At 32.3% G+C, this 102,500-nt stretch overlaps 4 protein-coding genes and 1 long non-coding RNA gene across 5 annotated transcripts; 2 read left to right on the top strand and 3 right to left on the bottom strand.

Moving 5' to 3' along the window:
* Window positions 1-6,206: 6,206 nt before the first annotated feature.
* On the bottom strand, window positions 6,207-7,418 carry LOC140431432 (uncharacterized). Its single transcript, XM_072519360.1, has one exon. The coding sequence runs from the start codon at window positions 7,416-7,418 to the stop codon at window positions 6,207-6,209; it is 1,212 nt and encodes a 403-aa protein (XP_072375461.1).
* A 16,704-nt stretch (window positions 7,419-24,122) lies between these two features.
* On the top strand, window positions 24,123-25,029 carry LOC140431428 (uncharacterized). Its single transcript, XR_011949675.1, has 3 exons — window positions 24,123-24,296; window positions 24,352-24,523; window positions 24,640-25,029. It is a non-coding gene; the product is annotated as an uncharacterized lncRNA (long non-coding RNA).
* A 17,059-nt stretch (window positions 25,030-42,088) lies between these two features.
* LOC140431433 (DNA-binding protein Ets97D-like) lies at window positions 42,089-102,266 on the top strand (the record flags this gene model as incomplete). Its single annotated transcript, XM_072519361.1, has 7 exons — window positions 42,089-42,376; window positions 61,297-61,467; window positions 71,359-71,497; window positions 76,214-76,379; window positions 86,720-86,919; window positions 101,954-102,012; window positions 102,068-102,266. Coding segments are annotated over exons 3-7 (628 nt in total), but the record flags the coding sequence as incomplete, so codon positions are not given.
* Window positions 51,140-53,698, bottom strand: LOC140431431 (uncharacterized). Its single transcript, XM_072519358.1, has one exon. It carries the CDS (start codon window positions 53,696-53,698, stop codon window positions 51,140-51,142), a length of 2,559 nt encoding a protein of 852 aa, XP_072375459.1.
* On the bottom strand, window positions 54,554-55,765 carry LOC140431429 (uncharacterized). The gene has a single exon (XM_072519357.1). The coding sequence runs from the start codon at window positions 55,763-55,765 to the stop codon at window positions 54,554-54,556; it is 1,212 nt and encodes a 403-aa protein (XP_072375458.1).
* Window positions 102,267-102,500: the final 234 nt, after the last annotated feature.

Genomic DNA, 102,500 nt, shown 5'->3' with positions numbered 1-102,500 from the left:
TCCTTCGTTAACCTGACGACACGTCTTGTCTCTTAACATGGCCGGCCCAGCTCAATATTTTTAAATTTATTATTTGTATTATATCTGGCTAGTTATTATATAATTCTTCCAATTCCCGGTAAGTATATATACATTTAATTATTAATGTTTTGAGCAAACCAGCATCGATTTCCTTATTATATTCTGTTGTTTATCTCTTGTGTAATGTTATTGTCAGAGGTGATCGTAGTTCCCAAATATTTAAACTGGTGAACACTTTCAAAGCTTTAGTGGTCAGCTAGCACTAGTAAGGATCCTCACAGAACCAGATGGGAGTGTGCGACATGTAAGGTTGGATTGTGCCTTTCCGAAAAAAAAGAACTGTTTTTCATTGTATCATAAAAAGTAACCTACGTTTTACATTATTATTTAGTTATTATTTTAGTAACCTATCTTTCATATTATTATTATTTAGTTATCAGATTTTCTTTTATTTGAGAAAAATCTCTAGTTTCCTAATAGGCGAGCGGTTTACCCCTATAAGCAGAGCATCAACCGACTAAAATTCTTTTTGCATTGCTAATGCACCAAACCTTTTTTATTCGATTCTATATATTTTTCCAAGATGAAATGTATTTTTTTAAAATTTTTTAAATAAAGGATATTGGTCTGGATTTTATAGAATATTTAGTAAACTAATGCTTCTTTAGTTTTAACAGTCGCTTTGGTTGTAGTTTTTGAATAAAGAGATAACTTTTAGAGTTTTCCATGGATCTGTAATTTTGTGATCTCTGATCTCCGTCAGTATGTATAGAAAAGGTATATGAATCATAAGTGTTCACAAAGTCTCGACATATTTAACTAAATTGTTTCACATTTACATGAATATCTACTTTTTATTTCTCTTTAGCGTCTAAAATACTTTTAGGCGAGCGGTTTACCCCTCAAAAGACGCTTAGAAACAGAATATACCGACTAAAATTCTTTTTGCATTTCTAATGCACCAAACATTTTTTATTCGATTCTATATATTTTTCCAAGATGAAATGTATTTTTTTAAAATTTTTACAAGTGTGCCGGCAATTGTTATTAACAAATAACTTATACAAAAAAGCAATTTCACCGACTTGCTTCGGAATCAATTTTTTTAGGTGTATCTCATCAAAATAAACACTTTTTCTCTCTAGTAGTTATAAGTAGATGAGGGTAAGGATCAGGACTTTCGGTCCTGATCCTCACCCCCATCTACATATACAGGATAAGAACTTCCGGATCCTCATCCCCATCTACATATACAGGATAAGAACTTCCGGTCTTGATCCTCACCCCCATTTACATGGGGGTGAGGATTACAGGAACGATCATCGATAAAAACGGTAAGATCGGAAGTCTAAGAATCCGTTAGATAAGAGAAACCGTTAGATAAGTTGTCAGATAAGAAAAACGTTAGATAAGGAGGAAGTCCACAAATAAATCGGTAGCATAAGATTAGATAAGAAAAAATATAATATAATAAATATCCGTTGGTATGATCGGAAGTCTAAAAATAAAGAATCCGTTAGATAAGAAAAACGTTAGATAAGAAGAAAGTCAAAAAATAAATAAATCGGTAGTATAAGATAAGATATAAAAAACAGCTAATTAAGATTGGAAAACTTATCAATAACAAGAAATGATAGGTTATCTTATCACTGTAAACATTATTATAAATAAGGGAATATTACAGCAGTATTTATTTGTATTCAATACTTTCTCAAGATGAAGTGTGATCAGTGTCAACGAGATTTTGCTAACAAAAGCAATTTAGTTAGACATAAAAGAAAAAGTTGTAGAGGAGTAGAAAATACGTCCAAGAAAAGAAAAATAAATGTGCCCGTTCTAGATAATCTTGGAGATGGTGTTGAAAGACTACAACAGGCTTTCCAGTGCCGTATTGCCACGTATAGGTTTCGTGTTAAAGGAGAGTGTATAGATCCTTCCCAGTTTATGTGTGACGTAAAGCAAAAAGTAAACCGTGTGTTGAGTGATTATATTAGAAATCATCACAGCGTCAAGGTTAGTTTGGAACTCTTTGGACTTTATATTATACCTGCTAAAGAAATATCAGAAATAAAGTCATTTAATACAAAAAATAAAATAGTAACAAAGTCCTCCGATCTCCACCAAATTTACGATGATTTTCAAGACGAAATAATGACCAAAGCTTCTGAGTTTGAAGAGTCGAAATCTGGTTGGAGTCTGAAGCAAGTTATGTTTTTGAATTTATACATTAACAGGTACAGTCCTTTGACAGCGTCATCGTATATAAGATTACCTTTTCCAATTGAAAAGAAAGGAGGTACGCTGAATATACAAAATCATGATAGTGCCTGCTTCGCTTGGAGCATCAACGCGGCAATATTACCTGCAGAAGGCGACCCTACTAAACCAGAATCATATCTTCATTATAATACACTGCTTATTTTTGATGGAATTGGGTTTCCTGTCCAACTAGGAGATATACATAAATTCGAACAGTTAAACAATATATCTGTCAACGTGTTTGGGCACGAAACATACTTCAAAGATGGAAAAATGGTCACTGAAGTAGTTGGTCCATTTTACCATACAGCCAGCCGTCAAGCTACTCATGTGAATCTTCTACTAACAACAGATGATAATGGAAACAGCCACTACTGCTTAATTACAAATTTATCCAGACTTGTGCGAAGCCAGAAGACTAAACGTCAAAACCAAACTTTTATTTGTGACGGATGCCTACAATTTTTCTATACCCAGCAACATTTAACCAAACACCAAGAATTTGACTGCAACCATCTACGAACAGAGGTGCCGTGTACTGATTTAAAAATTAATAAATATGGTGAGTACAGACCTGAAAACATACTTAAATTTACTAATTTTGAACGACAACTACCGGTACCGTTTGTCATATATGCTGATTTTGAAAGTTTATTGAAACCTTTTGCTTACACTGAACCTAACAACAAAGAATCTTTTACTATAAAAACATATGAGCACGAGCCTTTTTCATTTGCTTTTTATGTAAAATGTAACTTCAGTGATACATTTTCTAAATATTATTCTTATCGGGGTCCTAATTGTGCGGAAGTTTTTACTGCCATGATTGATGGTATAGTACAAAAATTGTATCATAAGCACTTTAAACATGTTAAACCTATGAGTCCATTAACAAAAGAACAAATTAATGAATTCGATACAGCTACTTTGTGTCACATTTGCGGTAAATTGTTTGAACAGGGAGATGAAAAAGTGCGAGATCATGATCATTTAATTTCGGAAAACAATTTTCGAGGTGCCGCTCACTCGGTATGTAACTTAAATTATAAAATTCAAAATTATCTTCCTATTGTCCTGCACAATTTGTCTAATTACGATTGTCATCTGTTTATCAAAAACCTGTGTATGAACGAAGAGCGTATTGATGTAATTGCACAAAACAAAGAGAAATATATTTCATTTTCTAAATATTTATTAGTGGAAAAGTCTAATGACTCTAAAGCTCCAAATGTTTATATGAAACTGAGGTTTGTAGACTCTTTCCGCTTCTTAGCAAGTTCTCTAGATAAATTATCTGAAACATTAAAATCAGATCAGTGTAATGAAGTAAGGAAACATTTTCCTAATGAAGAAGAATTTAGATTGATTAGACAGAAAGGTGTTTTCCCCTATACATATGTAGATAGTTTTGAAAAATTGAACTAAACTTGGTTACCAAATAAGGAATGATTTTACGATAATTTAAAAGGAGAACCCGTTTCTGACGAAGACTATAAACGAGCTTCTGAAGTGTGGACAATTTTTAAATGTACTACTCTTGGTTCTTATTCTGATGTGTACTTAAAATCAGATGTTCTGTTATTGGCAGATATCTTTGAAAATTTTAGAAAAGTTTGTCTGAAACAATACAATTTGGATCCTGCGCATTACTTAACAGCGCCTTCTCTAAGTTGGGATGCTATGCTAAGATATACAAAAATAGAGCTTGAACTTTTGGTAGATATCGATATGATTCATTTTTTCAAGAAAGGGATTCGCGGCGGAGTGAGTCAATGTTCAAAAAGGAAAGTTGTTGCTAATAACTCATTTGTATCAAATTATGATCCTTTACAACCAAATGCTTATATTATGTACTTAGATGCAACCAACTTATATGGAGCTGCGATGAGTAACTATCTTCCTACAGGTGGATTCAGATGGCTAGAAAACTGTGATAATTTTGATTGTTTTGCAATAGCAGATGATTCGTTCAAAGGATATGTGTTGGAAGTCGATTTAGATTATCCAACCAACTTACATAATATTCATAACGATCTGCCGTTTTGCCCTGAACCGATAAAGACTTCAAATAATCAATACACAAAACTTGTGCCAAATCTGTACGATAAAAAAAAGTACATCATTCACTACCGTAATTTAAAGCAATGTCTTAAACACGGTTTACAATTAGTGAAAATACACAGAGTGTTCCTAATCTTCCTGGTTAAAAACTTATATTGATTTAAACACAAATCTTCGTAATTCGTCTAAAAACGAGTTTGAAAGGGATCTGTTTAAGCTTTTAGTTAACTCTATCTTCGGAAAGACTATGGAGAATGTAGATAAGAGACAAAATATACGCTTATTAAGTCATTGGGAAAACAGGAAGCAACTTAGGGGTGTAAAGTCATATATCGATAAACCCAATTTCAAAACATGTTCAATTTTTGAAGAAAATTTAGTAGCTGTTCATATGGAACGACTAAGAGTTGTATATGATAAGCCCCTTTACGTAGGCTTTTGCATACTTGATCTATCTAAAACGGTGATATATGATTTCTTTTACGATTACATCAAACCAATGTATAAAAACAATGCTACTTTATGTTATACAGACACAGACTCTCTTATATTAGAAATTAATGCAGATAATGTTTACAATGACATTAAGAACAATATATCATACTTTGATACATCCAATTATCTCACCGATAATATTCACGGTATCCCCAAAACTCCATCAGTCATCGGAAAAATGAAGGATGAATTCAAAGGTGTTCCTGTTGAAAGTTTTATTGGGACAGGCGCAAAAGCTTACTGTGTTAAGTTATCAAATTCTAACTTATTGAAAAAAGCAAAAGGTATTTCAAAAAATGTAATCAAACATCAGCTTCAATTATCAGATTATATTCAAGTTATAGAAGATAAAAAATCAATTCTTAGAAAAATGTATGTTTTCTCGTCTCACTCACACACCATATACACAGAATTAAAAAATAAAATAGCATTATCATCATCGGACGATAAAAGAGTAATTTTACCAGATAATGTTCACACCTTGGCTTTAGGTCATTTTCTCACTAGGAGAAATTTACAGGGAGATTTAGATATATTAATTGAGGAGGCTGTAGGTTTATGTGAAAATAATGTACAGTTAGAGGATTTAGATATGCTAGATGATTTATATGTTGGAAATAACCTAGATTGAAGTCTATATATGAAATAAAAAACTTTATTATATTAAATAATGTGTTTTATTATTTATTATTTTAAACATATACTTTATGAAGGTATACAAACTAAATATATTACAAAAAATTTAATCAGACATTATAAAATTCTCATACAAAAAAAATACATTTGATAAAGCGCATATACAATTGGTTTTTTCGTGGTAAAAACATGTAGATTCCATGGGTTGAAGATGGGGATACTCATCAAACTCGTACACTGGAGCATTTGAGTACTTTATGTAATTTGCTTTTTCCAAACCTTTTACGTATACCATAGCAGCATTAGTTGTTATTTTTTCTAAAATATTTGGTAGTTGGTGAATAGGTATGAAACCATTAGTCCAATTAATACAGTGATGATTATTCATCAGCCATACAGCCTGTCTATGAAAATCTGGAGGAAGCATTCTTAATGGGAATGGGGGTTTAAACACGAAATGAGTTATATGACTTCCATCATATGCTGCCAATTCTTTTATGATAAATGTGTTATTTTCCATTTTAAAACCTTGAACATCTATTACCAGCTTCATATTTTTAGGTTAGATAATTGTTGAACAACCCGTTTTTGGTTTTCGTAATACACAATATCAGCTTTTAGTTTAGCTATATTTTGAAGGTACTGCTCTAACCTCCGCAAATATTCATCCAACATTGTTAACTGACAATGTTTTAGTTGGAATCAACTATTAAATAGATCGAGGAGCATGCGCATTACAACTGCCTTACAATTTTAGTTAGAGGATTATAATTAAATTCTTTTTTATGTAAAATTAAACAATAAGCTGATACAGTATCACCAACATTTTTGCTGGTTTCAAATTCAAGTCTTAATGAAACAGAACCACTTTGAAGAATTTCTTTCTGGCGAGAACAATCAATATAAGCAATAGGAGTATTAACTTTAAATTCTTCAGGGTTAAATATAGGTTGATTAGTTTGAATATGATAGTAAGATTCTTGGAAATTTGCAAACATTTCATATAATGTAGCAAAGCGGTTGGTATCAAAATCCAAGTGTAAATCATGATATGGAAATTTTTCAGAGTTTAGGAACACACGTACATTTGTTAAATTACAATGATCAAATTTACTCATATCTTTTAATAATTTTCCTTTGCGTCCGTTTTGAAAAGCTATTGCGATATGTCGTGGACTTTCTAATTTTGTTGATGTTTTGACAGGCCATGTATGTCTTGTTGCATTGTTTAATGTAGGATATTCAATTAATTCCCAGCTTCTGAATTTAATAGGTAGATCTACATTACTACGAATTATCTTATTGAGCCGTAGTTGTTCGCTAATATTAGGTAGAATATGTGGTACATTCCAATAAAGCTTATTTAGTTGAATTTTTGGTTTTTCTGATTCATCTGTTGCGATGACTGCATCTAGATTATCTTTTTCGCGTATTAGAATTAATTCTTGCCTCATATTAACGACGACTTTACGAAAATCTTCAAATAGGCCAGACCATATTTTTAAGGGTATACATACATTAAAATTACCATGTGCATCTATAAGAAGGTTGCTATCTTTAGGAAACCATCCACTATTTTGAAGCAATTTAGATTCGTTTTCGTTATAAGATAAATAATTTTTTAATGTAGAAACTAACCCAATATTCCTCACAACGTCAATTATTACGCCATTTAACTCATATCTTAGTTCTCTAAACAAAAACGAGATACCATTATTAATTAGCTTAAATTTTGTAGGTAATCTGTTTTGATCTGTAGATATTTTTCCTTCTATGTAAATATAGCTATTACAAGGTAATGTTAGCGCATCCAAATCCTGAATAGAAATTCTTATTTCATCATTATAATTTAAATTGGCAGTAGAAAATGGCTGGTATTGTTGAAATCTATAATCTTCAATAGTTGTGTCACTAAATGGCTGACCCAAAACATTTAATATATCCATTATACTAAAACTTGAAAACCAAGAGACTTTAAAAATGCGCGATTTTCTGATGTTATCGAGTTGGAGGTTGGCTTTGTACTAATTTCTTTAGTATATATCTTATTTTTATATTGTTTATAGGGATGTTCAATGCGATAAAATTGCCATACCATTTTATTCAATTTTTCTAAGATGGAGTCTAACAGTAATTGTTTCGTTGCCAAAATTTACCAAGTTTCCAGCTTGATCGAGTATTTTCACAGTAATGTTGTTTATGGTTTTAACGCTGACGGGGTAATACAGTATTGTCAGAGGTTGTTCGACTATTTTATACCCGTTGGGAACTTGTGGAAAGAATTGGTGTATAATGTGCACAGGTTTTCCATTTAAGAATGATCCAATTGCAATGTTGCAATCGAGGCAAATTGTGTTAACTTTTAAAATGTTTACTTTGTTTATAGAAGTATGAGATATATTTGGTTCAAGTATAATTTGCGGAAACCCTAGAAGTTGCCCGATAGAATTATCAACATTAAAATTAATCCTATCCTATATTAATGATTACTTTTTCAGTTTGTGTATTTGCTGTTATATTAACAGTGGTACCAGCTGATAGCATTTCCTTCTCTATGAGTTTAATTATGTCATTTATTTCGTAAGCCCCTGTTGGAATTCTCAATGTGAATCGATCATTACTACGATGTGAATCGATCATTGCGGCAGAGAATCACGCATAAAAACACCACGAAAGTGGAGGATCTTTAATATTTTAGCATATTTTTCAAGATTTTTGTTTGTCAGTGCACGCTTAAGTAGCTTTATCGGGAGCGTTTTGAAGATTTTTTTCCCCTTTCTGGTCTTTATTCCGTATCCTTTGTACGGTCTCAAGTAAAACCCCATTCCTTTTTTCGTTGCTTCTTCCATTGCTAAGTTATGTCTTTGTTGTTCTGCTAATTCTTCACGATCAGCTTTAGCTTTATTGACTGCGCTCGCAATGGAGGCGGCACCTCCCCCGACAGCTCCTAAAGCCCCTAGTAAGGGCAATAACAAAGGTAAAAAGCCACCTTTTTTTGGTGGCTTAATAACACGCTTCTTTTTTCCCACCTTTTTTGGTTTAAGACCCATTCCAAGCTTGCGTTTACCTTTCATTGCAGTAGTTACAAACCAAGCAGCAACTTTTTCACCTAGTTTAGCGTCTTTTGCTCTAACTCGTTCCCACGCTTTATTCTCCAATAATTTGTCTGCTTCGTGTCGGTCACGTAAATCTTTATTTTGAGAATATGCAATATCGTGTTTTTTACAAGCAGCGTCTAACGAATTTATTCCTTCGTCTCCTCGCCTCAGCCTTTCTTGTAGACGCGTTCCTGGCCCGTAGAATCTATATCCTGGTATATCTGCTTCAAACGGAAGTTTGTTGATTAGACTATCGATCAAACCTTTTCCACGACGTGTTCGCACTTGCTTACACCTCACCATTCTGGTACTTATATTTCAAACACACCCTATTTATACTTTCAGTTGTTGTCAAACTTGAATACAATGAAGATCAAAGAACATAGCCTACGCCTTCCTATTACAAACCATGATATTAACTCAAGAGAAGTCATGGGGAAACATGGTCTTTTGTTTGGTGGAGATTCTAAAAGGGGTTTAATTATTGGACCAAGCGGATGTGGTAAAACTAATGCAATGTTATCACTAATAGATCATCCTAACGGGTTAAGGTTTGAAAATTTGTACATATACTCCAAGAGTTTACATCAGCCGAAATATATTTACTTACGAAATTTAATCAGTCCTTTGAAAGAAATAGGTTATGAGGAATATACGAATGCTGAAGATATTATTAGTCCGGAACATATAAAGGATAATTCAATCATAATTTTTGATAATGTAGCTTCATGTGATCAAAAAATTATTCAGCAGTATTTTTGTTTTGGTCGGCACAAATCTACAGATTGTTTTTATCTCTCACAAACTTATTCTGCAATTCCTAAACAACTTATTAGAGATAATGCGAATTTGTTGATAATATTCAAGCAAGACATGACAAACTTAAAACATATATATGACGACCATGCTAATATTGATATGTCGTTTCAAGAATTTAGAGATATGTGTTCTCAGTGTTGGAAAAATAACTTTGATTTTATGACTATTGACAAAGATTGTACATCGTCATCGGGCCGGTATCGAAAAGGGTTTGACAAGTATATAAGCTTATAAGCGCCTAACATGATCTTAGTCACCATGGATCCTCACTTGACAAAACAACTCATTAAAGGTAGACAAGCATTGAAGAAAAAATATAAAATTTTAAAACGGGGTATTACCAGTTCCCAAATACAGTTGGAAAAAAATTATGCTCATATTACTAAACCCATCAAAGAATTGGTTACCGCATTAGAAGCAAAACAACCTTCTGGTGTTAAACGAGAAATTGTTACTCTTAAATCTGAAACATTAACCTCTCGTACATCATTGACTCCTATTAAATCTGACAACATGCCTTCTTTTGTAACTGAAAACCTAAGTCCCATCAAAAGAAATCCATCGACTTTCACAAAATTAACATTTATGACACCAAATGTAATGGATAGCACCCGTATGGAACCTACTAATTTTACAACAAATGAGACAACATTTGCATCTAGGAATACGTCACCTGACAATACACTGGAAGGCGATGATGAATATATGGAAGATCAGATTTCTCAGTTTTATCAAACACTTCCTCAACATATTTTGGAAGACTACTTTGAGCACTTTACAACTCCCCTACCCAGAGAGTATATTGAGGGAATGATGCGCGATACCGATAAAAAGTTCGATCATATCCTAGGCGTTTTTCACAACCCTGATGAAGAAAAATATTATGTAGGAGATTCAGAAATCAATTTCCAAAATGCTAATTTGAGAATAAAGGGTGTGGATTACAATGGTACTGATGGACTTTATCAACTATTATTTTTAAAAAATCCGGTCAGATATACCAAGACTGATATTGCTAATTACGTTGATATAATAAAACGAACAAATGCACACCGCAGAGATAATAGAGAAAATTTGCCAGTTCGGACTTGCCAATAAGTGGACTCATATAGTTAAACCCAACTTAATTGAACGCCTACGCCCGAGAACTGGTTCGGTACCTGATTCAGTTTTAAGAAAAGTAATCACGAGAGGAATGTCTTCCAAACGAGGTGGAAATATGACTATGATGGATTATACAACAAAAGCAGTTGACTACAAATACTTCGATAATTACAATGAACTGGTTAAGAGATTAGAGTTGCTTGTGGCATCTCAACAAGCGGGTAACACAGGGAACAATAATGAAATTGTATCAATTATAGAGGAATTGAGAGAGGGTGGAATTATTGCATAAATAGAAGCTCATTTTTTATTTACCCACAGTACAAATATGCCGCTTAACAAGTTCAATCAACACTATCTTACTGTTTCTTGTAATACGGAAGAAAATGTTTCATCTCCTTTAGATATTCCATTCTACATTTGTCAGCCATCAGATTATCGTAGTGTATGTATAATCACTATTCGCGGAAAAAAAGATCTTAAAGTTAACAAAGATTTCTTTGTATTGGAACATAAAAGTGTTGGTTATACTATTCCAGTGACTGGAACAGTGAAAAACATTGTATGTTATCCAGATATGCTAAAAGTAAAATACCAGAATGCATCCAACATGATATATGAGTTGGTTGACGGCAACGGTATTACTAAAAATGATATCATTGCATTCCCTCTTGTACAATACAAAGCATCAGATGAAATTTATGTTCAATTTACAGTACATGGCCCCTTAGTAAAAAATGAATAAAATACCAATAAAATTCTGTACATATTTAACGTTTTTATTAAATTTAACATACAATTAATAATACTTATTCTTCTCATTTTTTGGTTACTGGTCCATCGCAATTACTGGTTGACTCCTTATCGGAATAATAACCAGAATCTTCATCATCGGTATCATATAGCACAGACGGAAGGTATTTTTTAAATCTTTTTAGATAGAAACCAAGATCTAATTTGTGTAACAAAGTCACAAACCCATAAAGATCAATTTGTTTTTCTAGAAATAAATCACAAAGCTCACATCCTTTTGTATATCTTTTGGACTCCTGCTTACAATATTCATCAGGAAAAAAACCTCTTCCATAAACTAGTTCGTGTTCAGTGTCCCATTGTAGTTTTCTAAATGTTTCTTGTATACTTCTTACACCAGTCTCGAGATCTGTTACCGGTAGATCTTCAGAATACATTGCCCACATTTTTTAGTACACACTAAAACTTTGACACATAGACTGTTTATTTCTTTCCATTTATAGTATTTCTCCCCACCATTTCATGAAAAATAATCTTTTATTCTATTCATTTCCTATATTTAGGACTTCCTCATTATCTACTGATTTATTTTTGGACTTCCATATTTCTTATCTGATAGATTTTCACCTTATCAACGTTTTTTCTTATCTACCGGTTTTTTCTTATCTACAGATTTATTTTTAGATTCACTCTCTTATCTAACGATATTTGTATCCAACGATATTAATCTATATTTAATTAATTAAAGCAATTGCATAAAAAAAGGTACCTTGTCTCGTTTTGGTTCATTACCAGATATGCCTTTAAACAAGTTCAATCAACATTATCTTGCAAATTGCTCTTCAGATGAGATTATTTCGTCTCCTTTACGACAATTGCAATCAGCGTTCTATATTTGTGATTCTTTTGATTACCATGTAAAGTCTCTAATTCGTATACGAGGAGAAAAAAAAGTTAGCCTTAATAAAAAATGTTATGTTCTTGATAATGGCGGAACAGCATTTAAGTGCCCTCTTAAGGCTAAAATTGAAAGTGTTGCTCATTACGCAGCCGATGGAGATGTAGAGATCAATAGTAAAACATATAAATTTCATGAATTGGCAGGTATTACCCTAGAAAAAGACGATATAATAGTATTTAAGCTGGGTAAACCGAATAGTATCTGTATTGAACTTCTGTTGCAATGTCCTTTAGTAAAAAATGTCTAAGGCTCAGGTTGTTCGAGAACTGCATGCGCCATCTAGAATTAATTTCCGACGACATGTTATAGTTAAAGGCTTACATGATCTTATACAAGCAGATCTAGCTATTATGAATTCATTCGCTAAAGAAAACAAAGTATACGGATATATATATATTTTAGTTGTTATTAATGCATTCAGTAAATATGTTTGGGCTGTACCCGTTAAAACAAAAACGGGAAAAGACGTTGCAGCTGCTATGGCGAATATATTACACCAAATGAAAGTGTCTCCGAAAAACTTACAAACAGACAATGGAACTGAGTTTTACAACAAAGATTTTAAAAAACTTATGCACAAATATAATATAAACCACTACAGTACTTTTTCTAACCTTAAAGCTAGTATTGCTGAACGAGTCATTCGAACCCTCAAGTCATTTCTTTGGAAACATTTTAGTATGCAGGGCTCATACAAATGGGTAGATGCATTACCTCAAATTGTAAAAAAATATAACAACACACACCATTCTACTACTAACGCTGTACCCAGTAAAGTAAATGAGCAAAATGCCAAACTCATATCAGCGTTCCACCACTTAAAAACTTTAGATCCGAAAAAGCCAAAATTTAAAAAAGGAGACCATGTTCGTATTAGCAAATATCGCCAAGCTTTCAAAAAAGGTTATACTCCAAATTGGAGTACTGAAATATTCAAAGTCAAGAAAGTTAAGCTAACCAATCCAACTACTTACATTTTAGAAAATGAAAATAAAGAAGAAATTCAAGGTGGCTTTTACTCTGAAGAATTACAAAGGGTGAAGTATCCTGATGTTTTCCTTGTTGAAAAAGTTCTAAGAAGACAAGGAAATCAGGTTCTGGTCAAATGGTTAGGAATGAACCAGGAATCATGGATAAATAAAAATGCTTTAATTTAAAACTGTATATATATATATTTTTTTAATAAAATACAATTTAATTATAAGTTTGTTTTATTATAAACCTTAACTCTATAATCTGTATCTAAAATAGGATTAATAACTTTAGCAGTTTCTTGAATACGGTGACGAAATCGTATCCTGTTAATCATTTCAACGTTGAATTCTCTTTCTGGCTTGTGAATTAGGTAGATTCTGTTTAAATCTTCCCTAAATGTTACCTTCTTCATTCTTGAGTAGATTGGGATACTTGTATATTAGTTCCAACGCTAAACTATAGGTAATAGGATTAACAAACTTTATAGGTTCCATAATACTAAGCGCTGCAGTAATTACATCTTCTACATTTTTAACTCCAAGTTGAATTATTTTGAAGGTACCAAAAAAATGCTGCTCCTTCAGTGATTGTAGATTATGGTTTATTATTGGAAGTAATCTCCACAGCTCTGAAATGGAATTGGCACCTAACCATACAGTAGCATGACCAGTCAATATTTTCAAGGCCTTAATGTCTTGAAACTTTTCAAAACTAATCCAGAAACTCTTGACATCTACCACATCTTGATTTTCAGCACCATGAAGAAAATTGTTAATTAAATCTTGATAAGATAAAAACTCGTTCCATTCTGTTTCACTAAATACGATATAATGTCCTTTATTATCCGAGATTTTGACACATGGATCGAAATATAACTCATTTGCTAAGCACACTGATATAAACTTTGTGTTTGAATAATTTAAAGTAAACTTTTTTTCACCTAGGTATACATTTTGCTCTACACAGGACGACATAGTGACTGTTAATGACTTGTATAGCGGCTTAGATGTTTTTTATACAGTTTTAAAGTGGTGGGGAAGTAAAATATTTATGTTTGCGATTTTCTTACTGATTTTACTTATTATTTCTGTTTATTGATAAGTTTTCCACGGTTTTTCAGATCTTAGACTTTCGCTCTTATCTCGGCTTCTTTTTTTATCTAACGGCTTTTCTTAAACTCCGCGCTTATCTAACGCAATTCCTTATCTTAGACTTCCGCCTTGTCTAACGGTTTTTCCTTATCTTAGATTTCCATTCTTATCTAACGGATTTCTATTTTTAAACCTCTTATCTAACAGACTTCCTCATTATCTAACGATTTTTTATATAACAGATCTTGTTTATCTAACGACTTTTCCATTTACCGAGATTTCTATTAATATGAGACCGACTTCTCCATCTTTCAAGACAATTGATATCTGCTTGTTATTTAAAGTGGTTAATTTCAGAAAGTTGTAACAAGTATCATGAATTCTTATCGATGTGTAACACCTGAGCTAGTGGGAGAATATCTTCTTACACCTAGTCTTCAAGAATTAGCTGCGAATTGTATATACTGGGCAGTAAGAGATACCTTAAATAATATTCCTGGTTATCATTACCAATCTCGTTTTGTGCTTCCTGAAAAAATTTCTCAATTATTAAATATCCATTGTCTGAGAGAACTTAAGAAACAGGTAGTCAAAAACGGTGGAGGTGAAATATTCATTGCCTCAGAGAACTTAATAAGCAGGTACTCAAAAGGGTGCCGGTGAAAACTAGACATTCTTTGCAATGTTTGATCCAATAAAAACAGATACCTCTGACAGCTTGAACTGTAAAGTATCTCACAATGAACTAGTTAATATATCCTTATGGAGATCTGATTTTAATAAAGTTCTTTGCTTAACACAGTATTGTTATAAAGTGTGTGAAAAAAACTTTGTGTTGTTTGCTTTTTCAGTACACTTTTAGAATCTACAATTGAAGCCTTCCATCTAATGGAACATTTCAGTGGAACAGTGTATACTTTAATTCATATCGCTTTTAATTGCAGTGTATGTCGGAAAATTTGTTTCAGTTGACTTTAGTAAGATATTGTATTATTTGTACCAATAAACATTCCTAAATAAAACTATATATATATATATATATATATATATATATATATATATATATATATATTTTGTTTGTATATTTTTAAACAATCTCAGATTATTTTTGACTGGTCTATAAGTTGGTCTATAAGCAAATATTATAGCGATTATCTGTTATCAAGGTTTAATTTCCGGATTAGAGATAACAACCTCAGTTGAAATTATACATTTGAAGTGATACGTTGTTAAAAATTTTTATTTTTCTATATAAGTTGTGTGTGAATAAAAGTTAAAAAAAGGATATTTTTTAATAAGAAGCCTCCATGTAAGGTAACATTATTGTTTTTCTTGACATATTTCGTATAAGTAAATAGTGACTTACAACAAAATGGTATATAAATCATTATTCATGGAACTATCATTCATTTTTCTCTATAGGGAGATCGACTTTTCTAATTATTGTCTTACAAGCTTTAGGTCATGTTTAAGTTAATGTCATGTGTTATATCAACGCAAATATATTAAATTCGTTGTAGATTACCCAAGTTACCTGAACATATACTCTCATTTTGTTTGTAATAAATAATATATAAAATACAATAATATACAATACATAAATACAATATACAATACATAATGTTTTTATGTCTGTTTAGTGAAATAAATAAACAAAAATAATAAAGATTTATTTATTTAATTTAAATATTACAATTATAAATATATTTTGTAATTTTATTGATTGATACAATTTTTTTATTTATAGAATCTAATGTAGTTTGAAGCTGTGTTTTCTTTTTTTCATTCTATTTATAGTTGCTAGGAGTTCTGTCTCTTTTTCTGCACATTGTTTCAGCTTCCTTTCTATACGTAGCTTTTTTTTCTGTTTCGTCATAAGAAAATTTTTGTTTACATTAATAAATTTTCCCACTATCTTCTTCATTTGACATTGTTCCTCATTTTCTAAACGAACCTCTTCATCGTAGTTAAAAGTTTCATCCATGGAGTTATCATCATGAGACACATCTTGAGCATCTTCATCAAAGACAAATTCATCATGACCAGGAAGATCGTCAATTGTTTCCTCGGCCATTGAGTTTCCTGTGATGCCTTCTGGGTTTTGATGAAACTCACCTTTAACTTCTGCTTGCAGTAGATTGCGTTCTAATTCTTCATCGCTGGAAATTTCATCTTCTTCCATAGGGTTCGCAGGGGTGGATGATCCTGGTACACCTCTTGCAAATGATCTATATCCAATTGGCTTAACTGTTGCAGGATCGTCTAGAAACACCAACGAAGTTGAACTTTGATTATCCTCGTCTTCGTTGATAGTATTGGGCAACTTTACTACATGATCAACATCGACACATTTCTTATAATAACTTAATATTTTAATACCTTTACTTCCACCCCTTTTGGGGATAACTTTGGTACTTGTAACGGTTTTCATTATGATTAACACTGACTACACTGGCTACTATGACTATAATAAGAAATATGACTTTAATAAGAAGTCAAGTAAAACTTTTGTATTTATACTTAAGGTATACCACTCAAATATATTTAATCTGTATATATTCCAGAAGTTCTCAACTTTTTTATGTAATTTTTTGTATTCAGAACAAGAGTAACTGCTTAGAATATTGCATATTGAATATTGAAAATTTTAAAGATGATTTATTTTTGTAAATGATTTCAGAAATTTGTTATAAACAGAGTTAAATAGATAATTTACATTTTTTCATAGAGCCGTTTACATTTAGTTGACTTCAACTTTTGGAAACCTCTGATTCACCTATGACTTTTTGCAGTGATTTTTTAATTATATAAGATTTGAAATCCCACGTACTTTTTCTAAAAATATATATTTGTATTACTTATCTTAAGGAAAAAAGGCATAATCTTGAGGATGTTTTCGTCTGAAAAGCTTCCGAAAAAATATGCGTTTGTAAAAGTTATCTTAAGGTGACTTTAATTATATAACATATAAAGCCTACATATTTTTTTAAAAATACATGTCTGTAGGTTGGTCTCAAGGAAAAAATGCAGATATTGTCTAGATTATTTTTAAAAAATATCAATACTGATACTGCAATCACGGTCCCTAACTTATATGTAATTTTTTTGTCGGTTTGGGATCTAATTTTAAATTTGAAGGTAAATTCAATTATTTTTAAAGTTTATCTTATTTTTTTACAAGTAAAAAGAATTTGGCTACACAACTGAGAAAACTAATTTATTTTACCTATGATACAGTACTACTCAGGCTTATAATATAAAACATTGCAAAATACACACTTTGAAGTCATGAAACAACCACATATATCACTCCATTCATGTTTAAAATAATATTTCTTGCAAGGCACAAATTCTTTTAACATTTCACGTTCTTCTGGTGAATACTTACACCACACGGCACTAGTCATATTTTTCATTAATAGAAAAATAATATTTTCTAATTTCGTATTTTGTGCTGTCGTTGAAGACATTATCCCTTCAGTGTTTTTTCTTATGATCGGAAGTTCATTTAGTACTTTTATTGGTTTGATTCGTCTTGAGTTGGTAGTTTTTCTAAATCTCTCCTTATCTAGAAAAACTACTTTCCATTTGGAGTAAGACTGCCACATTTTGTGTTATTGAAAGTATTGAAAGTTCTTATTAAATGTTCTTACCTTATCTTAAGGATCGGAACTGGAAGTCTTAATACTGTATAAGTGGGGGAGGGTGAGGATCAAGACCGGAAGTCTTAATCCTGTATATGTAGATTGGGGTGAGGATCAGGAAGTTCTTATCCTGTATATGTAGATGAGGGTGAGGATCACGACCGGAAGTCTTAATTTTGTATATGTAGATGGGGGTGAGGATCAGGAAGTTCTTATCCTGTATATGTAGATGGGGGTGAGGATCAGGACCGGAAGTCCTGATCCTTACCCTCATCTACTTATAACTACTCTCTCTTGATAATTTTTCGAAAAATGCTTCCTTTTCGAGTTATTTGCATTTTTTTGTTGAAAAAATGCCTTAATTAGTGATTTTTGGGATTTTTTTTCTAAAAAACTAGTAAATTAATTGCAATTTTACAAATAGCTTTATAATCTTTAAACCGTCGAGTACAAGTTAGAATATTTTGATAAGGATAAATGGTTTCTATCTCGCTAAAAACGTGGACCCAAATATTTCGAATATGCCTTTCGAGAGTATTCCGCTAAGCGTGTACAGCGGTTGAGGTGCTGTAGGCGCTCGAATCTTTTCAACTTTTTTAATAATGTAATATATATATATATATATATATATATATATATATATATATATATATATATATATATATATATATATATATATATATGAAAAATATCTGATAATTGATTAAATGAAATTTTAATTTTATTTAATACTACGTAGGTAAGTAAATACTAGGTTACAATTACTAAATATTTTACATTTCACTACAAATTTCTTAGATAATTCTAAATTAGCGCCAACGATATAGACTTGTTTTAACTTGTTATTGGGCGCGAATTAAGATATAATATTGCATTAAAAAAATGCATCTAATGAAAAATTACCATTGTTCTGAAGCTATTTTCTTGTGGCATTGTAAATTAATTACTATTTAAATGGAATAAGCCACAATTAAAGGTTAAAATACGTTTATTGACGTTTCAATTTCCACTTCGGAAATCGTTCTCAAAATACAAACATTAGTAAATTAAACAAATTTTGTTTTTTTTTTAAACAAAATTTGTTTAAAAAAAAAATTTGTTTAAAAATTACATTATTATAGCATTGTAAAAAAATAATTTTAATTTTTTTAGTTATAATATGTCTATATAAAAATAATTAGAAATATCTTTTTTTTTTAATAAATTGTACGTAATATTTGTATTGAATTAATTTTTTAAATTTAAACAAATATTTCTACGCGCCGCACGCCTGTATCGCTGCAACCGCTGTACACACTTAGCGGTAGACTGCTCCAAAGGCATATTCGAATATTTGTGTCCACGTTTTTAGCAAGATAGAAAAAAATTATCCTTGTCAAAATATTCTAACTTGTACTCGACGGTTTAAAGATTATAAAGCTATTTGTAGAATTGCAATTCATTTAGTAGTTTTTTAGAAAAAAAATCCCAAAAATCACTAATTAAGGCATTTTTTAAACAAAAAAATGCAAATAACTCGAAAAGGAAGCATTTTTCGAAAAATTATCAAGAGAAAAAAAGTGTTTATTTTGATGAGATACACCTAAAAAAATTGATTCCGAAGCAAGTCGGTGAAATTGCTTTTTTGTATAAGTTATTTGTTAATAACAATTGCCGGCCCACTTGTAAAAATTTTAAAAAAATACATTTCATCTTGGAAAAATATATAGAATCGAATAAAAAATGTTTGGTGCATTAGAAATGCAAAAAGAATTTTAGTCGGTATATTCTGTTTCTAAGCGTCTTTTGAGGGGTAAACCGCTCGCCTAAAAGTATTTTAGACGCTGAAGAGAAATAAAAAGTAGATATTGATGTAAATGTGAAACAATTTAGTTAAATATGTCGAGACTTTGTGAACACTTATGATTCATATACCTTTTCTATACATACTGACGGAGATCAGAGATCTCAAAATTACAGATCCATGGAAAACTCTAAAAGTTATCTCTTTATTCAAAAACTACAACCAAAGCGACTGTTAAAACTAAAGAAGCATTAGTTTACTAAATATTCTATAAAATCCAGACCAATATCCTTTATAATAGGTCAAAGGTTTTAACCGAATACATTCAATTGAAGAAAATCAAAATCATCTGACTTACAGAAACGCGTAGAGAATTTAACCTTGTAACCCATATAGCTTTAATTGACTTCAAAAAAGCTTAGAACCGAAACGATGTCTAAATCGAAATTAACTAAGTAGTAAGACAATGTTAAATCTTTAAGAGCAGCATGCCAAATTATTTGAAAAAAAAGACGTTTACGCTCGCAACTTCGCCTAACTCTTAGAGACAGGGTTAGAAACTAAGAAATAAGAAAACACGTCACAGATGTCAGACCTCATAACTTGGCTAAAGTGGAACTGGGCGGGTCATGTAGCTAAAATGAATGACAGGCAGTGGACCCAAAAAATTACAGTGTGTAAACCACGAGCAGATAGAAGAAGCAAAGGGAAACCACCTGCACGATGGACAGACTATGTCAAAATAATCGCTAGGATTTGGATGCAGGAAGCTTAAGACCGACAAAACTGAACGCAGAAGGCTGGATGATGAAGATAATATTTGCAGCTATTTCAGCACCCTCTTGCAATATTATATATATATATATACATATATATATATATATATATATATATATATATATATATATATATATATATATATATATATATTTATTGAAATGAATAGAATGTAGGAGAAAGAAAAATAGTGTTTAAAAGGTTAATTTACAAGTTATATACTAGATAATATTAGATATTAAAAGTATTTGGTTATTTTAATATGTTATATACTAGAGAATTTTATAAAAATTATTTATGTGAGGGCATTTTTAAGAAATTAGCATATAAAAAGTATTTTTTTTTTATAATTATAATGTTGTAAATATATTTAAGTGAGCCATGTGATTAGGCAACCAGATATACATACTCTCCAAGTGACATTTTAAATAATAATTAGGAATATAAAGTGGGGTTATAATAATATGTTAGTTTAAAATGTTTAATTTATATATAGTTACTGATTTAAGTGTATATTCTGATCTGAAAAGCCCAAATGTCAACAAAATTATCAATAGAAAATTAAAGAATTCTCCAGAATACAGAATTTGACCTTTGTTCACGGAAGAACTTTCTCGAATAATGGTTATGTCTGTGGATGGAACATATATTTTTCGAGAACATTCATATAGGTAGGGAATAAAAAAAATCGAACAGGATTTCTTACCAGATGGTTCTGGAAGATTGAAAAGGTATAAATACTCGGTGATTTGGATTCAAGATGGCCAGTTTTAGTATGAAAGTTAGTTAGAGTCAGTCAATCAGTAAATTCAAGATAGTCAGAAGGTCCAATTGTTCAATATAGTGAGTTAAATGAAGATTAAGAAACAGTATAAAGAAAATATTATTGAAGATTAAGAATTATGTTATGTATAAATGGTGATTGGATAATGCAAGAAGTATTAATTGAAAATTAAATTTATATAATATATTTGGTGATTGGATATTGGTATACTGAAAAGAAGAATAAATATAAATATATAATATATTTGGTGATTGAATATTGGTATATTGAAAAGAAGAATCAATATAAATGCTGTTTGCTGGTTTGCTTGGTGGTTTATAAATGCTGGTGAAGAAAAATATCTTAAATTGGTGGAAGCTGATAATTGGAAAAAGTAATTTCACAAAAACAACGATAACCGAAGCTGAGAAGAAGACATTGAGTAGTGATTATAATCTATATAGTGGAAAACAGTTCATTTAGGCATTCAGTGACAGAAAGGTACAAAATTTTGTTAATATAATTTAGTTAGTGTCATAACAATTTCAATTTTGAAGATAGTTTGTTTAAATTTTACATTGTCTATAGATTTTAATTAGTTTCATAAGAATTTCAATTTAAAGATAGTTTATTTTAAATTTACATTGGCTAGGTTAGATATATATGTGTGTTTCATAATAGATATAATAAAGATAATTTAAAAAAGTACTTACAAACTAATTCTTTGAGAACCGCGATAAAAACCCTATATATATATATATATATATATATATATATATATATATATATATATATATATATATTAGTAAAAAACACTCATTGCTCATCATTCACAAACAATACATCATAACAATATATATATAAATATATAAATATATATTATAACCTCAAATTTAGGTTTATTAAGTTTCGGTTGTCCCAGATGTAAACCGTTATAGCTCCGGTTCACTCAAGTGGAGACGGGAGTGAGTATATCTCAAATCTGGGATGTTAAAAATGTAAAATTTAATTGTCAGGCGCCAGTCAGATTTATCTGAGCCATAAAGTTTCTTTCCCTAACCTAAATCTGACAAAAGTAGAAAATAAAGAGACAACCTTAACTTACATTCGTTTATTCTTAAAAATACCACACTTGGTTTCAATATGAAAAGTAAGTGTCAAAAACCTATGTTTACACGTCGGATAAAATCAAGTTACAAATTACAACCTTAATCCCCTTTACTATTCGAAACAACTTTTGTACTATTTCCACCCCAGACTATTTAAAATTTTAAGCAATGTTATTAATTATTTAATCACATAAAAATAGTAGAAAATGAAAGTATACCTATGTATAACAATCTGCCATTTTAGCAGATGAATAAAACTTTACTTCAGGAAAATACCTCAAGTTATAGGCATTGGATCCAAGGCGAACAACAGATGGGTAAATTAAGTTACAACACTACAGCATAGCTGCTTTAAGTTTAAAAGTAGGCCCAAATATTGTACATAGGCATTTACAAAATGTTTAATCAACTTTAAAGTGAAAAATTATTACTTATTTAATAGATTTAAATGAAAATTGCACCAAGAATTTTATTAATCAATATTTCAAAGCCGTAAAAGTAAAATGTAAGTTAAAAAGTAAGTTAAATAAAACTAAAAACTTATCAAGTCTCCTCCGCTTCCTTCTACCATCCTAACACTGGATGTGTAACTCCAATGGAAAAGATACATGGAAAAGTGCTTCCATAAACTTCACCAAAGTCATTTTTGAATTAAGCAAAAACAAACTGCTACAGACTTCTACATACGAACCCAAGCTGTACAGTCTCAAATCCATACCAAACCAGGAATTGGTGGTCTGGATTGTAAAATAAAACCCCAAATACTAAAGATCCAGAAGCAGAAATCTACAGATACTGAAAACTGCCCTCAATTTGAGAGCGTTTCCAAAATTAATCGACCTTTCAATAATCTTCCAACAAGCTAATCAGCCTGCATACTTCCTCTAAAATGCTGTGACCACAGGGTTAAAACTCCCTTAACAGGTTGAAAAGCATGATACATCACAAATACCAAATTTCCATCAAAATCTTGCGAAACTCCAAAAAAACAACTATCAGAGGCTTCTTAAATAATAATAGACGAACTTCTTAATCTCCACAATCTGTGATGGTTTCAAATTACCATATATTAAATTAGAATTCGTCACTCACACCTGTTAATCATGCAGACATTTTAACGTCCAAATCAGAAGTGAGGAGTCCAAACGACAGACCCCGGAAACTGTCAAATCCTTGGGACACAATAGAACTACAAAACACATCGACCATTAAAGTGATAGCCCCGAACGGCCGGATGACGTCATAAATCAAATCACCAAATAGACTTTGAGTACAGTGTCTTTCACATGCTCTAACAATTCCTCATGCTAATCGGAGCGACAGAATTAAGTTGTCATTCGTACTCATAAAATGAATAGAGAGCAAAACATAACATCCTTGATGTCACCAACCACGGCATTAGAAACACTAGTTATGGTAGAAAAATCTCCGGATACAACTTCCCAACAATTCCAAATAGTTCTCGGAGCGACAAATCTACTTGTCTTTCGGACTCCATGAGTCACAGAATTCCCACAGATATATCACGGAACATCTACTTAACCATGAAACACGTAAGTTCCAACCTACCCCATAGTGACATCACAGAACACACCGCTCGTGAAACGACACAGCGGACGTCTCCTGAACTACAGTCTAATACCCCAATACCTGAGATATACGAAAAATCAAAACAGAAGAAAGAAGAACTGATAACCAAACATATTTTATTATTTATTATGAATGATGAAACGACTTTAATTAATTACAAAAGTGATAGAAAATAGTGTTTAATCGTAATTCTACTGATGAGAATGGGTAAACTCGACATTCTCAGTCCTGTGTAATACCTTACAAGAAAAGTTCTATTGCAAACCACCAGATGTTAACAATCAAAATAAAAGATTACTACTTAGCAAAACAAGATAAATGAATGTTAAATACATTTCTACTAAACACTCTAAACAGGTATGAATCAAACAACTACATACAATCTGTTCTAATTACTATTAATATGTTTTAGAGAATATTATCTCAAGGAATCAAACTTCCTAATAAATTATAGCATTTATCAAGCTGAAATATTTTAGAGGATTTCTCTAAGAGGTTTTATGCTTTCCATATAAACTTCCTAACAAGTTATAGTACCGGTCAGACTGAAGCGGGCTGTTTTAGGACTATCGAGAGACACACAGGTATGTACACACAATAGCCCCACGGTTACTTAAAACTAGAGTAAAAACCACATAGAGAACCCCAATTATACCCAAAATAAGAAACAAAAATAGCTAATACTAAACAACCTTTTTAGCAAAGTTTTCAACAAGTGGACGCCAAAACAACAACTTACCTAGCAACCTTTTAGTGATTTGAATGTTTTTGTCAAGATCTTATGACTTAGTGGGATACAGACAGCACTATTTATCCGGACTGATAGTGGCAGAATAATCACAAAAACTGTGGTCTGACAGTAATCTATCAACAAATTTGTCATGATGGTGAACAAAAATAGATGGCTACAGCACAGTACCCTTAACCGAATGAGGTAGCAAAGTAGACAAAACCTTTGGGCTGACAGTCCGTCTAACAACAACTTTGTCATGATGGTCGATAGAAATATAGTTACATCCAGTACCCTTAACCGAATGAGGTAGCAAAGTGGACAAAACCTTTGGGCTGACAGTTAAAGTAAAAATGAAACAAAATTCTCAGAAAGCTATTTCACTACCTATAAGGAACTATACAATATCTACACTTAGAAATTTCATATACTTTATTATGTAACAATGTTAAATAAATCACATAACAGGTGCAAATTTACTTAATATATATATCCAAATTATACTAACAATCCTAGGGTCAAAATAAATCTGTTACAATATATATATATATATATATATATATATATATATATATATATATATATTGTATATATATATATATATATATATATATATATATATATATATATATATATATATATTATTGTGATATTTAAAGTCTTGGTGCGCCAAGCAATAATTAGCTAATTAATTTTTTTGATTAATTAAAATTATTTAAATGATATGATTATGACTCTATCACAATTTTTAATTCTTTTATCTCAGGGTTAAATTCGTGCTTCAATATCTATGCTATTACATGTGAAAGGTAAGGTCCAGAGAATACCGGAATAATAAAAAACACATATGATCTAACACTATATATTGAAATAAAAATAATGAAATAATTCACACTCAAAAGTTTTCAATAAACAAATCTCATATAAGGATTCTCAAAATTTTGTTCTCCGTACGTGAACAATCAAAATTAATGGTACAAACAATATTAATTGAAAACTCAAAATCCCAAACTATTCTAACTCTCCTAATCAAAATATTTATATCCTTTCTAAATTACGTGTAAAAATTGTGTTATCAATAAAAGAAAAAAACTGCAGAAACAAAAATATCTCTCTCTGATGATGAGTGGTCCAAATCCTTGTTCCTTGTAGACTATATTATCTCCTCTCAACCGCTCCCTATGTAATCAGCAATCTTACACCGATTGTTGCAAGTATGTCGTCCTTAATGATCTCCTTCAAAAGCACAAATCATTCAAATTATGAGAGCCTTTCTCCTCTCGACAAACTGAATCTCTCGTTGGCCCGAGTGAAAAATGACTCTTGGAATATCTTCTCTTTACGATAAACTGAATCTCTCGTTGGCCTGAACAGTGACTCTTGGAATATAAGTAGAGAAATATGACTTACAATATTTTGCTGCTTCAGCTTCTGTCAGATACACTAACTCCACAAAAACTCACTAACATTCAACACTACTGCTTGCTACATTTCAGGAACCGCCAGAGAACAATCACTGTTCGTCTTACAGACTTGGAAACCAACTGATTATCCTTTCTCTCTCCTCAATCTCGCTAAACTTTTTCCTACATACTTATCCCACCTTTTTCAATCTCCGCCAATCAAAACTCGTCACAATTCCCCCATTTTTTCATTTCGATAACAAACAAATTTTTACCTATAATTATAAAATTTCCTAAAACTTATTTACAAATAATATTTTCTATAATTCTTAAAACTAACAAAAACCTCTTTCTAAAATCTCTTCTATTTGTCTCTAATCACTGCATTAATGTGGTTCAATTGTCTTTGGATTTCACTTAAAATTATGCGGGTCACTCAAGTATAACAAAGAAATAATTTATGCAAAGCTTACATTTTGTTTAGTACAGGTAATCCAAGAATTTAATAACTCTCCTTCTTTGAAATGTTTATTGGATATTATCCTACTTATCTGAATTATTTTAATGTTTTTGAACTTTAAAATATTTTTAAACAAACCAATATTTTTCTCGATTTTACATATCATAACAATATATACAGGGTGAATTCCCTTCGTATGATGACGTCATCATTGTTTTGTTTAAATGGAACCTTCATTTTTTTTTCAATTTATGGATTTCTCTTGCTGAGCTGATTTCAAAAATGTATAAAACGTTGCTTTAAATTGGTACAGGGTTACAAAAATGCAAAAATTCATTTAGTAAAAAAATTTACTATTTTTTCAAATTATAATCTAAAATACAGGTTGAACCACCTTCGTATGATGACGTCATCACCAATTTTTTTTTAATGAGACTCCAATTTTTTTTCAATTTATAGATCTCCCTTGCTGAGCTGATTCCAAAAATATATAACACGTTGCTTCAAATTGGTACAGGGTGGCAAAAATGCAAATATTCCAAGTTACCTACAAAATAATAAATTAAGGATAAACGTAATAAACAAATTAAATTAAATTACATATTGTTATAAAACTACTTTAATATTATGCAATTACTGTATTATTACATTAACATTAACAAAAATAAACAAACGAAAATTTACAGTAAATGTTCAAATTGTTTTCCATTGATCGTGACAAAAATTTCTAAACCCGTCATTACTTACATCTTTAAGATTCTGTAGCATAGCGGGTGTTATGTTCTTTATTTCTTGTCTAATTCGGTCTTGTAGTTGACGGATATTAGCAGTTCTGTTTATGTAGACTTTAGATTTTAAATAAACCTATAAAAAGAAATCTAATGGGTTCAAATCAGGTACTCTAGGAGGCCATTCCACTGATCCCCTTCTTCCTATCCTCCGCTGTGGAAAAGTTCTGTTTAAAAATTCGCGCACAGCTACTGCGAAATGTGGCGGTGCACCATCTTGTTGAAACCAGATTCTGCGGTCTAAATTAGTGGGTATTTTAATATCAGGAAAAAACATTATCAGATCAGGAATTAATGTATTTATCCTGTTAAATCTTCATCAAAAAAATATGGACCAATAACTGTATTTCTCACAATACCAGCCCATACGTTCGTTTTTTTTGTGGTTTTTGCGTATGACACTTTTGCATCCAGTGTGGATTTTCATTAGACCAATAAGGGGTGTTTTGTCGGTTAACATGAACGTTCAAATGAAACGTTACCTTTTTAAAAACATTTGATCCTGAAGACTTTTCAACACTAATATCCCTAGATAATACTGGCACTCCTCAGTGTGGATTTTCTACTGCCGCCAAAATTATGTCTTGTTGAATATTTTCATTCATTTTTGGCCTACCATGCTTTACTGCATCTCTCACATGGACCAATTCTTTGTATTTTCGATCTATTCTGCTTACCGTATATTGTGAAATAGGTTCACGATCTGGGTGCCTTTCATGAAAAAAATCAGCAAACTTTTTGTTGAGTCCGCATCTTATCGCCAATACCAATCATCATTAATATTTCAATCCTATCACTTTCGGTTAAATGCATTTTATAAAAAAAGTTGCAAATGATAAATAGCTTGAATAGTTTTCACGTAAACATACCTTCTGTAAAGCCTTAACAATACAGATTTGTACTTTAATATTTTTTGAAAGTTTTTAACGTCAAATGAAAAAAAAAATAAAAAATATTGTAAAACATTAAAAATACATTTATGGTTCAGGGGCTTGGAGTACTAATAACAGCTGCTAGAAAATATTTTTATCATTCAGGGTCTTGGATCACCAATAAAAGCTGTTAGAGACAATGTTCCCAATGGTTCCCAAACGTGGACATTTACAAAAGCAACAATGGACAAAATCATAAAAACCCAAAGAGCAATGGAAAGACAAATGTTGCACATAAGATTAATGGATAAAAAGAGAAACGAGTGGATAAGAGAGAAAACAAAAGTGAGGGATGTTAGACAAGAAGTTGCAAAATTGAAAAGGAGATTTGCAGGATATAATATAAGACAAAAAGAAGACCGATGGAACAAAATTCTTATAAGTTGGAGACCGTGGGAATATAAACGAAGCAGAGGAAGGCCCCAAATGAGATGGGCAGATGATATCAAGAAGCACGTGGGCCCTAGGTGGATGACTATAGCGACAGACAGAGAAGAATGGAAAAGGATTTTGGAGACCTATGTCCAAAGATGGACCGAAGAAGGCTAATTAGATAGACAGAGACAATGTTACAAATAATGCAAGGTGTTTTTAATAGTTTAATAAGGTAACAATATGAAATTTCATTTAATGTGTTTATTATTACGTTTATTCTTCATTTATTATTTTGTAAGAAACTTAGAATTTTTGCATTTATGCCATCCTGTACTAATTTGAAGAAACATGTTATGCATTTTTGGAATCAGCTCTGACTGTGATGACGTCATCATACTAAGATGGTTCACCCTGTGTATTAAATTATAATTTGAAAAAATAGTAAATTAAAATCAAAAATCGACTTGTTTCGGGAATTTCTAATACGAATTTTTGCATTTTTGCCACCCTGTACCAAATTGAAGCAACGTGTTATACATTTTTAGCTCAGCTCAGCAAGGACATCTATAAATTGAAAAAAAAATGGGGGTTCTATGTAATGTTGTTTGCTATCTAATTTCTGTCTCTACTTTCTACCCCAGAATCTTAGGCCTGAACTATGCCTGAATTTTAAGTACTGCATTTTCAGTTTCCTTTACTCGCCTGTTATTTTGTGGATATTTAACATTTTATAACGGGTACATTAGTCTTAACTTGTTACGGTGCTCTTCTGGTTTGGCAAGTGCCGTAGTCTAGAAGTTAAAATTACTAAAGACGCGCCTCCTAGTGTTCAATCTTAGGCCGGTTAGGATAATTTTCTATGTGCCTTTTTGTTCTCTGGAAACCTCTAAAAATAAGCCTCTAAATAGCCGGCTTATTATATTATGTAACAAGGCATCTCGCAATGCGGCAGTTCGTAACCTCACAAATGGTAACGGACAATTCGTAACGCCGTCAACTCATAAACACTTCATTACTTCGAAAGTTCGTAACTATGACTATTCGTAACGGTATAATTCTGAACGTCAAAATTAAATTATTCTGTTTATTTTTTTTAACATGAAAACAAACTTTAATTACAGTTGCAATTGAAATTACGTGTATCAATTTAACGAACCAGCATCAGTATAAACATTTAACATTATTTTGAAGACTGTCTTAAAATAAAGATAATATACCTGTAACAGGAAATACAATTTAAGTTTGTACCTTTTGATGTTCGTTAAATTTAGGGGAGGGTAGAACACAATGAGGCAAAAAATACATTTCTATTTTTAACGTCAGCATTTTTGAATTTGTCTACAAACTGAGTTAACCGGTCATCAATATGATTTTTTGCTCAATATAATCTTAATTAAATATTCCCTCATGACTGAAGAAACAAAATCTACTATGATTATTTTTCTAACGATCTACATTGAGTACCATTGGTGGTACACAATGAATCAAGTGGTATTATTTCAATATTTTGTTGAAGAAAATACATAGAGTGTAGTTTTTATTATTGAAAATAGCAATTTTACAGGTAAAATAAAAAAAAACTGAAATGAAAGAAAATTTTAACGGATCTTAATCCTTTCAAACTTTACATCACATTTCAAATAAGATGCAAGGCGCTTGTTTTTTTATCTACATTTTTTGGTTTTAGTAAAATTGATACTACAACATCTGACTGCAGGAATGTCTTTAACTAAAGGAAAAATGAAGCAGCCTTAAAGCTTACCACTTTTTCTTAAAATTGACACTTGTAATTACTAATACAAAACTATCAATGGAAATTTCTGTACTAGCATCAATGGCATAATCGTCTTCCAACTGTAAATTTTCACATTCATCGCCAGAAGAATCATCATAATTGATTAGTTCTTCACTTTTCTTAGATAAAGTGCTATTACTTCGTTTATTTTTTTTTCTGTTTTCGTGCTGAGCTACTTACCTTATTTAAATTTACCTTTATTCGTTTATTATTCTAACGAGTCATTTTTTTTTATTGCTGCTTTTAGTGTTAATTGATCCAAGTCAGGTGTGTTAGTTAAAATTGCATTCATTTTAATTTTCCTTGTCATCACAATTTTTCTCTTTTCTGCTTTTGGAAATCTTTTAAACTCGTGAGGGAAGATGAACGAACTTAAACTCGCAGATGATACTATTGACTTAGAGTTTTAAGACGTTATCGGTTTTTCAGTTGTCCTTGGTGGGGATTATACTTGATTTTCAGGTGTCTTCGATGAGGATGATATAACATGATTGGAAACTACAATGAACATTTCTGTCGACTCTGGTTGTGGATTTGACTCTTCAGTTTCATTTTGTCTAGCAGACACATAACTTTCAATGAAGTTAGCTTCAGAAAAAATATCTCTATTAAGGTGAAAAATTCCCGTTTTATTAAAACCTGACAGAATATTAGTAGGTGTTAATGTTTTAATATGTGCCTCTTCTACAGATTTTGCTATCTGGTATATTGAAATAAGTTTACCAGGATAGCTGAGCAACCATGAGTCTATAGTGGCATTGTAATAAGGTTTAAAGAGAGCGAAAATTAAAACATCAAAGGGTTGCAGTTTGTTACTACAATGAGGAGGAAGAGTCTGTATGATAACACCATTATCCTTTGCCAGTTGAACAACGTGATATGTTACGTGATTGTCGTAGATCAGTATGGAAGGGTTTTCAATTGAACTGTTGCTAAACTTGATGGAGTGTTTCATAACATCGACAAACAGGTCACTATTCATCCATCCACTTGGATTTGCCCAACCCAGTGTGCCAGGTGGAGCTCCTTGTGTCATATGCTCCTTATAATATTTCCTTGGAAAAACTATGACAGGAGGCAAAAACGTTCCATTCGCACATACAACGGCACATGTGGTAATAAGAATACCCCTTTCACCGCTAGTACAACTATTCAGCTGTTTTATACCTTTCTCCGCTACGACTTTCTGCACTGTTGTTGTACTAGTCTCACCATGGTTATATATCCTGATATTAGACACAGCTGATGGATATCTAGAATAAACGGCATGTAAATTGTCGAAGAACTTGTTGACATTGTGTGGATTAAATTGTGTTTATCTTAATAAACTGCAACCCTCTGGTTGACATATACTCACGTTCCCACTCCTATTTAAAAATGAATGGAAACATTGGATTCCAGCTATTTTATCCTTGATAAAATTCTCTGAAACTGGAATATTGTTTTTAATCGCCATATCATATGCTACCTTTCATGTTTGAATGGTTATTAATCCGTAGCTCATTTTGCTACAAGTTTTGATGTGATCACACAAAGAAATTTCCTGTTCCTCTGACAACACACGTCGTACAACATAATTGGGTTCCATTCAATCATTATCTGGATTAGTACGTTTTCTTGCGACATATCTTAGTAATGTCGGAATGTCAATGATTTTCCGTCTAAAACATCTTGTCCAGCACTTGTCATATCATCGTAGCTGAATGGTTACGTTAGAAAAACTTGGTTTTTCTTTGCGCACCATGTCGGTAACAAACATTATAAACTTTTATTCTACCTATACAACATATTATTATATTATAAAAACTTTAGTAGCACAAAATGTTACAGTCTCATTGTATACTATCATCCAGTGTCTCATTGTGTGCCAAGTATCATTGTTGTAAACAAATGTAAATATTCATATTTAAGTTTTAGTTTTGAGAACTATCGGAGGTTAGACTAACTTAACTGTGGTATTTCACGCATGCACTTGCAAATTGACACAAATCAACAATAATTAATGTTGATAATCAGTCTACAAAACTATATAAAAAGTAACTTCTTACCTTAACTAAACAGTAGTTTATCACTGCAACTTTCATGATATCACGAATGAAAGGATGGTATTTTAACTGGCGCTGTAAAACGACATTTCTGTGATGATGTTGGCTACAGCATTGAATCTTAGCGATAAATTTGAAAAATTATTAGATTGTCTTATTGTGTACCATATCTCATGGTGTACTACACTCCCCTACATATAAATGGTTTAAGCCAATAACCGAGAGATATAACGCATATGTTTTAGTTTTTACAACAAACCAGTCAGCATACTTTTAAAATTGTATATATCTGGTTATACCTTTTGGTTGTTATAAATATAAATTGTATTGATTATTATAATAATTATATTGGTATTAAAGTGGTTTTTATTTATTAGATTATCTTTCAGGCTTACTTTTACTACTTTAAAGTGATAATTCACTTATAACTTACTCATAACACAAAAATATGTGTGAAATTTAGTTTTAGGAAAGTATGCAACATGCATTTTTGTTTACATCCGATAATGCTAAATTTACTAAAAAACTAAATGTTGGTGTTACGAACTGTCGATGTTATGAAGTGTTACCGTTACGAATGGGGTTATGAATTGTCCATTACCAGTTGTATAGTTACGAACTGTCGCATTACCTTTTTTTACTTTTTATTTATACTAGAATCGTAAAAAGTAAAAAATATCTACTCGCGGATAGATACTATACTCATTCAAGCCTGTATAATAAATAAGACATAATATAATAAAACAAGAAAAGTGTAAATATATAACCAATATAGGTACATAACAAAATATTGTTATGTCAGGAATCAGGTTGACTTTACTCTGCTCTATAAATGTTTTTGCAACTATAATAGATCAATTAAAGCCTATCCGAGAGTAGATAATATATACTCATGTTAAAGAGATCAACAAGCATAAAGGAGCTAACAGAAATAATAAGATACAATACACAAGCTTGTAACACTGCGTGCTACAATGATATATGCAAGGCCAGAATCGCTCACTGTCGAAGAGAATTGGGCAGGGTTTTCTTAAACATATAGAAACTATATCGTATCTTAAATCCAAGCACAATTAGATAATATGAAATTATAATTTATTATTGGACGCCACCCCTGGTTTATCCTCGAAGGGGACGAGCAAAAAAAAAATAAGATTTATCGAAGGTTTACAAGAAAACTATTCTTTATTATTTCTTAGTAATGAACAAAAAGAAAACATTAAAAGTTATGTCATCCCAAAAGGATACCAAAATACCATTTCATGTTTACATTACCATAAACAAAAAGCTTTGTATCGTATTAAATTAAGAATTAGTTATAAAGTAAATGAATATATATGTATATTAACCCCAAATTTCGAAATTTGTTTACATTGAAAATAATATAGTTATTTATCAACTAGGAATAATGAAGAAAATAAACCTTTAAATAAAATTAGAACACTTCACTATATTTTCATTTTTTTGAGTTCATAATCATTTCCGTTGTCTTAAAAGTAGGTATAATAAAAATTGGTACAACCTTAATCTGCTCTGTTTCTTTCCTCATTTAATCAGTCACCAAATAAACCATTGATTCGGCTACATCCTATATCATTCCACCACCATCCTAGATAAGAGGGGTTAGGTATTCCATAAAAAGATACTGCTACTGGGCCATGATCTGGAATAACTCCATACCAATACTATCTTGCGACATGTATTAGAAATATATCAGGATTATAGCCTCTCCAATAAGGGTCTAAAAAAATAAATATCTATCTGAAATATTGACAAGAAAAGGATTTCTTAGCTCACCTCTAAATGAGACCCACTTTGGAAACACGTCTTAACGGTTGGACGTTCTTAACAGAAAAGAGCGAGACACTATCATGGCGCCTGATTCTGGGCGTGAGTGACAAGGTGATGAATGTGCTCATCTACCGGATATATTTGGGAATTACAGAAGAATCCTTGAGTCGGCTACAGGTAGGTACTTGACAGATAGATGAGGTTAGTAGTTTTATTTAAAAAAAAATAATCGAAATTTATAATGATTTTCTTTTAAATCTTTTGAAACGGTTACACAGCCCTCCCCACGATTTCAACTGGGTACCAGCGTGGAATCGGACTAGACATGGTGGCACACCATACTAACCTTTTCAAAAGTGGAAATAGATATACGGAGAGGTAAGACAAACAGAATGGACAAATGTAGCTACAATCTGGACTCACAGAATCCTTCTTTCACAACTCATGTGGGAACAACTCAAAGATTTCAGAACAAAGCGAAACAGAACGCATAGAATATTTATGACTCAACTATAAAAATGTAAACAAAAAAAAATAATTGCATTCTCACTCTCAAAATGCATAGGGTATTTCACCTATAACCAATTCATGAACAAAGCGGAATAAAACAAAACATATCTACAAATCATTATTTGAGACCAAATGCTAGCATTCAATTGAAATAATATAATTAAGATATTACCATTTGAAATTTAATAAGTAATATAAAGAAAAACATACTAGTGTTGTCACCAAGATACACAACAGATAATTTACTGCGTAGTCGTTAGGGGACCTAACACAATAAAACACAAAAAAAAAATAATGTTATCGTTTGTTCGGAAGCGTAGAGTCTTTCATCTATGACTTAATCCACGAATAACATAAGAATAATAATAAAATCGTATCATTAACGCCATAAAATACAAAATACAAATGTGTCATCGTTTGTTCGGAAGCATAGAGTCTTTCATCTATGACTTAATCCACGAATAACATAAGGTAATAACGCAGCGCGTCATTATAGACACATTTAGAAATACTCAAAGAAAAGGAAAGAGTTACTAATAGTTCAAAATTGGGTACATTAAAGTTCTACGAAGACAAGCCTTAATAGTTTACTGGGAAAGGTAGACATCAGAATTTCTGTAAGACACATCTATATTTAGAAACAAAAAAAGCTAATGTTTAGTTATTAGTGTGACAACTAGAATTTGTGATAACTAACGTGTATCATCCGCCTATAATAGGGACAACATCGGTAGGTCAACTTCGGGTAGGGTCAACTTCGGGTAGGGTCTAAATAATTCCAGATTACATAACTAAACAAGTATTGGAGAACTAAAAAAGTTTCTTGACGCGGGAGGCTGTTATTCTAGATTTATTACTGAAATACAATTATGAATGGCTTATCATTCCGACGAGTCAACTAGCGGGAATCCGCTTACTTCATCCCTAGCCTTCCTCAGTGTCTGGCCATTCAGAATATAGGATGTTAGACAGCAATAATCTTTTCAAACATTATTTTGGGGGGTTTCGAATAGAGTCGAAATTCGAAGGTCTCCACACTAAGAGTAAAACTTAGGCAAAATGAACAGATACTATATTGAACTATCATTTGTAACTAGACAGAGGAATCTTGATATCTTTGGTATAGGTACCAAAAATATTACTTGGATTTATAAATCCGTAAAATAAGAAAAATTGAATTTTGTATCAACTTGAAGACAACTAAAGGTATGTACAATTTATTGTAATATAAACTAACATAAACATAAAAATATCACATTCTACCAAGGCATTCTAAAAATAAAATGAGATTAAATTTTGCAAACACCCTTAAAATCAATATAGGTTCTTGGTCGGGGTAGCATAAACTCAAGATCTCGATCAATACAAACTAGAGAGAAAATGATACCGAAGTAGAATAAGATAAGATAAAAATAAAATTTATGTCGAAAAGAAATACGACATATATATAGACATACTGAACACAATAAATGATCAATATTATAATAATAAAAAGTAAAACAGTTCAGCGAACTGGGGTGCGAGCCAAACTGAGTTGCTCTGGAGATCGACGTGCGGAGTCTCCTACACTACTTCCAGAGGCTCGTCTCTTTGCGACAACATCTGAGATACACAAAATTATTAATTGGAATAGGGATAGGTCCACTAATCCACTTGACTATAGCAGGATGGTCCCTGACTAATAGTCAACACCGCCGACATAAAACAAGGGTTGTCGAGACAGCTCAAAAAAAAATGGAAAGGGGTCAACTTCCTGAAGAGATAGAAGCACTAGGGGACAGATTTGCCAAAGCAAAGTGGTATTCAATGTACTAAGTACTAGGGTATCAGTGCTGTACTGACCCCACGCCAAAAAAAATTTGGAAAGGAAACGAATCCTCTCCAAGATAAAGTTCGCGTTAGCGCAACTCTTCCTGTACACGGGCCACGGAGGGGTTGAATAGTCGCTGGAGAAGGTAGCAAATATTAAGTACGCAAGGCGTAAAGGAAATCAACTAAAAAATTAAAAATTAAGAATGGACTGAACATTTTAGAAGAAAGGTATTAAAAATTTAAGAAAACCGATTTATTCGGTTTCAGACAAATCTGAGTTATCCGACGAAACATTGACTAGTTGATAAGCTTTTAGGTCTTTTATATGCCAATTTCCGGCATTTGATCCATCTGGATTTCTAAAAACATATACTAAAGGAGATAACTTCTTAATAACCGTACATGTTTTGGAGCGCTAGATAGGACCAAATTTTTCTCCAAACTTGGTCACCGACGTTAAACTGTACGTCTCGTTTACGCAAATTATAAGTTTTGGCATTTCGCTCATATGCACGAGATAAATTCCTACGCACTACTGAAAAAACTTCAGTTAAACCTTTGACTTCCGAGGCATAACTATTACGATCACCCGGTAGGATTTCAATATCAGCAGGATCATTGGGCACTTGACCATAATAATTTCCAGATAACGGTACATGTCTAGCAAAATTCAGAAATGCAGGAGTATATTGAGTTACTTCATGTTTAGCGGTATTAATGGCTTGACGAATTTCATGAATATGTTTATCCCAATCACGATGGTTATCAATATAACTTCGAATCGCGGTACCAATAGTACGATTATTTCGTTCGACAAAATTTACCTGCGGTGAATAAACAGCAAAGAACCAGATTTTTTGGACATCATATCTTTTACAAAGATTCTTCATGATATTACAATTTAAATTTGAAGCGTTATCACACATGAGATGTTGGGGAACTCCAAACATTAGAAACACTTGTTCTTCCAAAAACTTACATATGTTAGAGGCAGTAGCCTTGCGCAGAGGATGTAACAATGTATATTTCGAAAACTAGTCAGCACAAACTAAGAGCCACGTAAAACCATTTTTACTTCTAGTCAAAGGGCCTATCAAATCGACAGCGATAATTTGCCACGGATACTCAGCTTTTTTCTCCTTACCCATTTTTCCCATTTGTGCGGTATTGGGTGCTTTTTGTGCTCCACATATTTTACAAGCACAAACATAACTAACGACATCTTCTCGCATCTTCGGCCAGTAATAGCGTTCTTGAATTCGAGCAAGAGTTTTGTAAACACCCGGATGTGCACAAGTAGCTGGATCATGAAATGACTTGATGACTCCTTCACGTTGAGGTTTAGGCACAAGAATCTTCCATTCAATTAGATTGGAATTGAAAGGGAGACATGCGGGAATAAACTTGTAAATGAGATCATTCTCAACTTTCCATTGTGGAAAATTATCGGGACTGGTTAAAATCTTCGTACGTAAGTCATCATACCAAGGGTCGATACGATCGGTGTCTACCTCAAGATAGGCAATTATATCTTTCTCGTGAATCCTGCTAAGTGCGTCTGGCACCTTATGAAAAGCTCCTTTACGATGAACAATTCGGAAATCAAATTGTTTTAGGCGCATAGCCCAACGAGCCAAACGACCTGTGGGATTTTTCAAATTCGTGAGCCATAACAAAGAATAATGATCAGTGATAAGAGTAAATTCAACATCGTCAATGTAAGGACGAAACTTTTCCACAGAAAACAAAGCAGCAAGGACTTCCTTCTCGGTGGTTCCATAAGAACGCTCAGCCTTTGTTAGAGAACGGCTAGCATAAGAAATTACTTTTTCTCCACCATCTATTTCCTGAGTCAACACGGCACCTAAACCGGTGTCACTAGCGTCACACTGAATAGTAAAGGGACGAGAATAATCAGGTTGTACAAGAACTGGGGAAGAAATCAAAGCTTCCTTTATAGCGATAAATGCATTTTCAGCTTCGGGTGTCCAAACTATGGATTCTTTCTTTTTCTTTCCTTTCAAAAGATCATTAATGGGGGAAACAAGAGTAGAAAAGTCCTTGACGAAGCGTCTATACCACGAGCAAAGACCAATAAAACGTTTAATCTCTGTCGTGTTGGTTGGACGAGGATAATTGACCATTGTTGAAATTTTATCTGGATCAGATCTGAGGGAGTTATCACCAACAATATAGCCTAAATATTTCAAAGATGTTTTGAAGAACTCACATTTTTCTACATTTATTGTCAGGTTGGCATCTTTCAATTTGTCTTTGACTTGTGTTAACAAAGCAATATGTTCTTCTGCAGTGGAAGAACAAACAATGATATCGTCTAGATAAGTAAAAATGAACGGTTCAAATTCAGGACCAAAGATTTGATCCACCAATCTTTGTTGGGTCTGAGCACTATTACAAAGACCGAAAGGCATTACCGTAAACTGAAATGAACCACGACCTACAACAGCAAAAGCAGTTTTCTCACGCGAAGCTGGCTCAAGAGGGATTTGCCAAAAAGCTTTCTTCAAATCAATTGAGCTGATATATTTAGCATAACGAAGCAAGGATAAAATTCTGTCAATATTTGGAAGGGGATATGTGTCGTGACGAGTGACCTCATTAAGGTTTCTGCCATCAAAACAAAATCTAAATTCACCTGACTTCTTTTTCACAAGCAAGACTGGAGAACACCAAGGACTGTTAGATGGTTCTATTACGTTTAATTTGATCATCTCATCGAGTTCACGATTTAGAATCTCAGACATATAAGGCGACATAGGAAAAGGGCGTTTACGAAACGGCTTAGCATCGCAAGTATCAATAGACATTTGGATTTTATTAGTCCTTCCAAGTCCATGCTTATTGTCTACTTCTTGAAAGCCATTAATTACAGTATCCGCTAAAAGTCTTAATTTAGAATCAAAGGAATCAATTGAGCACAAGGATGAATGGGATAGAATGTCACTTTGAGATTTTGAAATTATTTCACAAAGAGAATTTTTAACACTCCAAGTATTCTGATCAAAATTCATTGCCAAACAAAATTTTGAAATAAAATTGCTTCCTAAAATGAAATTAAGAGGTAGTGATGGTACTACGAGACAATTGACAACATGACAAACACCATTCGCCACAATCGGTAAATCGACACTGCCAGTAACTTTTTTATTCGAACCATCAGCCAGAGATACGCTTTGACTATTGGAAGAATCAATTTGAATATTGGTTTTATTAAGAAATTCTATTCCCTTAGATCCTACTACAGTTGTGGAACATCCTGTATCTAACAAAAGTGTAAAAGGTTGTAAGAAAATCTGGACTTTTAAATAAGGCCTATTATCAAATCGTTTTGAAGCAATCACTGGAGATACCCTTGGTTGCTTAAAGAAATCTTTCACAATGTTGAGCCATTTGGACCAATCAGAAACACAAAAATTTTTTGAAGACTTGTTAGTGATCACCAAACATGTATGTCCGGGATTTGCCTTTTGATCAGCAACACGCCTACCGAACTTAGGGGTGTTCCTTACTTGTTTTTTGAATAATTAGGACACGTTGATACAGTAACATCATCCTTACCGCAACGAAAGCAAAAATACCTATCAAACCTTTGTCGACATTCACTAAAAATATGTCCCTGTTTTCGACAATTATAACAAACAACCGTTCTATACTTCTGGGAATTTCTAATTGGAGGTTCTACCTTGGAGCTTTTAGAATTGTTGACATGGAGACGGGAATCAGAATTTTTTAAATCTGTTCTCCTATTTGAAACATTTGCTTGTTTCGAAGTGCTGGGGGAAACATGACTAACATAAGATACAGATGAAGATGACTCCTTTTTGACATTAAGAGCAACCGAATTATTTTCTAATTTACGGATCACTACAGACAACTCCTCGACAGTATTAGTATCAACCAGCGCAATCAGTGGAATATATTCTGGAAGGATGTTTTGTCTCATATGTTTTACAAGAGTCTTCTCTAAAGGTTGAGTTGTCAGACGTTTAGCTAGAGCCATAATCTGAGCTTGAAATAAAGCGAAAGGTTCACTTTTCTTTTGTTTTCTAATTGAAATTCTTTAGTTTTGCCATCATAATAGAAGATTTCAACGCAAAAGTGGAAAAGGAAACGATGATAAGTAATTGCTATTTTAATGGTAATAAGCCACAATTGAACGTTCAAATAAGTTTATTGACGTTTCAATTTTCACTTCGGAAATCGTTCTCAAAATACAAATATTAATAAATTAAACAAATTTTGTTTTTTGTTGCTAGGTGAAAAATTCTTCTAATAATTAAATTTTATCTGACTCATTTATATTGATAATTCAGACATATATTATTTTCGGACCCGGAATATTACAGAGGAATTACTTTATTAAACACAACACTAAAATTAACAACCAAAGTGATAACCAATAAACTGAATGAAATTATAACACTAGCAGAAGAACAAGGTTATAGGTCGGGAAGGTTTTAGTCGTTTCGTGGATCTTAAGAAGGCATTTGACCGGGTCGATTTAAAAAACGTTTTCCACTTACTGTACGCAAGAGAGATACCTCTAGGAATAATCAAAACGATCGAAAATATCTACCAAAACAACACAATAAAAGTAAAGTAGAAGAAGAACTAACCGACACTATTGAAGCTGTCAATGAGATAAGACAGGGAGATTCCTCTAAGTCGTCTATTGTTCAACCTGTTTATGGATGAAATAATAAAAAAGTAAGGATTAAAAAGAAGACCAAATGGGAGAAAAACAACTTAAAATAATCTGCTATGCAGACGACGCAATACTACTCTCTCAAAGTTAAAATGATTTACAACGTATGCTGCACCAATTTAATATAAGCGCCGGAAAATTTAACATGTTAATTTTCTCAAAAAAGACAAAATGCGTGGTTACAACAGCAAATTTACTAAGATGTAAATTGGAGCTGGAAGGTCAGATAATAGAAAAAGTGATGGAGTTTAAATATCTAGGCATCACATTATCTAGAAGTCCACGAAAAAAGAAGTTGAGGAAGATCGCCAACCAGATAGAGGAGAACTCGTGAATGCTGGTCAGCGGGTAACGGTAGTCACCGGAATATTTACTTTGTTTATTTGAATTTCGCTCCCAGAGACGTTCTTCCTCATAGTGGCCGGTTATCCAAGTATTACCTTGTACCTTGTACCTTGCATGCAACTGAACTCATGTCAATTGGTTTCTGTTGTCACAGTAGAAAAATCGATGTTTGTTGTCTGTTCGTTGTAATTTTAACCGGCACGTAATAAGCAATCATAAATTTGTGCATGGGCTGTTGGTAGTGTTTGAGTGGTATAACCTCTCAAACGACTGCCAAGTTTTAGGTATATGGGACAGTCTCATATACCCAATACCATTATGGGTATTTTAATATTTTTCTTTATATTTTAGATGTCCCGACATCAAATTCGTTTAACTACTAAAGCGCAATGGACGCCAGAGCAGCTATCAATAGCTACCAACGCGGTGCAAAATGGGAAGTCTAATAGAACAGCTTCTAAGGATCATGCTTTGACCAAGAAGCCAGCATAATGAAACACTTGAAGAATTTGGCGAATATTTACTACGGGTTGACACCTCTACAGTTCAGAAAAAATGCGTTTAAATTTCCAGAAAAACTGAATATTCACCACAGATTAAACACAACAAGCAGGGTAGCTGGTAAATATTGGCTAGAAGGATTTTTAAAAAGAAATCCATCCATTTCAGTGCGGACATCTAAAGCAACTAGTCTTAACCCAATATAAGGCTTCAACAAGACCAAGGTAAAAACATTTTTCGAAAACCTTGAAAACGCGATGAACAAATTTTAATTTACACCCAACAACATTTATAATATGAACGAAACAGGTATTACAACCGTTCAATATTCCAAAAACCGCTGGACTAATGATGTACTTTTTATTTAGTGGTTAAAAGAAAACTTCATAACGATGCTGTCGCTGCCTCTCCATTCATCCCATCGCCTGCAGCCTCTCGATGTCGTTTTCTTTGGACCTCTTAAGAAGGCCTATAACAGAGAATGCAATCTTTTTATGAAAAGCCATCCAACCGAAAGGATTACAGTTTATAAGATTGCGGAATTCTTTAACACAGCATAAACAAATATATGTTTATATTTCATCCAAAATCGCCGGCTACATTTCTTGTTTGAAACAGTTTTTCTACGGCGTACATATTCTTGGTAAATCGATGTTTTCCGACACCCTCCCCCTTCGAGGTGGGGAGTTCAAGGTGAAGCCTGGCGGTAGGAGCGGCAAACTTTTTTGCATCTTTTTGGAGGCCCCAAAATTGACATTCTCAGCAAAATTCAGCTTGTTCGTCTTGTTTTTAGAAGTCAAATATCTGACGACTGGCGACTCAATTTTTCAAATTATTTGTGAATTTCTTCCTAATAATAATTAAACAACAAATAATAATACAATACAATAATTATGTATCACTCACCGCTTCATTTATCATGACAACTCTTACATGATTTTCGTGTCGGATGTAATTAATCTAGTTCAAATATTTTACATTCATTGGTCAACACTTTATTTTTAAAAATCTATTTCAAAGCTCTTTTTCTCAATATACATATAGCCCAGTCTGGTTATACAAAAATCATCGATTTCACGGCAAAATGTTTCGCAGATATCTGAAGCTTTTAAGACATAGGTGGGGGATACTAGATGACGAATAGATAAAAAGATACTCCTATTTTTATCTTGCGTTTTTTTTTAAACAATAATTTATGGTCAGAATTTGATTTTTTATCTATAAGTTTTTTCCCTTATATTTTACATAACCAATATTTATACCATTTTTTTATATCAAGAATATCTTAATTTTCCCGTTTTTTCAATTAAAATTGATAAATAATTTACGGAAATATTTGCAAAAAAGCAGTTTTTTTGCACTAATTTATAAATTTAATTATTTTTTTTAGTAACAAAATAAAATGTTATTAATACATTTCAGCATTGAGGACTCAATTTGTTTATCCCTGGGACTAATTATTTAAACCATTGATCTTGCCCTATGAATAATGCTAGACACATTTAACAAATTTCATAGGATTCTTTAAGACTTATACTATCTCAGAAGTTAAATGAATATTGAGTTTTCATCGAAACTATTTACAAAATAAACATTTGAAAAAGGGTTATGTTTTTTACTTATAAACAATTGTAATAACTTCTATATTTTTCAAGCTACAGACTTGCACGTACAACCATTAGATAGCTGGTAAAAAAACTCACATTTAACAAAAAAAATAAACCTTCTATGAACAATAGGAACGAAGTTAGCGACAATTTTTTTGTTAATTATATCCCTTGTTTATAAACATTAAGAAGTAAAATTTGCACAAATTTTGAATAAAAATCTAAACTTTATATTGAATTTTATAGCTATAAATTTTTCGAAACTTAAAACCTTTCGAAACGAAGTTACTTTTGAAAGATCGACATAGGAAAGTGGAGGGGAAACTGTTTTAGCTCCTCGCTGCAAAATTTAATATTATGGTTACGGATTTATCATTCAAAAGCTTCAACAGTTCTGTAGGAATTTCATCAGGTCCATTTGCTTTTCCATTTTTAGCGTTTATTATTGCGTATTCTACTTCTTCTTTCAATATGTCTGGCCCAGTTGCATTGATTATCTGAGTTAAGTTGTTTCTATCGTCTTCAAATAATTCATTCAGGTATTCTGTCCATCTTTTTATTTTATTCTCTAGATCTACAATAAGATTTCCATCTTTGTCTTTAAGTTTACCTATTTGGCATTTCTTTATGCTTCCTGTTATCTCTTTTACTTTTTTGTGCATATTGAACGCATCGTACTTTTTCTTATAGGTTTCCATTTCTTCACATTGTTCTTTAATCCACTCCTCTTTGGCTTCTTTTATTCTCTTTTTTATGTGTTTATTTATTTCTTTGTATTTGTCTGGGTAATTCTTCATCTTTCTTCTTTGTTCCATCAAGTCTAGTATATCTTGTGTCATCCACCCCTTATTCTTAGTTGTTGTTTTTGTAAGATGTTTCTTTCCTGCTGTTTGTATAGCTGTATTTATGTAGGTACTTTAATTTTTGGTTAACGTTGTTCATTTATTTCTTCTCCTGTTTCTTGTCGTATATTTTTGTTTCTAAGTTTATTTAAATCTAGGGACTTTCTGTGTGGTCTTCTAATCTTTTTTGGTCTCGCCTCTATCACAGTAACTACCGGATTATGATCTGAGCCTATATCAGCTCCTGGGTACGTCTTAGTACATTTAACAGCATTATGATACCTCCTTGCTATCATAATGTAGTCTATTTGATTTCTCACTATTTTTTCTATGGTATGTTGTGGAGATGTCCATGTATATAACCGTCGAGGAGGTAATTTGAAAAAGGTATTTGTTATTACGAAGTCTTTACTTTGGCAAAATTTAATCAATCGATCTCCTCTGTCATTTCTGTTTTCAAGCCCATATTTTCCTACTTGTTCTCCTACCTTACCTTGACCCACCTTGGCATTAAGATCGCCCATTAATATGTTAATGTATGGAAAGACTGACTTAATAAGTGAAGACAAACAACCTGCAACAAAAAGGTTCAGACCTGACAGTGAAGTCGAATAAATGAACCAAATTTTAACTTTTAAACCAATTTATGTAAAGAAAATAAAAAAAGTAAAGTTCAATAAACATTGCAAAATTTAATAAGGCAAGTGATGAAAAAATCGACTTATTTTATCAAAGCAGTAAGGCAGATTAGATTAATATTGTATATCATATTTGTAAGAAAAATAGAATAAAAATCAATATTGTTAATTATAAAAATACAAACAATTATAATTAATATAAGGAATATAATAATATAATGTGTAAAAAATTACCTGAAATTTAATTTATAAAATATATAAGTATTATTACATCATTGCACGTGGTGTTCGTGTGTATTAAGGTATAAAAAATGCTTATTAAAAGCTTAAAATTTTTGATGATGGAATGATTTATGGAATGATGAAAAAAAACTGATGATGGAATGATTTAATTCCGAAAAGATCTTCTTAAAAAAAAAAATTTAAGCTTTTAATAAGCATTTTTTATACCTTAATACACACGAACACCACGTGCTTTGTATTCAACAGGTATACTAGCCACTCCTGGATATCTCCACTTCATGGTTCGTTCCAGTTTCACTTTTAATTACATCATTGATATAAAATGAAAAAACATATGTTGATTTTCCGGGATTTTCCGAGATTTATGGGGGGTGAAAATTATGTCATCATTATTAATACTGCGACAGACTATTAGAACAAATTAAAAAAAAGTAAGTATTTAGGGTGAATTTCAAATGGACTCAATTTTTCCAAGTTTTTCCATATTTTCCGGCCAGTGAAAACTATGTAGTTATTCATATTTCGACGAGTTACCCCAGAATAAAAAAAAGAGGCTTGCAGCTGCAAAGAAAGTCGAGATAATGTAAATTTTTCCTACGTGTTGCAATTTGAAGTTCCGATGCCGAAAAAAAAAACGGAGCTGAAACAGATATCCTCTCCACTTTCCTATGTCGATCTTTCGAAAGTACCGTCCTTTCGAAAAATTAGATAAATTTTATAGCTATAAGTTTCAATATAAAGTTTAGATTTTCATTCAAAATTTGTGCAAATTTTACTTCTTAATGTTTATAAACAATGGAGATATGATTTTTTTAAAAATAGTCACTAACTTCGTTCCTATTGATCATAGAAGGTTTTTAATTTTTTAATGTGAGCTGTTTTATCAGCTATCCAATGGTTGTACGTACAAGTCTGTAGCTTGAAAAATATAGAAGTTATTACAATTGTTTATAAGTAAAAAACATACCCCTTTTTCAAACGTTTATTTTGTAAATAATTTCGATGAAAACTCAATATGCTTTTAACTTCGGAGATAGTCCAAGTCTTAAAGAAACCTATGAAATTTGCTGAATGTGTCTAGCATCATGCATAGGGCAAGCTCAATAGTTTAAATAATTAGCCTCAGGGATAAACAAATTAAATAACTTATAAAATATTTGACTGATTGGGGGGAAATTTCGCACAAATCTAAAAGATGGTAATTCCTTGATGTTTAAATGTATTAATACCATTTTATTTTGTTAATAAAAAAATTAATAAAATTTATAAATTAGTGCAAAAAACTGCTTTTTTGCAAATATCTCTGTAAATTATTTATCAATTTTAATTAAAAAAACGGGAATATAAAGATATTCTTGGCATAAAAAAATGACATAAATACTGTTTATTTAAAATATATTGGAAAAAATTTATAGACAAAAAATCAAATTGTGACCATAAATTATTGCTTAAAAAAAACGCAAGATAAAACTAGGAGTATCTTTTCATCTATTCATCATCTAGTATCCCCCACCTATGTCTTAAAAGCTTCAGATATCTGCGAAACATTTTTCCACCTTTTTTTTTAACCAGACTGGGCTAATAATTTTCTTTACTACTTTACACCAAATATTCACAAGTAGTTATAACGAATGTTTAAGTATAGGTATAGTTAATAAAGTAAAAATAAAAATTGATATAAACCAGGCATTAGAAGGAATTCCATATCCTAGAAAAAATATATTTTTTTTAAATTGTAAAAAAGTTACTTTGCTGTAGCGCCATCTATAACGTACTGCTTAAAACTATATAGAACCGTTGATTGAAATATGATTGAAATATTGGATATTTCAATCAACGATAGAACCACAGAGTTCTATTAAAATAAACTAGAGGTCGAAGGAAGCCTGCTAGAGGGCGCTATTTGTCAGCGGAAAAAATAAGGGGCAAGAACTTTATAAACTTAACTGAATATAAGAAAATTTTGGAAGACCTCGCTTATGTTAGCTTTATTTATGATTTTTATAACGGAATAATAAAGTTTCGTAGGTACTTTATTAAATTGAACTTGTATGCAAGCAAAACGATGGTTTTGTGTCAATGCAGTTACAAAAAAGGTACCTATCCCGCGGTTTAATATTACTTTTAGGTATAAATGGGTTGAATGCCCTTTTAGGAACTTTTCTTCTACTATATTTTCTCCAAAGACTAAAAGTTTTTATTTAATTAATTTAGACAGCAGTGTTTCCTCACGTTTTTACGTTTGAAAATGTAAAAAACATTTTTTTATTTTCTGGTGAGTGCTAACCAATGACATATAAATATTACACGTCATTGGTGCTATCGCTAACATGACATTATACATAGATGTATTGTGCTATGACATTATATTATGACAAATGACAATGACAATGATTGTATGAAATCGAAATCTGAAATGAAATATTTCATAACCAACAAGTCCAAAATGTTTTTTTGTTGACGTTTGTGTTTAGTTTTATCACAGAATACTCCATCCCTTAGTATTCTGTGGTTTTATCAAATATAGACGCTTATAGAAGAATTGTTCAAATGGGCGATTTGGTTACGGTTTATACTTCAAAACACTCCTCCTAAGCATGGTACAATGAATACACAAGGTATGATACATAATGTTCCAAAATCAGTTCGCTTTCGCGCATGACGTAGTCAAGATCGCTTATTCCCGCAACATTTGAATGTAGTTGTATAGGAAAGACTTTTAATTTTAAGTTTTTTTATATAATTTGGCTAATTTAATTATAGTAATTATAAAGAGATGATAAAATTATGTTATTATAATATTTATCCTTTATAAAACATATATATCCTTTATAAGACAAGTTTTAATTATCTTTTATTACACGTAGGTACAGGTTAATTAACTTATACTCCAGAGTTCGATATTTCAGATGTTTAAAAAGATACAGAAAAGTGGTAATGGAGGTACACAAAATTTGTACGTATATATACCTACTGAACTAAACACAAAATCAAAATAAATAATGACAAAGTCAACTTTATTTATATTGAATGAGCTAGCTGGCCATCGAATATGAGTGTAGTGAGGGCACACAATATTGCACAACATTTAAAATGACATTTTTGTAATATTTACACATAAAATTATCTTGGTATTGTTTATAATAATGATAACATTGTATATTTTAATAATGATAACATGATTTAACAAAGAAAAATATGTTATTTTGGAAGATGCTAAATTGATTTCCTCCGAAACAGTTCTTATTGCAAATTGCATAGCAGGCTGAGGCTAGTTTCTTACTTAACAAATCCATATGAAAAAACCATTTAAGGTTTCATGACTAATAAATAATAAAAATAAAGATTTAGACTTACGTCGTTGACCTAGAAGTAGTAAGAAGCTGCTCAACATACTTTTTGGACTCTCTGTGTTCGCCTCCTTGTACGCGTTTCTTTTGGTTGGTTAAAAGGGCAGCCGATGTTAATTTAGGCAAATAAAGGCTAGGTACTGCCTCAGGTTTGAGTTTTAGACCCTTTTTAGAAACGTAATTTAAAAGTTCCTGTTGTAGATTTCTTTGGTAATCTTCAGTTTTAAAATGTGTATAACAAATTCTTGCAGTATTATAATTAAAATTATCCTATCTACAACAAGATATAATCCACAGTTTTCTGGTCACGCTATCTTTAGGAAATGTATGAAACCTAAAGATTTTATCTTCATTGTCACTATTGCAACAAGCAATTGCACAGCTTACTTTGAAAAAGGTACAAAACCAGATATACAATGGCAAATAAAAACTTTCAGTTTTACAAAAAAATACTATACAGTATAAATAAATAGTAACTAAACACCATTTGTATAAAGACACATATATAAGCATATATCTAAATTATTTTTCTATTATAAAATAGATGACTCAGTCAGTACTGAGATACTTTAAAATATATTTATTATCTCATAACTTGCAATTTGCAATAGTCACCATTGATAACCGATATTATTGTTGAACTTTTGTTTTTATACAAGCTTCCTATCTTGCCGGTGTAAAGTCGTCTGAAGTCGATATTTATTGTGTTTTGCGTTTGAACTAATTTGTGTCTTATTTTCATATTATTATATTATTTGATAAGTAAATTTTGCATATAATAATCGGTAGGTTATAGTAATGTGTATATTTTTTATTTTACTAAATTTCATTATAACTCATCTAAAATACCATATTGAATTCTAAAACAGTTTTTTCTCTATTGTACTCTATTTTGTTTTTATTTTAGTAAAACTGCTTGGAAGTGAGTGACAGTGAATCAGAATAAGCAAATCTACTACTATTTACCTATTCACAGTATTTCCTCTGCAGAAAATTTTTAAATTTCAAATGATTTGCATACAATAAGAGTACTTATATTATTAGTATATGTATGAAAACAAAAATAAATATTTCGCCTGAATCTCTAGGAGAAGTAAAGGTTTTACGCTACTGAAAATATATTTTTTATTCAATTATAACCAAAACAAAACATTTAAAAAAATTAGATCACTTTTTAACCATAATTTCAAAATTAATGTGTACGTTAAGCTGTAATAATGGGTTCGAGGTGGCTCAGGCGATCTTAACTACGTCACACTCCTGGGCCAGCTGTCAAATGTCATGCGCAATATCATACCTTGTGTATTCATTGTACCTGTTGGTTGTATCAATGTAAATCTACCCGTTCTACATCAATATCGTTCGATGGAATAAAAGTCCCAAATTATCAACAATAACTTCTATTCAAAAATTACAGGCGGTTTTAAAATGAAATAATTCTAAAGAATATATCGGTGGTAAGTTCATAAAGGTACTGATTTTACAATCTTTTAAATTAATATAAACATGCCACGGCTTCGCCGAAATAAAAACATAATCAAAGCGGGAAGTCGTTAAATTGAATTACACACTCTCGACGTGAGACATAAACATAAAAACCACGTCGCCCTAATATTCAGAATAAACATCTTTTAAGTGCATCTTACGCTTAATAAGCAATAATGCTACTAAAATAATCTACTGAGTGTCTCTGACATCCTCCCACCTGAGGCAAAGTTACAATAAGAAACGTGACTCACAAACAATCAGAGACAACAACATAAAAAATAAAAGAAAACCTTCTATACAAGAAACAGAAACAATAACACACAAGAAAATTAAAACATTCTACAAACTAGTTCATAAAAAAGTCAGTATATCTAGCAGATGTTTTAACCTTACGCCCACTCCGCGTAACGTAGCGCGTATCACTTTTGTGCGTTTCGGGTACTCTGCTTTTAAACACTTCTGTCTTCGCGTCATCACACTCGTTTGCACTTTCAACCGCGCGCACCTCAACTTCTTTCCACTGGGCTCGAGAAGAGATGCCTGGATCGTTGTTTCCCTCAGAGTCCAAGTTGTTCGAATTGCCCTCTCTTCGGATAGAATTGACTGTGCATTCCAAAGGGTACAAGCGTTGCACAGGTCTCAGAAATTGTCCCCTTTTGGTATTAACTCTCACAAGTCGCACTTCCTTATCTTTTCCAGGAAGAAGTTCGACTACTCGACCAAGTGGCCAATTGATGATGGCTTCGCAATCGCAAATTACCGTCATTAAACTTTCGTAGTCTAGCGAGGCCTGTCCTAACACTTTGCGCAATAACTGCTTCAAAACCCCCACAAGTCTTTCCCAAAATTCTCCCCACCACGCGGCCGTAGGATGGTTAAATCGCCATTGAATACGTTCGACACTATTGCTCTCGGCGATTTTCTCAAAGTCCACTCAAAGGCATTTTCAGTACCAACAAAATTGGTCCCATTATCACTATAAATAGTCTTTGGACGACCTCGTCGGGCAATAAAGCGTCTTAAAGCCTGCATAAAACTAACAACCAATAATGCAGTACAAAGTTCAAGGTGTACGGCACGATACACGGCACATGTGAAGAGGCATACCCACACCTTTTCTCCAGTCCTCAGATATAGAGGGTCTGCGAAATCAACCCCTGTTATTTCAAACGCGTTGGCATCTCGAACACGATCAACTGGTAATGGAGGTGCACTCACGATAAAAGGTTTGGCATTTTGTCTCTTGCACCCGACACAATTGGAAATTGCAGATTTTATAGTCCGACGTCCTCCTAGAATCCAATAATTTTGACGTAATCTGCTCATAAGTCCCTGTGTCCCACTATGACATGATTTTAAGTGTTCTCTGAATATAAGCTGATTGACCAAAAAATGTTTGGCAGGCAAAACTATGGGAAATAGAAAGCTTTTACAGTCGCTTCTGTTACTGATCCGTGACTTTAGTCGAATTAAGTCATCATCATCTTTGTAAACGTCCATGCCACATAGTCGTTTATCGTTCTTATCGCAGAAGGACTCCTTTTGCACTATACGAAGAACAAAAATTTCGGCTCGGTCAATTTCCTCGGAGCATAAGTGACCTCTGAGTCGATCTTTATTTCTTGAGTTATGAAGAAATCGGAATATCCATGCACACATACGGAGAGTCTTCAGATATTGGGAAAAGTAACCAAAATGCCAATCATCTAATGACATCTTCGAATGCTCATCATTAATTAATGTGGCAACCAATTTGACCTTCCTCTCTTGATTGATCTCATCTTCATTGTAATCCAGATCTACTTGAGGATCAATCGCCAGGTCCTGATAAAGCCATTGTGGCCCCTCCCACCATCTTGATTCGAGTAACTGCTTGGCTGAACAACCCCGCGATGGAAGGTCAGCAGGATTCAGTCTACCAGGAACGTGGTGCCAGTTTTCACCATGAGATAATTTCCGTATCTCTGACACACGATTCCAGACAAATGTGGACCATTCCTTGGGTCTCCTTATCCATGACAGTACGGTGGTCGAGTCACTCCAGAAAAAAAATTCCATTTCAATGTTGAGGCTTTCCTTGACAGTAGTATATAGCCTTACACCAATCACCGCAGCCATTAACTCCAGACGAGGTATTGACAGCTTTTTTATTGGGGCTACCCTTGATTTAGCCGCTAAGAGATGTACGAATACACGCCCGTCCCTAATTAATCTCAAAAATACCACAGCGGAAAAGGCTTCCTTGCTGGCATCGTAAAATGTATGAAACGTCCAGTGTTCTGCTTCCTCAGTACCAGCGTTTATCCACCTAGGTATCTTTATTGCATTTAGATAAGAAAGCTGTTTTATCCAGCTACGGAAAAGAGTTTCCAGTTCCTCGTCAACCGGCGTGTCCCATCCCAGTTGCTTCTCCCATGTTTTCTGTAACCACAGCTTTGGTAGTAGGGTGACTGGGTAACTGTAACCTATGGGGTCAAATATTCGTTGTGCTTGGGATAGCATCAATCTTTTGGTTACCGATTTACTTAAAATCTGTTCGATATCTTCGTCGTCTTGGTTTATAGATAAAGTGTCATCCAGCTTGTTCCACTTAATACCCAGAACCACCGTAAAAATGTTAAAGGAATCATTTTGAACTTGGTGAGTAAACTCCCACCCTCTTAAGTCGAATTTTCCTTTAGCCATTATCATATTTGCCTCTTTGATAAGCGTTTTCAATTCTATTTCACTAGCAACACTAGTAACACAGTTGTCCACGTAAAAACTGTTTGACAGTTTCTTAACAGTGTCTGTAGTAAAAGAAGCTTTCGAGTCATCCACAAGTTTTGACAGATGATATTCTAATGAAGCTCCCAACAAGAACGGGCTACTGTTGATTCCAAACACTACCCGTCGATGACGAAACACTTTAAGGTTGTTCTCCTTATCATACCATAGAAATCGAAGGAAATCTCTGTCTTTCGGATGTACACTGATCTGTAGAAAAGCTTTGCTAATGTCTGAAGTTACTCCAAATTTCTGCTGTCTGAACCTCAACAAAATAGCGGGAATTAGCTCAATTAAATTCACCCCCTTTCGCCCTGCACCGAAACTGCATCCGAACCTTGCATCGAAAACTGGTCGTATTTTCGTAGTAATGCTACTTGGTTTAATCACTGGCCGGTGTGGTAGGTAATGGGCTTCCTGGTTCCTTTGCTCCTCCACTACCTCCTCAATAATATTGTCATTTAACCACTCTTGAAATACTTGGTCATATGCCTCAAAATAACCATCCTTAGTAATCTTCTTCACCGTGTTATCTAATCTACTTTTTGCCAAGTGATAGTTACTAGGCTGGATGTCCCTCCAACCATGGGAGCCTAACTTCATATCGTCCATCGGTGTCAACAGAAATGGTTTCCAGAAAAAGTTTCTTTGCTGCTAATGCGGTTTCATCGCGAGTCTTCCTTTCCATTGGATCATTTATGCCTAGTACGTCGAGCTCCCAAAGATTCGTAATAGGGGCATTATTGACAAAAAGAGAGAGCGAGATCATAGATAAGTTACTATGCGTTTCAACTGGTATCTTTCCCATTAGAGTCCAGCCTAATAGGGTCTCTATCGCTACCAAGTTACAATTCAAAATATGTCTTCTTCCAGTGTAAAGTTTGCCCGCGATATCTGATCCTATCAAAAGTTCAATTGGAGTAGAATCATATGAGTCAGATATTTCAATATTTAATTTACGAAGCTCTTCCGTCCAGGGCCCATCGAATATGGAAGATACACTATTGCAAATAACAGCTTGATCCAGTGCTTCAAAGGTACAACTATAAGTATCGTGATTTAATTCCACGTCATAGCAATCATGATTTTGCATCAAAAAACTTCCTCCGAATAACCCATGAACGAGACTAATTTTTCCTTTTGACTGATATCCCAAAAATTTAGTTGTCGCCGTCAAAATATATGATTTCTGCGATCCAGTATCAATCAATGCTCGCACATGTCTCGATTTACCTAAATGAGTCATTTTTACGCGCAGCATCTGCAAAAAAACCTGTGTGTTCGTATTAGAACTATTCGCAAGTGCCTGATCGACTTTCGCTACCGTATTATCTTGTTGTTTTTGCTCCAAATTATTTGCCTTTGTTCTATTAAATGAAAGTGTCGGACACATTAGAGAAACATGTGATCTACTACAAACTAAGCAACTTAAATGACCTCGACATTTTCGAGCTTGATGGCCAATTTTTAAGCATCGAAAGCATGCACCCTTTTGGCCAAAATATTTCTTTTTTGCTCGTAGGTCAACTTCTGAGCTTTAAAGCAGCCAGTACTGTCGTGCGAATTTTGGCAAAAAAGGCACTTCGTTGTCACTTCTGAATTTATTAGACCCATTGCCGTAGAAAAGTTTTCTTGTGGTATCCGCGATTTCTGACTAGGCCGTTTAACATCTCTATTTGCTGCACTAGGTAGATCAAAGCCTTCCACCGCTAAAGAAATGTGCTGTTCATTATCGACTTCCTTTTTCAAAAAGTGCATGAGATTGTTAAGTCGATTTTCTATAGTAGAAACGCCCACCGTATTTATAAAAGCTTGTGATCCAGCGACCTCGGGTCCCTCGGGAATACGTTGCCAAACTCTCAATAGTTCCGATGGTAAACACGATTCTACTAACGAAAACAGCATCGCCGCGTAATTATCTGATTTTATCCCAAGTGTCTCTAACGCCCGTAATTGAGTTTCGAGATTGTCGTACAACAAAGATAAATCCCTTTTATTGCCAGACGAGGTGTTATTAATTACTAATTTTAGCAACTCCCGCACGTATACCTCTATTTGCAAATCATCCCGCCCGAATCGCGAAAGAAGACAGTCTACCATTTTACCATAATTGTTCCCAGTGGCTGGAAAACTATCAACTAACTGTCTTACCCGACTACCCATTAACGTACATTGGACCAGATATTCCACTTTATCATTTAAATCTATATCCGGATCATTATGTATCTTTTGAAACTGGGACCAGAAGGGCAACCAGTTTCTGATATTTCCATCAAACTTCTTAAGTTCTAGAGTAGGTAATTTAAATTTACGCCTACCTGATCTGCTGCCTACACTACTTTCCGAGGCCATGGAGTCTACCTCTTCACCTGGCTCGTCCCGCGGCTTCTGTAGAAAATCCTCAGCCTGTGTGTTCAGGTCGGTAAATTTCCTTAGATAAACTTCGCTACCATCTATCTCTGCCAACAAGTCTGCTTCACTTTCATCACTTTCCAACAGACACTGGTATATATCGCTGTCAACTTTCCTTAGATCCTCATATTTTTGTTTCAAAATTTCTAAGGTCATCACGATTAAACCTACCTTTCCTTCCGGTGCCGACAACAGCTCTTCCAACTCTTTCGCCGATTTAGTAAAGGTGGTACGGAGTACTTTACGGTGCTTTTTGTTTTGATCCATGATTCACAATGCACACTTGAACAAACTACACACGTTTATCGGAACAACAACAAATTAAACGTGCGGTCAAGTGTGTCCGGTTAGATCACTACACTTTCGGCACACCCGGTATACTCAAAAACGATTATTCCCATAAACTGCCCGTCCTGTCACGGTCGCCAAATGTTGGTTGTATCAATGTAAATCTACCCGTTCTACATCAATATCGTTCGATGGAATAAAAGTCCGAAATTATCAACAATAACTTCTATTCAAAAATTACAGGCGGTTTTAAAATGAAATAATTCTAAAGAATATATCGGTGGTAAGTTCATAAAGGTACTGATTTTACAATCTTTTAAATTAATATAAACATGCCACGGCTTCGCCGAAATAAAAACATAATCAAAGCGGGAAGTCGTTAAATTTAATTACACACTCTCGACGTGAGACATAAACATAAAAACCACGTCGCCCTAATATTCAGAATAAACATCTTTTAAGTGCATCTTACGCTTAATAAGCAATAATGCTACTAAAATAATCTACTGAGTGTCTCTGACAGTACCATGCCTCCTGAGGGTGGCTGCATAAACTCAAATCGTGGCGCCGTAGCGAAAATTTCATAATGAAATATGTAGTTAGGGGGAAGTGGGAAAGGAGTACGAACGGGTAACTTTGCATCTACAACAAATTTTATCTAGAAATGTATGACATTTACTAAAATATCATCTTCATAACTGATTTTTTTATTCATATATGAATGAATGAATAAATTATTGGTTTTAAAAATGAAACCAAATGTTAACTTAGTGTTTAATTACTACATAGTATATTCAACTAAATAATATTCTTTTCATTATATATATATATATATATATATATATATATATATATATATATAAGAGTAAGAAAAAAGAAGTGCTTGTGACTCGTTTGGAAAAAATATGAAATAAAATATTTATATATCTCTATATGTATATCGACATTTGTTAAAATAAATGTTAAAGATATATTAAAAAACAAAAAAAGTAAAATAAAAATATATGAGAAATATATATACATATACATTGGTACTTATTATTTCTCAGTATGTGGCCTAAGTATGATGTTTTTCTAACTTTTACTGTGTTAAAAAGTTTTCTTTCCTTGCCTATGCCTTTATGGAACTGCAGAAGTTCATTTTGACCTCAGATAGGAGCCTCATCAAGTGCTTGCTCCAGTTTGTTAATGATCAAATTTGCTTGAGCCCGATCTAGTTGAGTAACAGGATGGTGCCTGTGTGCTACCACTTTTGTCAGGGTGCTTTATGACCTAGTCTGCTCGTTAGAGCACCTTGAGTTCTTAGCAACTCTGTTACGAGGGTGTTGATGGTATTCTCCCGAAGTCTCTTTTTATCGTCGGGTGTTGCTGATTTGAATTTCTAAGGATTTGCTATGGTCTATGTCCCAGCAGCCATTTTTGCCTTTTTCTTATCTTCCTTTGTTGAGCTCTAGTGAGGAGTTATTTGAGACTTACTTATTTATTTTTTAATTTAAAAATCCGAAATTATACTACACAATTTCGAATTCTCCAATTATAAAAAATAATTCTTTGGTGTATGTGTTAAAAAGCAATCCTAGCGTACTAATAAGATCAGGAATTTTTTTTTGATCAAAACACCTTACAATTTTTTGAGCTTTCTCTCCCGGTGATTGACTTTTAATTAATTTTATTTATAGTTTATAAAAAGAGAGTTTTAATTATATTATTTGTAGATTTGTACATTATTTCAATTAAAAATTTGAATCATAATAATTTTTCTAAAAAGATTAATTAATTAAAAGTTAAAACAATATTATTTTCTCTAAAAAATTTTATAAAACGCAAAAATTTAATCCTATTCTACGACCACGCGGCATCTATATATAAAAATATCCAAAGTTGCATTTATTGCCCCACTCTTTCATATTTTAGAAGCAATAGTAGAGCATAGTAGAGCCACAGCTGACATGACCGTTCCTTAGTGCTTAGGCCCATATTTATAGTCGGTACTCAAGTATCGGTCGATGCTTGAGGTCGACCTTGAGTCGTTTTTGTGTTTTATAAACGGATCTCGAGCACGAAATCGAGCTTGAGTACACAAAAATGACAGCTCGTGCTCAAGCATCGGATCGACCTGCCTTGAGCACGGGATCCTAACCTAACTTGTTTGTTTATATTTATATTTTTTTCCAATTCGCTTCAATACAATCAAAGAATATAGACGCTTATTAAGCTGCCATGACTTAATCCTGGATGTTGAACAACAATATCCATAATCTCAAAAAACAAAAAATGTATATATTGTATCAAAGAATATAAGCGTCTATATTCTTTGATACAATATAATATACATTTTTTGTTTTTTGAGATTATGGATATTGTTGTTCAACATCCAGGATTAAGTCATGGCAGCTTAATATTTGATCAAAGTTTATTAAGAGTTAGACAGGAAAGAGGACAAATTCCAGAATTATTAATAGGTGAATTATTATGAATAGTGAATATTATGCATGCAGCACAGGCACTATCTACTTACTCCAGCATTAAAGCAAGGTATTTATTGATAATGGGCTAAACAAAAAATAGGTTATTTGATAGATATATCTTTTTAGGTAATGATCAACAAAATAGATATAATAGTGCACATGTAAGAAATGTTGCCAAAAGACTATTTAGAACCCGGAAAATATGGTTTCCCTGTCTGCAATGAAGCCTACAAATCAAATTAAATACATATCTTGCAATAATAAGTGCTACAGCAGTACTCTGCAATATGTGTTTACAGGAAAATAATTATAAATAGTGATGATGATTTTCTAGAAAATACTGATGTGCCAGAAAATACAATGTTATGCATGAGAATGTGAATATATTATTGAATATATATATATATATATATATATATATATATATATATATATACCCGGTATTTAGGCGTTCGACGCCCTTCCGGTAGGGATCTATGGAGGAGTATCACCTAGCCGCAAGCCCTTATCTCTTGCCGTACTGCTCCACCATAGGCCGATCAGATACCAGCATATTCTAGACTAAGCCGCAGATTCATTTTAGAATTTTAAACTGCTGCGTTAGCCTTTTTGTTTTCTGCACACCGAGCCGGGGATCGAACTGACATCTCTCGCATTGAAGCGAAGGAGAAGCCAGCCGCCCAGCCCGCTTGGCTAATCCGATCGACGTATATATATTATTGAATACCTATGTTAAATGTAATTCTTTTTTATTTTATATGTCGAAATGTATTTTTTATATTTTAATTTAAAATAAATGAGGGATATACCAAAGAATATAGACGCTTATATAAGCGTCTATATTCTTTGGTTATACTATAGTCAGACAACTTAAGCAAGTATATTTTTATTGAGTTCGAGTTGTCTCTCTCATTTTAAATAAGTGTTTATACATTTCACAAAATCTTTCCTTATCAAATATAAAATTAATTACACATTTAAAATATTAATATTCTTTATTTGAAAATATATTTATAACCTTCACGATAAGTAAATTTGAAAGTAACAATTTATAAAACTAAAAAATGGAATAATATCAGGGTTGTTAAATATAAAATAATATAATAATCGCTTTACAACCACCATAGTATACATTAAAACCAAAATCACCAAAAAAAAATAACCACAACTAGTATTTACATTTAGAATTTTTAACAGTTTTCAATATAATACATTAAGTACAAAATACTACATACTAGTACTAGTATTTACATTTAGAATTTTTAACAGTTTTCAATGTAATACATTAAGTACAAAATAAGAATAGTTATTATATAAATGATTGTTTTAAAAATCCATAACTATAGATTACTATTAACCTTTGGAATAATTCAAACCTTTTTTTGCGAATGTTTTTTATTTGCAATTATAATAGCTACTACTCCATTAGTAGTAGTGTTTGTTATTACTGTTACATATTGCCATAAGTATATTTAAGATTACTTACCATTTGAAGCACATTGACATATTCTATAGGAACAACAGGTGTCATATTACATGTATTACTTGAAATTCTTATTATATGTACAGGTAAGATTTCTCAAAATTATCATACATAACAACTCTTTATTTTAAACTGGAAAAGCAATGGATGGAGTCAGATAATTCTGATGTTACAGTAATTAAACTTACATGTCCTCCTATCTGGTGGGCCTCCTTTTGTTCTACAATTATACTAAGTATGAAAATATAGTAAATTTACCTCTTCCAAATACTTCTGTGTTGTCCCAAGGACAGACTATGCTTACATATATATCGGGAACAGCAACTTTCACAAACTCCAGCACTACATCAGGCTTTGGCTTTTTTAAAGGGCCATCACATGTAGCCAGCATGCTGTTGTTTCTCTGCATTTTCTATGATAAAAATTTTGATTGAATAAATAATTGATTGAATAAATAAGTATTTTACCTCTGTTCAATTTGTTTTACAATTTTCGTAGCTGTTCTGAAGTCCTTAATATATCTACCTCAGGCTGGCAGTTATATAATATGCTGTATTGTACTCCCAACCCTTCTTTTTTCATTAAGGAAGCACCGTCTGTCCTTTTATTCTCTACAGTATTATTTTCCTTTACCAGCTGGATTAAAAACACCTTTCCTTTTGTTAAATACCCTGCATATTTAGTACAATTTAAGCTCATCTAAAAATCGACATAATTGAAATTTATTCCCTCGAATGCATATTTTTTATAATACATGACATACCTTAAAATTATTTATTAAAAATTAATTTTTTTAATACACAACATGCCTCTTCTTCAATAAAGCTAAATTTGGCGCTAAAAATGTTTAAATAAAGTTTGGTGACAATGATAATAATTGACAGAATCTTCTTTTTATAGGATGCCATTATATCAAATTTACTTAAAATCCCTAATTTTCGTGCTTGAGATCAATCTTGTACGAGAATACCCGAAGTACCGTTTATAGAACACAACAAATACTTGAGCATGACTTTGACGTAAGTTCGACTTGGCGGAGCACGTGCTCAAGCACGAGCTTGAGTACCGACTATAAATTCGGGGCTTAGTGGTACCACGTGCAACACGTGCGTTCCACTCGACCCACTTTTCTTTATCTATGTCCCTTTTTGTTAACTTTCAAAAATAACAGTGAACAATTGTTCTATAAGCGTCTATATTCTTTGGTTTTATATGCAACAAGAATATAATAAGAGGGTTACTCAACCGAATATTACTGATAATTTTGAATAACTGTGACTCAAATATGGATAAAAATAAATTTCAAACATTTATTTTAAGTCTAAATGACTTCGGACAGAAGATTTGTAGGTCTCAATCAGAGCCAGATAAAAAGTAAGTACATTTTGTACAAAACTACATCTTTGGTAGTACCAAATGTATTATCCCAGCATTTATTAAGACCATTGTACAATTACTAACTAACAATAACATTACATACGTGGGTTTTATTTCCAATAAATATTCGATGGTAAAAAGGAATGTGTACAAAAATTTTTCAAACATAGACTTTTTTTAAGGTACATCTTAGATGATGAAGGCAACATGACTACTTGAGTACTATCATCCAGAAACATCTGTATGCACCCTTAACTTGGATTCTCAAGGTATTATTAGTGAAGGTGACAGCAAGGATACAAGCAACAGTGAACATAATAATATATCTGCTTTGGAAGATCCAACACAATTGGGTACGTTGGTAATATGGTATATTAGTTTAATTAATGAAGGTATTTACTTTTTAATTCTCATATAGCTGTTTGATTATGATTACTTATGTGTTTTTTAAATATTTGTTTTTATAAAGTGATTGAAATCAGGAAACAGTTCAGTTTTTAAATGATTTAGGTATAATTTGTGTACTGAAGAAAACCCCATTATTTTTAAATATGTTTTTTAATCCTCTTTATGTTCAGTGTGGATGTATGAACCAAGATTTGTACTCTGAGCTGAAACTTATTTATATCTTACAGGAGCATATACCCAATGGCATACATGTCATCATCATCATCTTTGGCTCTACAACCCTGTGTGGGTCTTGGCCTGTTCAAGAATTAGTCTTCATTCCGCCCTATCTTTCGCCCTGGTTTTCTAATTTCTGACCCCTAGATTCATCAAGTCATCTTCGACTTAAGTTTTAAATCTAGATCTTGGCCTGCCTCTCTTCCTGGTTTCTACTGGCTCTTGATATAATATCTCTCCTTAGGGGTCTCCAGTATCCATTTTTTCAAGGTGTCATTGCCACCTTAGTCTATTAATTTGAATCGACCGGACGATGTTGCATTTTTCATAGCATTGATACAACTCAAAATTGTAGTACCTGCGCCATATCTCGCTTTCTTGTACTCCTCCGTATATGTGCCTAAGTATTCTTCTTTTAAAGCGGCCTAACAGTTCTTCGTCGCTTTTTACCATAGTCCATGTCTCTGACGCGTATGTCAGGACAGGTTTAATAAGAGTTTCATATATTAGTATCTTGGTTTTTCTGCTAATTCGCCAGGTATATTCTTCCCTTAATTTCTATGCTTACTAGGTTGCTGTTATTTAGTTGTGTTCCAACTCCGAGACCCCTTTGAATGTGTGTGCTTCTATCACCAGATCTTGTTGTGCCGCTATTTGTACGGCAAACATGGCATACATGTGTGGAGGTACTATTCATTTCACATATATGTATCCACCCATAAAGTGTTAAGTTAACAATAATAATAATCCTTTCAGCTGATGCTGATCTAACTAGAAGAGTCAAAAATATCATCTTGACTGTACAGTCATCAGGGAGGCTGCTGGAGAGAGTAATGTTTTCCACCATTAGAAATTTTAATAATTCTTTAAATTTGGTATGCCTCTTTTTCATATTTTATTTAAAGAAATATTTCTAAAGCACCCTATTTGAGTCTCTTGAGCATGTGAAAAATCAGCTTTGTTTCTGGCTGTAATGATCAATTTATTATCTTTCTGTTGAGATACTTTAGTGTTAAACAGATGCAATGATTCTTAATCTTTTTTATGCTATAAACTGTCTGGAAATTTGATCAATAATTAAACATATGCTTCTGCAGAACACATTCAATTCCTTGGGAAGTGTTTAAGCTTCCTTAACAACTTCAAATTTACTTCTTAGATTTTTTTAAATCTATTAAGCTCATTTTGAGAAGGAATGTTGTCTCATCAAGAGATTTATTTTCATTACGGAGCCTTTTAGATGTTAGATTGATTCTCTGCAAAACTTTACTTTAAACCACTAAGTAGTATCAATACAATACAATGCAAACATGTGAGAAAACATGAAAACTAAAAAAAAAAAAAAAATAAAAATAATATTTATCAAGTAACATAAAACATATATAAAGTGAGATTTTATCGAGATGGGTTAGGTACATAATCTTTTATGAGTCTTACTAAATACATATATGACTTCATAAATGTTTCCCTTAAACCACGCCACCTCCAAAGTTTTTCATTTAAAAACATATATATTTTATTTATCAAGTCATAAAAAATTCAAATCGAACTGATCACCCTTTCTATTACCGCCTACATACCTACTTGTTAACAATAGGTATCCATTTTCCAGACACCTACGATATCTCCTCAATTCAAACCCCTCCTCCTTCGACAATTCGACTTCCCTCTACTGACACCAGCTTATTGCGCCTAAACAAATCAGAAATACCTGTAAGTCAAATGAATCAAGAATTTCTTAAAATATTAAGCAAATGTGGTAGCTGTTTCAAAGTTTACACAGATGCCTCCAAAAACGAAGACGAAACTGGGGCAGCAATCTACTCATCAGATTATACAGGAGCTTACAAATTACCTTCATATACAACAACGTTCTCAGCTGAACTGTATGCGATACTAAAAGCACTAGTTCTGATAGTGAACAAAAATAAAAAGAGAAATATCATTATTACAGATTCTCTCAGCTCAATAATGGCATTAAACCAACTCTACTGCAATCATCCACTACTTCTTCTCATTAAAAAGGAACTAAAACATGCAGAAAATATGAACATTAAAGTTAATTTTTAGAGACCGACCGATTAATCGGCTTCGGCATCGGCTTCGGCCACCTTCGGCTAATATTTAAACCTTCGGCCTAAATTCGGCTTCGGCCGAAACAAAGCCGAAGGTTTCGCCGAAGGTGGAATAATAAAATGCTCTGTCAGTATACTATACTACTATACTATAGAAATGAAACAATCTCTGAACAATATGCTTCGGCGAGTCTTTGATAATTTAAATAATATTTACACCCTATTTTATACCCTTAACTAAAACGTTTTACAAACTTTTAGGTCAGGTATTAGGTAGGATATAAATTTTAACAATAGGCCAAGATGTCTCAAAGATCATCATTTGAATATTTCTCACGTAGTAAAATTCTGATAATAATAATTTTATTGTATTTGTTAAAACTCACGATTACTGGTGTTTTGACTAGATACCTAAATGGCAAAACAAAGACTATTGACTATAAATTATTCGACTTTAATGTTTTATAATGTTATTTATTTTTATTATCGCTTCTATTACCAAATAATGTATAAGTGTTTGACTTTTTATCTCATACTTTCATATTTTTGTTTACCACTTATCAGGTAATAAAAAAATAAAGCACATTATTTAAATTTTTAACATATAATAGGTATATTTTTAGTCACCTTCGGCTTCGGCTTCGGCTTCGGCCGAAGGTAACCTACAGGCCGAACTTCGGCATCGGCTTCGGCTTCGGCCAAAAAAATCACATTCGGTCGGTCTCTATTAATTTTATATGGGTACCGTCACATACTGGAATCGAAGGAAATGAGGTTGTAGACTAAATAGCAAAAAATGCACCTACGAACCCAAATGCAGAAGAGAATACGAAATCTCTTCACACCGACCTGAAAGCATTCTTTAAAGAAAAGATTAATTCAATATGGCAGGATACATGGAAGAACTTCCCAACTAAGCTGTACAAAGTTGATATTAATCATAAAAATTCCCAAAATTTAACATTAGAAGATAACAAGTAACCTTCACTCGCCTCCGGATTGGTCATACTCGGTTAACACACGACTACCTACTAAAACGTGCTGATAAACCTGTGTGTGACATGTGTAAAAGTGTCTTAACGGTAAAACATTGTTTATTGCAGTGCCCCAAGTATGATGTGCAACACATAATGCATAACATACCATCAACATTAAATAGTGCTCTTGGAAAAGACAGTGATACTAAAAATATTTTCGCCTTTCTCAAAGACTGCAAGCTGTTATCAAAAATTTAATATTTTACTTTGTATAGATTTAGGTTTATTTCTATTTATGTACTGCTATGGTTAATATTCTATTGTTAAGTTCTAATCACAATCCATACACGCTAATAACCCTGCGTGGTTGATGCATCATGCATGGGAAAAAAAGTCATAAAAGACAATCATTTCTGTGATCATTATTAAAAGAATCATTAAGTTACTAAGTTTACAACTAACTTTAGTTTATTTATTTGGGAAAACCCCATTAATAGACTAAACCACAACAAATACTTAGGTTTAGTACAAAAATAAATATTTTATCCAACTAATACTTTCATGTAAATAAAATATAAGGAACTTAATTAATAATCACTATTACTTTAATGTTAAATTGAAAAATAAGCAGTCTTAATAAAAAACTAAAAAAATGCTAAAAATATCCATATTATTTACTCAGACTGAATACCCACCCAAAGGATTGCTAATACCATAAAAGGTTCTATGTATATATATATAAATATGTATATATATATAAATATATATAAAATGTTAACTAGTGACGAAGCCGTGGGTAGGATGGTGCTATAATATAGATGTGCACACCACTCTAATAAACGATCTAAATCAGCTTCAAGAGAGTCTGGTCTGCTAAACAATTAATTGGTTTCCAGAATTTAAGGTCATCAGAAAATTTCACACAGACTATTTAAGAACGATAAGTATTTGCTAATGACTGTGGTGGTATATACTTAAACCAACTATACATTGCGTATTATTTAATTTGCACAATACAAATTTCTGCTCTACTCTATTTTTTGTTAGTTTGATACGATTTGATTTCATTTTATTACTAACAAAAATAACCACTCCACTTCCACTCTGTTTTTTTTTCTAGTCATAGTATCATGGTCACTTCTGGAAATTCTGCAAAATTTTCACATGTAATCATTATCACTAATAATATTATTTAAGTTAAGCACTTTCTACCATAATAATTATATCATAGACACAAGTGGCAATTGGGTTCCTTAGCTCATATAGTTTGGTCCACACACCACCAAAATTTTGTTAAGTTTAGTTATATGAGGCAGAATGCACAATGTAAGTACTCGCCCTTTTCTAATTTTTATTTGATTCTGGATTAGAGCATTGATCTCCCATCACATCAGCTCCGTCATATCCTTGATTTTTACATTTTTTATTTTAAAAAGTCAAACGCCTCAATAGTAGTTATTTTGTCAGTACCTTGACCTGTTAAAGTAGTAAACCCTTAAAATGTCTTGAGGGGTATCTAGTATAAGAGAAAATAAGGAGCTGTTTGGATTTCATTACAATATTATCAAGAATTTCCTTTGAAGCAAAAGTGATCATTTTATTTTGGGTTTTAGGTTTTACTTTACTTTGCTAATGATCATGTTATAAATGGGTTTTTAAAAGAGTTATATTTAGATATTAAATCAATTATCTTTAAAACAATTTCAGATGTACTACCAACTGTTTTAATATTTTCATTCTGGTGTTCTGTAAATGGTAAATTACATGTGACCATAGGTAGCCTGAAAGGTGCTACGAAAAAATCTTAGTGTTATTACCAAGTGGCCCCAAGGGCACATAAATCCAGATAAACTAACCCAGCCTAGAGACATACAAATTAAGAAACATAATAGAAACCTTACTAGAATCCATCTGTTAATTATAAACACATCATATTAAATTGAAAGTATACTAAAAATATTGGGTTACTATTTAAATACTTGAATTTTATGTAATGAATTGAAACAAAACATAAGAGGATTTATAGCTTAAACATTAAAAATATATAAAAAAGAGTCACAGATCATCGTTGTGCTATTCTACCAACATTATATATAGCATATAGCCAGTCACTCATTCCTACCTTTTGTCATTATTTAAAATGTCAACAGTTCTAGTTTCTGAGACTCCAGAGATGGCATGGACAGCTGCGTCTTTATGTAAACTTGAAATTAGTATTAAAATAGTAAAGTGATTTTGATTTTCTTGGGGCGTATAACATCAATATAATTGTTTTAGTAAAACCGAAAATGTTGTTTTTAACAGTGTATATTTTATTGAGTTGAAATTTTGAGGAATCGCTCTATTTTTTGCAACATCCTCACAAGTATAAATATATGATTGACTAATAGATTATTTACAAGTCTAATACTGATATACTAGTTACCAGTAATACTATAACTAGTTTTATGTATTGGTGAAATTAATCTAATGACACCTTCTGCTGAATGTCTTATTTTGAACTGGTGTACTAGTAGTAGACTTATCTTTAATTTGTGTAACTTTCTGGCATCCACCACCGCAAATAATTGGATTCCATACTTATTAGATTTGGACAAAATGTATTGACGAAAATTACAACTTCTATTGGGTGAATAAAGTTCGGCGCACATACTTCTTAAACACTTAATAATATCACGGAAAAGGGTTGTCAAGCTACTGATGATGAATATCACGAATGGGTGCTAACTTATCACTTGATATCATATTGATTTTGTTTTTGCTATCAAATCTGATATGTCTCAGTATAAAAAGGTACATCTTACTTATGGTAGTGTTAAAAGTCTTTGACCATAATATCAAGTAAATGTAATCTTCAAAATTCAAGTGAGATGATTCCTGGACTCAACCAGCAACCAGAATACCCAAAACGCCTTTATTTCTGTTTGTATGAAATACTAAACTAGAGTCCAGAGAATATAAAATTATTTTTCTATAAAGAAATATTGTAATTATTTATGGGTGTATTTAGGAGTTGTAAGATATAATCAAAAAATTTAACAATTCTCTTTCTTTTCGTATCCCCAGACTATATTTTCTTATTATATCTCGCTGTTTTCCTTCGCCAATCTTCGCAATAAAATTTTCCATGAAAATATTTAGCTCGTGTTTATTAGTAGATGCAAAAACTTTTTTTTTCTTTCTTTCTAAACGATTATAGAATGTTTCAATATATTTTTCATGATAGTCTTGTATGGATGCATACATTTTTTTTTCATCATAGTCTTATGTGAGTGCACAGGCTTGCAATATATTCACATTTATTGTATTTCTTGCAATTGTATGATTAATATCTTATCTGAGAATAGGACTAAAGCTTTGTGCGTATCCTTCATCGCAAATATTGCCACCCCATTTATGTTTTATTTTCTTTTTACCTTTTAGTATACAATATAATCATATATAGTTACTTTGCCAAAACTTGGCCATCTCACTTCACTTATTCAATGACTATATATATCTAGCCACCTCATTTTTTTAAAGTGTCATGAAATTTTCCTGTCTCGTACACGCGACTTACATTCCATGTACCTATGTCCCTCTTTATAAATCTAGCTGATTTGGATCTAACAGGGGAGCATTCTTTCTTTTTTAATTTTAAGTAATATATAAAAACATTTACAAAAATAATCAAAATGTGCTTGATTACGAGGGTGGATTGATATAAAACTAGCCTTTGATAGAAAAAACAAGTTTCAAAACAACATAGTCCCCTATTACCTCGATACACTTAGTAAGACGATATTCCAATTTTTTTATCCCATCCGAATAGTACTTTTGCTAGAGCTCTTCAAAATAGGCCGAAGTTTCAGCGACGACTTCATCATTTGTTGCGAAACGGCGTCCTCCCAGCCATTTTTTTAGGTTTGGAAACAGGAAAAAATCGCTGGCGGCAAGATCTGGGCAATACGGTGGTGTTCAACTAATTCATAGCCTAATTCGTGTAATTTTGCCATGGCGACGGCCGATCGGTCAGCCGGTGCATTGTCTTGGTGAAAGAGCACTTTTTTGCGTTCCAAACCGGGGCGTTTTCGACGCAATTCGGCATCGAATCGATCCACTAATGCTGCGTAGTACTCACCATTTATTTTTTTCCTTTTTTCCAAGTTTTCGATGTGGATGATGCCCTTCGCATTCCAGAAAACAGTCGCCATCACTTTGCCGCTTCTTCGGCGGCCCTTCGCTGCGTTGTACAAATTGTAAGTTTCTATTTTTAGTATCAACTAAATAATATTAGAGACCAGAAAGTATAGTATATTTTACAATATATATGTACAATATTTTTTTTTGTCCAGTTGAGTATCGTTACTGAGAGATCTACATAGATTTTGGAAAATATGCATATAGTGAGAGATAATAAAAATTATAAAATAACGATAATATGTAATATTTTTTAAAAATATTACATACTTTTCAATATATCCAAATAAATATATCCAAATAAAAATATGTGGTTCCTATACTATAATTCCACTTATTGGAAGAGTGATTTCATCGTTTGAAGGCAGAGAAGTGGGGAAAGACGTACGACAATCCAGTGGCGTACACTCACTTTTATTTCAACGTTAATTATATTATATTTTTCGAACTAGACCACAATATAAATTTATTTACAAGTTTTTACTGACGTTTCGATCTCTATATCCAAAGACCGTTTTTAAAGGTATACACGATAGTTACATTTATTTTATTTGTTTATTATTATATATTTATATAATATTATTTATATAATCTTATATTATTTATTTTCTTTTTTTTTTTTCTAACTTAAACGGCTAAGTTTAAGTTAGACTTAGTTTAAGTTTTTAACTTAAAAAGCTATAAAAAATAAATATATCTATCATTTATATATTTGAAAACGGTCTCTTTATAGAGATCGAAACGTCAGTAAATTAAACATTTGAATATATTTTTTATAACAATAAAACACTGAAAACTTTGTTTTCAAAACTCCCACAAAATTTATTATAAAATCTTATCACTACACTGTTTCGGCATAGTGCCTTTCACAAGTGATCTATTTGTGGTATGCATTTACACTTTATAGTCTTTAACGAAACCACTATAGTCTTTAACCAACTTGAGACAAACAGTTCTCCCCTCCTCAACCTATTTGGGTAAAGACTATAATGTGTAAATGCATACCAAAAATAGATCACTTGAGAAAGGTACTCTGCCGAAACAGCTGTAGTGATAAGATTTTATAATAAATTTTGTGGAAGTTTCAAAAACAAAATTTTCAATGTTTTATTGTTACAAAAAGCAAGCAATACATTTGCAGAAAGCTTATTGATGCTACCCGGCTGTCGCGGAAGTTACGCTACAACATCTATTGACGTGACCTGACCAGGTTCTAATTTTGTTAAGATTCTCTTAAACCAGCGCTCAAATACTTCGGAAGTCATTTCTTAATGATAATCTCCTGTTTTTCTTGACTAATATTGAAGCAAACCATCATCAAGGAACCCTGTATCAATTCCTATATGGATAATAATTAAACGTCGTCCCTTTTCTGATGAAGCTTTTAATCCCGTAAAGCAGCCTTCTATAAATGCTTCGCGTTTACCTTTGGCATTTAAATATTGCCAATCATTTCCAACTGTATGACCTTCGTTAATCCAGGTTTCATCCAAATAATATTTTTTTCCGTTCAATGCTGCGAAGCTTTCGTATTTCTTTAAAATATTTTCTTCTCCACACAATAATTTCTTTTTTTTTTCTTCTAATAACACACTTTTTCTGTTTTTACATATTGAAAGTTCATTTCGCGCATAGCTCTGATTAATATTCTACGAGATATCTTGGGTAAAAAGTAATTGTTTTCGAGCCCTTGAGAAATTTTTTCAGTGTTGGAATTTTACTCCGAAAATAAAATGTCTTGTCTCGTCATCCAAAATAATGTTTTTTCTACCTCTAGTTTTACGTTTTACTTGCTTTTTATTTTCCGATGTATTTTTAGGCACATGATAAATACAGCTAATTGAATACAATTTAATTCCTTTAAACGATGAAATTACTCTTCCAAATAGTGGACTTTTACTGTATATGAGTATGTGAGGTACGATTTAGACGAAAAAATAAGTGAATCCAGATATATTTGTACAAAGTGTGATATTGATCTGTATGTAACTCGATGTTTTGAACTCTACCATACGAAGCAAATATTTTAATCAATACTTTTTGAAATAACTCTTTTTTTTTGTTACTTCACCAAGTTTTATTAGCAAATTTTTTATACCCGCCGTACATATGCGTCAGTGGGTCTGATGGTAAGAAAAATATCCTTGGGATTCTCTGACATGCATAGTAGTTTAATCCTGGGCCGTAAAGGGTTAAGAGCAAAAATCGTTTTCCTCATCTCGTCCGTAATTATGTTTCTTCCAAATGCTAAATAAATAACGTTGATTAAATTAATACAAACTATTTTTAAATTTATAATTACTTTACTATAATTTCTTTTCATAATAATTTATTTTATAAATGATTTAATATAATATATAAGTATTTGTTAAAGTAATAATGATTTTAGCTGGATGATAACAAAAATTTAGTCGAGCAATGTGTTCAAGGAGAAGGATTGGTACAAGTCAATGTACAAATCCAGACAAATCTGAAAAGGATCAATATCATAGACGTTTTAAAACCTGCCGAGGACTATGTTCATATGGGTTAGTATTTAATTTTCTATATTGGGATATTTATTATTTTAAACCATGCCTGCTTCCTTCTATGATGATGATGGTCTTCCTTTTTTCCTTCTTTCTCTCAGAATCTAATTACATGTTCACAGTACAGGTGTCTTCATTATAGTCTCTGATGTACAGTTTCTGTAAAATTTGTACAACTCCTTATTTTTCATTTGTAATTCTCTGAATTCTTGAAACATGGCATGAGGCCTGAGGTAATCCGTTTCGAGGGCTTCCATTGTAACTTCTTTTTTTCTAAGTACTAACTTTTTCCTATTATAACTTGGCAGCACCGTACTAATCACGACCACCGTGTCAAAAATACTTATTTAGAGTTGCCTTCCATCTTTCATACCTACCTTTTTTGTTGTTACGTTAGTTTGTTATTATTTACTCTCAATTAACCTTATCTTTTTTTAACATTCTAAACTTTTTTCTAACCTCTGAACGTTTTGGCCTTTACACAGAAAAATACTAAAATACTACGATATAATTCGAAGATGCAATTGTATAAAACACTAATACGACCCATTGTGATCCATGATTGTCAAACATGTACCCTGCTGAAAAGTTAGAAAGCGTGGATTAGGGAGTCTCCAGAATGATGTAATAATGTTAAAAAAAGTTTAGAATGTTATCAAAAGAACGGTTAATGCGAGTAAATAATAACAAACTAACGTAACAACAAAAACGGTATGAAAGATGGAAGGCAACCCTAAATAAGTATTTCTGACTCGCTGGTCGTGATTAGTACTAGTAATCTTAGTAACTAATCTACTAGTAATCTTAGCTCTAGGTTTAATATATGTATATATAAGATTAATACGATTATAATTGCGCTAAGCATTCGACATCCTCTTCGATGTCTTCTTCAGGACTTCCGAGGTCTCAGTCTCCAGAGCCTCCAGACAATGATCACTAATTAACTCATTACTGATGCTGGGAATAGAGGACGGGTCATTTATACCGACGATGGTGACGTAGCTTGGGTGGTGGTTTTCGTGGGGCCAGCGAGGGGATTAGTGCGGTGGTTGGTGCGAACATTTCTGACAGTAGGATTTTGATTGACGGGTGAAGCGAAGAGATGAAAGTTTTTGTTGTTCGGTAAATATTGTCTTTATTCCTTTTGATTTAAGAATTTTATCTTCTTCTATCTCCCAAATTCTTAACTAAAGTTTACATCTCAACAAAAGCCTGCTATCGCTTTGATGAATAGAAAAGGCAAAAGAGCACAATTATTGTTGTCAAACACTCCGTGTATGAATCGGTATCATTGGTTTTATAACTCGTTATTTCTGCAAAACTTTGCGTCATCACAAAGACTCGAGTAGATACAAATTCAAACACAGAACTGCCAGCGAATGTATCTGTTTACTTGCCACCTGTGATGATAGCTGCAAAAGGAGCCATCTATTTTGATGGCCACAAACGAAATACTATTTAATAAAATCGTTTTCTATCCTTTTGAGCTGTTAGAAAATTGCAAAGTTTACATTTCGGCAAAAGTGTGCAATCCTTTTGCACGTTTTGCAGCTACCACTACAGGTGGGAAATAAGCAGAGACATTCTCTGGCCGTTCTATGTTGGAATTTGTATCTACCTTGTCTCTAACGACACAAGGTTATGCAGAAATAATGCGTTATAAGACTCTAATGATACCAATTCATACACGGAGCGTTTGACGAATTGTGCTCTTGCGCCATATATATATATATATATATATATATATATATATATATATATATATATATATATATATATATATAATGTGTATTATGTATATATATATATATATATATATATACATATATATATATATATATATATATATATATATATATATATATATATATATATATATATATGTGTATTATATATATTTGGGTTCTCTGCTTATCAAAACGATAACATGCTTTTGCTGAAATGTAAACTTTGCAATTTTCGAACAGCTCAAAAGGATAGAAAACGATTTTATTAAATCGTATTTAGGTCGTGGTAATAACAGTAGATGGCGCCGTTTGCAGCTACTACTACAAGTGAGAAATAAAGAGACATTTGCTAGCGATTCTGTGTTTGAATCTGTATTTACCTGAGTCTCTGACGACGGAAAGTTATGCAGAAATAACGCGTTATAAGACTCTAATAATACCGATTCATACACGGAACGTCTGACGAATTGTGCTCTTGCGACGTATATATTTGGTGGCTTTTCTATTTTCATAGATATATACATATATATATATATATATATATATATATATATATATATATATATATATATATATATATATATATATATATATATATATATATCCTATTTTGTTTCTCTTCCCTACTAGCATTTACATGTGCTATTAAGCTTCCAAGGTACTTATATATATTATAGTTTTTTATTATACGGTCTTCTAATAGTCTGATGCTGTTTGTTCCACTCATAGATATTTGGGTTTTTTAATATTCATAGCGAGAGCCTATTTCAAATACTTTTTCACTAATTTTATCCTATAGCTTCATATATTATATAGCTTATATGATTTCCTAGGAAGTAACTATTGATGACTAGCTGATCGACCCCTATAAGCACAGCATAAACCGATTAATTTTGTTTTCGTTTGTACCGCACCAAACTTTTTTATGCGATTTTATATATTTTTTAAGTTCAAATATATATTTTAAATTTTTTTTAAGAGGGTCGGAAGTTGTTATTGACAAATAACTTATAACAAAAAACAATTTCCCAAATCGATTTGAAAAGATTTTTAAGCGTATCTCATCAAAATAAATACTTTTTGTCTCTTGGTAATTTTTCGAAAAATGCTTCCTTTTCAAGTTATTTGCAATTTTTTGTTGAAAAAATGCTTTAATTAGTGATATTTGGGAGTTTTTTTTCTAAAAATCTACTAAATGAATTACAATTGTATAAAAAGCTTTCCAATCTGTAAGCTTTAAGTATAAGTAAGAATATTTTAACAAGGATAAATGGAATTATATCTTGCTGAAAACATGGAACTAAATATTTCGAATATTTCGAGCAGTCTATCGTTAAGCGTGTACGGTTGCGTCGATACAGGCGCTCGAATCGTTTTGACTTTTTTACAGACTTGTTTTAACTCGTTATTGAGTGAGGGTTATAATATCGTGTGTGATACCACAAGTGCGTTTTATGCTATTGGAAAAAAGAAGGTCTATAAAGCTTTGCAGAAATTTACTGATGTTCAATTGGAAAAATTAACCAATTTGACTACTACTATCTTTAGACCCAGGACTTACAATTTTGACAGCATTCTTTTCTAAACTGTACGATCCTCAAAATAAGTTTAAAAAATATCATTAATCCATAAATTTAAAGCACGAGTATAATATTGCATTAAAAAATGCATCGATTGAAAAATTACCACCTTCGAAACCAGGATTGTTACATTATTTAAGAGCAAAGTGCCAAATAAATTAATGGATTCAAGTAAAAAAAACGGTATTATTTCATCTCTTGATCCAATAACCTATGATTGGACAATGGAAAATAATTGTTTCGATTTTAATGATTTTGAAGGCGAAACTTGTTTAGATATGTTACAAAAGTATTTCTGTTCATGTACCGGAAAATGTTCTACGAAAAATTGTAATTATATTTCCTATAATTTAGAATGCGGCGCAGTATGTGCATTGTGCATGTACACCAGATAATTTTAAAGGCGACTCTATTAAAGACAATGAAATTAGCTTTGGAGATGGAAATCCTGCTGCTGTTGACAAAAATTTTGAAATTATTGACAATGAAAACGATGTGCAATTAATATTATATTCAATGAAAAGTAAATTATATCTTGATAAAGAGGTTTTAGTGTAATAAAACATTAAATAATAGTATATTAAAAGAAAATTTACACCATTGTGCCTTTGCAAAAAATTAATTTTAATTGTTTTAATTATAATACGCCTTTTTAAAAAGAATTAGAAATATCTCTTCTTTTCTAAATAATTTATAAGTAATATTTTGAAAGTAGTTGTAAGTAATATTTATTTTTTCGAAATAAATTGTAAGTAATATGTTGTATTTAATTAATATTTGAAATTTAACCAAAAATTTATACGTACCTGTATTGCCGCAATCATACACCCTTAGCGGAAGACTGCTCGAAACGCATATTCGAAATATTTGGTTCCATGTTTTCAGCAAGATAGAAACCATTTATCTTTGGCTATCAAGATATTCTTACTTGTACTTGAAGGTTTAAAGATTATAAAGCTTTTAATAACTTGAAAAGAAAGCATTTTTAGAAAAATTATCAAGAGAGAAACAGTATTTATTTCGATGAGATACGCCCAAAAAAATACTACTCGAAGCGATTCGGGAAATTATTTTTTCGTTATAAGATATTTGTTAATAACAATTTCAGGCCTACTTGGAACAATTAAAAAAACATACATTTGAACTTGAACAGATATATAGTATCGAAAAAAAAAAGGTTTGTGCGGTAGAAATGCAAAAAATTAGTCGGTATATTCCGTTTAGCCCTAAAAAAGCACCTTTTTAGGGCTAAACCGCTTGCCTATCAGTACAAGCAGTCGTGTCCAATTTTAATTCTAATGTTATACACTTATTTAAGTTTTTAATGTCTAATATTAATTTGTTTTTAAATTTTTAATGCTCTTAATATCAACTCTTATGTTATGAATTATGTAATAATTACGTTATAGAGGACAATGAAGAAGTTAAAGAAATAGAATCTCCCAAATATGACAAAGAAGAACCAAAATCTACAGAGGCCACAACAAAACCAAAATTTATAGTTCAGTGGCAAGTTGATGGAAATTACAAAAAGGAACAAGAGAGATTGAAAATTCCATCGGATCCTATGGAATGGTAAAAGTTAATTTCTTATTATACCTGTTTTAGATAATTACCGCATTTAATAAGAATTAAATTGAAAATAATCATTGTTGCAAAGAAGGTTGTAAGAGACGCATGCTTAATTTTATCTGACGAATTTTCTCACAACTTTCTTAGTTTTTCCTTGTCATTAGTTACGAATCATCCCTTTTTCACTAGTTAGCTTGTGATCACGGTTGATCTCATTTCTATATTCCAAGAGTATGTTTTACCATTTGCTGCTGTTGATTACCACTAAAAAGTGTTATACACTCAATGTTATATCCAATAGTCGAAATGGAAAAATTGTTTAAAAACTTTGCAGACTGGGTGGGGAAGGAAGTTATTATCCCCGCACATCTCTCAAAAATAGTTAATTGTGTAATAAAAAGAGAAATCAAACGATTTCTACCTAGCGAAACCGAATTCAAATTTTTCCCACTGTGCTTCCTAAAACTTGCAAAGCAAACAGCTTGATAAATTACTCGGCAAGGGAATCTAAAATTGCATTCCACATGCCGTTCATCATGGTCAAAATTAGTAGTGAATTCAGTTTCTGGTACTCCAAACGGACTAAAGTAATAAAACATAATGACGGTATTAGATTTTTGTTTTGATACAGGGCAGCGACAGCCGCTTATACGTATTTCGACCTCTTTAGGTCTCCTCAGAGCGGTATAGCCACTACTCTGAACCAAAACAAAAATCTTTCTCGTCCTAGACAATAGTTATCACGGACGTAACTACGCCATCTAAAAACAAAAAGAGAAATCAAACGATTTCTACCTAGCGAAACCGAATTCAAATTTTTCCCACTGCTTTCTAAAACTTGCAAAGCAAACAGCTTGATAAATTATTCGGCAAGGGAATCTAAAATTGCATTCCACATGCCGTTCATCATGGTCAAAATTAGTAGTGAATTCAGTTTCTGGTACTCCAAACGGACTAAAGTAATAAAACATAATGACGGTATTAGATTTTTGTTTTGATACAGGGCAGGGACAGCCGCTTATACGTATTTCGACCTCTTTAGGTCTCCTCAGAGCGGTATAGCCACTACTCTGAACCCAAAACAAAAATCTTCTCCGTCCTAGACAATAGTTATCAAAATAACTATATACGGACGTAACTACGCCATCTAGAAACAAAAAGAGAAATCAAACGATTTCTACCTAGCGAAACCGAATTCAAATTTCTCCCACTGTGCTTTCTAAAACTTGCAAAGCAAACAGCTTGATAAATTACTCGGCAAGGGAATCTAAAATTGCATTCCACATGCCGTTCATCATGGTCAAAATTCGTAGTGAATTCAGTTTCTGGTACTCCAAACGGAGTAAAGTAATAAAACATAATGACGGTATTAGATTTTTGTTTTGTGTAATAATTAGTGGAAGATGTACAATAAGCCAGGTGGCTGTAGTACCACCGGTTGTAGAACTGACTGCTTCCAGGCAAGAAAGATGCATTCATTTATCTGCAGTTCCCTTGCAATTCGCTATTGCTCTTCTCATCTGTTAATTTTCTCTTGGCCTCTTTCATTTATTCTATGGTGTCATTTTGCCTATCCATTTTTCGTAGGCTATGTCGTCCAATAAACATCAATACTAAGAGTGGTGAAAGTAAGCATCTTTGTTGAACTCGTGTAAGTATTTTTCTTGTCACTATCAATTCGCCTTCGGCTCTAACCGTTGCTGTGTGGTTTATAAAAACGTAATATAATTTTTAGATATTTAATATCTGTGTTACGTCTCTCAAGAATACTTTATTTCACTGACTCATTTATTTCTTTTGAATCGTTTATTTTTAGTGAATTTATACATGACGTAATAAAATCTAGATATAAAAACGCTATAAAATCTCTGAGAACATACCCCGGAGCTGACATAAATTCAGACCATAATCCATTAGTAGGCGTAATGCAGATAAAATTGAAGAAGATCCAAAAACAAACAAATATACCACGGTTTGATGTCTCAAAGATAAAAGAAGAACCTATACGTCAGAGCTTAAAACAAGAAATAAATGATAACTTAAAGAAAATCAAACAAGACGTGATAAAAACAACAGATGTTAATGACAAATGGAACATGGTACAGGAAACTTTAATAAAGGCAGGAGAAAAGCTACTGCAGACAAAAATAAGAAAAAAACAGAGATGGATAACTTCAGAAATCTTAGATCTAATGGAGGAAAGAAGGAAACATAAAGGCAGGAGTAAAGCAAAATACAAGGAACTACAGAGATTGATAGGAAAGAAAATAAAAGAGGCCAAAACCACCTGGCTTGCTAATCAATGCAGTGAAATAGAGGCATATGCTAAACAGTATGATAGCTTTAACATACATAAGAAAATAAAGGAAATGACAAATACACTGAGAAAAAAGAAAGATGCCCTTCTGAAAGACGCAAATGGAAAAATCATTATTGAAATTAAAGAGAAATTAAAAAAATGGAAGACATACATAACAGATCTGTTTGAGGAAAATCGGCAAGAACCGGAAGAAATCGACAGCGAAACGGGGCCAGAGATCATAATAGAGGAAATCGAACAAGCAATACGAAACGCAAAAAACGGAAAAACTGTAGGTCCAGACGAAATACCTGCGGAACTACTGAAATGTCTAGACGATGAAACTCTACCTGTACTTCTGGACCTATTTAATGAAGTATATAAAACTGGAAAAATCCCACAGGAATGGTTGGTGTCCACCTTTGTAGCAATACCAAAAACAGTATATGCCAAAGATTGTTCAGACTATAGGACAATATCACTAATAAGCCATACCCTCAAAATATTTCTAAAGGTGATTCATGGAAGATTATATAGAAAACTAGAAGATGATATGGATGATACTCAGTTTGGGTTCCGCAAGGGTTTGGGAACGAGATAGGCATTGTTTGCTTTTAATGTCCTCTCTCAAAGATGCTTAGATATGAACCTAGATATTTATTTATGTTTCATCGACTTCGAAAAGGTATTCGACAGGGTCCGACATGAAAAACTAATAGAAATACTGAGAAAAAAAGATATAGACAGACGAGACTTACGAATCATTATCAACCTGTATTGGAATCAAAAGGCCAATATAAAGATAGAAGAACAAAAGTCCGAAAATATAGATATAAAGAGAGGAGTAAGACAGGGCTGTGTTCTGTCACCATTACTGTTTAACGTGTACAGTGAAGCCATATTCCAGGAAGCGATAGCGGGTCTGGGTGATGGAATCTCTGTAAACGGAAGAATAGTAAATAACATAAGATTCGCTGATGACATCGTTATAATGGCAGACACCCTGGAATCGCTACAAGAATTGGTAAATAGAATTAACGATTATTGCATTAGATACGGACTAAAAATAAATAAGAGAAAAACTAAATTTATGATTGTCTCAAATCGCAACATGGAAATGAAAGATTAATGATAGAGCAAACCCAAATAGAAAAAGTAGAGACATATAAATATCTGGGAAGCTGGGTTGATGACAAAAATGACCAAAGCAGAGAAATCAAAGTCCGAATTGAAACTGCAAGGCAAGTATTTGTGAAAATGAAGACAATGCTTACCAACAGAGACCTTCAGTTGCATCTCAGATTGAGGGCTCTAAGATGTTACATATTTTCTATCTTACTATACGGAATGGAAGCTTGGACATTGAAGAAACAACACATAAGGAAAATAGAAGCGTTCGAAATGTGGTGTTACAGAAGAATATTAAAAATTCAGTGGGTTCAAAGGATTACCAATGCTGAGGTACTACGACGTCTAAATAAGGAGTTAGAAGTTATGAACAGCATAAAAAGAAGAAAACTAGAATATTTGGGTCACATAACCAGAGGAGAAAAATATGAGCTGCTGAGAATTATTATGCAAGGAAGGATCCAAGGAAGAAGAAGCATAGGAAGAAGACGCATCTCCTGGCTGAAAAACCTTAGAGAATGGTTTAACTGTAGTTCACTACAACTTTTCAGAGCAGCAGCCAACAAAGTGACCATAGCCGTTATGATATCCAACCTCCGATAGGAGATGGGACTTTAAGAAGAAGATGGTGTCATTTTTCCTATCCATTTTTCGTAGGCTATGTCGTCCAATAAACATCAATACTAAGAGTGGTGAAAGTAAGCATCTTTGTTGAACTCGTGTAAGTATTTTTCTTGTCACTATCAATTCGCCTTCGGCTTTAACCGTTGCTGTGTGGTTTATAAAAACGTAATACAATTTTTAGATATTTAATATCTGTGTTACGTCTCTCTCAAGAATACTTTATTTCACTGACTCATTTATTTCTTTTGAATCGTTTATTTTTCTGCCAATTTTCTATATATATATTAGTAAGAGTAACTTTTAGGAAACTTTCCAGTACTTGGCTATTAAACATGATAGTCCGATATTCATTACAGTCTTTTTACAGTATCTTTGGAAAGTTGAGAGAAGCCGTCTTTGGGTATCAGCCCTCTATTGAATAGTTAAAAAGATATACGAAAACATCAATGTTTTTTTAGTTAATAAATAATAATAATATTTCTTACAGAAGGTAAAACTTACATAAAACTAAAACATAACATAAAAAAATAAAAAATCTTGCCAATTACAGACCTATCACCTGTCTACCGATATTATACAAAATAATAACATCACTTATTACCCAAAGAAATTGAATTTCACCCAATACAACATCATGACAGAAGAACAGAAAGGCCGTCGCAAGCACAATCAAGGATATACAGAACAACTTATAATAGACCGTACAATATTGAAGTAAACAGAAAAACAGCAAACGAATCTCTACACATGCTGCATTCGACTCTGTCCCACATAGCTGGCTACGACGAGTCATATACAAAATCTCCGATACACTAATACATTTCTTAACACACGTCATGAACTCGTGGAGAATAAAAACACATCTATACACCGAACCTACACAACAAATAGAAACAGAAATACACATAAGCAGGGGAATATTCCTAGGAGATTCGCTGAGTGCGCTATGGTTCTGCGTGTGTCGAAACTCACTTTCACAAACACTTAACAACACAAAACGCAATAAAACACAGAATAAGAATACTACATACCATCAGCCACTTACTCTACATGGACGGTATTAAATTACATGCCTCAGCACATACTCAAATCAAACAACTTCTCAATCTTCCTTAATCAAAATAACAGAAGACTACAGTGTAGACATCAACATGGAGTTTGGGAATAGACCAATGTAAAATGATTAAAATGATAAAAGGCAAATGGGAAGAGAACGAAGAAATAAAGACATGAGTGAGGAGTTCATCACATCACTACAAGAACAAGAAACATACAAATATCTAGGGTATTATCAAAATACAAAACTGCAACATAAAAACATTAAGCAACAAATAACACAAAAATGCAAGACAAGAATCACATATATACTTAAAAGCAAACTTAAGTCTAAACACATAGTAAAAGCAACAAACACATACGCAGTGACTCATTTGGCGATATAAAATGGTCGAATACGGAAACTGAAGAACTGAATAGAACCACTGCCGCAAATCATGCATCCAACGCATGACACTTCCACGCACACAAGGAGAGAGAGGGCTCATACATATTACATAGCTACATAAAAAGCAAATCAACAACTTAGACAATACTTCCACAATAAACAAGGCAGCTCACTACACATAACGAGTCTGACATTAATATAACACCACTTAATCTCAGCCAAGAAGAAGCACCAGAATAACCAGATAACAACAGTGAAGAAGCACACACGACAGATAAAACAACAAAGTGGCGTCAAAACTACATGGTGATATTAGAATATAATACAACAATCACATATTAATAAATTATACTGATTCACAGGATAAACAAAAGGAGAACTACAACCAGAAACAGAAAGAACTACAATAGCAATTCAAGACCAGGTGATAGCAACTAAAAATTTCATGAAACATATCTTGAAAGACCCTAACATGCTAGACGACAAATGCCATCTCCATGATTATTTAGTTCCACATGCTGCTTCAGCTAAGAAACATCCATTGATCCCATAGTTTTGAAGTTGATCATATGTTTGCCAGTGTTCAGTTACACAAAAAATACATAACTAGGAAAATCTTTTACGAATTCCTTTATTCTATTTATGTAATTTCCAATTCATTGCAAAATTTGGTGATTTGTTGTAATGTATGACAATTCAGGTTTTGAATTTTTTTGTGTAACTTTTTTTTTTGAAATACTTTCTTACATTAGTACGAACGACTTATTTCTACACCACTAGGCCAAAAGGATGGATCATAATGAAATATCTCTTTACTAAGAGATTTACGACAAACGCTTTAAATCGATTTTCATCCGTTGTAATCTTTAATTTTCAAACTCCATATTATTTTTAATATTCCTTAAAATCACTTCTTCAGTCCTTTTTACTCTTTTTATCTAGATCCAAATTTTACGCCTCCAGCCGAGAACTTGCATTCTTTATCGATTTTTTTGCCTTAACAATAAGTTTGATTTAAATACTGTCTGTACTTGCCTATAATTTAAATCTTGCCTATGCTAAGGATCATCTTCTATTTAAATCAGCCTTTAGGTTAAGCTTGGCTAGTTCGATTTTATATATATATATATATATATATATATATATATATATATATATATATATATATATATATATATATATATATTCGTCTTAATTTTGTATTTACATTTAAGAGCATTTCCTGGAATTCTTCTGTCTAGAAAAGATTTTCGCCGTCTATCGTCGCTTCTTTATTTGTCCACTCTAAAGTTCAAAGAGCTAAAGCTAGAGCTAAAGTAAATAGCTTGCGTGAGGTAGAATCTCCTTGTCTAACCTCTCTTTGTAGTTTTATCTTTTCTGTTTTTCTTCTGTTTTGTACCATTCCTAGTGATCTAGATTATGAAGAATTAATCTTAGAACACCGGTACACAATAGGCTCGAAGCCCCCGTTGCTTAGTACTGGTAGATTATGGCCGGGTTTGCTCATAGAGGTGAGAAATGCAGTATCGAACAACGATCAAATAAAATAGACAAATATATCAATTAATATCGTAGATAAATATCTTAGCAAATGAAATAGTTAGAGCCATAGCCCCCATCCGCTTCTATAAACCAAGAATTATCCGAGAAGCCATAGAAATTGAAAAAAGGCCAAATTGTCTCAATGAAAGCGATGATGGCATACGGTTAGCTTCGACATATACCCTTCTCATAAAGAAAATATTGTCCGCTCCACCTGCCAATCAAAATCCTACTATCAGAAATGTTCGCGCCATTCCCCACGCTAATCCCCACGCCAACCTCCACCCAAAACACGTTACCATCGATGGTATAAATTAATCGTCCTCTTTTCCCAGTAGCAGTAATGCATTGGCTAGTGATCAGTATAGTAGTGTCTGAGGGCTCGGGAGACTGACACCTCGGAAGCTCTGAAGAAGACATCAAAGAGGATGTCGAATGCTCAACGCAATGATAATCGACGCGGTTCAACCCGGAAGATTGTTGAGTTTAATATTAATCCTTTTAATAGTACTTAGCATATATATATATATATATATATATATATATATATATATATATATATATAAATGCGTGCACGTCATTCAAGATTTAAGACGTCAGAACCCCACAGCGTTGCCAAAACATCATAATAGTTAGTAAGTGAGGAATTTTTAAAATGTCAACTATTTGTCAAACTATTATATTAACAGTAAATACACTTAGTTTTAAGACTACTGCAACACACTAAAATCCATTAGAAAACATTTTAATACAAAATTATAAATTCTAAATTTTAAACTTACCTCTTTTAGGACTTTAATAGTAAAAACGTCCCGTCATTATTTCTTGTTTAAAATAATCTATCTTATACGAAAGCTTGTCAGCTTTCTACAGTCTATTTATTTGTTTTGGCATAGCACAATCACAATACACAACAATAATTAGTTTTTAAAGCTATTAATCTAAATGTAATATGTATTTATAAATACTATTTATTAATATATATTATATTATGATTAAATTGTGCAAGAAATCAAAACATAAACAAAATTCTTACTCTACAAAAGCAGCAACACTTTATACACTTTTGCCACACGCTGAACTGTCAATAAAATTTGAAGTATTCCTGTATCAGTTGCGAACAATTGTTTAGTCTATTTAATTAAAATTATTATTTTGTGAAATATTAGACTTTAAGACTTATTTCATAAAATTTATTTTATTACTAATAACAAATGTTTTTGCTTATTTAATCAATATAATTCTAAAATTCCCAATATAATGATGATTACATTTTTCTAATTATTATCCCATGTTGACGCCTATGAAAGATCGAGCAGATCCGTATGGGTTTTGTATTATTAGCAGTGTTAGGAAAATTTTAACTTTAAGTTGACGTTCTGGAAATTTTAAATATAAGTGACGTCACTTTATATAAATTGTGACGTGCACGCATTTTTATATGAAAAATGCTATATGTATATAATATAGGGGAACATTACTCACAATCTTTAAGCTGGAAATGAATCGGCTGAACGTTGACCTTTTGTACAGTCAATTCCTGGATACACGGGTAGCTCCATATTCAGCTGAAAGGAAACTCGATTGCTAATCATGGCAAAATGTGAGATAGACTTCCACTTCGTAGATTTACTTAGACTAACATTGGGTTGATATTGGATTATACTTGATATTACGTTTGGATCAGTCTCGGAATATATATTGGACCATACTTGGACCGACATTAACTTCGGACTCTAATTAAATGAGAAAATAGCAATGTAAAAATAAGCGAAGAAAAGGAAAAGATAAAAATATGAAGAAATATCCTGACAACATAATTGCTAACGACAGGAACACCTATAGCAAGAACAAGCAGAGGCCGACCGCGAATTAGGTGGTTAGATGGAGTTGAGACCGACTTAGGGATACTAGAGATCAGAAGATGGCAGCCAGAAACCTCACAGAATAGCGACAAATCTTAGAGCAGGCCAGGATCCACAGAGGATTGTCGAGCCAAAGATGATGATGATGATGAAGAAATACAGTTATCAAAATAATAGCTTACCCTTTATCAGGGGTCTGGAGACACAACACTTGTCGAACTTCAACTACACACTTAAACTGCCCAGTGGAAAATAAAAATATTCCTGTTTATAGGTAAAAATATTTAAAGAGGGGTACAGTTATTTTGCGTATGGTCTAAATCAGACGGAAACGTAAGGATTATTCATAACGGGTCTAACAGGTCAAACAAACCGGCAGCATTATATTTGCAAACAAAAAAGTATCCTGACTGGATTAACAGCGTTTATGAAAACAACCACACAAACGGTAATAAAGTTTCAACCGAACCCATCGGTACTTGAAGTACTACATCGGTAACTTTCAAAAGGGAACCTAACGGTTTTCTTATATAGAGGTAAACATTACAGTATTTTTATTGGAATTATTTCGGCCTAAAATAATTTCTTGGTAAGTTCTACAGAAATTAAAATTATGTACGGGTGTTTTTTTAGTTAAATAATGAAAATTAGACAAAATAAAACAATTGTCCTTTTGACACGTTACAAAGTTTTACACGTTTTTACTTGCGATGTTGCATTGTCATATATATTGTAGCGTTTTTAAATAAAACGAGCGGTTCTTTTTTATGTAAATATATTTATTTATAAGTTTACAGTACGATAGTATCTTAATAACTAAACTTAGCTAATATCAGCGCTACTTGTATATACAAGTTATAATTTACTAGAATATTCTGGAATAGTCCACCTCTATTCGCTTGCATTAGCGGCTCGAACTTCATCCCGGTCGACAAATCCAGAAGGTTCTCGAACACAGATCATCGTCGTCTCGAGATGCAACCGTTATATGGGCTACATTGAAATAGGCATGTTCGGTACAATATACTTAATGATTTTTGTATATCGGTCGTCAACTCTATTGTTGCTTAAGGCATTTAGGATTACATTAATTTCTATGTTCATTCTAATACAATTCCGTCTTCACCTGAAGTTTCTTTATGTCACATAGTGTTCATTGCGTTTCTTATTTCTTCTTGGTATATCTGCATGGTATATTTTCGTCTTTACGGTGGTGGTTTTGACTCGTATAATGTTTGGTAGGAGTTCTCAATCATTATGGTTATTTTTTGAATATATGCAATCAATATTCTGTACGATTTACAATTGGTAATTTTTGGTAATTTTTAAACTTTTATCGTCTGTATCTCAGTAAATAAACATTTCTGAAAAAAAAACTGCATTACATACTTAACTGCATACGTTCCCACACTTAATTATGTACATATTCCATTGTTTTTAGGACTGCTCTTCATGTTAGACATTGGGTACAATGGGCTGTACGACAGTTTAATCTGACCAATATAAAATTGAGCGACTGGTTAATGGACGACAAGCAATTGGTTGCTCTTACTATCGAAGACTTTCAAAAAATCGTTCCAAGCGATCCTGGAGACATCTTCTGGACGCATATTGAATTGTTAAGAAAAATGAAGCTTGTAGGTAAGTTTTTGTGATGTTTTATATATTTCCGTGTGTTCATCTGATGTGTATCTTATCTCTAGATTAGTAATGTCATTATGCCCAGTAAGAATTATTAAAAAGTGGTTTCTCTACATCCATAGACATCGAATCGGTGGATGTATCTTATAAAGTTATTAGATACTTTAATTTTAATTTTTAAAGGTTAAACAATTAAGGTGCAAATAACAAAATTTAAAATAAAGGGTAACTTTGACTGTCTACTAAAGCCAAAAATGGAGAAAAACAAAAATACTGAAATTTGAAAAACAGCAAGGAAAATTGTTTGTCGTGAGATACAAAAAAAATTTAGGGGAACGAAATTTGTATAAGCTGACATTTATGACTTGAATTTTGACAATCGTTGCGAATCGATTTTTTATTGACAAATATTCTTTTAATTGTTTACTTCTCATTTAATGTCTGTATTCTGTTATTTTTGATGCAGTTTTTAATTTAAACCTGCTTAGAATAAATATATAATGGCTGGAAATGAATTGATCGAGAGTAGTAAATTGAAGAACCGCTATTTTATGAAGCTATCCGTAACAACGCTATCTTGTGGCTCTAGTTCGACGCCAACTTGTGGCGCTAGTTCCGTGACGCTTGCCTCAGCATTTTACTATAGAGAAAAAATTAATACAACGCCAGTATAGAAGCTTCGCTTCAAAAACCTAAAAATTTCAGGGCATTTTCGTCGAGAAATTATGAGTGAGTCCGTTTTTCGTGCCGGTGAGTGTATATATGTAAATAAAACTATGTTTGCATGGATTGGAGTCAATAAAAAGGTGCTTTTAGAGAACAATTTTTTATTAATCGAGCTTTAAATTGTGATTACAATAATTATTTTCAAGAGATAAATCTGATGAGGTGGAACGAATAATTGTAAAAAAGTAGTAACTTACCAAATAAAATAAATTAGAATAACAACCAATACAAAAGTACAAGTAACCCTTATTATCATGAATGCCAACTTCGGGAGAAAGTTAGTTTGTAGTTTAATTATTTTTTGACAATTATATTGCCAACATGAAATTTTTTTAAAATTTTTTTTTTAATACGAAAATAAATGTATTTATTATTCACACATACCCTAAAACATGTAACGAGTATATGGAAAATAAAAATACAAATTTGATGTTTTGGTGGAATTCTGAATGAATTATAAAGAAATAATGTAATTATAAATTTTACTTAGATTGAGAATTTCTGATCTTTTGTTTAAATTATCACTCTTGCTAATACACACCATTTCTAAAAAGGTCCTTTTGAATTTATTACCTTAAGTATAGGTGAGAAACACCTATTTAAAAAGAGAGAGGTATATTAGGTCAGCCCATTATATCGTCGAAATAGCATTAGTGGAACTAAGAAAAGAGGAGAAGTTCAACGTTGCCAAACTTATTGGTTTTATTTGACCTGTTGTCTTTTTAGCCTTTTAACAACGTTCTAAGATAATCAAATTTGGGCGAATTGATTTAAATGACAGCTTACTGTTTTTTATTTTAAATTTGCCACAATTTTTCTTTACAATAAGTTTAATTTAACATTTTGATTTCCACTTCGGAAATCGTTTTATGTAAATAAAATTTATTAATGTTTCGTATTTTAAGTACGATTTCCGAATTAAAAATCTAAACATCAAAATAAGCTTATTTTAAAGTCACATTGTGCCTTATTTCCAATAAAAATAATAAAATGCATATAACTCCACAATAAATAAACCTTCATACGAAATTATTTGGCAACGTCTCATGTCGCGTAGTCAAAGCACCGAATCAAAGTAGGAACACAGGTAACGAACGAGTAGAGGTGGGCATTCTTTTTTTTTCGAATCCTGAGAAAACTAATAAATATTTTTGAAAAATTTAAACGCAGAATGAAAGAATACATTATTACCGAGGGCCGAAAGTCTCTGAAAACTTCTATAATTTTTATTTTAATAAGTTACAGGGGCGAAAAAAGAGAAAATTTAGTGTGATTTTGAATTTTAAGTATCTCATTCAAAAAAACTTTTTGTTTATTTCGGCCCTCGGCAATAATGTCACCTTTCATTCTGCGTTTAAATTTTTCAAAAATATTTGTTAGTTTTCTTAGGATTCGAAAAAAATGAATACATTTAAAAAGCATTGGCCTGAAATTTTGCGCCTACGCTCTCAACGCGACTAAACCGATTTTCGTAAACAATAACTATGATTGTTTAACAGCAGTTTCAAGTAAGAGAGTACCTACATAAACAAACGTAATGGCTATTATCGTTTATGTGTTTATTTATTGAAGTGAAAGAAACTAATGAAGGATATATTTATTATAACTTGAAAAATAAACTAAACAATACAAATAGTAAATCGTACTTACATTTACATTACATGTTATTATTAAATCGCGCATCGTCTAAATTGACATTTAAAAACGTAAGTTTTTCTACTTTATTTCTTGTTAACCGTGTTCTTCTTTTATTTAAAATTAAACCAGATTTTGAACATGTGTTCACATTTACAATACTTTTTGCTAAACCCGATATTAGTAATTGTACTACGTCGGAAACTATAGATGTAAGGTTACCGTTTGCTAAAATTTTATTGCAAGATTCTTGAAGGCAGCGTACCATAACAATCACTGAACTACCCTTCAAGTATTGTTTGCCACTCATTGTACTTGTTATTTCTTTAAAAGGCCGTAAAATTTGGGAAAATTGAGAACAAATAATCCAGTCTTCATTATTTAGATTTGGTCCAAGTCTAAGTCTGTATTAACTAATACAAAAGTGGAACGGATTGCCTCTTCTAACTCGGTCATTCTTTTTAACATGTAATAGGTGAAGTTCTACCTAGTTTCCACGTCTTGGATTGGCCGTTTGGGAACTTTGTTATGTTGTAATTGATACTTTAAAAGCCTTTCTAAAGATAAGGTACTTTTTTTGAAATGTGTTTTTTTAGAAACTGAAATTTGAAATTAGTGAAATAATTTCACTAATTTCAAAAGCGATCTTTTCTGAATTATGGTTTCCAGAAAAATGGCAGCAGCCTAATAAAATCGTTTTAAATTCTAAATTTTCGGTTAAATATTGTCCTGTTAATGCGATGTAACTCTCAGTTACTCCATATGTCCAAAGGTCAGTAGTAATACAGATATTTTCTACTTCTTTAACAACTTGTGATCTAATAATTTGCTTAGTTTTGGTATAACATTCCTGAAGTAATAAGACTGACGTAATGAATAAGCTTTTCTTGTTGGTGGTTTATATCCAGGAATCCACCCTGCAAACTTTTTAAAAGCTCGTTCTTCAACTATGGAAAACGGATGAAACGAGTCTTTGCATAGGTTTATTAAATCCATATCTATTTGTTTCTTTTGTTCTAAACTAATATTTTTATTAATGGAAGTATCCATCACCTTTTGACGCTTGGGTGGCGGTGGAAGTATGTCAGTACTTGTAGTAGAAGTAGTCGAAACGGACAGAAATGCGTCAGGAGAAGTTTCAATCATTGCAATATTCAGAAAGTGGACCATAAAAGCTGCATCTTCTACAAATGCGCATTTTTTGAAAATAAAATTATTATTCTTATACTAGGTCAATAATTTTGACTAAGAAAAATAATTCATAATTGAATATTTACAATAAATAAATCCTTTGACGAACTATCAATAAAGATTTGAAATCGAAAATGCAGATCAATCGTAAATCGAAACTCATTCATTAATCAGAATACCTAGTTATAAAAAACAAAAGAAAGAGTTAAGAAGCTGGTTACTTCTATAAAAAAAGAAAAAGAAGATTGTACTAGTGAAAATCAACCAGTACAAGAAAAAGAAACTGATAAAGATGACTTAAGTCCATGGTGTATTTTTGATGAATTTATTAGACATGACTCATCTAAACATACACCTGTATCTAGAGATATAAAAGAAGTCGACATGTATTTGTCTGATGATACTAACCACAAAAAATTTCGAACGGTGATTGGAACTGTCCATTACAGTGGTGGAAAAACCATCGCCATGTATATCCTAACTTAACCACTATATTCATAAAATATTGTAGTATTGTAACAAAATCTGTTCATTGTGAACACTTGTTCAAAATCTGGTTTAATTTTAAACAAAAGAAAAAACAACAAGAAAAGTGAAAAAACGTATGTTTTTAAATGTCAATTTAGACGATTCGCGATTTAATAATGTGTCATGTAAATGTAAGTACTATTTGTATTGTTTAATTTATTTTTTAAGTTATAATAAATATATCCTTCGTTAGTTTCTTTCAATGTAATAGCCAATATGTTTTTTGTGTACTCGCTTATTTGAAACTACTGATAAATAATCAACTAGTTACAGTTTACGAAAAACGGTTCCGATAAAAATGTCAACGACCCACCTCTAGTTTCTTAGGATCGGAACCAGAGATATGTAAAATATCTCTGATCGGAACTAATCGAAGCTAATCGGAACTAATCGTCTCACTACTGAGCAATGGGCAGCAATAAGAAATATGGAGGGGAGACCAAGGGGAAATATGATTGTTATCTTTGTCTGTTCGCTGAAAATATGATTTTATATCTGCGTTAGATATCCTCTTAAATTGTACCATACCGACCATAAACTTTTACCTACACTGTATATATATATATATATATATATATATATATATATATATATATATATATATATATATATATATTGTTATGATTGTTTATTTTGAGTTCAAACTTAGTTTATTGAGCCAATAAAAAAGAATTATAACTTATTTGTTATCAAAAGTAAAATAATCCTTATATTACCTGTGTTCGATGGATTCAAAAGATTTTCTAGTTGTCTTTTATCGGGTGAGAGAAGAAAAGGATAATAATACAAATATATTATATTACAAAGATTTACGTTTCTTTATTTTATATGAACGAATAAAACAATTATTAAATTCTGTCGTTATCTTATCAATCAGCATACAAGAAAATAAATCAAATTATTATGATAATAAGATAAGAAAGCTACATACATTTATATTACGTAAAAAAACCAATTTTACTTAAAATTTTCTTTACTTGAAAAAAGAAACCACAATACTTTAAACTTTTGATTAGCCTAACAAAACCTCAGTTCTTAAATTTTAATGATAATGACCATGATGTCCAAACGATCCTTCACAGATATAAAATTCAATTGTACAAACACTTACAGTTTATTTTCTTCTTGAGTTGTATGTTGGAACATACCCAGAAAAGTCCAGTCTCCTCAAAGATGTGATCTCCCCTCTTTGGCGCCTCGGCTCCTTCTTTACGTCTCTGCAAACCTCCTTCAGACTACACAAAAAAAACACCTGATTCACTTCTCCAAAACTCCGCTACTTATTTATGACACCAGGACCTCCTTTTGTCAACTTGATGCCGTAAGAATACTTTCACATATACTTTATAAAATGCCCACGGTAGATACAAGGACCTCTTTTAATCTACTTGTTATCTCCTTCTTCAAACTATTCACTTCTTTTCGTTACGCCGGTATCCAAACTCACGAACCACACCCTCTCTTGAGACACACGACTGTTTCCTTTAGATGACCAAAATATGACTAACTTCTCCTGTCTCATCATCAACTCCCAAATTCCCATTTAAAAACGACCGTCCAATCAAAAAGCTTAAATTGTTTTTACTATGATATTGGAAAAGCCTAATTTCGGTTTCAGAGAAAACTAAATAGCTTACTTTAAAATTGGTTTTTTTCAATACATCATTTATACATATTTCAAAAGATTAGAATATGGTCATTTAATACTCGACTCTACAAACAATGAAGAGATTAACTTACAGGTAAAATGTCTTCTAATTCTAAACAAAGGTTTTTTTGATAATTTTGTTTGCAACGGAAACAGGTCGTTTGCCAAACAAATTTCTATTCTTATCTACACTAAATCTTATCTTAAATTAATATATACATTTTTGTTTATAATGATTTCTTAAAATTTTATTTCGATGGATTTTTTTTATTTATTTTTCTTTGGTTGGAAAAGAAAAAGTATGACAAATCCCCGCCTTTGCATATGATAAAAATTACTGAATTATGCAGGGATTTTTCTCTATGCAAAAACAATACCAGCATTTTATTCATAATATTTGTATACATCGTTGATATTATAAATTCCCCTAATCTTGTCTGATTCTATGTGCTTCAACTCATAACTATTTATCCCATTCTCATTGTTTACTATGTACGGACCCTCAAAAACAGGCATTAACTTTCCGCACACGTTGCTAGGTATGTTGGACACGCGCAATGCTCTCACCATAACCTTCTCACCTTTTTTGAAAGTAACTGGTCTTCTTTTTCTATTTTGGTCTTGCCTCTGGACATATTTTTCGTTTGCTCTCCGCAATCTTCTCTGCACATTTTCCATTATCTGTGTGTATTCCTTTTGTTCTCTATCTTCCCATGGTCTTAGTGGCATTATACCCTTCATTATATATTCTGGGGTCTCTTTCGTTACAGTGCTCGGGATGGTATTTAGATACGTTTCTACTTCGGCGACTTTCCTATCCCATCGTCGATGTTGACCCTCTGTTGTAATCCGTAGAAACTTCGTCACTTCCTGTATAAAACGTTCCGAAGGATTACTCTGTGGATGTCTGATGCTAACAAAATTTGTCTCTATTCCCCGTTCTCGAAGTTGTCCCTTGAAACGATCATTTCTAAAATATGTTGCATTGTCTAGAAGAATCCTTCTTGGTGTTCCTACGGTGGCTATAAAATTGTCGATTTTTCTCATTATTTCTTCCCCTTTCGTGGTACGGCAACTGTATAATTTTACATATTTGAAAAACACATCTACCATGACTAAAACATGTTTATTCCTCTTCGTCGTCATAATTAGATCGCTTAACATATCTATTGCTACAATATCTAATTTGTTCCGGGATATAATATTTTTTGTAACGTTTTCATTTTTGAAATTTCTAATTTTATATTTTTGACAGATCTGGCACTTTTGTGTAATTTCTTTTGCGATGCGGTAATCTTGTCGGCAAATATAATTTTCTCGAAAAACCAGCCAGACTTTTCTGCTACCGATATGTCCATTGTCTTCGTGTAATTTCTGTATGATCCTTTCTGCCAATGTCTGTGTTATCACGTATAGTTCCTTTCCATCAATTCGTTTGAAAAATATACGGTTTTCCCTCTCCGCTCTTCTTTTTTCTCTTTCTTCCAGGTCTTCTTGATTTGTTCTAATTTCGTTTAACGAAAATACCCCTTCCTCTTGTGTCAAAATGTTCAGTCCTACATGAAAAGCCATTGCTTCCTTTTTCCCCGAGTCTTCATCCCTTGTGAGAGCGTCGGCTATAATGTTGTCTTTTCCTTTTATATATCGAAACTCAAAGTCATACTCCTGTAGTAACAAAATGCCTCTATGTATACGATTGTTAACCAGACGATTTTTCATTATATGTACCAAAGCTGCATGATCAGTTTCGATTGTGAATTTTGCTCCCAACAGATAAAATCTTAACTTATTTACACAGAAAAGTACGCTAGCAAACTCTAGTTCAGTCACACTGTATTTTCTTTCGTGTGTTTTTGTCACCCGGGAAATAAAACAAATCGGCACTTCTTGATTGTTTTGTATTTGCGACAAAACTCCCGCAAATTTTTGTATGGATGCATCAGTTCGTAGGATGAAAGGCAAATTGTACATGGGATGATATATTTTCGTTCCTTTCGAGAATTCCTCTTTTAAAATTTGAAAAGCTTTCTCTTGTTCTTCTTTCCAATTCCATTTAACACCCTTCTTCAATAATTTGATCAGAGGAATTTCCTTCTGGCTTAAATCAGGAATTAGTTTTTTAAAATAGTTGATCGTCCCGAGAAAACCTCTCAATGTTTTTAAATTCGTTGGTCTTGGGTATTCATCTGTAAATACAAGAGAACTGATGAGAGACGAAAATCTGAAGAAGAGTTATGCAAATCAAATTAATGAAAGAATGCGAATAATAGAACAAAATGATGATATCGAAGAGATGGTCAATGATATTAAAGGAACAATTCTGGCAGTAAACAGGGAAGTTAAAACACAGATCAGGAAGAGAAAGCATAACGAATGGATGACGGACGAAATTATGGATCTAATGGAAAAGCGAAGGCAACATAAACAACAACGTAATCAAGACAAATACAAACAGAAATTCACAAAGAAATTCGCCAGAAAATTAAGAAAGCAAAAGAACGTTGGATGGTGGAAAGGTGCAACGAAATAGAACAATTGCAGGAAAAAGGAGATAGTTTTGGACTACATAAGAAGATCAAAGAAATATCGAATATACACAAAAGCCACCACAGAACAAGAATACGGAACGACAGAAACGAATACATAGAGTCAGAAGAGGAGATAGCAATGGCGTGGAAAGAATACGCAGAAAGACTTTTTAATGACGAAAGACCAACACAACCAACGCGCAAACTTCCTTCCGAAAACTTATCAGGGCCATCAATAATGCGAAGTGAAATAGAATATGCAGTTAGAACCACAAAGATGCATAAAGCAACAGGTCCAGATGAAATTAATATAGAAGCAATAAAACTACTAGACGAGGAGAATATCGAAATCTTGGTAAAGCTGTTCAATAGAATTTATGATACTGGTTACATTCCGCGAGAATGGCTGCAGTCATCCTTTGTGATAATCCCAAAAACAGCTAATGCCACAAAATGCAATGAACACCGCTTAATCAGTTTAATGAGTCACTTGCTGAAACTCTTCCTTAGGATATTACACTCAAGAATGTATAAGGTACTAGAAGAACTTAGCGGGTCAACACAATTCGGTTTTAAGGGAGGACTAGGAACAAGAGAGGCAATTTTATGTTTGAACACTTTAATACAAAACTGTTTAGATCAACGAAAAGATGTCTACCTCACCTTCATCGACTACGAGAAGGCATTTGACAATGTTAAACATGATATCATGATGGAACTACTACATAGGGCCAACATTGACCAGAAGGAGATCAGAATTATTCAGAATCTATACTGGAACCAAATGGCAAAGGTGAGGATTGATCAAGACCAATATACGGATGAATTTGAAATCCGGAAAGGTGTCCGCCAAGGCTGCATACTCTCTCCGATGCTTTTTAATTTATATGTTGAAAATATATTTGCGGAAGCATTAGAAGACACGGAATTAGGCATTAAGGTGAACGGCATACCAATTAGCAACCTACGCTATGCGGACGACACAGTGATTATAACTGATAAATTGGAAGATCAGCAGTTATTACTTGATAGGGTGAATAGCATAGGTAAAAAATATGGCCTCAAAATCAACATTTTGAAAACGAAATATATGGTCATTAGCAGAAACCCTCCAGAAAACCCGATAATATGCATAGGTGACGATCGCATAAAACGCGTGAAAACTTTTAAATACCTTGGCACCACAATCAATGACCAATCGGATCCACAACAAGAGATAAAAACCCGAATACAAATGGCAAGACAAGCTTTTGTGAAATTCAGACCGCTTTTATGTAATCAAAACCTACATTTCGAAATACGCTACAGAATGGTCAAGTGCTACATATGGTCCATCTTGCTTTATGGCATGGAAACGTGGACTCTGAAAAAAACATCTATCAACAAACTTGAAGCATTTGAAATGTGGTCATTAAGAAGAATGATGCGCATACCTTGGGTGGATAGAGTTCGAAACGATGACGTCCTTAAGAGAGCCGGCGTGGAAAGAGAACTCTTTAAATTAATTAAAAAACGCAAGATTGGTTACCTTGGGCACATATTGAGAGGAGTAAAATATGAAATACCTCAGTTAATCCTACAAGGGAAGATCGAAGGTAGGAGAGGAGCCGGCCGCAAACAATTATCCTGGTTAAGAAATATTAAAGAATGGACAGGAATACACAATACAGGCGAACTGTGTCACGCCGCCAAGAACAGAATTCTAGTAATGAGATAGTCGCCTACGCACTTTGGTGTATGGCATGTTAAGAAGAAGAAGGGTATTCATCTATGAGTTTTACCCGGTCCTCGGCTAAACTAACTGTTTGTGTGTCCAATTTAAATCCCAAATATATCACTTCTTTTTGAAAAAATTAACATTTTTCAATATTCAGTTTTAATCCGGCCTTGTCCAATTCTCCCAAAATAATCTTTATGTGTTCCAAATGACTTGATGTATCTGGTGAATAAATGAGTAAGTCGTCGATGTAGTGCACTATGAAATCTTCATATTTATTTAATATTGTATGGAGAGCTCTTACCAATGCTGCACACGCACTTTGTAATCCAAACGGTACTACTTTAAATCGGTATACAATACCATCGATTGAGAAAGCGGTGTAATTTCTACATCTTTCTGCTAACGGTATTAACCAAAAACTATGTTTCAAATCAATTTTAGAAAACATGTGTGTTCCCGTAATTCTCCCAAAAATAGCTTCGATGTTGAGGGGTGATTCATATTGAGATACCGTGTGTTGATTTATATTCCGGGCATCCAAACAGAGCCTCAATTCTCCACTGCTTTTTTTCACAATCACGATTGGGTTGATGTACGGCGAGTCACATCTCTCTATGATTTGATCTTCTAACATTTTTTTTATTTCTCCTTTCACCTCCTGTCGGTATTTATATGGGATAGGATAAGTTTTCGATCGAAAATTTCCTAAGTCTTTAACCTCAAATGAATGTTCATACTCTTTGGCTACTCTGTTTTCTTCATTTATTAAATCTTCATACTTTCTCAATATTACACGCAATTCCTTTTCCTTTTCTTCTCCACATATCAATTTTCTTTCTTTTTCCTCAATTTCTTTACACATATTTATTTTGTATTCTGCCTCCTCCATTTCGCATACTTCTTCAAATACCACTGTTTCAATTGTACCTTTTTCGTCTTCTTTTGTTAATCTTTCTTCCTATTCTTCTTCTGGGCTCATCTCTTCTTTTGAGGAAACCCACTTTTCACTTTCTTTTGCCAATCTCCTCTTTCTTCTCTGTCCTTGTTTCATTGTCAAATTCATTTCCACCGTTTGTTCTTTGTCTAAATCAATTTTTTGTTTCTCATTTTCCTTTTCCTTTTTCTTACTGTCCTGTTCTTCTTCTTTTTCATCTTTGATTTTCATCGTGTTATTTTTGAAATCTATCACCACATGTTTTTCTGCCAATTCATCCACTCCTACGATCATATCATGCAACATGTTTGGCATCACAACACATTGTAGTGCATAAAATTTCTTATCCAATCGTACTTTTATTCGTATTCCTTCATTTATCGTTGCCAAAATCCGTTTATTTGCGCCCACTAAATTTACCTTGGGAATTTTGTAAATCAAATTCGTTAAATTAACTTCCTCTATTAGTTTTCTGTTGATCAGTGTAATTTCCGATCCAGTATCAATCATAATTTTAATCGGTGTCTCGTTGATAAAACCATTTACAAATTTCAGATTTGCTCCACTTATTTTGTCTTTATTTTCTGCCAATTTAATAAATTCCTTCGGGTGACAAAAAATTCCTGTTTGTTTCTTTGTCTTTAGTGAGCGCCTTCGTGAAAAGACGCGTGCTGTTCTTGTTCGCTTCTACTTCTGTCGCTTTGTCTCTCATCCTCATATTCCTCTATGTGTGTGTTGTTGACCGCTCTTCTATTTTCTCTTGGTCTCTCGGACCCGTATCGGTTTCCGCGATTTTCCGGTTCATTCGTTCTATTATTATTTCGGTTTTCCTGATATGTGCGATTGTTGTTTCTATTCTGGTTCTCTCGATATCTGTTTTCGTTCCATTGCCGATTTCTTTGTTCATAATTTACTCTTCCGTTGTCTCTACTTTCGTTTTCCCTCCTCGGGACAAATTCTCTTCTTGTGTACTCTCTCCTAAAGTTTTGTCCTCTATCTCTATAGTCTTGATTTTCTCGTTGTCTATAATTTTCTTGCGTTCTCCTCGTTTTTCTTTCTCTTAATTTTGCTTCTCGTATTTGTAAGAATTGGCATAAACTGTCAATATCTTTGTAGTTTTGTAGAGTTATGTGATCTTCTAAGGTATCTTCAAAATGTCTGGCTATTAGTTCCACTAGCTGTTCGGACGAATAGTTGTAATGTAAGTGTCTTGCATTTTTGTATAGTTGTAAGGCATATGTTTTTTCTGATATACCTATACTATCCTGGTATCTCCCATTTTGTAATTCCTTGTTTATCTCTATCTGTTGTATTTTCCCCCAGAAATAATTCAGAAATTTTTGTTCAAATGTTTGCCAATTTTGCAATTCTTCTTCTTTGCTATCAAACCATAAACTTGCCTCATCTTTAAGATGGTTCCTTATCGTTTCCTTTGCTGTTTCGAAATTACCGATATGTCGTACTTTCTTTTTTAAATTGTTGATGAAAATTACTGGGTGTAATTTTTTTACGTCCCCGCCAAACTGTATTTTTACCTCGCTTGTTCCATGGACGATAACTTCTTTTCTCTCTGCTCCTCTTAGTTCAATTTCTGCAATATGTTTTTCATTTTGCTTTAATCTCCTTTCTACTTCTTTCCTGTCTTCTTGTAGCGCCATTTCAAATTTTTCTTCTAACTGATCTAATTCCTTTTTCTGGCCAATCTTGATTTCCTTCATCTTATTTTCTACTTTCTTTTCTTGTTCTCCCATTTTCTTTTTTATTTCATTAATCTCTTCTATTTGTTGTATCAGTTCTTTCTTTATTCCCTCAACACATCCTTTAATTTCCTGTTCATAGTTTTCCAAACGCTGCTCTATATTGCTCATTGTTTGTTTTGTTTCTTGTTGGTTTCTATCCATTTTTAGTGATGTTTCTTGTTGGTTTCTATCAATTTTCTTTGATGTTTCAATTTGGATTTTCTCTATTGTTTGTGTTTGTATTTGCATCATTGCTAATAATTTTTCCAGCATCCCTGTTTCTTTTCTTTCTATCTTATCCTCTTTCCTTTCTTGCGTTTTGCTTTGACTCCTTGTGGTCGACATGTTCGTTAGAATATTTATCCCCGCCAAATATGAAGCTTTGAAATTTGTGCAATAATATCACCGCCAAATATGAAATTCGAGTAATGTTGCAAAGATGAAAACTTTTTCTCTTATCCCAAATGCAATAAATTTAAATAAATGCAATAAAATTTTAAAACTTTTGTCAGTTGTAAAAATCAATCAAATATCATAAATTATATCATGTAAAAATTTGTACCTAGAGAAATTTGAAATGTAATGTCATAAAAGCAAATATTATAAACTTTAACCATCGGTAAATAAATTTTCAATCAATCTGCTTTCTTTCTCTATCCGTTTAAATTTTAACTAGAAATACTTTCTACGCCTTACACGTTGGGGGCCATTTGTTATGATTGTTTATTTTGAGTTCAAACTTAGTTTATTGAGCCAATAAAAAAGAATTATAACTTATTTGTTATCAAAAGTAAAATAATCCTTATATTACCTGTGTTCGATGGATTCAAAAGATTTTCTAGTTGTCTTTTATCGGGTGAGAGAAGAAAAGGATAATAATACAAATATATTATATTACAAAGATTTACGTTTCTTTATTTTATATGAACGAATAAAACAATTATTAAATTCTGTCGTTATCTTTTTAATCAGCATACAAGAAAATAAATCAAAATATTATGATAATAAGATTAGAAAGCTACATACATTTATATTACGTGAAAAAACCAATTTTACTTAAAATTTTCTTTACTTGAAAAAAGAAACCACAATACTTTAAACTTTTGATTAGCCTAACAAAACCTCAGTTCTTAAATTTTAATGATAATGACCATGATGTCCAAACGATCCTTCACAGATATAAAATTCAATTGTACAAACACTTACAGTTTATTTTCTTCTTGAGTTGTATGTTGGAACATACCCAGAAAAGTCCAGTCTCCTCAAAGATGTGATCTCCCCTCTTTGGCACCTCGGCTCCTTCTTTACGTCTCTGCAAACCTCCTTCAGACTACACAAAAAAAACACCTGATTCACTTCTCCAAAACTCCGCTACTTATTTATGACACCAGGACCTCCTTTTGTCAACTTGATGCCGTAAGAATACTTTCACATATACTTTATAAAATGCCCACGGTAGATACAAGGACCTCTTTTAATCTACTTGTTATCTCCTTCTTCAAACTATTCACTTCTTTTCGTTACGCCGGTATCCAAACTCACGAAGCACACCCTCTCTTGAGACACACGACTGTTTCCTTTCGATGACCAAAATATGACTAACTTCTCCTGTCTCATCATCGACTCCCAAATTCCCATTTAAAAACGACCGTCCAATCAAAAAGCTTAAATTGTGTTTACTATGATATTGGAAAAGCCTAATTTCGGTTTCAGAGAAAACTAAATAGCTTACTTTAAAATTGGTTTTTTTCAATACATCATTTATACATATTTCAAAAGATTAGAATATGGTCATTTAATACTCGACTCTACAAACAATGAAGAGATTAACTTACAGGTAAAATGTCTTCTAATTCTAAACAAAGGTTTTTTTGATAATTTTGTTTGCAACGGAAACACAAATTTCTATTCTTATCTACACTAAATTTTATCTTAAATTAATATATACATTTTTGTTTATAATGATTTCTTAAAATTTTATTTCGATGGATTTTTTTTATTTATTTTTCTTTGGTTGGAAAAGAAAAAGTATGACAATATATATATATATATATATATATATATATATATATATATATATATATATATATATATATATATATATATATATATATATATATATATTGTTTATATATATATATATATATATATATATATATATATATATATATATATATATATATATATATATATATTCAGTCGTGTATAATGCACCAGTAGATACTATGAAAATCATTTTGATAATACTCATTGTCAAAAAAGGGATGACTGCATAAAAATCCAATATGCGAGGTGTTTCTTTAGTTATTTACAATTTATAGTATATAAATATAATTATTCCATTGATTTTTTGTTGCTTTATTGAAATCACATCTGGTTTTTTAGCAACAAAAAAGGAAGATCCGCCAAAAAGAATCCTTCCGAAAATCGTAAAAGTAAATAAGGTATTGATTACAAATAATTTCATTTAGAATATTTTTTAATTAACTTATGTTTTAGACTGGAAGAAAAGATTTGAAAATTCTGAATTACTCGACAAACATTAGGTACTTTGATCCAACAATAACTTTAAATAATAAAAATAGTAGTAATGGTCAAATACAACTGTGGCAATTTCTTCTGGAATTACTGACTGATAGGCAGCATAAGAATGTTATACAATGGATAGGTTTGTATATGTTTCTATTTATATTTTTTTGTACAATTTACTTAGCTCAGTGTCTGTTGTTTTTTTTTCCTTTACTTTATTTTCGTTTTCCTTCTAGAAATTTTCCTTATTCTCGCCGTTCTTCCCCTTTCTTCTGTCTCCTCCACTACCTAATATTTTCCAAATAATTAATTCCCATTCTTCTTTATCTGCTTACACTGGTTTTTCTTCTTTCCTCCTTCTACATCCCCTGAGCCTTCTTCTCCCCATACTTATCGTTTTTGT

The sequence above is a fragment of the Diabrotica undecimpunctata genome, unplaced genomic scaffold (assembly GCF_040954645.1).
Source record: "Diabrotica undecimpunctata isolate CICGRU unplaced genomic scaffold, icDiaUnde3 ctg00000775.1, whole genome shotgun sequence".
In the NCBI taxonomy this organism is placed as follows: domain Eukaryota; kingdom Metazoa; phylum Arthropoda; class Insecta; order Coleoptera; family Chrysomelidae; genus Diabrotica; species Diabrotica undecimpunctata.
Note: the sequence above shows the minus strand (reverse complement) of the source record. Positions and strands in the feature narration are given on the sequence as shown.

Coding starts and splice junctions, on each gene's coding strand:
- LOC140431432 (XM_072519360.1), bottom strand. CDS start 7,418: ATGGATATATTAAATGTTTTGGGTCAGCCATTTAGTGACACAACTATT.
- LOC140431431 (XM_072519358.1), bottom strand. CDS start 53,698: ATGGACGATATGAAGTTAGGCTCCCATGGTTGGAGGGACATCCAGCCT.
- LOC140431429 (XM_072519357.1), bottom strand. CDS start 55,765: ATGGATCAAAACAAAAAGCACCGTAAAGTACTCCGTACCACCTTTACT.